A 105,291-nucleotide genomic window follows, 5' to 3' on the forward strand; every position below is an offset into this window, starting at 1 on the left:
GACTCAGATGAGGATTGTTAGGAGACAGATTTTTAGGAGAAGATGGCTCTTAGTGTCACAGCTTAAACAGCAAGCAGCGAGCAGCAGTATTTTTTAGTACTTGAAAAATTATAATCACTTGGCGGGGAAAAAAAATCTATTCCAAGCTCTAAAGCCTCAACTGTAGCAGTACTTTACAAGGTAAAGCAACACAGGAGGACAATCAGCTAACAGATCGCTGCTTGGCAGAAGCGGAAACTCAGAAGTAATGTATGGAATTAGCAAAACAATTCAGCAGCTAAATAGACTCTGGTCATTGAAAATCTGCAATTTAAGGGCAGGCTCAACTTTGCTGTACCCTGACAGCAGCTCACATGTATTTCTACCTTAATAAGCTAAGAATTCACCAAAGCTACAGGCAGACATCTGAATGCCTTTGGAAGTAGTTGCTTCAGGAAAACTTCCAGTATTACAGGAAATAAATTTATTATATATGCCAGGCCTTGTCAGAGTCCAAAGCTATCGAGAAAAAAGATGAAAATAGCCTGAGACATGTTTAGAATGATGTGGAAGTTGGAAGAACATGTAAAAGTAGTTGATTGAAACAATATATACATTAAATAGCACTAAAACAAGAAAATCTCATTGAACTCATACAGCATGCCTAGGACTGAACAGCAGCGAGAGTGACATCTTGCAGAACACTTCAGCCCTTTAGGCTTCCTGCAGTAGTCCCAAAAGAAGTCGCATAAATAAGATTTTTTTTTTTTTTTTTTTTTTGGCGTTAGAAGCATGGTAGAGGATAAACGTTCTTTGGTGGTTCCTGGGGAATTTGGTTATCTTTTGTATGAAGACCTAGCAGAGACCACTGAATAACTCCAACCCTCATTTAGTAGCAGCGTCACGTGAACCTCATCTTCTTTTTAGTAGGAAAGTAAGAGGTTTGTTTTATAAGAAGAGGGTTAATTGTTTTGGCTGTTACAAGGTTCAGCAAGCATTCTCAATTTGCATTTAACTTTGAAGACTAGTTCTTCTGTTCCAGTCTTAAATAAGGCTTTACACGTACACAATGAGAATTTTTCTTTATCCCAACTCTATTGGTCTAAAAACAAACAAAAAAAGTATATATAGTACCTCTCCCTAAAACCCTTGCTTTCATTAAATCCTTAAATCATCATGGGTTAAACAACTTTATTGTATCAGCATTATGAGCTTTCTACAGAAGGAGATCACATGTTATCAGTCTGATATTGAGTAGTAGCTGTGTATAAAAAAAACCCAAAATCATTATTTATTTAACTACTGGTGAGCTTTGCACTTTGGTTTTCCAGCATCAAAGAAAACTTACTGACTAAGCATCATCTGAGAGTGAATTTGAGTTTTTAAATTTTCTTACCTAGACTACCAATTCTAGCATCAGCTAATAATTCAAGGTTTCTGTAAATGAGTTATTTTACCCTTTATTGATTTGTACCTATAAGCGAGCCATAAGTTAGCTAGCTATTTCCCAAAACTGACTTCCAGACCATTTTCTGTCTTTTGCTTTTTTGCTGTGTCAGTTCAGTCCCTTAAAACTTTGGAACGAATATTCCAATCTATGCCTGCCTGTGAGGATACTTTAGTTTTATGCATATGCCCATTTGTATGTAGAGAGGGAGAGAGAAACACACTAATTAAAATATAATTAGGGAACTCTGTTTGACTAGTAACCCTCCAAAAAATGGGTCCAATTTTTGTCTTATTTTGACTCTCCAACTTACTAGAGTTTTCAACCGCTTAATTAGAACTTCTTTTTCCTATGGTTCAACAGTGGTTTCCCTTCTTCTCTTCTCAGTGTTCACACCAAGAGCTGATAACATGGTGGCAAGCATGAAGCTGTCTGTGCGTAACAGAAAGAGGGGTCAATTGGTAAGTAAAGTAAGCACGGTCTGCCAAAAACATAACATAGGCATTACAGAAAGATTAGGTTAATGAGACCATTAGTGTCTTCATTGTTCAGAGTAAATTTAGAGGAAGAACGACTATGATGCTGCAATTACCTTCCACAGTTCATAAACCATTCCTCTGCTCCTGAGTGTAAATGATGATTATCACGGCTATGGGGCTGTAGAAGCCTGTTGTATAAGTCCGAGAACTGTTAAAAAGCTGGTGTCGCACCGGTGCAGAATCAGCGGTGGCTGGAACGGCCTCTCTGAAAGGCTGACAGAGTGATGGCTGTGTGATGGGCTGGCACTCTGTACTGATGGCCACTGACTCCAATGGCCTTGAAAGGATGGTGCCTGTTTTCCCATAGTCGTGCTGCCAGGAAAAACCCTGTTAGGAGTAGCAGCTTACGCCAGCTCCCATACATTTTTATATCATGGGAGCAAGACAAATCAACCAAAGTTGTTTGCCTGTGAGAGCAAAAGTCCACGTGGCGTTAGAGGAAAACTGCCATTTCCCATTCAGATGGCAAAAGTCTTTTGAGGCAGGATGCTGATTACTCCGGCATAGCACTGAGTAATCGGTGGTACTAATGGTTAAATTCTTTTACACGCACGGAATGGATTTAATTATTAAAGTGCCTCTCCTGAGATCAAGAAGATCCAGTCTTGCAATGCTGGATCTATTAGAGCTGCTTCTTGAACTCAAAGGTTCCCAGAGGAGAGATTCTGCTGGCTACAAAGGGAGCTGCCATTTCTGTTAAATCCTGTAAAGGGAATTGAGCAGTCTCTCCTCTGGAGAACTAAACTTTCTGGAGATTCCTGTTCATAGAACTCCTTTGATGCTCTTTTTTTAACATGATTGAAACTGCTTTTTCAGGATCTGACCTGGGAGATGCTCCCCTTGAAACCTACTTAAAGTTTGCTGAATTGCCTGCAGGGAATTACTTAGTAGGCTCTGCAGTATAGTGACATACTTCTTTCCATCCTTACCTTCAGCTTAGCAAAGTATAAAAGATGGTGCCTAACTTGCTGCTTCCACGTAATTAGTGAAGACTGGTATCGGCACATTCTTGTGGACTTGCTGAAGTGGAGAACACGGTGACTGATATAACAGGCATCAGCAGAACTCGTCCCTGCTCCCCGTATCATTAGGATCAGCGTATGAAAGAATTGGATGTGCCGTTCAGGTACTGTCACGCAGGCTTCTCTACAGGCACTCCTGCCAGATGGAACCTGTCCCACTGGCTTTGCGAAGTGCCATCTCGAAAGAATGAAGCAATGCCTAAACCGTCTGATCAATGTTGTCTGGCACAGTACTTCTGAAATTCATGGGAGGTAGTGTTGATAGAAATTTATGATCAGGATGGCTTTTGTTCACTGGTTCAGAAACAAATCTACTGGTAAAATCAGGTTTTTTTTGTTTTTTGGGAGAGAGAGAGGAACTGTCCAGTTAGCAGCATTCAACAGTACTCACTTTGAAGTGCCTGCTTCGTAGCTCAACCTCATACACGCACTTCAGTGGCAGGTAACTCTAGGTTGTTTTTCTAGGGTCATGGAAGGAGGACATAGCATCTATTTGAAGAAAAGAATTTAACACTTCCACAGTTTCTCTGCATCCTTTAGAAGAGTCAGGTTGGAATTGTATTTTAGAATGTGTGAATTGTCGGTGAATATAATGTTATGACATATAAAGGCTACTTTCACATGGAGGAAGTTTAAGGGAATAAAGTGATTTATGAGGAATAACGTTTGCATTAGCAGTTTGATGTTATAACTCAAGCAATCCATCAGATTTTACTTTGGTCCATTTATTTTGTACTTCCCTTGCCCAAGGCCTTGTTTCTCATTGCAATAAAAGGTCAACTTCCAGCACTGCGCTAAGCAAGAGCAGTGCAGAAGAGAGTTCAAAGACAAGGTAACACACAAACTAGAAGAATCCAGATGAGGGTTGATATTTTAAACATATTTGTTTTAAATATAAATACATATAAAATCAATACGTACGAGTAAATCTGTCCTAGCTTTTTAAATCATCTTGCTACAGCTTGCATCTGGCATGCCATTTTGGGGACATCAGTCAGTTTGGATGTCATGTATACATTTCAGCGTCAGACTTCGTCAGGTGTCAAAGATTTTGCTGAAACCTGAGAAGCTGCAAGAATCCTTTGTGAGCCCTCCTTTCAAAAATCATTTCTTAAATGTGAGTTGAGGACAGCGGTAATGGCAGCCTCTCACAATGTACTATACTCATGGGTCATGTAAATTCAAGTCTTTGCAGATGAGCACTGCTTAAAATGAAATAGTTGCGATTGTGAAGAACATCGGATTTGTGTTGTACGGAAAGATCATGTGGCAATTTCAGATTTTGTTGTGAAGGCACTGATCAGGAGGGAAGATTGAGCCTGGATGGAAGAAAAATTCAAATAATCTTAAGGGGATGCTAGTGTTCTGTAGCAACAGAAAAAATGTTTTATTTTTCACTGATGGTGCATTAGAGTGGTGTGTGGCAAACAAAACAGCTGTGGCTGTAGTTTCTGGACATGGCCAAACACAAGGGAAAATGCTTGTGTCGCATTTGCTTGATTTGCAAGTGATTTTCTGCCAAATTAAATTAGAGCTTTAATGTAGCAAATAGAGCTCATTTTCACCTGTTGGTGCAGCTGCCATCTTACCCATGTAAGGTCTTTTTAGAGTAGAACAGGCAGTTTGTTTGCTTGTGGGTTTTGGCCTCTCAGTGCCTGGGTAAGTGTCATTGACAGAGGAGGGCAGAACAAATGGGTCGGAAGGATGAAGTGCTGTCAGGACTGCCTTTCCCGAAGCTGCCACGCTGCTTCTCGCTGCTCCCTGAGTTCCCAGCCCTTCTCCCAGAGCCTCCCTTCAAAGTGGCACATGCCACTTTCTTCATGTCTCATTGAGCTGGTGTGGAACTGCAGAGCCCTTCCCTTGCTGTCTTGAAGGGTTCAAACCAGGGCACTTTTGGACAAAAAAAATTCTCTGCCTATGAGTTTTAGTTTCCTAGAGAATGCCTAACCTCAGCACTCTGCTTCAGCTCCCTAGTGCCACTGTGTCATTAGAAACAATCCTTCATAATGCGTTGCCTTTCCAACTCTATGTGTGTTAGCTGCTTGATGAACTTATGTATGGAGCAGTCATTAGCCAATCTTTCTAAGTAATTAGTATGCTTAATGTTTTGGGGTTTTTTTGTTATCCGTTTGTTTTAGTTTCCTAAAGGGTAGTGGTCCTCAATGACTTCTGCAAGGGATTCAGCAATGATAAAAATGAAGCTGCTTCAGGGAGGGCTGAATGAGGACTGCCCTTTTCCTCATGCGGGATGGAGAGGATAATATTCCTGGGTGTCACTCTCAAGAATGGATCCTGGTGTCTGGATCCTGGTTTTTGCACTGCAGTGTCGGAGATGGTGCAAGCCTGCCCCAATTCATTACTGCCTCCGAAGTGGGAAAGCTACCGCTGTCACGCTCCCTGCTGCTTCCTTCCTGCCTTTTTTGGATGCCTATTCTGAGGGCTGCGTTAAAGGGGGAAAGCAAGCTTTTGGGAAATGCCTATGGAAATAGCTATGGGTAGCTGTGCCAAGTGAAGAACTTTGCCATAAATTATGATGAATGTCAGCAGCTTCAGCCCTGCAGTACCAATACACTTACCAACAGAAACGTATGAAGTAAATTGCAAATTAGTGTATATCAACATTTGAGTGCTTCATTTTGCTTTAGTGAGCTCTTGGTTTTCCAGTTGCTCTCTAAATATAAAAAAACCCCACAACTTCTTGGCTTTAATATTTAATCCATTGTATGTACAAAATCATCGTCTCTCAGTGGGACCTCATCAGAGAGAATCAAAGGGAGAAACTAAAATTAGTTAATAATGAACTGGGGATGAGCTAAGAAAAATCTACTATGGAGCTCACAAAAGAGTACAGAAGGTGTTAAAAGAGGTGTTAATGGTTAGTTGTTGAAAAAAATAATTAAAAATAAAAAAGTTGGTGGATATTTATGGGCATGGAAGGGTTGAGTTGAATTTCTGTTCTACGGTTCTCGGATTTGCATATTAAGACGTACTTGGTACTCACGATCGGTTATGTTTTTTTAAACTTAGTATAAATAATAGTCCTAAAAAGCTACTAATTTCAACCAATTTTGAGAATTTTCACCCTCCCTGTTACCTGTGGGCATTCATCTGTTAGCAACGTTTCTTGTGAGATTTTTGTTTTGTCTACATTCATTGCTTGACAGTCCTTAGGAGACCATATATGCCTTTTTTATATACACGCACCTTCTCACTCACTCTCTGTCCCTGTGTAATGCAGTAAATCCATTAATAGATGCAACGGTATAATAGAATAAGACAAACATAAGAGGCTTGAAGGAAACTGAGGAGAACCCTTTCTATAGGTAATGTCCACATGGTTTTGTTCGAGTCAATGTTATCATTGCACGGGACTACAGAATGCAGAGACTGGTACATGATTTTCTTGATTACGTGAAGTAAATAAGGTTGTAGACATATATTTAGAGAGAGTTAGTCTCTAGCTTCTCATAATATAAAGAGAATTCAAATATATCCCTACTAAGCTGCACTAAAATTGCCTGAGAATAATAATGATCTTAGCTCGTTAAAGGCTTAAACTTGCAGGTCCTACAATTCTGGTCTTAACCTCCCATATATTTCAGTAGTGAGCATTGCCTGACCTGCATGTTACGTGTGGTCTTCAGAGACATGCTGTTTCACAGTCATGGTGTTTGGCCTATCAGATGACTGAAGGGACTTCAGTTTTGGAAGCAGAATTGGTCACGGCTAGAATGGGCTGGGAGGCTGATATCCAAATAGCACAGTAGACTTTCACCTGCTGCTGCGTTTTCGCTCTGCTAGAAACGCTTGCTGGGGAGTGGGGCAGGCGCTGCTGCTGCAAGTGCACCTCCGGGCAGCCCTGCTTTTGGGGGTTTCCTGCTGCATCCTGAAGACTTTCTCCTGTGTTCTCTGCCCCTGATTACAGGTGTGAAAATGCAGGTGTGGGGCTAGGAAGGCTTGACTGGGACTAGTTTTCTTCTGTTTCTTTTTGGCTTAACGGCTTGTATCCAACAACCGTTGATTGTTGGCTTCAAGCAAATATTGCAGGTTTTGAACGCAGTATATGCTTTGCTAAGCAAGAGATGGTTAAAACAGACTGTGTCATAGCCTTAAGTAGAAAGAAGGCAATTTCATAGATAAGTATGAAGGAAGGAAGGTTCCTTCCTTCGGTGTTTTTTGGTATGGAATACAAGATAGCAGACACCTTCTGGCTTGACTTCTTTGGTCTGTAAAATGACTGTCTTGTGATGTGGATGATGTCAGCAGACCTGCTTATGTCCTTTTGGATAATTTATTTCTGGTGTGGTTTTTACAGAAGATACATCCTTATAGAAAAGTCTCGTAGAGGTCAGATGCTATAGGAGTGGCTTTACCTAAGGAATTCAACAGTGAGCAGTTACAGTTTTGCCTTCTAAGTTTTTTTTTCATTGCTAGTGAGAAGTCTGTGCGAGAAACAAGTCTCTCGAAGAATTTATAATTCAGGAAGATTTTCATGTTTTGTTATGCTCACATGGGTGATAGTTTTAAGATATACCTTTGCCTGCTCAAAATCTGTTTCTTTGTGTTTCACAGTTCTCTCAATCTAAATGCACTAATCCTCTAATCACCTTAAATTAGCACTAAAGGTCTTGTTTCTCCACCGAGCTTTTTTGATGCTTTTAAAGAGCATTCTAACAAAAGTGCAGAACGGATTGCACCCCTATTTTGAAAGACCGGCTGTGAAAACACATATTTTCTGCAAACATCAATTTTAACCACTAGACTGTCAGAACTGAATGCCTATTTCTGCCCTCTTAGGCGAGATTTATGTTACTCTCTCACTGAATGAGCAGGTGAAGCAGAATAGTGTTGTGTTGAAGAACAATGACTACTATATAGCTAAACGTTTCTCTGGGCCTGCAGGCTGAAACCGCTATCTAGAACTGAAAACAAAATGTATTACTTTTACGACTGTGGGCAAAACACCCTAAATCTTTTTCCATTCCTGTTTTCCTCATTGCCCGTGTTACACAGAAAATCAAGCATCCGCTGTGATTCAGCCACAGTTGTTGTGCATTTCCTGCACAGCATTATTTCCTACAACTTAGATATTTTTTTAAATATTGTGAATCAATACAAGGTTATATGTACTCTGTTTTGATGTTATGGTGCCACCGTGTTACAAGATATAAACCTGTCTTGTCATAGGGGAATGGTTATGAGTTGATTTACTGAAGTCTCTTGGAGGACAGTGATAGCTAAAAGTCTCATGAACTGTAAATGCATTTAAGATTTGTATGGCAGATAGTGCATGCGCAAAGTGGGATTAGATACCTGGACTTGGGGCTTGTTTTCGAGGAACTTCAAACCGAGGAAGACTCTGTGAGGCAAAGTGAAGTTGGGATAGGTGAACCCCTGAGATCTGCAGCCCACAGGGACTGAGGTGCAGGGACTCACAGGTCCTGCTGATTTTTTGCATTTTATAGAGTGGAAGGTATGTGCTGATGACCACTGGAGAGACATCCTGTCCCTTCATAATTTTTTGAGGGTCTTTCCTTACTTCAGGAATGGAGAGACCTTACAGTTACTTGTAGGAAGAGGCAAAGGTGATAGAAAGTGTACCGTGGTCCTGCTAGGCTGTAAGGAAGTGCGCAGCGTGCGGGACATATCTTTTGTTTTGAATTCTGCATTAGTAATTGTGTCTAATCATTGTAGTATCACACACATCCAGATTGCGGAACCCCGGGGTATTAGTATATCGACTGCCATTGCTGTGCTGTACTCTCTTCTACTCTTTCTTCGGAAAGTAATTTAGGGCCAAACAAAACGTTTCATTCAACTGTGAATGACTCCTGTTGCGTGAAAAGGGGCAAAGCAGTTTTGGCAGAAAATAAACCCCCTTGCGTTCTAACACTCCTCACCGAGGTGGGAGGCCAGGTGTGGCTAGGTTTAAATTCTGAGTGATGCCCAATTCAGCACTATCAGTCCAATCGCGTTTAATATGTATTAAGCTATTACGATTTGGATACGCTAATAGTGGACTGCACCTTCAGTCTAGTCGTGCTCATGAACTAGCACGGCCACTCTTGAGTCTTTGGTCGCGTTCAGTGAGAAACCAAAATGACTAGCTACTTAAAAAAGTGCAGTTTATTTAAACAACAGATATATAGGTTCTTAGGATTGCCGGTGATAAATACACTGTCTGCAAAGCACGTGCAAATGAAAGTATTGTTACATATACAAAACGCGCGACAAAGTTATAAACGATACAGCCTGGCTCTAAATGTAGAAAAGAGAGTCTCTAGAGAAATTTCTAAGTTTCCCGAGGAAGCACTCGGTATAATCTAAGTTTTACCCAAAGGCGTCCCTATGGGGGGGAAGAGAGGCTCAGCCCGTCAACTGATCCCAGAAGTCAGTGATGGAATTCTTTATGATGGTGTCTTCCCTGGGTATCCCCCCTCTCTCGGGCTATTTTTATACTATTCGTTATCTTCAAGGTGGAGTTTGAGTGACTTTAGTCATACATACTTTTATCATGATTGGTGTAAATTTTTCTTGCTTCACAATTAAAGGTATAGTTTACGAGAAATTCAGGGCGCAGACTCAAGAAGGAGTGGTCGCACCTTGGAGGCGGGTAGCCTTCGGGATGGAGGTGTGTTTTGGTATTATAATGACATTATAATGAGCAAAGTTCACACAAAGGACAGCATTTCATCAAAATTTGACAAAATGTTGGCTCTGAGCATCTAGCGGGCAGCTAATTGGCTGTTTCATGGTATCATCCCATTCCCGTATCCGCTATACATCATAAGGTAAAGCCACGGAATAATTGCATCCCGTCCCGTACCTCATGTAGCTTATCAGGGAACCACAGATGTCGTGTCCTTCATGCCAGCTGCGGCTATTTTCTACCTCAGAAGCCTCTTGATTTTATACTTTTCCTTAGTGTGTGAACAATGCTGTACTTTTGTATTTTTTAGCCAATTTAGTATTTATTCCACAACTCCGCCTTGAATTTTCAGAAGATTTGAAAATCTTTGAGTTGAATTAGTAGATTACAGTTTGAATTAAATAAATTTGGTTTTGATGCTTTGTTTCAGAAGTACGCTGAGTTGGTTTCATTCTGAAATTAAATGTTTGGGTCTTTTGAATCTTGTTTTTGATTGGGCAGAAACTTGTTACCAAGCTTGACTCTGTTTTATAGATAGTTAGGATGGCAACTATATATTATCTGTCCGAAATGTAGCTGTTGAAATAGCAAAAGTCATCCTCTGTGCTGAACACTGTATATTTAAAGAGATAATGTAGGGAAGCAAAGGACTCCGTCTGTTTTACTGATGGGAAACTGAGACTCAGAGGCAGACCCGTGTCCCAGTCTATTTACAAACTGGGATCGGTTTACCACTGCTGGTCTGGGAGGCGAGGAACCTGCATCTGTCCTGAAAACGAAGGTATGAACCGAAGTACAGTACTGCGTTGCATTTTATGGTATGTTTAATGAAAGCTTGATACTGCGGTGGTTGATGGGAAATGATGAGGGTTGAGAGTGAGCCGCAGACCAAAAAGGGTGGAATTCAGCATAGATAAAGGAAAGCAGAATGTTGCAGTTGATCTGTTAGAGGTATGGGTTTTGCTCTAAACAAACATGGTTCTTCATGTAAAATAGAAAAGCTGTGGGGTTTTTTCAAAATTAAGTCCTGTGAGATTCCCCTCAAATAATTGGCTTGCATAGGAATACTGTAGCACATAAAAATGTTAACTTCTCAAATTTGCTGAGTAGCTTAAGTGAATTTTATTTTTATTATTTCTTTAAAATGTTCATAGTCTGTGTGGGTGGATAACAGCAGAAAAAAAGGAGCTCGGGCAGCACTGAGACCTTGCATTAGAAATAAATTGCAGCCTGGAGGAGTTATGCTTTATGGTCAAATTTTAAAGCCTTTGATAATAAGAAAAGTAGAGAAAATGGATTTTACATTGCTGCAGAATACATAATGTTCTGTGTCTATAACCTGTCCTAGATTACTGTGGCATGTGCAGGATTTAAACATTTGTAACAGCAACAGTCCTTTGGGAGTCTTGCTATTTGTTCAGAGGAAATCTCAATACTTTTCAGCAGAAAAGAATATGGTTCGTGAACTGATCTCCTTTCTTCTGCTTTTTGTTTAATAGTCATCCTGGGAGTATGCTCCGGTTAACCAAGGATTGTGCTGCTTGCATTAGTGGAGGACGGTGGGATGAGATTTAGTGTAGTGTGAAAGATGTTGAGCATGGGAGAAAAGGGAGGGAGGAGAGGAAAAAGCTGATGCTCCCTCCTTGTCAGCATAATTTTGCCCCTGCAGTACCTTTTTTTTTTCCCCTTTTTTTTTTTCCTGTGCACTAGGATGTAGAGCATGTGAGACAAGCATGTTGCTTAGCAACTGGAGGTGAACAACCTGTGCAGAGAAATAACAGCAGGGAAGAGGAGGGAGCATGGATATATATGGCCCTTATTTCGGTGGCTCGTTTTAGAAATGAGACAGGAAATCTTTTGCTGAGGCTCTTTTCTTCTGCATTTCTTTCCCCAAACCACGTGCCTTCTCTGCCTTTCTCACTGAGCAAGATGCACCCAGCTGATGTATTATTTTGTTAAAGGACTTTGGTCATCTGGAAATCATAAAAATCCAGGATCCCCAGAGTGAATAAAATGGAAAAATGCGCTAGAGGAAATTTTTATTGCTGGAATGCAAAAGGTTAAGTTGTTTGAGCTGAGCTCTGCAAAGTCTGGAATGAATTGGGGTAACGAGAGACGGAGATCCTTCCCATCAAGAAATGGGATGACGGACTTTGGAAGAAGTCCTTTTAATGGCTGCAGGTATTAGAGGAGGCAGACCTTGTTAAAAAAGTCTCATATCAAGAGTCTGGTCTCAGGATCTGGCTCTCATGAAATGGTCTTCATCAATCTGTTCTGGTTTGTGTTACGAAGCAAGAAGAGGAACGGTGGATCTCTTGGCCAGATTCTCTGGGCAGAGGAAAAAATTTGGCTCACCCCTTATGAATTTTGGGAGAAAAGCCAGGGAAGGTGTCTGTTCCAGGCTTTTTATCATCAGGTAACTTTAACTGTAGAATCACATCTGAGACCATCCAAAACGGACGCAAAGCAACAAATTCCACCTACTTCCAATGTTTTTCTACAGATGCGAGCAGAAACACTAGATTTAAGTTGGCCTCTGATGTCACAGAATGCCACTGACTGCATGAAAAACTCTGGAGAAATAACTGTAAATCGATTCCTATCAATGAGTTACGTGGGCAGTGCAGTCCACGAAGCACAGCCCGTACAATGCTGTTTGGAATTCATGTCCATTTTTACCTGCATATGCTGAAAGACAAGTGTTCTACCTCCATAGACAGAAATGGGAGATAGGAGAAGAGGCTGCAATTAGTATTTGTATGCAAAGCGCTTAGTGCCGGCAGAGCTTGTGATAGAGCACTGAGCAGCTTAACAATTAGCGCTGGCCGGGCATGCAGTGGACGTAAAGCACGACAACCTAACGCTGAGATCAAAATACTTAACCGGCCCATGGCGTTAGGCCTCTTACTTTCTTGCCTGCTAGAAAATGTCAGAATACATACTTGTCTTTTTCTCGTGAGTCTGGCAAATGTAGCAAGTCTGAGCAATGTGAGATGTCCTGAGCTGAGCTACTCCAGCCTTGGCTCCCCAGCGTCCCTGCTGAACCCCGCTCTTCAGGTGGGAATTGGGCAAGGGATGGTTCCTAAAGTAAATTCTAATGGTGGCTTTGTAAATCAAACCCAAAGTGAACTGACATCAAAGCATTATATCTAATACAGAGCAAAGCTGTAATTTGCTAGTGTCAGGGATTTTATACAGGGATCACAGCCAAGTAAGCAGCCAGAGGAGTTTTTCTCCCACTGGATTCTTTAGATTTAGATCCACAAAAATAGGTAGATTCCTCATTCTCCTTTATTCCAGTAGAGACTGGGCACCTACGTAATTCTGGTGATCTGAGCCAAAGAACCTTCTGCTGATACCACTGCAAAGGGCACGTGGAAACCTGAGTTTTGTTATTGGTCACTGGGGAATTGTGTGGCTTTTGCTATTTTAAATGCCCAGTAGATATCCTTACAGTTCCTTCTAAACCATTTATTCCTTATGTCTATTGCATGGCTGCCAATGGCGGTTGTTAACTGGGCTCTGCCATTCGGGAAGAGCTGAGAGAGCCTTTCACCCTGCATCATTAAAATACATAGTGTAATCAGTGTCTTTGGTTGCTGACTTCTATGGAAATGGCAAGAACCTACAATTCCTGCAGAAGCCAGTGAGTTTCCAATTCTCTTTAGCTCGTCGGAAGCGTTAGTCACTAGTGTGGCAGCACAGCAGCAGCTGAGCGGGGGATGAGCTAATGAAGATTGATGGCAAATTGTGTGTGTGAAATGTTTGTATTGCTGTGTGATATTAGGCGTAACGAAGCAGTGTCCATTGCAATGCAAGAATACCGAACTCTATTTATTTATTTTAAAGGAGTAGTCCTGCAATTGTGAAGGTGGGCTGCATGTTGTTTTAAAGTCTTCTTCATATGTGGAAAGCTCTGTGCTAGCTTTTATGAGAGGCTTAGAAGGGCTTCTAAATAGAGAGGCTAGTGCCTATGTTTGGGTGGATGACCCCAAAACGAGCCAAAATCCACACCAAGATATTTCGAAGAATATAACTTTGTACAAAGCTGCCAGTCCTGAGAAGACTGCTGGAGTTGTACTTTTTTTTGTGGGGGAGGGAGGGGAGTGGAATTCCAACCTTGTAAATAACGTCTGAGGAAGATTAGGACGATATTGTGCTGAACGCTACAGCCAGACTTTACTGAGGCAGCCCTGCCTCTGCTATGGTGCTGGAAGCCTGGGCCGGAAAATGGTGGGATAAAAAGAAAGTGCTTCCACTGTGTTTTCCGGGAGAGCTGTGGCAGAGCCCCAGAGCAGCATGCCAGCCAGGGGTCCAGACCAAACCAGTTTTCCTTCTGTCTCACTCACAGTTTTTTCCTGCAGACTGGTTTTTGAATCCCAGACAACACCATGAAATTCTCCCTGCTGAGTGCCATTTGGTTTGGGAATTGCTACAGAGACATCGGCATTTTGTTCTTCACTGGCATTTTTATATGGCTTAAGGCCTTAAAAGGAGCGTTCTGTGTTTGTATGTTTGTGCGTGAGGAATGGCAGAGGTGCAAGAGGCGGAAAAGGAAATGTAATTTGATTTGCACATTTGAGTTTTTGTCTGCTTTGGAGCTGTGAGAGCTTTGAGAAGCTGTGAGGAGTTTAACTACTGCGTGGAAGAAAGGCTGTTTGTGCCTGGCTATCTCCTGTAGAACTTCACCTGCATATTTTGCTTTGCCATTTGTGAGGTTATTTTTTTTAAATCCTGTTTTCTCAATGTAAAATTACAAATCAGCACATGCATAAAGGCACAGAGTTGACGACTCTGGGCTATCTGAAAGCTGTGATGTGATATCAAATTTCATTAGCGTCTAATATTGCAAATGTTAGTTGATAAGATCTTTTTTGCAGATTTACATACGAACAATTTAGATGTAAGTTCAGCCGAGGTATTTTCAGAAATAATTTCAGTATATCAGCTTAATCCCTGGTATGTTCTGTTTAAAAAGATATGTTTTTTAAAGTTGAAGCCGATGTTATTAAAAGATTTAGATGAGTGATGTCATGCTCTGCTTTATCTAAATTGCCTTTTTTATTATAAATAATTAAGCATGGAAAATTTTTCTCGAAAGGCATACAGCGTCTGATAATACCCAGATATATTTTGCTTTTGCCCAGGTTTCAGAATTGTGTGTCTACAGTTAAATCTTTTAACAGAGAGCGCCGCACTGCTACTGTTTTATTTGGTCTTTCTTTCTTTCCTTTGACCTTGGAGTGTCCTTCAGCTTCGCTGGCGATGTTGTGGAGTTGCTTGGAGGCTAAGTCTCAGCAAAGAACCCCATGTACGTGTGATGTCAGCTCCGTGCCAGAGGGCTTGTAAGGTGAAGAACACTTGCTGTATTTTGCTCTGAAAGACTTTCTGAAAAATGTTCATTTCTGATAAGAACAAAAATTTATTTTGCTGGGTTTTGGATTTTGATAAGGGTTGGTTTTTTGTTTTTTTTTTTTTTTTTTTTTTAAAGAGGAAGGGGGAAATCAGTGGCAAAACGGGAACGCTGAGAGAAAAGATCTGTAAGGATGGTTTTGAAATTACTCTCCAATTTATTTAGGATTTGCTTAGGAGAAGAGGGTATAAACCACAAAAGGCTTGTGATTAAAAACAAAAAAAAAGACGAAAATAGATGCAGTAAGAAGCTGCCAGAGTTATTATTTCAGATTAAGTTGACTGATCAAATAATGAGAGCTAAAAAGTGTGATCTGCTCTGTTCATAAACCTATCTTGGATTAATTAAATCTGTCATTTATTTAAATACACGTCACGTTGTCATATTAAGATTTCTACCTAAAACAAAAGGGTTGTCAGGAAAAATAGAATAATTTAGTTTAAAATCAAAGGCATGAACATAAGCCATAAATCGGTAGATTTTATAAATTCCACATGAAGGTTGCCTGTGGTCTATGATCACGTGGAATTTGTCATCCCTTAGAGATCAGTTTTATGGGCAATATCCATCTTCTCCTTAGGAAAGAGGGAAATTTGTAGGAAATTTCATTTTAGTTTAGATGAAAGTCGTGCTTATTAACGCTTGACTGCATGTTCTGCTGAGCTTCTACTAAATAACCAAATTACTTTCCTTTCAATATCTACGCAAATTTTGGTAATGTGAAGACCTTAATTTGTAAGGAACTGTGTGGAGTTTCCTCTCTTCATGAGCAAGACCGCAAATGACAGTGAGAAAGAGTTCTTGTGTCTGAATTTTGCAGAGCTGGCAAGAGCAGCAAACTGAACAGAAAACAAGTTTTTTACAACATGCACTTTTGCTGCCCCGGATACCAGCAGAAGCAAACACAGTCTGTCCAACTGGGGTAGTTCCAGGGCCATTGCCAGAAGAAGGGATGCTCGGGGCACAGTGTGCGTATTTACAGAGAAACTCAGGGCACGTATAATTTGAAGTCCTTGGACGTGCTGCTCACATGCAGAGCAATGATGTGATGCAGATAGAGACATTTCAGCGTGTTTGGTGTAAGATGTGTGGCTGCAGCAGGAATGCGTGCACAGCGGGAAGGAAGGGAAGGTTCCTGTCAAACTGAGGCCCTGGGACCTGAGCTGCAGGTGCCAGATGACGCTTTGTAAGGTTATTTTCCATGAAATCCATTCTACAGTCTAGTTTCTGCTGCAATGGTAATGCAGTTTGTAATGGGGAAAACTGGTTTTAAATGTGTCATATAAATGGACCATATTCTGGTAGGATAGTGCCTCAGGCTGTGTCGCTAGACCCTACCCGCTTGCTCCAAAACAGCTTTGGTGAGGACTGTATCATTAGGAACACCAGACCAAAGTCTGAAAGCTTTAAATAAATTGTGAAACGTCAGGTAAAACCTGCCCTGGTATGTGCTTGAGAACCCATCGGTCTTCAAACTGAGAGTGGGTAACACTGGAGCTAGTCATCCAGTGTTGTGGCATCTCCAACCTTGGAGATTTTCGAAACTGGGTAAGACCTCAGGCAACGATCTAACTTTGCTGTCAGCCCTGCCTTGAGAAGGTTGGACTAACTGGCCTTTGGAGGTCCTGTCCAGCCTCATTTTTCTGTGATGCTACGATAGATTTCCAATTACGCAGTGTTGTGCCATTATCCACAGTGGATCTTGGAAAGGAGATGGGTCTTATGTACTCTGAATTACGTGCCCATTCACTTTAGCCCTGTATTCGTGCATTGCAAGAATTTCTGTACAGGGTAACACAATGGGTAATTGTTGTGATCTTCGTCTTATGTTCTGAGAGTATGTTTTCAGTAAGATAGGGAAATATTGTTGAAATAAATGAATGTTAACAAGTATAAAAACATTAGTGGAATTCGGACAGTGCCTGAGGAGTCAGGTAGCTGCAGTGGCTTCCTTTATGTACCCTTGCATCAGGTCACTACACGCTGAGTATTTTACTTAAAAAATGACGACTGAAATAGCATGAGTGAACCAGGGCAGTCTTAGACTTCCCTGTTAGACTTGCTTGTTTCGTGTTGTGTTAGGAGTTCAAAATTTTCAGATTTTAATAGGGTTCATGAACTTTTCAGAGTAATCTGTGCTTTCCTGTACATGAATGTTAATTTCAAACCTGAGTTTTATTTCAAATGGAGGGAAATTAATGGAGTTTTATGGATTCAGCATAAAGCATAATGTCAGGTGGTTGTTTCTACTTTTTCAGCATGAAGCCCAGCAAGTAACAAAATCTCTGAGGAGAAGAAAAAAGAATTTCTGAAGAGAAGAGGGATCCCAAGTCCTCGTGACCATGCTTTGATGAGAAGAGGGAGGTGCTTTAAAGAAGCAGTAAAAAAATATTTATGTAAGCAAAATAAATTGCCACTGCTTAGCTTTAGTGGTGGCCTCGTTTCATATTTGCCCTCAGAACCTCACACAAAACACCCATTCATAGAGATAGAAACCTTGCTTATATATCTGGATTTAAAAGGTGATCCTTAAGCACCTCAGTAGTTTTGACCTTTCTCGGAAAATTGTTTCTATGATTCATATTTGTATTGCACAATGCTTGTCTTTTTAAATGCGAAATGCAACGCAACACAGCAAAGCACTGTTGTCTGTCTGAATAACTGCAGCTCCACTAGGAAAAAAATACTACCCAATTTAGATGAAAAACATGTGACAGCTTTCGACAGAGAAGAAGATAGAGCCAAGATAATCAATGAGTTGTCTGCTCATTGATGTATTAGAGCTACTACAGCATCTTGTTTGAACACTGGGCAAGCGTCCATTGTAGAAATCTGTAAAGCAATATCACTGGCTTTCGTGAATCAGTTGCTACTACAAAAATGCTGTTGAATAGACGCGTAGAAAAAAATGCTTAGTGTTGTCTACAACAGCACTCCCACTCTGCTCTCTAAACGCGTTATGACTTTCATCTTGTGCGTCTGAGATTGCAGCAAAATGTTATTGTGGAAGATACCTTCACATCTCTGATTGTGAAGTGCAGATGTACTGCTGGAACTGATTAGAATCCCTTACTCAGCAGGTGTCTTAACTCCTGCCTCTTCTCTTTCATCCAAGGCAGAAAGGACCGAGGGGAAATATTACATGACTGAGTGGGATTCCAGAAAATATCTGATGGTTGAAGTACAATTCTCTGTTCCCCTCAAGAGCATGGGATGAATGCAACTGCCTATAGTAACCATCTGGAGCAAGCTGGGAGAAATTATGAGGAAACGGAAATTCTTCACCCTTTGGACTTTTTTTAAACTCCAGGACAGAATTGATGGAGGCATATACTCTAAGGAACCTTTTGTAGTGTTTGGTTTTCGACTCCAGCTGGTTCCCAAGACCTCAAATTTGTCCCAGCTGCAAAGCTCATATGACATGGTTATTAGCTTGATTGGTAGGCAAAACAAGATGATTCTGAAACAGATTAATGAAGTAAATTATGATGTTGTGGGGGCTAGATTAACGTGCTATGTGGGAAATGGATTCACTCAGCATCTGGAGAGGACTGTGATGTGAGAAGATCTATACTTTCCTTAAATTCCCACTCCACAACCCCCCAAAATCCTTCTGAACGTAAATCCTACAGGGACCCGTAACACATTTTGAAATAATAAAATCCAGGCACTCTTCAGTTTTCGTTAGGAAGGGTGAGCATAGAAAGGAATATATTGGTCCTTTGTCTGCTCAGAGCAGTTTGAGGAAAGGGACGTTTCATCCGTGTCCTTCAGATGGTGACATGTTGTGGTGACCGTGCGTTAGCGTGTGAACTGAGAAAGGAGTCACAAAGCATAACGTGATCCGCGGGGAGGCTGGTGCCTGTGAGGTACTGGCCTTGGTCTGCAGTTTTACAGTGGTGGGAGGGAGTTGGTGGAACTGTTGCACTGTAAATCTCATTTATTATCAAATAGGAAACATACCTTGTATATAAAGCCAGGAATGTACTCTTAGTATAACTGAAATCTTAATGATCTAATTCATGATTCATTAGAAGTCTAGATGGGGTTGATCTTGACGATTTCTTCTTCTTTATTCTAGGATTCATTTGTGGTCATTTTTTATGTTTGCTGACATGATTTTACAATTATTTCTTTCCTTCTTTCTTCACGGATCTCCAGCTCCACACTACATCTGAATTTACTATATATGGTGCCTTTCACATATTTTAAATAGTATTTCTTTGTTCTCTGTCTCCCTTAAAACCAGTTTTGTCCATCTCCGAGTCTGCATTGCTTTAACTTACCATTGACTGGTTTATAGCCTAGGGGGTCTCTCATGCCTCACATCTTACCATCCCATGTCTGTATTCCTGCATGCCTCATCCTGTCTCCGGATCTCAAGGCCCCTGCTATTGCACAAGGCCTATATTTCCCTACATTACATCATTGCGTTGCAGTCATTAAAAATCCCGTTTTACATAGAATTACTCCTTGTTACTGCTGACTCTGGAAAGCTATGGTTATAGCATACAAAGATAAAAATAAAACAGATTACCCATAAATAACTGGTTATTTAGAGAAATTGCTGTCGCAGATAAACCAAGTAAAACAAAGCTGCGGGCAGGTCAAGAGAAGTTCAGATAGAATAGCTCTGCCAGACTGTGGCTCTGAGGCCTTGCAAACCCCCTACAAAACTTATGGCCTGTTACTAGCATGGCTAACTACCCGAAAAATCCCGGTTCATAAGCCTTCTTCCTGCTGGTGGAGATGATGACAATTTACATGGGCAAAACTGCCAGTGTATGTTCACAGCTTCCTTTTAAATCAGGTCTAGAAGAGGCTTTTTATATTTACGCAGTTTGCAGGTACACGTTCCTTATGTTCCTCAGATGTGCATTGCCATTTGTACATTTGTTTTAGGGTTATTCACACTCGAAGAAGATGAATCAAACAGTATAGTTTTTCTGAGAACTCCTAAAGATGCCTGGACGGAAGAGCTGCACTCCTTGCCCCGAGGCGGCAGGCGGTACGTACGGGTACTTGGCAGCACCAGGTGCCGTTTTTTCAAATTGCAGGAGAGTCTTGACCCGATGAATCCTCTCCAGCTGTGCCCTTTTAGGACTCAGTTCAACCAGAACTCTGCCACCAGGCTGGAGGCTGTTGTATGTGTGGTCGCACCATTCATGAGCAAAATCGGAACATGCATGTGTTGATTCCAACAAGGAACCGGCTCAGAGATCTCAGGCAAACTCTTGGCTAATGCCTGTATATTTGAGCAAGTGCTGTCCTGTCGTATGCCCAGAGCAGGAAGGGACATCAAGGATGCAGTCAATCAACACTGCTTTTGGTGTGAACTGAGACCAAAAGGAAAACAAAACTTTCTTTTGAAATTTAGAGGAAAGGTGGGTCAAGGGAAAAAAAAAATCAGAGCAATCTGCTTTACTTAGACACAATTCAACCTAAGGAAGCCCATAACACAGTATTGCTTGCGTTTGGTCTCCAGGTACAAGACTGTTTATATGAATGAGTAATATTTCCTCAGTGTTATTGCTAGACTGGAGAATCCTTGAACAGATTTTCCTCCTACTCTATTGTTTTCTTGTTTTTCAAGTGGCTTTTTAAGAGGTGATGCTCCCCTGTGTTTGCATTTAACTGCCATCACTTGCCCACACAATGGAGCTTTTTCATTTAGCAGAGAAAAAACTTACCCCGAATGAGGTAATTTTTGGATGAAGGCCCATTTGAATTGCCGCTCCTTGCTCTACCCTCAGAAGCTCTGTTTAGCACAAGTGAAAATTTTCAGGTTTCAGCTTCATCAAGAGAAAAGTTGCCACAAACTTCTAAACTAAGCCCTGCCTCTCTCTCTGCTCTGTGACTGCATTTTTCCTTTCGCCTCTTCTCTTCGAACACCACTAAGATATTTTGTATCCCCAGGGGGACACACTGCTCTATTGGATAGCGCTTGAAATTGAGAATACACTTTTTAATTAAGTTCATAAAGCTTCTCATTTCTAAGTGGAGAGGAAAATCCCACTGCTCCATCACAGCTGAAGACTACTGGGCCATTTTTGTCCCCAACACACATCCACAGTCTACTGGAGAGAAAACATACACAATTCATGTTGTCCAGCTCACTGCAGACCCTGAGAGTTTGATTTTATTGAAGGAAAAGTGGCTTAACATTAGCACCTGCAGTTGCCTCGGAGCACAATCTTTTCTCCCCACATCCACACCTCTCAAAGAAGGGAAACGGGGAGCAAAGCTCTGTGACGGGCCATGTCACACTGGTGGGCTCTGCCATCAGACACTGTGTACCTGAAGCCAGTGTTTGCAGTGAGTTCATGTGGATCAAAAGCATGGTTTACTCTAGTCCTCCAACAGGGAAGAGAATATGTTTTTTTTAACCATGAATACATCTAAAAAAATGTATGTCGTCCGCAATAAGTTATTCACAATATTTTCATTCTAATTAATTTCTAAACTCTCAGAGAGGAAATATTTGCATAAGAAAATCTTTGTAGTTTTGGCTTCTTTAAAAATAAAATCATCCATTCACGATGTAATAATTAGTAAGAAGTACAAAGTGATCTAATACCCATTCTTCTGCATCAAACCGGCTTTCATTTTTAATAATAAATGCTGCCATTCTTAGCTCTTGAATAAGTACAATTCACATCAAGCTGCCATGGGGATGTGCTCAGCCTTGGGAGAAGGGACGGGGATCACTTCTTTGTTCTCTTGTAAAGGCCAGACCAAAACTCTTGTACTAATAGTAGGAAAGGTCTTGAGAGCCTCGTCACAGAAATGCAGCAGCGCTTCTCCCCATGTCTTTGGCATTGCTACTTCACATCCCTCTGTGGCAAACGAAGGCAACTGACAGCTATGATGGGGCACAGGATTTCAGCCTGCTTGCCAGAGCTTTGGTGTGCAGGCAAAGAAAGAAGTCAAGCGGGTTGGACCAGACCATTTGGTGCAAGAGCCAGAAACGCACGCAGTTACTTTGTCTGTATCCCATTGTAAGAATTTTAAGGCATGTGCAGTAGCAGTGCAGTTAAACACTGCTCTTCAGTTCAGGATAGTGAGGAAGCAGTGACAGGGTTTACTTGGAAGTTGATCTGGATCATCAAATTTTTATCTGTTTTAGTGACTCCCAGTTTTAGAACTAAGAGATAAATATGGCTAAGAACATGAAAAAAAGGCCAGTTTTCCCCTCTTGCGCTGCATATGGAAGGCCACATAGTTTAAATTACAGAAAACGTCCCTGGTGTGTTCAGTTCCTGAGAAGAACGTTAGTCCTTAGGAAATAGGAACGTGTGCTGCAGGTCCGTATCGTTAGCTACACAAATAGTAAATGCTTCTGCAAGATTATTAGCCTATAAGACTCGTGAGCTCATTTAGATGGACATTACATTATCATAAGTTCAGTAGGTGCCTACAGGTCAAAAATCACTGCAGTTGATTCACAGATATTGCTGGCAACGCCCATCTCCTGATGGCAGCACACTAGGCAATACCTGTCCAGCAGAATTAATTTATCTGCTTGTGACCTCTGACCGTTGCGTTTGTTATCCATGGCACCCAAAACTATCCCACCCTGTTGGGCTTGTAAGCACTTACTGAAAGCACTGAGGCAAAAAGGAAGATACAAAGGAAACAAGCATTCAAACTTTAGCTTAATTACTTTTAGCTATAAATGAAACCCATTGTGTTAACATCGGGTACGCTTTTTCTGGAAAGGGCGGCTGGGCTTTTAGTACAGTTTCTTTTTTCTTTGACTTTTAATGTGCTGTTAACATCCTGCGGGAGGTGATAGTTCTGCAGATCAGAAATATCAGAGCCACTGTTTGGCAGGCTGAGTGAATCCTTGTGAGAAGTTTCGTGTTTTCCAGCTTTACTGTTTTCAGGACCAAATTATTTACCTGAAGTGTCTCTAAGTTGCAGATAAATAAGAAACCTTTACCTTAAAATTTTCAACCTTTTCAGGTTCTGAACTGCACAGAGAGGATTTCCATATAAAAATTCCTTGCATACCTGTTCCAAACTTTATCTGTAGGTAGTTGCTTTTTAAAAGAATATGTCCTTTCATCAGTCCCACATTCTTTTTAAAGGCTGGTAAGTGCTTTGCTTCAGTCTTTGCGAGGGTTCTGTGTCCTTCTGAAATAGTTCGTCCAGTTATGACCAGTCGTGGTGATACAGAGAGATACTGAGATAGAGGCAGAAGTGGAAGCCTCAGCCAGCAAAATGAAAAATATGTGTTTTATTGTGACTTAATAACCTTTCTGAGTGGAGCCATTTTCTCTCATAGGGATTTTACATTTGAATCCTATACCTCTCCAGAGGTTCACAAACGTTAGGAGGTATAACTGATGTTTGGAGGTACGTTGTGTGATGTCAGCCTTTCTTCCCTGCCTGTTCTTTCAAGAATTTCTGGTACATATGTGTCTTAGCTAATATAAATCAAAGTCCCGTGTTTCATGTGGCTTTACTGTTAGCTTCAGATGGAAGTTTATATCAGCTGAATTTTGTTCCCCACACTTGCTGATTAAAAGCATGGCCAAGCACTTCTATTAAAAAAAAAAAAAAAAAAGAAAAAAAGAAAAAGTAGTAATAGCTGTAATGGCAAATCTGGCGCTGACAGACAGAGAAAAGCAGTGGAGGAGCTCTAATTCCCAAACTACACCTCATCATGCTACAGAAGCGAAGAGCAGCTTTCCAGAGAAGACCCAGCCAGTGAATGTGCTGTTCGCTCGTGTTCGTCTCCCTCCAGGGGACGATGCCGGAGCCGGGGCATTAACAGGAAAACACCTCTCGCGTTCTGCAGACAAGCATTTGCTGTTCTTGACAGAGCCGAGCTTTGGCTTTGTGTGGGTTGGTTCTGGGCTGTCTCTTGGCCCTGAAGCAGCTTTGTCTTGAAACAGAATCGTATCAAGCGGGCCACTGCTAGTGCAGGCTGGCGTCGCTTGTGGCTACATCCACTTCGGTTCCCATTGCCTGCATTGCAAATTGGCAGCGCCGGGGTGTCTGCTGGGGGGCAGCTTACTGCCGTGAGGTTCTCGCACACAAGAAAAACAATCCTCAGGTGCCTTCTACATTTCAGTTATGATGGTTTTGGTGTAAGGCAGTTTTGGGGGTTGTCTCATCAGCCTGTGGGCCACGGACAGATAAGAGTTTAAGCTGCCCGTCTGCCTCGGGTGTGTACGGAGCGTGGCCCGGCGATGCGCTGGTTAATGACGGGGGCTCCCAGCTGCTGCCGCGGGGCATACACAACATCCAGGGGGAATTTCTTATTTTTCTCCTATTTTCACATACTTCATATCAACTTTGCTTTTGAAAAATATCATATGTAATCTGAGTGAATTATTTCTAACATACTCTTACTATTGAGAAGAATTCTGCTAAAAAAAATTAAAAAATCTCGGCCTCTAACAAGGGAGCCCAAGTTGGTGTCTTTTAACTCTAGAAAGGCTTTCTTTAGCCTGTTAACTCTTTAAATGACCACATAATGTTTCTTTGAACATAATCTTGCTTGTGTCACAAGGCAATCGTGCTTAATGTTCAGCAGCAAAGTTAATTTCGTATGTTAAAATCATGGCCTAATCAGGTATATCTGGCGTGTGACAGATGACGACAGCGTAAAACACGCTAGAAGTCATAGTAATATTTGTAGCATGTGTTAATATTAATGAGGTTTAGCTGGTTGTTTGATGGGAGAACAGCATGCTCCTAATTTATTTCTCATAGCTTTCTTGACAAATTCAGGCATGGATTCTTTCTTTGCTTCTCTTTCACAGCTTCCCCATAAACAAAGCATTATCCGTCTCAAAAATGAAGATATCTTCTGGTGCTACCAGAGCTCCAGGGGGAATGGATAGAGTGGTTACAGTAGGCTTTGGTGTTGAGAGAAGTGTTTTAGCTATTATCTAATCAATAAGACCACCTATAAATCATCTTTGCAGGAGGAGACTAACATTATTCAAGCAGACATGCTACACCTGCTGTTTCCTCTAGCGGAATTCCTATTGCTGTTCCAATTTTTTTTGCAGATTGTGTGTAAAATAATCAGGCTGTAGACTCACTGTTAATTGCTGAATTTAGGGGCCAGATGTTGAGAGCTTTTTAATAAAGTTTGCTGGGCAGCCTTAGTGGGTAAATAGCTGCTTCTGCAGAAAAAGCTGATGCTCCTTTCAGAGCGATGGCGGGAAGGAGAAAGGAGCTAACTCGAGTTGAGTCGTCCCAGGTGTACTTCAGAGATGTCCCTAGGAAGGATGTGTTACCCTGAATGTGGGAGGCGTGCGGCAATACCGAGTATTTACTGCTTACACTTGGCATAAATCCTGTGGATTTACAAGATTTATTGGGGTGGTGGGGTGGGTGTGACGATGATTTCTTGTCTGCGAATTGCAAGATTGTCCAGAAGGGACTGTTTGAAAGGAGAAGAAAAATTATGGGGAAGATTCCTCTGAAGAACAAAGCTGGAAGCTGGACCTGGCAGGGCCCATTTTTAATAGATGCCGAGCAACTCCCATGTTAAGGATATTCTTTTCCCTGTCGGTTAGGATGCGGCCTTCCAGGACGTGTAGTCGGTGGGTGGTGTCTGCAGTTAGGGGAACGTTGCACTGGAGTCAAATGTAAAGAAGCAGGTGATAGCGGATAGTGGGTTTAATTACTGGCCTACACTGAATGTTTATTTTAAGTGGGGGGTTTGGTTTTAAGATGAGTTTTCTTGGGGAAGGTGGTTCATTCCTCTTGCTCGGTAACTGCCTGCGCTCTCTGACGGGCCTGAAATGGAAAGCAAGCCAGCATCTGAGCTTGCAGAGAGACGAGTTTTCGTCAAAGAACTGGGCTGGGGGATGAGTTACTACCCAGGATCCTGTCTGCAGCTGCGTGTCACACAATTGGAGCTCTTCGGTCCCTCTTATTTGCCAGCTGAGCTGCTCCTCCGAGTGCTCCCTTACGTGCCTTACTCAAAATGAGACAGGATGCTTTAAAAAGTTTAGATGAGATTTATTAACAAATGGCGCCGTTTGCATTACGTTGGGCAGTCCACCAGCACGTCCCCGGCTGGGAAAGGGCGGCTGCACCCAGTCTGAGGTGGCCGTCTTGGCTGTTACGGGTGGATTGTGGAATTCTCCACGGCGCTGTGGAAGAGCTGGGGATGGAGCGGCGGATTCTTGTCTGGTTTGCGTTACACCTTTGGGCCAGTTCCACCGAGTTACACCAGCGTAACGGGGGGGTTTCCAGCACTGGTTTCAGGAGCTGTAGGTTAACACACCTCATAGAGGCATGGGAGGAATTACTGGAAACTTCTGAGGAACAACTTGCAGCCCAGGCTCGCGAAATTGAAATGTCACCTTTAACGTCTCCTCCCGCAGGCCGGATGTCACACTGCCATGGGAATCCGCTGGTCACCGCTGTACCTTGGGCTTGGATTTGTTATTCATAGCAACAATAAACAGTTAAATAGAGATCGGTGAATTAAGCTTTTTCTCTATCTTCAAAGCTAAGGTAATACACAAAGTACTGCTCTTGGCTTTGTGTTTGAACAACGTTCGAAATAATGAGATTTTAGCCTAGCAGAGACCCTCGGGGCCACTCCAGTAACAGTGAGAAATGATGATAAACTGCATTGGGCAGATATAGACAACTGCCTTAGTAACAAGAAATGATGGCCAAGTTAAAATAGGTACAACTAATGCAATCACACAAGTTACTTTTTTTTTTTTTCTTTTCCCTTCAAAATTCATGAGGATGTTGCCAGGGCCCGTGAGGGCAGCATCTGCCAAAAAAGGCCCGAGCGAGGTCAGGGTGAGCGGCGGAGGTTGTCCGGCAGATCTCAGCCGAGACTCGTCTCCCTTCACTGAAGAGACAAGCTGACCCTCAGATACGAGCTGCGGGCCACCCAGCTTTCCAGCACAGGTATTTATTAGGGATTTTAAGGAAAATGAATTTTCCTCCTCTTTTGTCTCCCCTTACTTACATCAGTCACTAAAAAAATGTACATGGCTCGTTTGAAGCCTTAGCCAGTTTTGGCATTTGTACTTACGCTGACAAAATGCTGGTCTGCGCAGAGCATTGGAGGAACATTGTTCTGACAGCCCATTGAGTTTTACATTTCCAAACTTTCCTGGTTAATGTAGCGTGGGCCGTGCTCTGCTCCCTCCTCCTCTCGCCCCCTGCGCTGACGCCGGGCCCCGGGAGCCGCCGGCTGCCGGCACACGTGGCCCAGGACGGCTCCTTGCAGCCGGGAGCACCCCGGCACCCCTCCCCAGCCCCTCCGCTGGCAACCGCCAGGGAAGCGGCTTTGCCAAGGGAAAAGTGGCTTTCACAGAAGTTACGCTAGCAACCATGCTAAAAAAGAGGCAGTAAAAAGCCGGATGGGGCAGGCCACGTGAATATGTGCTCTTGGTGCGAAAAGGGTCTTCGCAAAGGGACAGCGCTTTGACGGCAGTATGATGGTGCGAGCGATAGCGTGCTTTCCATTTGCGTTTTTGTGTTAATGTAGGCGCCTAATGAGGCTATTCCTATAGCAATGATTTATCTCGGAAGAATTTAAATTGAATGTTTCCTGAAAAGCCAGCAGTAAATAAAAATACCCCCCATCCACTAGTCCTAGTTTCATAATCTTGGAGAATTTAGTTTCATAAGATAATCAAAGCAGAATGTGGAAATACAAAATAAGCAGGCCAGAAACCCCCGGAGAAGCCTGTGACTTACAAAGGAAAAGGATGAGCTGAAAACATACCAGAAAATATTGAATGTTAAGTAATACATCGTCTGTAAAGACCTAAGAAAAAAACCTTTCTGAGCATATTTGTGGAAGCTTTTTGTGAAAGCGAGAAGCTTAAAGGCAACACACACAGAGCGTGTCACAGTGCCAGCTGAATACCTTGGAATGGTGGAACTGAGCACAATTACCATCCTCCAACAGGAAAAGCCGGTAGATCGGTACCTTAATGTTCTCTAGACTTGTTTTATTATACCGTTTGCTTATAAGCTTGCGTTTTATTATTTAATTGTAGACATTGAAATCTATGGGGTTTTTCCCCCTCGAACCCCCAGGCAATAGTCCCATAAAATAGTGCTTTTGGGCCAAAATCCCTGTCACGGTGCACTCTGGTTTTCTTTGCCTTTGCCAGTCCAAAAAAAGTAAAGTAAGGAAAAAAAAGCTAGTATAACAGGTTAATATAGATACTGCAGATTTGTAATAAATCTTTGTTAACTCCTTTGTTAGCTGACTGAGGCCTCCCCCCCTTTATTTTCTCGTTTGTAAAGGACTGTTTTCTGGCATTTCACGTATTGTTTGAGGTTACCGGTACCTCGTTCACTCACTCGTTTGTTTGATCAGAGCTGGAAACCTTGAACTAGCTTTTCTAATCCATCATTCTTGAAATGAAAAACCGTGCAGGGCCGAACAGAGCCCATTTGATCAGCGCAAGCGTCAAGTCGGCACCGCGGGGAGCTGGAGAAGAGTATGGCAGTGTTTCGGGCTGGGTTCGGCTGTCGGTGTATTTACGTTTGCTGCAGACGCTGCTGAGTTTGTTGCTGTTCTGGAGCCACGGGGCAGGCGCGGGCTGGGGTGGCCTGAGACACTGGACGAAATACGATCCAGTGCGTGTCATTGGCATGTCTTAATTACTGGCCATTTTACCTTAGTGTGCACACTGTGCAATGTCATATTTACTGCTAAAGCCATGCCTCGGCGCTTGTTCTGTAAGTTAATAATGGAAATGAAGCAGTTCAACGTAGGTGATGGAGCGGTTCCCTGAAGCGCAGGAATTCAGCTGTGGCTCTCCAGAGATCTCCCTGCAGGCCTTGCCCACGGGAAAGCTGTAACGGGGAAGATTTCAGCTGTGCAAGAACAAATCTCTCTTTTCTGGCTTGTTCCCAGCTTGCACTTTCTTATGTCAGATGTGCCGTTGGCCCGGATCGCTCACTGGGGTCAGTTGTTGGAAGCTCCGTGTCTTCAGTGGCGAGTGGAATGGAAGGAGGGGTTTGTTTACTCTGAGAAGAGTTGGAGGATTGAGGTAGGGTGGGTTTTTTTTTTTTTTTTTAACCAAAACCCAAGTCTAATTTTGTAATTTTGAAGCAGATCCTGACAGGCACGTTCTGTCACGATACAGCTTGCTGGCAGCAGGAGCAAGCAGGCTGGGAAAGGTCACCCTTATCCCCCTGGACCAGGAGCGCGTCTGGGGACAGAGCAGCGGGAAAGGGCATGTGCTGCTGCTCCGTGACAGCTGGAAAAGAGCAGGTTAAAAAATGCTGAGCTCTGTCACTTTTAGGGCAAAGTTAGTTGCCTACAGTGTGAGTTGGAGTTTCTCTCCACTGTTTTGACTAATTATTTTGGTCATCCATTCAGCGAAATAGTTGCAGCGCAGCGCAGTGAACTGAAATGACCTAGAAATAATTCCCTAACACAACCTGACGCTCTGGCTTATATTCAGAGAGAGATTTATTGCTTTACTCATAGAAGATCTTCATCAAAACGCTCCTCAGTCATTCCAGGGTAGCTGTTTCCATTCCTGCAACACCAAATGGCTTTATATACAGGAGCAAATATTTATTGGCTTCCTGCTTCAGAAGCTGAGTGTGTCGGGACAGAGGTTGTGCTCGCGGGGCTCCAGAGGGGAGCTGCGGGGTGGTGCCTGGAGGGGCGGCAGGAATCGCAGCTGGGTCTCAGGAATGGCCGGCAGAGCCCGGGGCAGAAGCCGCTCTGCCGCGGTGGCCGATGCCGAGCAGCCCCGGCGCTGGTGGGGACGCGGCTGCTGGTGAGAAGCTGCTGCTTTGAACCGGCGTTACTGCTCCTGCCACCTGAGCAGGGGGTGAAGGGCCTGGCTGTAGGTAATTTTAATCGATTAGCTGTGGGGATAGCTAGTCATCCGCCGGGAGGCTTGGGATGTGAAAGCGGCTGTGTGTTTGCGTACGGAACTGTTAGTAGATGATAGTGCCAGTCATGTCTGGGAAGCCATCTTTTAGACTAACACTAGCCTCCTAGGCTTTTTTATGTTAAACTTGTTTAGATGTTCCCGGGTTGCTTTAGAATAATTATAATGAGCAGAAATTGCATTGAGTCAGCGACTTGTTCCATTCAATTTTATTCCCCTCCCAGCACTAAGTGGGTGTCCAGTTTGGTGAAGTGGGGGGGAGACGCCAGACAAAAACTTAACAACTTGTACGTTTTGGCTTTCTTAAACTCCCTGTTACTTTAACATGTTTATAAAAACCTCTCAGCTACTTATCGCCAAAGATATGTAAGGCAGCTATTCCAATACGACTGAAGCACCAGTGCTGGCAAAACACATTAATTGTTGGCCTCGTGACAATGCCTGAGCCATCCCGGCCTGCTCTTAGGCAGCGTTGGACACATTTAGCACCATCGTGTGCTTATGACTCACAACTAACTCACCAGATTACTTCAGCCCCCTTGATATTCAGAAATAATCACTGAATAATTTGCCACTGATTTTAACGTGAGACTGTTTACAAACCTGGGGGGAGAAAATAATCAGATGTTAAGTTGCAAAATTGTGTAAGTTGCCCCCACCAATTAATAAATTTTAAAAGAGGGGCAATTCTTGAATGAATGAATGTAAAGGGGGAGGTGGGTGTTGGGGGGGGTGGATGTGTGTGAGACACTAACCGTATGTTTCACTTTACCCTGGTTAATTCCCCTTTGGCCTCTGATCTTTTTTTTTCTTTTTCTTTTCTACTTCCTAGGAAGGAGAGGGGAAGTGAGGCATATTTAGACTGGAGAAAAACCAGGAAAAATTGATGTGAGTAAACACCTGCCTGTCACCCACTTCTTTTCTGTTTTATTTTAAACATCTTTGTATTCAGTAAGCACCACTTGGCGTGAAGATAGACTGCTCTGCTTTTTCTTTGTCATCACTTTCTGGCCAGCTTCGTCTGCCTGCAGGAGGAGTAAATTACACCTGCCCCTCTGAGAGCCACTGTGGCTACCAGGAGCGGAGAGGAAGACGTGGTGGAGAGATGGGCAATGACCAGGAGGTGGTGCAGGAATCACCACGAGCCCTTACACACACACTCACTCTCTCTCTGGTGACTGCGGTAGCCTGGCAGGCTCACGCACACTAAGGGAGGAGCAGCAGCTACAGCTGGTTGGCAACTGCCTCCACTCACGCTCAGTTTTGAGGCGATTGGTTCGGATTCCTGGGAAATAGGCTTTTATGTTGTTGCTTTCCTCATTGTGTCCGTCTGTCTCTGTGAGCAGGTAGCAGTACAATGGGCTTCAGTCTCCTCTTCACTGGGAATCGTTCCTGAAAGGAATGGGACTGAGCCAGGAGTGTCGGAATGGTTCAGCTCAATGCCCTTGTGCTGCTCCCAGCCGGGTCCCACGGCCGGTGCCAGACGTGGGTGCAGCTCTGCCGGGTGCTGGCAGGCGGGAGGTGCTACCCCGAGCTTACTTCCAGGTACGGTAAGCGTGAGCCCACGGTCTGCACCTCAACCCGTAGCCATGCCTTTGGGCATAACCCGGCCCCTGAGAACCAGCCTCTCCCAGGGGGAGCTGAGTAACGGTCATAGCTAATTGTCATAACGCTGTTGTGGTCTGAGCAGAACGAAACAGAAATAAGCAGGCTTAAAACAAACAACAACAACAAAAAAACCCCAAAAGCAACACAGTGCTATTTTAGAATAAAAGCACATGTAGCTGAACTCATACTCCTGACGAGCAAGGACATGGCTTTCTCTCAGGGCATCCTGCAGTCCTGCAGGGAAGAAGTGACCTTATTTGCATTTTTCTTGTTGAATTGCTGTCGGGATTTCTGCAGCAGGGCAAGAGAAAATTCCTCCAGGAGAACATGGAAATATCACAGCACTAACGCAATATCCTTCAACTGGGTTCCTTTTCCTCAGCCTCCCTTTGCCCCTTGCACTGCCCAGCCACCCAGCACTAACCCCTGTGTGTCTCGCGCAACTCGCCTCCTTTTCTTACAATATATTGCAAAAGCAGTAAGCCAGCAATACAGTACAGAAAGCCCAGGAACTAAAGATGGTCGACATTTTGCCCTGTATCTGAAAAGCATCAAACCTGCTCCTTCCTCGCCATTTCCAGAACAATCTGTCATCTCCCCTACGTGCTCCCATCCTTCCTCCCCAGCCTTTTTTAAAGGCAGGAGACGGATCTGCCGTCGCCTTGACGTGTACATTTGAGTGCTCCTTTCTAAGGTCAGCATTTTGAATTTGAGGTCTATGATTTTAGACGCTTCTATCAGGAGCGTTTTCAATTCTAATCACGCTCTCTAAATTGCTTAGACTCTTTCCCAGCATGATGTCCTGCTCCAATTTTATAGTTAGATAATTAAATGCCGAGCATAGCAGCATTCAGCTCCTCAGCAGTATTGCACAGATGCAGGCGTAAGGCAGACGGCTCTGTGACTTGCTCCACATCCTCTCGCACTTTAATGGCAGCTGATAGATCAGTGATTTTTTTGGTAGATATGTATCACCTGTCCGTTTAGTATAAGGCCACTGTTTCATCAGCCCCTTGGCTTCAGCCTGGCTGGTTCCCTCCTCAGTAAGGGCTTAGGAATCAGTGACTTCAGGTGCTGCAGTTCACACCCCAAACCATCAGCATCACCTGAGGAACATGTAGTTTAAAATCCAGGCTTACCAGGAGTGGTAAAGCGGCAGGGTGCTGGGTAGGGCTGTTAACCTCTTAAGCTTTCTGTATACGGCATGCACACGGGAACTAAATTGTAGAAATAGCATAACGGATCAATGATACACATCACAAGTGTGATACAGCAGTTTGGCATTTAAAGGATATATTTCAAATATATATAAAAATATATGAAACATTTAGGACTTGCTTCACAGGAAATAACACACGTTGGTTTTGTCCAATGAAAGACCGCAAAATTGTGAATTTAATGTATAATATAACCTTTATTCTTTTTTCTCTAAACTCTTGGAAACTTACATAACAATCGTGCTTTAATTATGACACCATTTATAGACATTTAAAATGCATCTTAATTTATAAATATTTTACATTTGGTCCATAGAACAGGTTGCAATTTACTAAATAATACTGTACTCTTTTAAACAGGCTCTGTATATATTTTTGAATATGTATATATTACATATATATTTTTATATAGAGATAGATTTGCTTGGTGTTCAGATATTTCCTTATTGCAAAAAGCATATATGATCATACAATAATCTTTTTTTCAGGGCAAGTACTACAAAAAAGATACAGCTATTCACAGTTTACACACAGTAGGTCTACAACACTAGTTTGTGCTCTATGATACGTTTGTACAGCTTTTTGCTAAAGAGCAGGTCGGTCAAACATCTGTCATAAGTGTTTACAATCAAACATTAAATACTGTATTTTTCTTAGAACAACATGGGACTTGATTACATTAAACAAGAAAGAGAAAGTTGGAAATTTTATCCTTAGTCTAATGAAATCCACAGTTAGAATGTGTATGTATCATGTGTCATGTTTGTGGAGGATGTACGGTTTTCCTCTAAATCCCAAAGACTTAACGGGACTTCTGTATTTCAGCTATAGCCGTTTAGGATGTAGTTTAGATCTCGTAATATTTTACAATTGATCTATGTATGAAACGGTTTAGAATCTACCAAACGTACTCTGAGATTTTATGATGTAGTTTGAAATACATGTGTATTTTATATATATATTATTTCTACAATAATGTGCTTGACATTCTGAGAATAATACCTTATTGCAAGAACATGTTTGTCACCTTCAGACAAAAACAACGAAAAACCCAACATTCACAGTTAACATGTTTTTCACGTAGTAGTTCTACATAAATTGTGCTATCTAACATTGTACGTTGCACAAAAATTTGCTGAAAAGCATGTTTCATTGCACAGTTCTGTCACAGTCATTTACAATCAAACATCACTACTGCATTCTCCATAATCCTCCGTGTCTGTCAAATAGCTGCCAAAGGAGAGATACCGGCCAGGGCTAATCTCTGCATTTGCCACGCAGGGAAAAGCTTCCGTCAGCGGCACGGCCTTTCCAGCTACGCGGCAAGTGCGGACTGAGCCCAGAGTGGAGAGTTTTATATATTATTGAAATTGCTTTCCCTCATGCCTTCATCGCCACAAATAATATGCAAATAAAACCAAAACTGTTTTCAAAGTGCTAATGATCCATATTTTATAATTTGCTTATTAGAAGCCGTTGAAGTCCTTTAACGGCTTAAAAAGAACAGTTGTGAATTAAACCCTAAATTAGAATTACAAGGATAAGCTTCAATCTTTAAGCCATTGATTTGGTTTCTATTTTGGTGGCAATGCAAGAATAGTAGAATAATAACAGCATAACAAAAGCCTGAGCCTCAATTGCGAGTACTTTGTATTTCTCTTACTCCTGGGAATCTGTAAGAGCTCTTGGATATCACTTCTCATTTTGCTAAAAAAGTTAGAAGTCATGTATTTGCCTCTAACAGCTGCGATTCGTGTAGTATTGATTCACAAAGATACGTTCTTTCTATAAGAAATAGGATGTATATATTTTTTTAAACAAATTTACGGTCTTGTTGGAAAGTTATCCTGAAAGGCAGAGTGCAGACAGCGCTTACGGCCATTCTGTGCCGTATTGCCACCGACAGCCGTGTAATTTAATTTGCACTAGGAATGTTGATAAAGGCTGTGTCTGCTGGTAACTGAAGGAAGTCTCTTCCCCCCCCAAATGGCCTCAACTGGAGCAAATTTTAAGGGCAGACTTTTTCACTGGAAATCACTTGTTTACAAAATACTTCGTTCTTTTTGTACAAAACAATTCCAAACTTAATTTTACTCCTGCAAAGTCAGAAATAACAGTCTTGGGATTCAGCGGTAAGAAATATTGATAAACTACTAAAAATCAGCAGCACAAAACTTCAAATAGTCGTGCTAAAAGGTAGATTAAAAAGGTCTTGGCACATCAATTTACAAATTCCAAGATATGCAACTATTATTGTGAAAGGATAAAAACATTAACAGTCTGTGGATTGCCAGAGAACACAGAACACTGTCAACATCTGAGCTCGCGCGATGGTTGGATCATACCCATGGCGATTCCCTTAGAGTGGAGATGACCTTTTTTCTTTTTTTCTTTTTTTTTTTCTTTTTTTTTTTGCCACTAGAGGTAGGTAATTATATTCTCAGACATAAATTTGTGGTCATATTCAACCATATTTTTTGTTTTTCTGGAGTGGTATTGGTACTTTTACAACACCGAAGTTTAGATGTAGGCTTCTTTGTTCGCAGAGTTGCTCTGTTGGGCCTGGTCTGGCCCGTTTTCAGGGTGAGCGATGTCTTCGCTTGGCTGAATCATTACTTGGATGCGCTGTTTAAAGAACAACAATCAATCTGAGGCAATCAAAGTACTGTTTCTAAGGTTACTTTTTTGTTTTAAAGGCAATCCTAAGCACTTCCGTTGGGGCACTGGAAGCTCAATGACAAATACTGTCTGTCTCCTAAGGGCCCCAAAAGGCCCTAAGTCCCGTATCCTAACCCCAGTTTTAGCTGTGTTCCGACCATGACAGTAGGCGTTGAAAGACCACATGCAAAATGGTAGATGCCACCAGGCATTAACTGATCACGTCTAGGGAGAAGAAATGAGGGGAGCCTGCGGCGTGGGGCAGGAGAGGACGGCTCTGCCCAGAGCCCCCAGCTCCAGCAGAGGCTGCCTGTTTGCAGCGGGGACGGAGGTGATGGTGACCCTCCCCGGGAGCAGAAGGGACCAGAGAGCATTGGCTGCAGCTTCTGAGAGTTACTGCCTCCAAGGATACAGGAGGTAAAGTAGAGTTGTATTTAAGATATTTTATTTCTAGTCCTTCTCTGTTCTCCGTTGCTGATGCTTACCTGCCCAGCTCACGTTCACAGCCAGAAAGAGCCCGGGTTTGGTCCTCAAAGCCTGTGAGTGGTGCGAGCTCCTCCTGTTACCTAGTGAGCATTTGTCAACGCTTTCAAAAACGAGACCACGGCAAGACTGAGAGGAGGAACTTTTACTGAGGTCTTATACAACTCTGCCCAAGAAGCAGCTGCATTTCAGAGCAACAGTTCTGCCTTTGCACGCAAATGTTTCCATAAGACCAAGGGAAAGATACTCAAAACATAGCAGCTAAGAACAAGCGGGGGGCGGGGGGAAACACAGAAATTTTTTTGTAGACTTCTTTGAAGCATCACTAAGTCTTTTGAAATTTGCTGAAGACAAATATTTGGATCAAGATCTGAGCAATTCATGAGGCATTACTCGTCAATTCTACTTAAGCTCATCTGTCCCTTCGCAAAGATGGCTCTGTCAGCTGATTTTAGAATATTCCAGAAATTCTGACAAATTCATTTTGACAGTCTTCCGTTCCCACAGTCATAGAGGACAGAGATATATGTTTCAATACGTGTGCTGAAGAAGTGTCTGTTGCACACAGAATGAGATTATTGGATGGAGAGGGAAAACTGAGGATGCAGCTGGATAAAAAAACCCGTCAAGTATGGCAATTGTACGTAGTTACTGAACACTGTACGGTCAGTAACCTTATTAACATTTTGCACTCCTTTAGCAGCATTTCTCTGAAGATCTTAAAATGGATTTAAGCCACACAACGCCGCTCTCACATAGGAAGCGTCATCTCCTTTTAACAGATGGAATAAGGAATCAGGGAGGAGCTAAGAGCGCAGTGCAATGAGAAAAAGGCCACTAATGTTGTTCATGAAGTAACTGTTCATAGAAATGCCTTACGTAAAGACTAAAGGGAAGTGCAGCGTAACCATTAAATGTGATTTTACATGTCCTTTCTCTCAGTGGCAGCAGAACAAGGAGCCATCGTAACTTAGAACAGGGAAATGCAGAACAGGAGCTCAAATCTGAGATGGCATTGCGAGGAGATGCTAGAGAGAGTCACTGTGAGCAGACTCATGGAAACCAAAAGTTACATGGGTTCAGTCTCGTTCCAGTTCCTTAAAGCCTTGATACGTGACAGCATGTCTTGCCTTAGTAAGGACATATTTACATATTTTGTAAACTGCTGCTTTGTTTTCTAGGTGCAAGGAGCTGGGATGCAAAACATCTGGAACCATCAAAGCCCAGAGATAAGGACCACATTTAACGTGCTGAATTACGTTTCACAACAGACGGTAGAGACACTGCCTTTGCTTTGTCTGTTTGGTACTTGTTTCGATGTTTTTCAGCTCAATGCCAAAATAACTGGCCTAAGCAAGTGAGGCCACAGGAAATGCAGAGTAGAAAATAGCTGCCCGGCAGTCTTTGATCAGTGTGAACAGGTCTCACAAGATGGAATCATGCAGTCAGGAAAAACAGGGACTTACCTGTTTTAAGGAGCCTTTCAGGGTTAGAAACATGTATGCCATATAGCCTGGTATCAGCACCATAGAAGACAAGGCCATGAACCAGCCAACCCCTTGGCCCCATTTTGGGAAAACGTAACTTCCCATCGTGAGAGGAGTCATTTGGACAGCACTGAAGATAAACACTCCCTGCAAAATACAGCGGAAAAGAAGATTTGGATGAGATTTCCAGAGTGTTCTGCATTCAGGAATTTTTTCTGGATTGACTTGGACCTGAAGCCTGCCTTGGCATCCAGGCAAGGAGAAAAGGGTTCCTTTGGTCCCTGGTGGTGGCCGCCAGGCGCTCGCCTGTGGATGGGGCCTGCGGGTCAGCCTTCCCGATGGAGGTTGGGCAAACAGGCAAATGTCAGCCCACTGCACCGACTGATTCCCTGCTAGCTTAACCTCCAGTGTGGGAATGCGTCAATAACTGAACTGTAGTTCTGAAACTGTGAACCGGCTTGTTTGTTTGTTTGTGTCCACGAAATTTCTTATTGGAATAATAGTATCAGTACAGCTCTACTGTACTGGTCAGCAACAGGCTCCTAGAGGCTCTAGGACAGTAAGAAATGTTCTTTAAAGCCTGGCTCTGCACCGACCTCTCTAATACCAGCGCCTGAGAGTGCTTGGCCCAGGGGCTTTGGTATCGTTCAGATCCTCTGAACAAACTCGTCACGGAAAATGAGGGCGGTCAGAATGGAACCTGCGGTTCGGTAAGTGGCTAACGATTTGGCTGTATAACCAAACTTAGGAAATTCAAAAGCCACTTTGAATTTTACAATAACAAGAGATGAGGAGATAGTTTAGTTTCCCAAGAAGCTTCTTACCAAAATTATTGTTTCAAGTTAACACTATATTTTGACGTACATAACCTGCATCTCAGATTATCCAGGTATGCTGGTACGGGATATTCGCTGGTACTAGCAGAGTCCTCAGATAACCTGCACAAAATCAGAGGGAAGGGGGCTATGGGGAAGGATGGGGGTCCTGGGGAATAACACCTGCATACACATGTATACGGTACCATTGATCAGCAGCACTTGGGGGTTGCGTTTGTGTTGTTTTCAAAGAGATGACCTGCAAATACTCTGTTTTTCCTTTAAGTTCCCAAGGAAGACTCCTGTCCTGTCCTGTCCTGTTTCAAATGTCTAAAACAGCCCGTGTCAGGGAAACCTGCTAAACCGAACCAGCAAAGAAGGAGGCTCGTTCTGATCCCAGGTTCAGGCCTTGTGCAGAACATATTCCCAGATTTTATTAGCATGTCATCACCACCTGTGAACTTGCACTGGATGACAAATTCTGCTGAAGCCTTTACGAGACAGGAGGAATCTCGTTAAGTTTGTATATACAGTATCAGTTGTCTTCCTACTATATCACTGAAATAAACAAAATGCATTTTTTTATGCCTTCCTGAACGCTTGTTTTCAGGAACATGAAACCCTTCGTCATCTGGGTAGAGATGAATCAAGGAACCCTCAGTATAAACACATTTCCGTGGCTCTCTTTAGTGCTCTTTGTTTGCTTTTCTATGGCCTTGGGCTACCTATATGGGAATATCAGAGGAACAGCAGTGAGTGGGAAGTGTTGTGTCATAGTGTCTACTTGATGACAGTTTTTTACATTGCAGCTGGGTTGCCTACATTATGCATAGTAAATTTACATTACTTTGCTTATTATTTCAAATAATAAATGAAGCTTAAAAGCAGAAAAAGACTGTAGTGTGGTTTCCAGTGCACAAAATCCTTGCAAGGCTTGCCACAAAAACCAGTAGCAACCTAGTATAAACTAGGTACATCGGTTTATAATCCTAGTCTGTTCCAGAATAGTGCCTGTGAAGGAATTCCGTTCATTTTGTGTATATGGAAAATTTAGAGAGATTGCTAGATTTTATGTAAGAATGCAAGAAATGGTCAAAACTTGTTTCTTACAGTTTTCTCTCTTTGCTAATCAAACTCTTGACAAGTTGCCATTTCCAGAGAACTAATACACGTCTTGAAATTGCACCAGGCTGCTTTTCTTAGGGCACGGGCTTCCTCTAATGACACTGGGTTTTGCCTATTGCCTTCAATGGAATTGCTCAAATCCTTAAAAAAGGAATGAGGTCAGAGTTAATATGAACCTGCGGGGGTGGAAATGACAATGCTGCAGTACATAGGCCACCTCATTTACATCCTTTGAATCGTATAATAAAAGTTTGTTCCTTACTGCCACAATGATAGGAGTGAAAAATGACCAGCAGAGCTTCCACCAGATGCAGGGTCTGTATCCCACCATCTCTTGGATGTTGTCATAAAATCTATTAACACCTAAACGTGGAAATAAGAAACATATCAGATAACTGATTGAGAGCTTTCGATTGAATCGGGTTTGAGAGGCACTGTCATAAATCATGAGGTATATTTGGAAGCTCTATACTGACCCCAAAAACCCATCTGAATGGGAAAGAAATGTGCAAACTCAGAAGCACCAAGAATCAATTGTTCTTATTCATCCACTTCCTAATTGATGAATTACCAACCAGCAAACCTATTCCAATGCAAAGGACGAGGAATTCTGTACACCTGAAGGTCAGATGCAATAAATTGCCCTTGGTTAATTTAAACTCTTAAGTCTTGTTAGAATGAGAGATTTAGAATAATATTTTACAAATTAATTTAAATTAAAAAAAAATAAATCCATTATTAACCGGCTTCACTCCGTGTGGGTATACACACACCACATACATGCAGGACTGCATATGAAATCAAAGAGTAGCCCTTCTGCTGCTACCTACCAGCGCTCCATCATCTAGAAGATACGTCTATCATATTGTTTATAACTTTGTATTTGATTTCTTCATTTTTTAGCTGGTGTATTTTTCCATTTGCATTTGCTGGATTCATATGCAGTATCTCTCCCCTATAAAATGCTGTTCCATCCTCTTAAGCCCATGAAAAGGCAGGAGAAAGACTCCAGTTATCTTGGTCTGAACCAGTTTGGTAATATAAGCAGAAGTGCCTTATCCCTAATCAGGGGAGTCCGTCCTTGGATGAGCTAACGCAGAACAAACTAAGGTCAAATGCACAAATACTCTGGGAAGAATATGATACATACTCATTAATCTTTATACCCAGAGCTTGTCAGTCCAGACTTCGGGGTGTTTTAGGGCAATTACAAGATATAACGGACCAAGGAGCCTGGCTCTCACTGCAAGATCCTGGCGTGACTGAGTCATTTCTGGAAATGAATTGTTATGAAGTCCAAAAGACCAAAGTCATTATGTTGAGAACAGCGGTACCTAACACCTCTGAAGATCCAGGCTTTCCAAGGAAGGGGGACAGGAAAAAAAGAGGGAGATGTCACCTATTTCTGAATAGTGTATTCAGAGTAAGTATTTCTGAAACACTTGGCGTCTAATGACCTCCAGGCTTATACGCAGGGTGTTTTTAAGAAGTACCTTCCACAAGCCAACTTCGAGTTCTCAGTAGAATTACATGCATACAAACCAAGGCCAATTTCAGTTCCACCCCCAGCATGTGCACGCACAAAAGACAAATGAGTAGATGAAGTATCCTTCTGATGTGCAAAACTTGTGGAAAAAATAAAAACCGTGTTGTTTACCGTAGCACCAGGATATCGAGATGCACTCAAAGAATACAAGGAACAAGAGACTCATTCCACTGGCAGAGTAGTAGTCAAAAAGCTTAAATACATAGATTCCACCCTAAAATATATAAGAAGGAAGTGTTAAATAGTAAGGACTCTAATTTCAAGACAGATTAAAACGCAAGCTACAAACTAACAGTGGCAAATAGGTTAGGGACATATTAATGTAAATTAATTAAAGTTAACAGGGGTTAAAGTCTTACAACACTTGAGGTCAATACTGACAAAAATTACATTACTGCTAGAATTCAATTAACTGATTTGATTTGCCTTTACTCCTTTTTGTTCAATAATTCAATTATTTCCCTGAAATAGTTTGCAGTCTAGTAGATGGCAGGAAGCAATGGAGAACATCCCCAGGTACCACTGGTTGGACTGTCAGACAGACTGCGGAGATGTGTATTTTCTTGTCACCTGACCCATGAAGACATCACTGCATCCACGCGCTACAGGCATTTTACTCTTAGAAGTTAATGTCTGCTGCCTGAAGTCGATGATTGATAGATCCCGGCCACTTCACTGGTTTGCAGTGACTCCTGGCTGGGGTGGGGGAAGGGGGAAATAAAACAGGTGCTGTATGTCAGGCATACGATGACCTTCTTCTCCAGAACGTACCTGAGTAATATTGGACAGCCCTATCAGATAGGAAACGATGCATACAACAGCAATGAAGATTTCTCTTCGATTGCGCAGCAACTTTGGGAATTCATCCACCAGAGCTGTTATGAATCCTTCCACAGTGCAGAACTGCAAGTAAAGTTAGAAATAAAATACAACGCGATGCACTACAGCAGCAGGATTACACTGAGGGGAGGGGTTTTCAGTCCTGTTCATCACTGGCCTAAGGCTGCATCCAGTAAATGATAAATGAAAATTCACTTGACTTCAGTGGAAGCAGGGCTTCGGAATACCCTCAGTTCTGTCTAAAAAGATTTCCACAAAAAGATTTCCAGCTAGGAAAACACTCATAATTCCAAATTATGAACTACAGCATGTGCTTTAGAAAGATAAAGTGCTCTTTCTTGTGATAGAAGGCAATACACCTACAGTTGAAGGCTTTAACCCCTAGATCCTTCAAAAATATACGCTTCTCCTTTCTGTGATTTACTCACATACACGAAAGCCAACAGACGCAAAAAGTGTAAGCAGATCTGTGCTTCAGAGTGAAGCTTAAGGACACAGGATTGATTCTCATGTGTTATAAATCAAATGCTTTTTGTATCCCCAGAAAAGTCAATGCTGAGGATGCGGTCTTGCCAATGGAAAGCATGGCCATACTTCAGATTTTTACTGTATATTCAAAATAAATGTCGTCATGATGACGGCTGAAAAAATGAAAAACAGGATGTATGTAAATTTTTATTAATTTCCAGCAATGCAATCAGAATTTAACCAACAGATTTAGTTCCTATATATTATAGCATATGAAACGTTTCACTGATAGAAAATGAAAAAAGCATGACAGCCTGTAGATATATATTCATTTTAATAATATTAGACTACCTTCCTCAGCTGTTAGTTGCCTAGAGACAAGCTCTTTCAAGAATATTTTTGACCCAATTAATTTCACAGTAGTTTCCCCCTAGACTGAGCAAGAGGTTTTAATGTCAAGCCTGAAGCTTACTGAAAAACAAAGAAATAGAAAACATAAGTTTCCAGCTTCCTTTCACCTAACAGGATAAAATGCCCTCTTGGTCTTTTTGTAGTTTGATTCACAGGCTGAAGTCAACTTGGATTTATTTTAAATGATGGATTTTCTCTACTGAGAGGCTGGTAATTCTCATATTCCGTTATGTGCTGTGAAGGCTGCGCTAGTGCCTGGGCTGTGCTAACGCCTGGAAGGTGCAGCTGACTGTGAGCAGATTAACACATCTGCCGACAGCTGGGCACGTACAAATGACGAAACGTCTCAGCAGGCAGAAGGGACTTCCCTGACACAGTCCTCCAAGTACGCTTTGCAAAATAAGACGGGGGCTTTCTGTAGTGCCTACAGTATGGTTGCTATCTGTATTAATATTATTACTGATTAACGAATGCTTTTGTCGGACATAGTCCTTTCTACCACGTAGAGTGCTTTTTCTTGTTCTGTGTGCTTTTTTTGTTTTTCAATAAACATGACTTAATTATTTCTTTATTTAATTATTTAATCTAGACAGTAACTCTGCAGAAATATCTTATTTGGATTTGCAAAACCTCTAGCTTGTGCCTTCCCATTACCTTCCAGCTGTCAGATACCACCTGTAACTCTTAGCTAAGGCCTGACCCAGGAAAGTCCTGATCCTTACCCTTGGGAATTGATTTCAGAATACGCTAAAATGCAGAATGGCCTCAGTAATGACCCTACTGCCTCCTGAATTTGCTCCAGACATTCATATGCTTAAAATGAAACGTGTGCTGCAGCTTTTTGCTCCATGTGGTAAGTTCTGAAGCCGCCTTTCAGAAACATTTGTGGCGTCTAAGCCTTGTAAAGCATTTCCCAGTGTCTCCTACATCGATGAACGCTGCAAAGCTATTTTTAATATTGTGGTTGAACAGTTAAGATTTCAAAGAAAGTTCCTTTTGTCTGCAGAATAAATTTTCTGCACATTTTGTATATGCTTCCAATAGTTCATGAAAAAGTGTCTTAGAATCAGTTTTTGACTATCCCAGGCTCTCTGAACCTCTGGGTCTTTCTTCTCCTTAGTACCTTCAGTTATTTATCTGATTGTTCCAGAAACCAGTCTGCACCACTAACAGCTGGCAGTGCAGAACGCACAGGAGGCCAACCACACAGTTGCAGAAAATTTGTCTTCATTATTGATTTTTACACCAGTTTTACCTGACTGTCAATTCCAAGCATAAGCAACATGGAGAAGAACAGTATTGCCCACAAAGGAGAGATTGGTAACTGCGTCACCGCTTCTGGATAAGCCAGAAATGCCAGTCCAGGGCCTGGTAGGAGAAAAAGGAGAGAAAATGTCAATGTTATCAATTGGGCACTGTGATTATTTGCTTCTGCTGATAGGGTTTAGGTTTATTTGAATGACTCAGCCACGGATGCAGCATCTAACCAGGGATTTCAGCTTAATCAGTGTTCACTGGCCAAGAAGTCAGTGAATGGATCTTGCTTTTAAAATGAACCAACCAAAACCAAAAAAACCCACCCAAACAAAAACCACCCACCCATGCAAGCAAAATACTAGCTGCAGTTCAGCAGCTGCTCCTGAGAGACCCCTTTGTATAGCAGAGAGAGGGACTGTGATCCTTGGCTAGCGTTACATCGCCAGGCACCGCTCGGCTTTCTCTGCCTCTCAAGTCGTTACTGAGAGCTGTAATCTTCTGCTTTGCACCAAGTAGTTCAGAAGAGAAACAAAGACAGCTCAGAAACGGAGAAGACACTTTCCAGCATTTACAGTATTCCCATTTTCTACTCCATTCCACTAGTTACCTTAAAATGTACATTTCCATTTGTGTTCCTACTAACTACTGATGGGGGCATAGTGTTGGAAGGAGAATATAAACTCTTGTTAAAAAAGAAGGAGCTCTTTCTGTTGTCACAGCATGGCTGGAAACCAGCTGATGTCAGGTTAAGAGTGAAACCTGGAGCAAACTAAATAATCACAGAAATAAAATCAGCGTGCATCACCTAAGGGGGGGTATCCGATTTTTCAGTTTTCATTAAAAGTAAGTCTGTCTGTGATAATTGGTTGGACATCCATAGCTGTCGAACCTACTGAAGATTTCAAACCTATTGAAAATCAAGGATTGGCACGAGACATCAGAATTGTCAAAGTAAATGCAATGCAGCTTTTGAAACAATTATTTGCCAGCGATAGCAGCTACGATTGGAATGCCTGCCAAATGGCAGTAGTGAAAGCAAAATACATTTGAGATAAATATGTACTTAATTTTACTTTGTTACACGTTCCATCAAAAGGCAGCTACGGCTTTTAATAATATTGTTTGTTTTACAAAGCTGTATAAAAGATTGCAAAACAACATGTCTCATGCTGCTAAAAAAAAAAAAAAAAAAAAAAAAAGCACGTTTCTGAGCTTGCTAGGGGAAAGAGAAGCCTTAATTAAAAGGTCAAATTTCCAAATATCCTTTGCAATTACTGGCCACAGCAGGTCGTGCGCATCTTTGAAAAGTCTATTATCTTAGGTACCTTAAAATGTATTTAGGAGCTTAATATGATATAAAAATATTGTTTTGTTTGCAGGTGTAGTCTTCATATAGTTACATCTGTATCAAATCCATAAATCCAAGAAGCTTATTTCACACACCACCGGCTTTCCAGAGCATTTTTTGACAACAGTATATACCATCATTTTTTTTTGCTAATTTCTTTGTATGTGTAGTTTATCGAAACCCTATTATTCTCTGCTTTTCTAACTAAGGCAATATATCATCAACGGGCTGCGTTTTCTAGTATAAGACGACATCTTTTGTCCACCAGCGACTTCCAACCAAGCTTTCCGTTATCAGATCCCTCCCTGTGGCCAGAACTGCTAAATGAGTATCTGGTACACCAGCTGGGTTAGGGCAACCATCTGCTCTGCTACTTTAAGCTTTTTCATCTGGAAGAAAGACAAGGAACTGCAAAAAAAAAAAAAAAAAAAAAAAAAAGGCAGAATCCTTCCATGGACATCTTACTGCCCTGAGTAAAATGACTTTCATAACAAAGGGTCCCATAAAATTGGCCGATAGCGTTAGGTCTGAACAGGTGAGAAATGGATCTGCCTCAAAGGGCTTAAGCTCCAGAAACAATAAAAAGAATTTAAAAACCTAGCTGAATTTGAGAATGTTGGCTCCTGAAACATAACGACCATCATTCCTCCTCTCAGTTTGCTTTTAAGAATTTCAGTAGCAAGAGGCCCGTGATCTGACGTCACAGCTAAGCAGCGAGGAGATAACTGTGCTGCCACCTCTTGTCAGCGCACCCCCGCTCAGCAGTATTCATTAGCACTGATTGCGCCTGCCCAGGGTGAGCCTCTGGCTGGCCACTCGCCACACCGAAGGTCTGAGAGCACTAGGACAGGCTGCTCCACATGAAGGGATTTCGCTGGTGCCGCCTTGAGAGGTCTGAAACAATACGCTCCCTTTTGCAACCAGTAAGGGCGACTGAAACGACAGGGAGCTGAGGCAGGTTTTGAGGGAGGGATTTTGAACAGTTACATGAAGCAGCTGGGTACAACACACAAACAAAAAATAACTGATGCCACTGAACAACTTAGAGAAAAATATATTGGATACCTGATGCTGCCACATCTGCAATAGGCCTCTTTGTGACATTAGCCATGAATCCGACAATGGAGAAGATGACAAAGCCAGCAAACATGCTCGTGCATGAGTTTATGCAGCACACTATGATGGAGTCCCTGAAATAAAGGTAAGGCGCTGTAAGCAGTAGGTAAAGCAATGCTACTGGTCATCAGTATATTACCCTTTTTCCCTGTGGAAAGATCTGCTGATTTAGGATTTCACAGTTCGGGTTCCATTTCGTGCTGTATGTGTTATACCGTCTCTCCCATTAGTGTAAACGCAGTTATACCTCTCATTCCTGGTTAGATACAACATTTAATATTCAGATCTGAGACTACGCTTTATTTTAACAATACAGGACACGGAAAGCCAGAATCCAGCTCCAGCTGGGATGGGAAAGTGCCACTGTAATATGCGCGGTCATCTGCTTACCTGTAAACATTATTGTGGAAAGGGTTGTAACTTCCAAGGGCAATCAGTGAACCAAGACCCAAACCGTAGGAGAAGAAAATCTGTGTGGCAGCATCCAGCCAAACCTGATTGCAGGAAATAATTTTTTTAAAAATCTGTTTCTGCACTTGAGGAGCAGGTCATATGTCTGAAAGGTGAACAGTTAGCAGTGAAACTTTTGTTTACAAGGATTGAATATTTACCTCAGAGTCTGAAAGCTTACTGAAGTTGGGAGTTATATAGAATAAAATGCCTTCCTTTGCTCCAGGCAGTGTTACACCACGGAAGAACAAGATAAGCAGCATAACATAGGGATAAGTAGCAGAGAAATATACCACCTGATGTGAAGAAACAAGACATTGTAAGTGTGGAAGGAAGAATGATCGGTGCTTGTTAACACTTCAGAAAACGTTTGCTCCCTAAAAACACTAGCAGCAACTGAGGCTGACTTTTAAAATTGAAGCATTTATCAAAAGCTTGGTGAGGAAAGCGGAGTGCCTGCTACAGAACTCCCTAAACACCATGTCCACAGGGAGGTGGCTGTGGCTGACTTCCCTGAAGCTAGAATTTGCGGGGCTAGGAGATTTTTGCGCGAGGGGTTGATGCTTTTCTTTTTTTTTGTATTCAACAAGGGGAGCTCCCTAAAACAGAAGGTTCTCGTACTCCTATCCTGCTTGTAGAACAACATCTGTGAGATTGTTACCCTGCTCTGACAGATGCGTTTGTATTTTTAACACTCTCTCCTCAGACTCCAAAGACACAGCCCTTTTTGCCACCTTCTCTGCGTGGAGAAATGAAATGTTTTGATCTGAGCTCAACTAGGCCACGTTCAACATGTAGCTTGAGGTGGGTCACAGTCACAACTGTCTTGTCGAAAGTTAGCAATTCATTCTTTCAGTGTGAAAACATCCTAGTCCTCTACACCAGGCCTGAGATCTTATAAGCCAAGCCTTCAGTTGCCACCAGGCCTCGTGACCGTGGCTTTTCATTCCCTAAGATTTCCTCCTGCCATTTTGCGGGGGGGCGGAGAGAGAGGTATATGCCGATGTCAGATGCTGTTGCCTTTTCATTCCTGGAGGAAGGTCTGTCAATAATGTAATTTCCTTTAATTCATTAGTAAATTCTATTTTGCACTCAGAAACCAGCCAGCCTGCAGGAAGCACAGCACGCAAGTGCGCCCGTGGTAAGAGCCACCTGCGTCTCTCCTTTAGCGTGGGGCAGCAGGGAGTGACTCTTCTCTGCAATACAGCTTCAGCGCTTGCGTATCTAAGTCCAGCAAGGGCTGAGCAAAAAATGCATGCTTCTCACCAAAGCCAGAACGCTGCATCCTCACTCTATTGCTACCCAAAATAGCTAAAATGTTCATCCCAGTAACAAGCAGACATATCTTTAGGCGATTTTATACCTGGTAAAGCCAACAAGTCTATAAGTGAACACACCATCCAAGACTGGTCAGAGCTAGCTACAGAGGAGCCGGCTCTTTCAAAAACACCGTGCCATATCAATTCAAGAAAGATAGAAATGAAATACTTCACAGAGCTATTCCAGAAAAACTATCCCCAGTGCCTCTTACCTCAAGAATTTTCAGAATATTTCAGTAAAATGGGCATTTTTATTTGAAATGTATTTACAGTACTTTTTAATCTTACCTTTCCGGTCCAGCCTACCCCCTTCCAGATACAAAAATACACCAGAATCCAGGCAATTGCTAGAGTAATTGCTAGCGGCCATCGGATTTGCCCTGGTTTTTCCAGTCCATCAGTCATTTGGTGCATGTTGCGTCTAGAATAAGCCAACAGAATGGTGTATTTGACAACTAATTCAGAAGACAGTATGTGAATGACAACAAGCACAGGAACTATATAGAGAAAAATTATCAGCTTACTCCCAGAATTCGACTACGGCACTTGTCATGTTGGTGGTGTTTGCTAAGGTATAATTGGAGAAGCAGCGGTCGGTGTTCCATGGGTTCTCACAGTGTTTCCAAGGAAGAGTCTATTCAAGAAAGAGAGCGAGAAAAACCTAAACAGTCAAACACTTTTAAAGTAAGCATTTACCTCAGGTATCTCTCTCCTTACTAGAAATGACAGTTGAGTGGAGAACTAATATACTTTGAGTTCTGCGGTGCACTGATCTCCCTGGGGTGCATGCCTGACACATAAGTTATTTACCTCCGTATCAACTGTGTGAATCATATGTGAAAATATTTCTTCCTTTCTTCAATATATCAGCCCAAACGCCCTGGAGTCTGATACACCTCTCAGCATGTGAGGGCACATTGAGCGCGCTACAAGAAACAAGGGCAGCAGAAAGGACCTCCTAGAAGTCCTGTTACATCTTGTTGCACTAGAGGTAATAAAGGTGCAACGATTATTGGAAATCAGAGATTTCCAATTTCCCCTCAGGTCAGAGGACAATTAGAAAAATGTAAACTTCCTATTTTCTACACACGTCCATTGCATTATCTTTCAGAAGTTCTGAGAAGCACAACCTGTTTCCACACGATATCCATTAGAATGAATCTCATTTAGATACAGCTTAGATATTCTTCTGACAGCCAGTCTTGGAAAATCCTCTCACAGAATATGTTGTATCAGGGTACTTCGTGTTTTAAATACAAGGATAAGAGGCTTCGAGGGAATTAGAAGTTAATATTCATCTAATATGGGCCAGTGCACCACTTCCAGACTATGACTGACCTTTCACATCAATAACAAATCTGAGGATAATAAAAAAAGAAATTATCATGTCACTCCCAGACAGTAATTAATGCAACTTTGGTCAAGGGACAATTCTTTAAAGCCGAGAACAAGCAAGCATGAATAAAATTTGTAGAAGAGACAACAATTGAACAATAATGCATTAATTACTGAGACTTATGTAAGAATGCTTCCTCAGATGGCCCAAACCCATAAATCAGACAAGACCTACTCAGCTGATGAATCATCCTTGAGGGGAAAAAAAAGGCAGCTAAAAATAAGGCTAAAAGGAAGGAAAACAGTGAAAGTAACAACAATGAATGGAAGTTCAGAGCTAATCAAATCAAACCTTCCATTCCATGGGGATTTCTTTAATAAAACCCTCCACTATTAAAACACATTGCAATGATACTATTCCCAAAGAATTAGCGTTTGTGTGGCTGCTATTGAAGAAAAAAAAAAAAAAGTCAGTTATGCAGTAGAATTTTTCTGAGGGGAATGACTGGCCTGTGGGCTCAACGGCAAAGGGGCACTCCTGCTCCCGTTGGCATTGCTGGGACAAGGAGCGCGACGCCTGAGCGTGACTTGCAGCCGCCTGGCAGGTAAGCAGAGGAGCAAGCAGCCATGCTGGCCATTAAAGCGCAGAGACCCGTAAGACGTGAAACTAAAAGAGTACAGATGAAAGAGCTGGGGCTCTGAAGATTAAGATGAGGAAATTTAAGCAAATCGTTAAGAAAGAGAAGCCTGTGGCACCAAAACGACCTCTTATTATGTTTCTCCACTGACATTCTTGGAACAGAATATTTTCCTCACAGTTTTCTGTTCTACATTTCTTGTGGAGAAAAAAAAAGGGGTGGGGGATTTTTATAAAATAGTTTTCCTTTAGTGAGAAACGGCTTCTCCTACTGATTTCTATGCATTTTGTGTTCACCTTACACCTTTACAGTGAGACAGATCAATCAGCTATCTACATATCACTTTGCTTTACATTCCACAAACAATTCCAACGCACCCCACCGCCCCCCCAACACACATACTTACAGTGGTAAAGGAATTATACAGGTAGTATATGGCCCATGAAATAATCACAATGTAGTAAATATTTAGCCAAAAGGAAAGGACTGCAGCAGCTAGTCCCACACCTGTAAAGAAAACAAAAAGATAGAGAAGAAGGTAACTTTTAGTAATGCCTGTCAGTTGAAAAGCTGCAGTTCAGAAGGACAAATACAACATATGGGGCAGATACCATTTACCAAATTTTGTAGAAGCCGAGTTAAAATTTTAGATGTACCATTATAAAAAGACCATTAATTAGGGTGATAGTTTGGTCATCCATAAACTTAATCTTAGTGTCCAGTTCTCTGTGTGTTGAAGTAAGCAGTCACATCTGCTGCTGCTGAGATTTTACAGGCATTTTTTACTTCTTGGCCAAAGAGCTAAATCGGCTCATTCTCTGAAACAGCAGCCCCACAGAAACTTCTGGCAGATGCATGCAAATTGAGGATGAGTTATAAGACCTGCTAGCCATTTAGTACACTGATCACAGTGCTTGATGCTTAGTATTACGTCAAACTAAAGAAACGTCAGGCGTTCCACAATGCGAATGCCTTGTCTTCTACTCCCCATGGAGACTTCAGGGGTATTTTAAAATATTCAGGCTGGTGACAGTTGCCACATGGCACTAAACAGAAGGAAGTGCTGGAAATAATCAGTGTAATGCAAAGCAAGGTCTACACTTTGCATTGTGCCCCCTACCAACAGCAGTAACTCCAGCAAAATTAAAATACTTAACCTGTGAGAAACTTTTTCATCTCTTTGGGTTTTCCCAATGCAAAATTTCCTATAACTCTAAACAAACTTGTAGCTCACCCTATGCTAATTATCAGTCCTACTGTGTGAAATAATTTATAACTCAATGTGTAACTTGCTCCTCTCCTGGTCCAGAACTCTACTGCTCTAGCAACGAGCAACCTCAAACTAGCTAAAAATCTAAGTACGGAGTGAGCTTGTCTTAAGCAATTCGTTGTGAAATCGCCATCTTTGAAGTGTCTGGCTTTTGAATTTCAATAAAGAACAACAGGGGATACAAACCTCTGTGACCTCAAACAGAAACAATGTTTACCAAATTGCTGTGAACCGAGTTACACAACTGCTCAGAGAGCTATTGCTAGATTTAATATGCTATTTTTAACAGTCTTTGTATGTTCCTAACAAAAAATAGAGGTTTTTAAAGTTCAAAAATAAGTTTATTGAGATTCTAATGCCTAACTCTTGCTGGTTTTAATGGGGAATGAATAATACCCCAGCATGTTTCAAAACTGTCAGTTACAACCTTGTGGAAAAATACGAAAGCATAAAGAAACATCCCTGCCCTGTCACTTTGTGCAACTTCTGCATCTTGGAAACAAATGGAAAATAATCCAAATTTCTACTCTACCTTTGAACATTGGAGCAAGCTTCCACACTCCAAGGCCTCCTATAGATGTATACTGACCAAGGGAACACTCCAAAAGAAACAGTGGCACTCCAGCAAAAATTAAAGTAAGGAAATAAGGAATCAGGAATGCACCTAAGAAGAAATAAGAAGTCTGTTACAGTGGGGAAAAACACTACTGAGTTTCCACTGTTTCCATCGCTATTATATATAAAAAGAAACCCCCACTTTTTTTGCTGTTAAGTGTAACTTTTCAATAAAGTTAGTGGAAAGCACATGTACACTTATGAACCAGTATCTCAAGAGGTGAAAATAAAGGGAAAAATATACCTCCTCATCATTTAAATATTTTCTGTTTAAGTAAAAAGCTAAAATCCAAAAGACTCTGTATTTTTTTGCCTTCATCTATCACAGGAGTACGCAGATAGCATACAGGTTTTAACCAGAACTGGCTGCTTTCCAGCTGAAGTTAGCCTTTTATGGTACACTCAGAGTCAGTATTACAAGCTGTATGCAATACTCTCAGAAACTCAATTCAAAAGAGAGGGCTCTGAAGGGTTGGATGGCAACGTGCTCTAATGCCTTACGGCCGTTCAAGAGCACCAGCCAACCAGAAGTTAGAATAAACTCTGGAGCAGACCTCAAAGCAGAGCACCGCACTCCAAAATGGCTCCAGCCTTCCTGGACAAGTGTAAAGCAAAAAACAAAACAAAACCAAAACCCAAACCTCGCAACAAACTGAACCCCCAAACCACCTATACAGATGAAAAAGCTATTAAAACCAAGTTCTGTTTTACTGATTATTTTTATGGTGAATTATAACATACAAATATATCAGAGGTTGTAAGAATGAAACAGCAAACATACCTCCACCGTTCTTGCCACAAAGGTATGGAAATCGCCACACATTCCCTAAGCCAATGGCATAACCTACACAGGACATAAGAAAGTCAAATTTTCCTTTCCAAGTATCTCGGTCTGGAAGATCCGTCTTCTTCTTCTGCACTTTGACTACCAAGGTCTTAGGCTTGTCATTGGTGATTGAAGCATCAACTTCGGTGGAGATCTGTCCGTCTGCCACTTTCGTCCCGTTCGTCGCCATGTCTCTGGGTTTGGCGGGAGAGGCTCTGGCAGCAGCCGGACGCGAGATTTCAGCACCAGTCCACGTGGACAGCAGCTTTGCGGCTGGCGGGGCCGGAGCGGGGCTGCGGCGGGGCCGGCGGGGCCGCCAGCGCCGGGGGGCGGCCACCCGCTCCCCTCCCCCTGCCCGCTTCCCGACCCACCTGCGGAACACAACAACACAACACTCAGACGTTCTCCAGCGGCACTCAAAACCGCCCAGTTGACCGGAGACCTCGCTGCCGACAGAGCTTTGCGACGCGGGCGTCTCCTCCAAGAACAAGGCCCTTCCTTTCGGATTTTTTTCTTAGGGACTCAGTAGGAAGCAGGGCAGAACTAACAGGGTCCCCCCAGAACAATCTCCAAGCCACAGTTACTCATTTTTTCCCTCCTATAGATCTCTTATGAGTCTACAGAAACAAAATAATTCTAAAATGCAGCACTGCACCGTACACCGCCTACAGCCCAGATTTTATATGTATATATATAAAAGATGAAACAGTAGTGAGATTTCTATTTAACAGCCCAGTAAATAACATATATAACAGCCCAGAATTTGGGCAATGAAACTATTCCATTTAATCATTCTGCTTTTAAAAAACTAAAGGGGAACTCCCATGATTGTAAAGTTCCTTTATTTACAAGAAGTTGTGGCTGTCAAGAAATAGCACTTGCCACTTTTAATAGTGAATTTAACAAGTACCTGCAAACTTCCACAGCTCCACTTCAGCTGGAAAAAACAGTGAGCTAGTGTCTACTGTATGTCCACTGTATGCTCATTAATGATTGATTTACTGTTTAGTTCTTCTTACTAACTTCTTTTACTGTATGCCTGTCACCAGACCTCAAATCAGAGACTGTGGCGAATGAAACACTTGCCACAGTGTGAAGCTACCTCATATGGCAACGTTGGCAACATTGGCCACGAGGTCATGCAAAGATCAACAATCATTTACACTTTTGTGTAAAGGAAGATTGAGATCATTAGCCATTCACTTCTAATTGTAAATTATGTTCAAAGAAACATAAAACCCATGAAAAGCACTGTTTATAGCAGCGTCTTTACTTCAGCTTCTCATTTCAGATCACTGCATGATTATGATGCTTATTATAAGGCCTCATCCAACAATTAAAAAAAATATATATTTTTTTTTTTCAGTCTGGAAGCTGAAGTTTTCGTTTGGAAGCTGAAGAAGAATCAACTGTAGGTATGCTGGGGTGTGGAGAGAAACACAGATCATGATTGTAACCTTCCTCTCTTTTCAACTTCAAAATGGGACTCAAAAAAGGAGACTCCATCTATGTACTTTCATGGCCTCACGAGTCCTTCTGTGTATCTCCCCTTCACAAAACCGGACTTAGTTTACCATATTTCAATGCAAGCCTGTCCAATTTTGCATACCAATAAATGTAATTTCTGGCTGTAGCCAGAAGCTTGAGCAGTTCAGGTACTGCATTTCCTTGTGCAGGAGGAAATTCAGACCGTTGTGTCGGCAAAACGGGGCTCCTGTTCTGAGGCTGGATTGAGATCGCGTTGAAAGTTTGCCCTCCCCAGCTGCAGGGTGGGAACTCCGTGGTGCAGAGCGCGCCAAGAGCGCACCAACAAATGTGCAGTTCGCCAGCACCACCTACTGATGGAGATCCAGAACTGAAAGGGTGTCTTTTAGCCAACGCAGGCTGTACTAAACTAAGGATCACCAGGGCGTTCTAGCACTTTTACAGCAGGTCCTGTGCTAGATTAGATTTTATTTGTGGTGGTTGTTGCCATTTACATTTGGGTTGTGCTTTATCATCAGCAGGAGCTTCCAAGTACTGGAAGAGGCTGAGTGTGTTGAGGATGAGTGGAAAAAGAAACCTGAAACAACATAAAAAAAAACCCAAATAAACCCACACTACATATATATATATTTATATGTATGTATATCTCTTGCTTGGCTCATAATGAGGGATAAACTCATGCCCACAGCTGGCACTCCAGGAAAGGATCTGTGCTGAATCTCAGAAGTGAAGAATTGAGCCAACAGGAACAGGAATATCTACAACCAGTCTCTGCAGGTGAGTGCTGGGCATAGAGCCTGCCCTGGCTGTGCCAGCCCTATCAGATACTGGAGAGTTTTGGGTGTGCATTAAAGCCTGTCTTGAATAAAGTTAGTCATTTAGTCCAGTGTAAGAATCCACAGCAAAGAAAAAACGGAGGGTTAGTTAGAAAATCTTCAAAAATAAAGCAAAGAACCTGGGATTTTGTGACTCCTCTGGGAGGAAGCTGCCCAGACCTGTTTCAATACTGAATGTAAGGCTGAAACTTCACAAGACACCCCAGCCAGTGGGCATGTGTGTATGTTGAGGGCAAGGGGGGTTTGGCAGCCAGCCTGGTGCTTTTAGTATTAAAAGAGATTGAAAGGCGTAGTTCAAACAATCACACATGGAGACATGCTTAACTTTATCATACAGTATAACCTTTGGCGAACACCCTATTGCACACACTACAAGTATTCAGCAACCTCGGGCAGTGGCAAGCCCACAGGCTCAGCAGAGTTTCAGAGGATGGAGGTCAGGACTGACCAGTTTGCATCTGTCCTGCCCTACCGCTGCTGATGCCAGTATTCCATTTGGAGACCATGCTGGCTGGAGATTTTACTGGCAGCGGTGTCTGTGCATGGACATTTGTGCATATCTGGTGATACAACAAATCAGCATCAGACAATGAAGAAACAGTTGCATTCCATAGGCTTGAAAGTAGGGTTTTTTCCATGACATGAAAAATAGTTTTCCCCAAGCCTACGAAATAATAATAATAAATTACCACAATAGAAGTAGCTTCTAACCTCCAATCCACGCTCTTTATATACAGTAGCACTTCAAAACCTATGACTTACATACAACATCCCAGGAGAACTGGCAATACAGCAGTAAAGATACTTGGTACGTGCGCTCTAATCTGATTAGGCTATATCCCACAGCACTGGGATTTAAATTTAAAATTGGTCTGACATGGAATAGGACAGAAAGACACTTATGTAAGCTCTGTGCATTGGCTTGGGCAAAATGAAATACAAATTGCAGTTGTCAGCCAGCAGAGCAGGTACGACACTCGCTATGCAATGTTATGCTTTGTGAGAAGAAGATGGAGAGATCTTTTAAATAAGTCGGTCTTTGCTCCCCCGGTTCCTTCATGCCAACACCGAGTGTGCTAGGAAGGGCACAGCAGCTTCCCACCACATTCCTCAGTGCACAATAGAGCTTCCTTGACTTCAGTTACTAGGGTTGCTCAGCCAAGAGAAGAAAGCTCTCTAAAGCAGGGGTTTGGATACCATCTGGTTGTCCCGCATCACCACCACATTAGAGAAGAATGACCTAAGAGAGCCAAGCACACATAGCAGCCAAGGTAATAAGCACAACCAGGGAAACTGGAACAAAGAGAGTGCCACTTAATTAATAAAAGCATTTTTTCTCTCTCCTGGTCTGCATAAAAGTGGATTTGAAGAGTTTTGTACTGGCTGCATAAAATGAAAGTGAACAGCAATATTACTATCATCTTTCACAAGTGATATCAAAAGGCAATAAAGAACACTTCAGAAGCACGCACAGTCAGCAGGAAATCCCAGTTCCTTTAAATGATGAACCTCTGCTACATTCAGAGTTCATTACTCCCTCCCCTCCAATCCATTGTGTTCCTCCCTCCCCAGAGTGCAGCAGCTCCAAGGGCTCCGCACAGGCAAGACTACGGCAGCTCCATTCAAGAAATGCTGTTATATAAAATGCTTCATAAAACGTTGAAGGTATTACTCCCCTAACCTGAGTGGGACTCCAATTGACCCCATTGAGGCCGTGGGTTATTTGTGCTTACAATTCTATTTGTATTGGGCGCTCAAGTCAAGAGAAAGCCATGCATATGCTAAGTTTCATAGCAAACTATATATCCCATGTCAGCAGCATCCTGGAGTGTATAAAATGGCATTGAAACATAGAAAGTGTAAAAAGAGGACTGCTGAGCTCATTGGACTTCCATTATGAGAGCTTTGGTTTATTATGGTTTTATAGGAGAGATATTGTTTGGAAGCAGTAAGCAAAACACTGTGCACGTAGATAGTGCACACATGAAGGTCTACCACACATACATGGCAGAACCCCGCATGCCTCAAGGAATGCTGCTACTAACTTTTCAAACTGGTACTTCAGATCTCTTGTGAAAAATCTGGCCCAGTTACGTGGACTTCCACAACATGTTCATTTGTATTCAATACTTTGTGCAATGTTCACTGGCCCAACCAGCAACCATGCCACCTTTGGTTTCTTAATGGGAGGAGAATTTTCCTTTACGTACAATTACTAAATCGCATATTGAAACAGATCATCTAAACAAAAAAAACCCCACAAACAACAAACAAAGAAAGAAAATGTCTCACAAGGTGACAAAACAGACTAATTTCTTTTCTTTTGGTTCACCTCTTCTGAACTTCCTCATAGCCTCTGCTGTTCAGGGAAAGCCATCACAAATTTCAGAAGTGTTTCACAGTGCTCATCCCCCTATTTCTTTTCTTAAGACGGGTACGTGGAATCCGGCGTTACTGTGACAAAATCAGTCCTTAGTTGCATCCGCACCAACATCTGATTCCCCAGCTGAGTGCTCCAGAGAGCTCTGGCAAACCACGATGAGCAAACGGAAACTGAAGCCAACTTGATCGTTTTTAGATTTGAAATAACAGCAGCAGCAAGAATGATCAGAGGCAAGACATATGGGCAGGAAAAGCACCTCTATTCCAGAAGACGAACTATAGGCAATTTTATTTTCACCACAAGAAAGTGCAAAATCAAAATACCACTGCCCATATTTTCACTTCAATTCTATCTAAATGAATTACAAAGGGTTTTGGTTTTGTGCAAGTACCTATTTGTGGAAAAGCTTGGTAGCAACAGGGCCTTGTCTGAAAAACACTGTTAGATTTTAGTTTAATTTAATGGCATAAGCTTTTCTGTAATCGTTTTCTTGCATTTAGTTTGCATAAACTAAATAGTGGCTCTAATATTTTTACTGCCTAATAAAACATCACATGACTTCACCCAAATTCCCATGTTTAGTCAGTGAAGCACATTAGGTGTTCCAAAGATAATTTGGCAACAAATGAAGGACCTTAGCTGGATCTTAATACTTCTGAAGTTGGCCAAAACCAGAGCTGTCTGCAGTATCTAAATTAGATTGGTCACTTTTCCATAGCAGCTTGTTATTTTCAAGTTAAAAGCTTCCTTTTTCCCTATACAAGTCTATATTTTAACTTTAATATAATCTTCCCTCTGATTAAAAAAAAAAAAAAAAAAATCAGATCTACAGGAGTAAGAGTGTCACAGATCTAAGCATCTGTCTGATTAAATTTGAACAGCCAGCTACATCTCTTCCACTATTGACAACAGCAGCACTTGCAGAAGGAAATCTAAATTACACATCCTCTGAGCATCTGGTTTTATGAGCCATACATACGACATTCTATGCCTCTTTCTACTCTTCCTTTTTAACTATTTATACACCATATATTTACCTTGCTGAGGTGTTTCAGAAACCTGTGCGTGCTTAAATAGGAAATGGTAATCCATAAAAGCTGCCACATGTGCAGGTAGTGTAAACGGATGTGTCATTGTCAGCTGAGAGAAGGTGAGCTGCGTGCTGGAAAAGCTTTAGAAGATATATAAAAGTGTAAAAGATGCATTAAAAACCGACATGCTGCACTACAAAGATCTTTCTTTATGAACGGTACTGTGTTCTGGTTGGGGGGAAAAAACCATGAACATTCGGCTGAACAGAGAATTATGAAACAAGCTTCAGTGAGGTGTAATTCTGGCGTATTTCAGAGGCATACAACCATGTCCTGTACACCGACGGTCCTCCTCCACCCCCACAGGCACCTCTGCTTTGAAAAAGTTACCCAAAAAGTGCTGCTTGGATGGGAGATTTTTTTAATTACAGTAACACAACTAAAAATAGATATTGTCACATCACTTATTTGATATTCTAGTGGTACTTAAGATATTGGCCAGCCCTGCCCCTTGTTACTAGATTAACTAGTTACATCAATCTCTCGCACCTCAGACTAGAACACGTGTCTGGAAGGCATCAGCCTGGGGGAAAGGGGATGGAAGTGGTAGGAGCTTCATTCCCTTGCCCATTGTAAGCATTTACAGACAGATTTCACCTATACTGAAGAAACACGCTGACACCTAGCCCTTCAGGCTCTAAGACATGACATGAAAACTCAACTGCTTGCTTCCAGTTCTAGCTGCCCTTAAAGGAACAAATTAGCTCTGTAGCTCCCCAGTAGAGCCTGCATGTGAAAGAAAGAAATAGAATAGGTTCCTAAAAATATTCTGTTTTACCTCTCCTTAAGGTGTGCCGGCATTTCTATAGCACTTATCTGTCTCTCATGGGATGCACGAGTTGCCACAAGAACCCAAAGCGGTGATAAGGATAGCATCTCTAACTATGGCTTGAAGCCAGTCACACCACCATCGAGAAGGAAAACCAGCAACTTTTCAGTTTTCCAGTCTTCACGTGCAAAAAAACTCAGTACTTCAGAAACAAAGATGAAAAACAGAAGCCAGACATCACCAGAACTGCTCAACATTTCTGTGGTAGATCCCTTCTGAGATACCTGTGTAATTTTAAGCCCAAACCACAATCATTTACTCCCTAAGTGCAGCTTCAGTTCAGTAACAAGACTTATGTTCATCTCCTGTAGTGCACAGAGCTCCCCTAGGGTGAAATTCACTCTTGATGTAAAAGATATGAAGGTCTAACCTGCTCTAACTCTTTCTAGAGCTTGTCTCTTATAAAGTATTGCATTCAGGACGTACTATGGTGAGACCTTTCAATAGAAATATTTATCACTTAACCCTCCCTAAAAATGTTTCGTATTTCTTTTTAAAGAACTTACTAGCAAAGATATACCTTACTAGCAAAGATATAATTATAAGGGACTGTGTAATTATCCAGAAAAATACACAATAAAATACAAAAAAGAGAAACAAGCAAGAAACGCAAGATGGAAAATCATGAAAAGTGCTGGCCATATAGCCTGTAGTAAGGTTATTTTTGAAAGGCAATGAATTTTGTCCTTGTTAACATAAGAGTAAAGACAAACCAAAACATACTTGCACCACAAGTGCAAAATTATCCTGACAACCTTGGGAGTCTGCTTGCAGCTTGCTTCAAAAATTGCAATATTTTCTTGTAAGCCTATAATGATCTTCCCATCTGGACCACGTATCATTTTTATTTAAAACAGACAATTGATCACAGAGGGAGATGCAAGGAAAGAGGAACTTTTTCCACTCATCATGGAATTATATCAAAACTGAATAACTGATAATAAGTCTCTTACAAGGCTTTTATACTGACTAACATCACTTCCCAATCAATCCTGGTGATTTTAACAAGGCTGTGGGTAGTTATACATTATTTGAGTATGTTATCGCTCACCCCAAATTAGCACAATCTGCCCCTACTAGTCTGTATTTGCACATCAAAAATTTCTCAGCCAAACTCTGAACAAGTTTCATAGCCATTTACAACAGAACAAAATGGCCCTTGCGATGTGGGGGACCTACTTGTTTAGACACTTTGGTGATTCCTACCTTATTGAATAGAGCGTTTTCATATTGTTATGAATATATGCATCTTATGAATATATGAACATAGCATTTCATATAGTTGTTTCCATTGCTGCATTTCTTTGCAATAAAGCATTTGTCACAATTTCTATTATTAGCTTCTAGACTGACTACTGCAATAAAGCGTAATAATTACCACTGCAACCACACCCCCACTTCTAGCTTCACCACGGTTAGATGTTCAGTAGGATTTGCTCTAGAAAACCTGTCCAGCTAAGGACAGCATTCCCATACTTATTTGGGCTCTTGTCTACTGATTGTGCTCCCATCCATCTAAAGTTTTATCCAGCGGGGTAATAATCTAAGTTACTGCTGTATAAAAATGGTTTTGCCCATTGTTCTTCACATTAGTATAAAAATGGTTTTGCCCATTGTCACTCACATTAGTTGGGTATCACTCTTTAGCCCTAATTGGTATTAATAAGCCATCTGTGTTGTGCAAACCCAAAGGCCCTTCCTCAGAGCCCACACTGGTTTTCAGCGGAGAAAATGCAACTGCTAGGGAACATGGAGAGCTTCAAAAAAGGTCACGACTGGAGACAGTCAGCATCCTGGTTGATGTTAAGACAGGTTCCAGTATCCCCTTGCTGACACCCAGTAAACAACCCAACATACCTCTTTATCAGGGAGCGTAGCGATAGGACAAGGGGTAATGGTTTTAAACTGAAAAAGGGGAGATTTAGATGAGATCTCAGGCAGAAATTCTTTGCTGTGAGGGTGGTGAGGCCCTGCCCCAGGTTGCGCAGAGAAGCTGTGGCTGCCCCATCCCCGGACGTGTTCATGGCCAGGTTGGATGGGGCTTGGAGCAACCTGGTCTGGTGGGAGGTGTCCCTGCTCTGGATGATCTTTAAGGTCCCTTCTAACCTGAACCATTCTATAATTCTATACCAGGTGCCTCTTGGCCACAAAAGCAAGCCAAGGACAATTTTAGTGGAGCAGTGTGTTTACTGTCGTGCTCTGAACTGCAGAAATCAAATACAGTTCTGACTGACAGGTAGTGCCAATCATGCGATTTGCTCCTCTTATGTAGCCCTTTCTCCCATCCACCCCTCTCCCCTTTGCCTGGGAGGAGATGAGGGTAATGAAGGAGGGTGATGAGATGTGCCTGCCCATCTACCTTTTCCCTACTGCCCCATGGTTTGCACCCTTATCTGGGATTTGCAGTACAGTTGCCCCGATAGTTTCTGCCTTGTCCAGAGCAGTTCCACTGAGACGCTGTAGGCAGGAGTTGGGCAGCTCTGACCCCCTGCTGAAAGGCATCGAACTTCTGCTGGCTCAAGGGGTTGCACAAAGACGAGGCCTTGGAGGCACACCAATGCAGGAAGCCAGGACGGAAGAAGGGAGCAGCAAGTATAATAGAAAGGCAAAGTAATTTGCCCAAGCAGTAGGCTGGGGCAGAATTTAGAGCAGAGTTTCTTTGAGTCCCAGTGCAATCCCCAGACCACCAATAGTAAGAGGCTATTAGATAAGTGTAACAATATTTTTATTTCTAGCATGTACAAATGATTAGGTATGAAAGACTGTTTGCTGTATGAAGGCAAATAAAGGCACATAAAGGCTCCAGCAAAGATCACAGCCACCTTCTATGCCAAAAAGAAACCCCAAACAAACAAATAAGAAAAACCACACACACAGAGTATAAATAACCGGAGGTAGCGTTTCCTATTTAATTTTTACCAATGTGAAATGGGTAAGTCACATGTTATTTCTCTTCCCAAAGAAGAGGATACTCTGATATGCAATAGCCACATTTACTGGCAAGTAGTCATGTCTAGGTAGTCTGGAGATGGAGAAGGTGGTCCTGCAGTGTTGTTCGAAGGGTGTCATTGTCCAAGTTGGACTGGAGCATGGCAGCATCCCTCTTAGAGAGACTAGAGAGCGGCTTGAACTGCTCCTTTCAAGAGGACTAGGGGTCTGCAGTCTGCACAGGCTGGCAGAGACAGGAGGGAAGACCTAACAGTATGAAACTGGTCTACCAGCCCCTTAGCTCAAGCCAAATCTGCCCTGGCCAGTCCTGGGGCAGCCATCACATTGGGGTTACTTACAGTAACCAGGACCAGACTGGCCTGCCCCAGGACAAGCCTGTGAAAACCGAAGCACTGCCTCGCTGGGGACATGGCAGGTCCTGATGGAAGACCTACATATTTCCTTTGGTGAAAACATGACATAAGAGACTCTGCCTTCCTTCAGTATGTGCTGATTGAATCTCCTGGGATTTGGCTTTGTTTGAGGTCTGTAAGCATCTTCCATCTGTCACTGTGTACCTTTTTTTTTTTTTTTTTTTTCATTTTTTTCAAGCGTTACCATTTTGGGCAAGAGTGGTGAAAAAGATGTTGCTCCACACGTCAGAATACATCAGAAAGAACATTATTCCAGTCTGAAGTTTCTTATATTTAATATGGCCACTGAATATTGATGATCAACCTGTGAATGACTCCTGTTTTGTATCAACACTCGCAATGTTGCACGGCTCCAAGAAGCCCTCTGTTGAAGGGGGAGCTGCAGCAGAGGCAACACTACCTATTGCATCCCGTATGTCCTGACCAAGCTTTCGAAGCCAAATCCGCTGAGTCTGATCCAAACACCCAGAATTTCATTAAGCGCACAGTGTTCCTCGACCTGTAATTTCCCATGTAATTCCCAGTACCCAATCAGGCCAAATTTAGACCAGATACTGTCTTTAAATAGATTATTTAATCTGAAAAGACTGTTATTAACTCTTAGCGGTTGAAAAGGCATATCTTCACCAGTGAGGGGAAGGGGGAGAGAGAGAGAGGGGAAAAAAAAAAAAAATAAAGCTTAAACAGTGTTTGCAATTCTTTTTATTAGCGTTAAAAAAACCCCAAACAACCATAAGTTTCAATTTCATGCTTCACTACGAAGCCGAAAGGACTAGAAAAATAATTTCAGTAACATGATAAAGAAGACAAAGTCACAAAATTTCAAGAGCTATGGATTAATAAAAACCAAGAGTTTGGGCAACAAAGTGCATTTTTGTGCTGAATGTTTCCCTTAGTTTAATGTACTCCTGCCACCTCCAGTTTCTAAACTTGGAGATATTTGGGTTTGTCTTAAATCTGAAAACACTGCCTAAAAGTGCCATGGCCAACTTATTCTTCACAGGATAACATCTTGGCATATCTGAGGTCAGATTTTCTCTGTGTGACTGGGCAAGTCACTTTGGGTGACATGCAGTGGGGGACGTTGTCCAAAGTGGAGAGACCCACCCAACAGATGGGATCCACAAAGCTCTGTGCATCAGATTCAGGGATAGAAATACATTTTGACAAACAGAGAGATAACGGTCCACATTTTTAGAGGTTGGGTATGCCACCTTCATGAAAGTCAAGCTTCCTTCAATTTATATCACTTTATCGCAATTCATTTCTTTTCCCCCCCAGCAACTCCCACAAAACCCCTTATCCAATTCTAGCAGCCACAGATATGACAGGCCTGAACTTCCCCAAGCCCGGTGGAGGAGGCAGCCATGGCAGATGCTCCGTTTCCTAGTTTACAAGCCTATTGACTGACAATAGCAGCTGCCAACGCTGCTAATTCCAAACAATTCTAATTTTGGTGCTGCCTCTACATTTTACATCATGGCTTATTTTAAGTAGCCCTATTTTCTGAATAAGAGAAGACTTCACATTTGTGATTTCTACATGCAGTTGCCATATACTGCAAACCAACCAAACAAAAAAAGAGCACAGGCACACGCACACGTTCACACAGTTAAGCCTCCTTCAGCAGAGACTAGAAGAAACAGACCCTTTTGGAGGGGGTGCAGGAGAGAAAGAGAAGCCCTGAATCTGACTTACCCTTTTCAGACACAGCTCCAAGCTAAAGTCGCATTTTCTTTCTGTTCTGTTTTCTTTGATCCTCAAACTTCAATCCAAACCTTTAAGTTTAAATGGGATTTCGTTCTGAACTTAGAGCAGTTTAAATGGAAACAAGAAATTCTCCCTTCTCCACCCCTGCCAAATCATGAATTTGAAGCTGCAATATTAAGGTGCCTAGCAAATCTATAAAACTTTCTGGCTTGAAGTGATAAGGACAAACAATCAGGAAGCTCACTCTGAAGGTAGGAGATAAATAGAACAATTTGCTTTCATTTCACTTAGGAAAAGAAAAGAAAAAAAAGCTCAAGAAAAATTTTTGAATTTTGCAAGTGGTCCATACACAAAAACCAGTCATTGTTGGTTTTAACTGATGGCTCCATTACCGTACAATACCAACAAGGCAAGGTTTCACTCCTGTCCTGAATGACTTTTAGGTTCCATTGAAAGTCTGTCTTTCAGTGGGTCAGATTCTGCTCTAAAATGTTGGCATCACTGAACAAAATACAAGCGTATTCTGTGTATTTTGCAGCTTTGTATCCAAGCCCTAGTTCCCTTAACGACAATTCAGCAGCATCTCGGACTCAACTTTCTGTAACTACATATCCTTTAAGGGATGCAAATCTTCTTTTACATAGACTCATGGTAACAAGTCTTCTACACATGACAATGGAGCCCATGTTTGTACTTGCCAAGGTACCAAACCTGAGGCTCTGGGTGCAGGCCCTAGTCATATACATTTCTTTTAGCATAATCTTATTTAGACTACACCAAAATGTAGTACAAAGGTTTCCAGCATGGAGGGCACATGCATTGTAAAGCAATCACTATAATTTGGGTTTTACCTGTTTCTAGCTTTCTAGCTACTAAGCAGCTTCAAAGCTTTGCTCAAAAGAAACAGATTGAACAATCTCCTTAGGCATCTGCTGTATATCCACTAATATCTCGTCTTGTTTGGGACTATTAAGAACGGCTAGCTCTCACACTAAGTCATTCATTTTGAATACGACACAAACTATCCACCTTATTTACTGCACTATAGACTAAAAGTTTTCTGCTTCAGGAAGGAATCGATTTATTGGTTGCGGGGTTTTTTGGTTTTGAGGTTTTTTGGTTGGTTGGTGGTTGTGGTTTTGGTGGGTTTTTTTGGGTTTGGTTTTTTTTTGGTGTGTGTTCTTTTCTTTTTTTAAACACACATTTATTTACAACAAACTTACCAGAAGACATCCATGTACCAACACTGACATTACTCATAACTGAAAGCCAATGGATAGGGTCATGAAGCCAGATAACACCAAGTGTTGGTTTCTGTCATGAATCAAAGCCTGCTACTTTTATCAAAAAAAAAAAGGTAAGACACCATCTGGTGAACATCAACATATCAAGGAGAATACGAGACAATTTGGAACCAATGGCTAATGCTACAATCTAAAAACCACAGTCAATATTTGGGACCATTTTCCCCTCAAAGTCTATGCCCCAGAACTAGTGCCTTCTAGTTCCGGAGGACCTCTGTCAGTGATGCTGACGCCACACTGGTCCAGTAGTTAATTGATCAGGAGTCCAGACAAAAAGCAGGAGAAGTAGAAAACCTGCAAGTCCCAGACAAAATATGCCATCTGGGTAAGTTAAGTGCCAGGTTTCTTGTTGACAAGGGCCAGGCAAATAGGCTGGTTTTGGAAACAGCAGAGCTGCTTGAGAAACCTTGTTAGTAATATGTCAGGCCTTGTCAAAAAGAAAGTGTTAAATCTTCAGTTTCAACCGACTGACCGTTTATGTTCAAAGACGACAGCTGTTTCATTCAACGGCAGAAATTTAATTACTTTATTTCAGCCACTACAAGACACAATCTCCCTTGATCTCAAGGGGCATATTTTTCAGTACGAAGTCCAAGCCAGAGTCTTAGAAGGCAAACACCTTTCTTAAGGAGCAAAGGAGAGAGTTCTCTCCTGCCCTGCCCCCCAATTTATTTGAACAGTAAGCCACCTGAGCAAATATATTATACATGGGAGATATGATTTTTCCCTGGAGAAGATTAGGTTAAGCTTGCCCTTTTCTAAAGGTTCATCAGGAAGAAGTTTAAGAAAGAAAAATGTGTTTTCATATCAGGTAAGAGTGCAGGTGTGGCTTACCTCGTTCTCAAAATGGATGAGCCTGCACCAATCTGCAAGACTGACAGCTTTATTTCCACCTACCTGACCTGAACAATAGCACAGCAGAAAACATTTTCCCAGATCCACACTTGGGGATTTGAACATTCATACTGATACCACTTTAATCACATTTGACTGTCTAGAAAAAAAATCCCAGTTATACGTATTTAAATATATCGGACAAAACCTTATTTGCTGCAGCAAATAATTTGTATGGGGTTTCCTCCCCCCCAACCCCCCCCCCCCCCCTTCCTGGAAACTGCTTTTTCTCCCCCTCAGACTTTTACAGCCTTGCAATTGCAAGGTTTGTGGCACTTGCCAAGGGTGAAGGAATCTAATTTGCTAATTCAATCATTTGCAAACTAATGACTGTAAGCACATATAACAATGACATTAAAACATCTGGAACACAAGCTATGTTGATGAATACATTCTCAGAGTAAACAAAATCACCTTTTAACTGAGGCCCTTAAGGCCTGTGCTTATGTCTGGTTCAAGAATTTTGTCTCTTCCTGGACAATAGCTGTATTATCAATGAAATTAACAGTAATCAAAACACAGCTCTAAGCCCCTCTCCTAGTTGGACTGCTCCAAGAACTCCAGCTGGAGCCTAACTTTTGGGTTACGGCAGCAATCCCTCAAGCCCCTCCTTTCAACAGGAGGGGTAATAAGCCATCCACTTCTCAATTAGAGGAGTCTGCTTCAGATTCGCCCAAGAAACCATGTTTTTTAGTGTTTCTATGTAAAATGACTCAAGCCCCCCCAAATTCCAACGCGGCACATATGTGGATGAGACATGTGCATAAGGGAAATAAACAAACACCCCCCCCCCCCAATGTGACCACGCAGCACCAGTCCTATAGCATTCAATTGTGTTTTAACATTGCTTCGGGTCAGATCTATAGTTGATGTTTTTAAGCCTACAGCCCTCCAAAATCAGCAAGAATTCAGTTTCAGGCATGATCCTTAAGCACATCTGGAAATCCCACTCTTAACCACCTGTAAAATATGCCTGTCACCAGGCTCTGCTCTGAGCTGGCAGGCAGCATCTTCACTGGACAAAGCCATGCGCATATACGCTACCGAGCGCCTTTCTGGCATTCAAGTGTTAACAAATGACCCCTATTTTCAGTGTGTCCAAATCAGATTATTGTGCCAGAATTTCTCAAGTGGAGATCTGAGAAGAGTGTCCTCAGGCAATCACAGATGCAATAATACTCTCTCTTAATTTATTTGAGAAAACAGCCTGAAAATTGGGACAGTCATATTTGCTTGCCAATCGGGAAATTCTGTATTCTCAGCTGCTTATGGATAATAGATGAGCAATGTTATTCATCAGCAGGCATCCAGTGTCCCAATGTTATATGGGCTGGATTAGTATCCATTCCTCTGCTGCCACACCATACTACATGTTCTACTCCACGCTCTTCCCTTCAAAGATTTCACTTAATCCTCCCACAGGGGATCCTGAGGATCAATGCATTCTACTCCAATTAGTATCTTAGTACTGTCCAGACAACCTTTCAAAGCAGGAGCAGATTTCTAGGTAAACACGTGGAACAGATCTTAGAAAACATGTATTTTCACACTGGAACAAATTGGAGAAATATTGATCTTGCACAATGCCTAAGAGTTCTCCCACCCGCAATAATTCCTTCCTGTTAGAATGTACATGTAACAGATTTTAAACATTAGAAAACAATGTAGGATCATTTGTCTATATTACAACAGTTATAAACCAAGACTTAGAAAGGTGAAATGGTGACAACCATCTAACAAGAACTGATGAACCCGGAATTGGAACCTAGTCCTCTTCACGAAGAGTGTATCTCGCTCTGCACCACAAGGATTTCCACACCTTTCAAAATACACATTCTCTGAAAGTAGAGGACCAGATGGCTGAGTGGCTGTAAGCATTTCAAAGTGCAGCCTCTTTCCATACAGTGGTCAGTATGGCAATCTATGATGGATAAAGTTCAAGTTTTCAACGGTCACTAATTTTGTTGACTGTGAACTTAAAAAGAACAGCTTACCTAACACCTGCCCTTTGCCTCTCTCAAAACCAGAGTGCAATTCACAGTATCCAAAAGGTTTGTCTCACCAATTTCCCTATATTTGGATGAGTCTCTTAGCAGTAACTGGGTATCCAGATTCTTGGGGAGCTTTCAGCATCTTAAGTCTGACTGTCTCCAACCTAAACAACTTCCCCCTTCACCTGTGGGGTCTCATTGCAAGAGGGACAGGATAATAGTAAGCCAAAACTCAAACCACTACGTAGTAAAAGCTTTGCATAGAATAAACCTAGAAGAATCCTGCCGAAGTCAGCTATCCCCAGCTCCAGAACAGGTTCCAAATGCAAAGCAAAAAGACCCTTCATTTATGATCAACTGTTACAATCATTATTTCTGCTTTTCTAGCATTTATTTTACATAGCTAACTGAAAGTAGTTCAGAGTAGACTGAAGTCCAAATGGTACCACTTCAGACCACTCCACTGTAGTTAAGTACAGACAAGGCAAATTCAGAGCGCTAGCGGTAAAGACTCCGTGTATCACGTAACAAATCATCACAAGCTACAGAAAGTGTTTATGTACAGTAAGCAATGCAGTCCAGCACCAAGACAGTTAAAATGGCTCTGAAAGAGCTAGCTCAGCTACTGCACGCAGCCCAGTTGAATAAGCTCCTCCACTTACCCACTGTAGCATCTCTAGTACCCAAGCTAATTTGCTGAGTTAGGTTTATTTGCTTGACTCTGTTGGCACTGGTAATTTCAACACTATTTGCATCACTGCAGTATGTAGCTTCTGTTGCCCTCAATTAATATTTGTCAGTTTATCACCACAGTGTCACAGTTTAGCATACATTAGCAACACAACTGAGTGATACACAGCTGAAAAACAACACGCAGAGCACTGTATTAATACACTGATCCAAAGGAAAAGTAAGCTTCCCAACCTGAGTTCACGGACTAGGTAAAGACCAACCACTTGCCCTTTGCTTGGTGAGATCTGATGTCGCTCCTTATGACACTATTCTGCCTGTTCACAGACCTCCCAACTATCTGCTTATTTCATCACTTTCGCATTTCCATTTTGACGCTCTCCTGCCCTGCTGAGAAGGGACTGCCCCAGGAGTGAGGGAGAAGGGGGGGAAAGGAGGAGTTGAAAACAAAGTGAAAAAAACTCATCTAGTCTCACAAGCTTATTATATACTGTGCTTTTTATCTAAAACCTCTTAAGTCCATCTTGTGCTCTTTCGCCTGCCTTAAGTATCTGAAATTTCTCTGAATGACTTTTCCTAAGAGAAGTCTGCCTTTCCAAGCAGTATTCAGATAAAGAAAAAGAAATATGAAGAATATTTTTCTTCTGCCTTCTGGCCCTTATGCCATGAAGAAACAGCATATTATTGGTTGCAAGCCTATGACATGATTACTGAACCAGCTCCTAGAGAACCAAAGATTACAGTGACCACCACAAAGCATCATTGATACCAACTACCAAGATACAATGTTTGGGGGATTAAAAACCACCAAACCTAAAAATCCCAGCCTATTCTTAATCACTAAGCAGACCTGCATGCTATTTGTTGCAGTGTTTAGTTCCTGGTTTGGTTTTGTCTGTACTACATAAACCTGACAAGTATTCAACACAATTTCTCCCACTTTAGCTCATAGATCTTCTTTAGGCCAGTCATTGCAAAATTCCTCATTCCTGCATTACGTCTGACCCTTTGGTTGAAAAGCGTTGCCAAGACCTATAGGTAGGAATCCTTTGTTGGTGTCTGATAAGATAGAAGACAGACATGGCTAAGAACCTTAGTTTCTCAATTGCATTATGAAACTAAACAAGCAATGCTGAAAAGCTGAGTTTCTGTTAAGAATGGGCTTTATATTTAACCAACAATGATATTAACAGTGTCATAAAAGTGGATGTACTACTGTAATTATAGACACAAAAAAAGCTACTTAAAATACAAAATGAATGTATTTCTTCACTGCCTTACTGCTTTACATTATTTCCTTTTAAAAACAACAACAACAAATATCTTCAGACCAAGGAAAATGTTGAAGGTGGCAGGATCTCTCCAAGTCCCAAATATCCCTCATAAAACTGCACTTTCAGGTCCTGCTGAGCCAAGTGCGGCTTAATTGCCTGCAACGGCAATTCCAGGCACTGCAAATCATATACAGTTCTCCCATGAAGGCACTAAAGAGCTAAGACTTAATTAGCATCCCTGATTAAATAGCAATTCATACAGCCATTACATCTTCCAGCTAGGGAGTGTAGTTCTCTGAAGAAGCGGCAAAGGAGAAAACAAACAAACACACACCTCCCCCCACCCAAAAACTCACCACCACCTACTTTCTTCAAACTTTATCATGGCAAATGTTCGTTATTTATGATGGAAAGGCTACTGCCAGACACACTTTGAACACTCCTAGGCAAAGTTTCCATTTACAAGCTTGACCCGCTTAATCTGAGAGATTGCGGACCCCAAAAGAAATCACAGTAATTATAACAACATAAAGCAGATCAGAGAGCGCAGCACCACTACTAAGCATGAGAAAACTCCCACGGGCAGCTGTGTTTCAACGGCCTGTAGTATTGGGGGAGGGAAAGGGAGGCAAATAAATCCCAACAAACCACCACAACAGAAAAACCCTACATCGCTGATAGAAGTCTAAAGGACAAGCATTTCTGAAGCTCAGCTAAGCTCCTATTCTTCCCTTCTTCCGCTTTATCTCTTACTGTGATGTGTTTCAGAAGTATGAACTCCTTGGGACAGCCGGGATTGTAATTCTTCACCTTCCTTGCTCTTTGGGAATCCTGAACAGATGGAAAAAAGCGAGGAAGAGCAAAACTAAGAGGCAGAGTACATATCCATACAGACATCCTCTCCATGTTTGAATAGGACAGCCATGGCAGCAGCCAGAGATTACTATATGCTGTGGTATGTGAAAGCTGGTGTTTCGTGGTGTAGGAAATCCCTTTCTTTCCAAGTTTCCGGTGCCTGCATATACTTATTCACCTATTGGTTCTGTTCAAAAGGTGCTAGCTTGTCCCTGGTTCTTGCTGGATTTGGGAAGATCTCCAGACAAAGAGAAACAGCATCTGAGTGCGTGTAGTAGATAATGGAACAGAAACAACTACTTATCTCCAGACAGCTCACACGCTGGCCATGTTCTCCCCAGGCTGAAGGATCATGTCAGCCCCCTGTGAAGCCTGAGAACATGCTCATTTTATGAGGCTGTGCCAAGTGGGAAAAATTTACAAGACGTGGTGATGAGACAACAAAACCAAAGAATTATGGAGAGGAAAAAAAGTAATTTAGGAGTCCACGTGCAATGTCCATCAAAGAAGAATAAGATTTTTAACAGGATTAGAGGTATGCAGGTAACAGAATTAGCAAGGTGGATCCTCCACTATAGCACAGAGTATCAGTTCTCATATCCTGAAGACCGATAATTTTTGGCTTTAAATGATAAGGCACAGGCTCAAGAACCGATTTATAAGTGAGATCCTGGATACCACCCTAAGTGGTCTATGGGAGCATATTGAGAGTTTGGAAGCTTATCTCTTAGACAAGTGTAGAATTACACTGCAGCAATATTCCTTCACTCACCCAAATTGGAAATCTTAGATAAGTGAAATAAGTCTGCAATGAGGATAAACACACTGTCATATGACAGGACTCCAGTAAACTAGCTAGACAGAGAGAACAATGACAGGAAGGATATAAGACAAGAGTGAGTTACTGTATTTAGTGTTTGAAATGTCATTTGGATACTGTTCAATGCTAATGTGCCCTCTGGGGTTTGCCAAGTCCTGTTCCATTGGCTTCAGAAAGCCAGAGGTCAAATTCACATATAAAAATCTGAACAGTCATTCATATTTGAGCATTCCCTACCTACTGGTAAAAAGCACTTTATTCTTGATTAAAATTTCTGTAAAACATCTGTTCTTTGCAACATAGCTTAACAGTCCATCCCTTATGCACTACACATGTTCCTACGTTTCTTCTAGCATTCCTTATTTCTGCCTCTTATCCCATTACACCCTTTTTTCTTCACACAGATCTTGGAGTAGCATGCATTTCTGTAGAACTGAAGGAAACTCCTTTTTCCGTCACAATCTTCTTTTACAGTTACCATCTACAAAATATTATATAGGTATTTGATATCAGCATTCAAAGTATTGGTTGCTCCACGACGCTGAACAGCTTCACAAGTGGGGTTTGTCTTTGTCTATCATTTCTCTAGCTTAGTCAATGCCACTGAGAAAGTGAATAATCAAGATTTTTGGATGAAGGCTTTCACAGTCCCAAAAGAATTCAAGGCTATCACTGAGCATGCAAAATAACTTACTGATAAGTCTGAAGCAGTTTCAGTTATTTGCACTGTAATACATGACTGCTCAGTTGAAGAACGAAGCTTGGAACAACATATGGTACCAATTACCTATATCCTCCTGTAACCAGTACTTTTTTTTTTCAGATACAGTTTATCTGTACTGCTTGGCAGCTCAACTATCTCTCCCTCTTCTCTTGAGGAATACTACCACATGCAGATGCTATTTATATGCCAGACAAATTATTTCTGCAGCCATATTCTTCGCAATAAGCCTATCCTTGTGTCCCGTCCAAGTCATAATCAAGTGTCATAATTTGTGACTGTGAAAGATGCCTTGGCACTTTTTGAAAAGTAGATCCAGAATCTTGGCAAAATTTCTGTTTTGGTAATTGCATTCTGTCTATCTGTAGTTGTTCTTCTCTAACAAACAGCTGATGAATTCTACCCCAGATGTGGCTGGTAGCAAGCATATCCTTGGAAGCTGTTAAATCAAAGAACAAACTTAATAATGAGCAACATAATTACAAGCCTCATTTCTCATGTATCTGCTCTACAGGTATTTTTATGCTCTTTTTCAGCTCCCAGCATCCCATCACAACAATAGCTGGTCTAAACAGAAGTCACAGGAGTAAGTCTCTGAGGACACTTTCTCTTTGAAACACTGGTCAGAACCCCAGCAAGAATACCAATGGCACATTAAAACTTATTTCCCTCAGCCTACAGCAGCACTTGGTAGTGTTTAGTTACCTCCCATTTAAAAATTTCCAATCCTTACCTGAAAAGAGTGTCCCACAGCCGCACAGGTAATCGTGCCAAATACCAGCTTCTGACAAACAAATCTAAAGGGAAGCAAGAGTCCTATGTATTTTGAAATAATGAATTTCACATCATTTTCTTTTGCACTGTTTTTATAAGGTATATTGTCATATTTAAGAGGAAAAATAAAATACAAAAAATTATTTGGAAAAGCCAATTAAAAAAAAACAGCTTCCTCGGGCTGGGGGGAGGTGGGGAAGGGGGAAAGGGAATGAACTGACACACATGAGAACTGCTACAAAAAGCCCCCCAAACATCATAAACATATTTCTATCCTTGGGTTATGTGTCAGGGTCCATTAACTTCAAACAATTTGGAAAGGAGTACAACATGCTATGAAAAGCACTTCTTTAAAAACAGAAAAACACAGAGTGCAGTGTTACGAGGAACCATGTTTGCTGTATGCCAATAGAGGGTCCTTGCTCAATTTATTATTTTCCATAAAAGCCCCAAACACGTGAATTTTTTAGTGGCAACTCTGCAAGTTCACCTGAGATCAGAAAGGGAAGAGGTGTTTCGAATAGCTCATCAGTTGTCACCACCCCCCAGGCTGAACACTTGCCATGGTGTCACATACTGCCAGGTATTCAACAATTTGTTGCAAAGGAGAGCGCTGGGTGTCCAATAGCCCTCCTGAACTAATTTTTCTTACTCTTTGAAAACAATTTCCTAGGCCATCTAGCCGGGAATGTCACCTTCCAAATGTGAAGCAAAAGGCTGCTGCCTTCTCAAGCTCTAAGAAAACAAAGCTTTTTGTAGCAGAGTGTTACTTTTCTTTTTATTAAGTCTATACAGCAGTGATGGCACAGACAAAATATGGTATTTTTTTATAACCTAAATCAATATTTGACCAGAATTACATGTTTTCCCTCTTTAAATCTAGTTCTGCACTTTTTTTTTTTTACTAAAATGGATAAGATTTGCCTTAAACTAGTGAGATTTAAGCACATGCTTGAAATTAAGCTAACACCCAAGAAGTTTAACATAGCTGAATCAGGGCCATATACAAGGCAAAGTTGCTCTGGCCAGTAAGACCCAGTGTCAGGAGATGTGGGCTGAATGGTAACCTCGACTATGTGTCTCCTAAGGTAGGTTAGAGATGTCATGATGTCCCTCAGTCTTATTTTCTTTTTTGTTATTAGCTGTCTGACCGCAGCAATCAAAAAGCTGCGTACTTGAGCAAGATCCCATTGAAAAAACTGCCAAGAATAGTCCTTCACCCTCCCCCACAGTTTTTCTTTTCACAGCTATATTACTTGTGCGGTATAGCTGGAAATAATATTAGCTGGGGGCTGTTCTGTATTGCTTGTTTTACTTGGGTCTGCATACAAATTGCTTAAGCGTTCTGTTGGTCATGAGCAAGCCAAAAAATAGCTCTGCTCCTTCTCCCAAATTTCCATCTATGCTGTGGTGATACCAGGAGGAAAGCGTTCATGAAAGCAGAGAGGCACGGTTCCAAGGGAGACCTGCAAGGGAGGAGATGGTTCCACTTATTGGTGAGGGCTAAATGTCCTTTCTATGCCTCACTACAAATGCTTTGATTAAAAGCAAAACAACAACAAAAAAAGCAGAGACCTTAATAACCAGTTCAAGGCTTCACAGCAATTAAGCAAGAGAACCCTAGTAAGCACTTAACTTCTCTAGTTTCTGTGACTAGGAAAACTAACAGAAATATTCAAAAGACAACCTTACTTCAATGAATTCTAAAATAAGAGATATTATTCACTACTAACATTTCTGAAAAAATGCTGAGCCTAATGGAAGACCATTGACCAACAACACACCACTCATTGCAGAGTTCTAGATAACAGCTACAGGCGTAGGGAACAGAGCAGAAAAATCCCTTCCACTCCCTCTACTGTCCCTGGTACCTGGATGGCAAGAGAAGGACTGGAAGAAGTAAACAGAGGGCAAAATATCTCCTGACCTGCCACAGGGAATCCCGAGGCAGCTCTCCATTCACAAGAGGCTGTTATAACTTTGTGATCACACCACCACTCTACCCTGTGAATAATGAGCTTGTAGAACTTAGTATTGTAAATACACGGGGTTTAAAATTATTTTCCTATTTACCGACTAGACAAACAATTTTCCAGTCGCTCTTGTCCACCTACCGAGAAAGAAGCAAAGCTGTCCGCATTTCACCGTAGTAGCGGGTGGCTTCAGGAAGGTTCCCTAACCACTTTCATTCTAAGTTGCAAGCTGGGAACGCTGTGGTCCTACAGAGTCACAGTGTTTCTAAAGGAATTTAAACTGTCCCTCAGGCTTCACTCCGGCAAGTGCATTCATCCATCCATCTTGTGAGCCCTTCCTCTCACACTGAGAGCCTGACTGAAACCCAAAGTTTTGAAATAAAATGCTGTTCCCATTATACAGGCCTCAGAAGTCTCAACTGAAGTAGGACAATATTGGTCCCACAATTCTTCCAGCCTCAGAAATGGGAGGCTGAAGAAATACAAGCTCTTTTTGGGAATACAGAGTTAACCTTGGAAGGGAAAGCATTCAAAAGACTGAGAACTGTCCGAAAACAAATACTGACCTATATAATATAATAGGTTTTGTTTACTGAGGCATGAGCAGATACTACTTCACTGATTTAAGTGAATAGGCTCAGCGCCAAAGCTATCAATGGAATTATATCTGCTTATGCTGCTGGGAAGTTCTGCTCTTTGCACAGCATTCAGTGAGGTGTAAAATGAGGACTTAATGTTACTTGCTTGGACTCATTTCAAAAGCAATTGCTGCACCTGTTCATACCAACACACATACACAATAAATTCTTTTATTTTTCCCAGAATCCAATACCATAAGACTTGGATTGAAATAATAAAGCTATGATTCATATTCCTAGACATTTCTTTATTCTTTACTAATCACCTCCTTTGTAAAATACATTCATTTTCCTAAAAAGAAAAAAATAAAATATCTGCTTCTGCCAATTAGACAAAATAACTGAATCCTTGCACCTTCTCTCCACAAGAAAAGAAGTCTTTCTGTATTGCACAATACTGAATATGAACAGCATACCCCAGCTCTTCTGAAGACGTATCTTTCAGGTATTATCCAACAAATGGGGACTCCTAAGGAATAATTCACAGAAGTGAGTTGTATACCCCTTTGAGTGCAATAAAATAACAAGTGGCGAAACGGGTCAGATTTCTTCACAGACAAATACGAGTTCTTATCTGCATAGCATGGAGAGTGAAGAGTTTTCTCCTCTGATTTAGCTCTAAACCAATCTAAAGGAGTCATAATGGACTGACTCCAAATACACTGCCAGACTGCGGGGACTGTGCAAGCGGAGGGCTTGGTTCTGGTAAGCGGTGAATATCCTCAGCTTCCACTGGGAACTCGTGTTCCTTTGAAGGAAAAGGACATTTGGCTAAATGGAGCTAATTTTAACAAGCCTAAACAAACAGCACACCATGCTATAAAGTTATTGCAGTAAGGAGAGAAATATTCATCTCCTTATAGCTATAAAAGTTTGCTTTCCACAATCGACTTGAAGAAGCAGGGAAAGTGAGCAACCTGAGTAACATACATATAATCTCTTGATTTGTTCGACTTTTTTCTATAAGCTGCTCAAATGTAGACAAATAACAAAACCAGTGCAAGTGCATGGACCCAATGACCTCCAGAGGTTCTTCCCAATTTAAATTTTCTATGTCTGTGTACCATGAGATCTCATGATGCTCACCACATCTCTAGAGGTGGCACACTGCTCAGAGATCCTGGGAAGAGAAGGAAGAAGGGTCAGGCCTGTGGACTGCAGCTTCTCTTGCTTAATTGTTTATACTAAGGCAGCCGCTGTGGATAAAGCTTTCCATCAAGGAAGGCAGAATAAATTCTCCTGGTTTTTTTTTTTCTTAATAGAGCAAATAAACTCCAAATATTATTTCCTACGTATGCAAACCTTCACCGAAGTGCCTCCAACCAGTAGAGGACCAGCTACATTAAGATATCCCTAGTTTTAGACTTCCATCATTCCTATCTTCAAACCATATGACCTTTTACATGGTTACCTGCTAAAGGGGACACCTGCACGTGTATCAAACTCTCATAATAACCTTGTGGGATAACTACATTCAGGGTAAGGCTAGTACATTCTTTCAAAAAGCTAAATTTTTTACTTGCTTGCCACACTTTAGAAGGGCCAATGCCACTTTGTACATTTTTATAGCCTATTCTGTTTTTTTCAGGTTTGTTCAGAAAAAAGAAAGCCTGTGGAATGGCTATCAGCAAGTCATCACTTATCTCAATGAAAGGTAAGGGGAAACTGAGGCAAGCTGGTTTCTTTTATGCTATGAAAGCGCATTTGTGGGTATCAAGTGGTACTATTAGAAAGACAGAAAAGAGTAAAACTTGTCTATTTCTTACAGCTAATATATAAGAAAACACAAATATGGTAGCATTATTCTTTAAGCAATGTATGATGTTTCCAGTTTATTCACAATATGTGCAAAGGGAACGCCAAAGATTAATATGTCATTAAGAGAGTGTTGATAAAAGATCACCACTGAATTATAGTAAACTATGTGGCTGATTTTTTTCAAAGGAGCCAAAAATACATATGGGTGCATTTCAGTGGTATTAAGGTGTCTATCTTTCTTAGACTTCTAAGAAAAAGAAAAAAGTGCCCTGAATCATTAATGTCTACTTTGCTTCTGAAAGACTAGATTTAATTATGTTTTGGTCTAATGGCTGGCACAGACTAGGAAAGGAAAGATGTAGATGAGAGTAGGAAAGGGATTACAGCTGCCAATCATATCCACAAATAGCACTACCATTTTTAAGATCCATTGGACCAAATCTTGAAGCCTTTTATTAGCAAAGAAATTCCCATTAACTGAGAATGTTCCACACAAGGCAGCACACCATACCTTGCATAATTCAGCTACTGAATACAAACTACCGTTTCTAACTCTTCCAGTATTCAATTTTTATTATGCATAACATACTCCAGCATATACAACAGCTCTTTTTAGGGCTTATCACTGCAAGATGACAAAGTGTCAGCTTTAAGCTACCCTTGAAGATTTCCCCTCCCTGCAAAGATGCCAATCTGAGATTCTACAAGCAAAGGCATGTTCGTGTTCTATCACATGTCAGCAGCTATAAACAACAGTCTGAAGGGTGCTTTCCCCCGCTCCTGTAAACAAAGGAAGTCTTTATTCCTGTAGTAGTAGATCTTTCATGAAAACTGTGAATCTTGACTGCTACATGGCAGAGATAACTCATGCTCCTGCTAAATAAAGTTCCCTAGAAATAAACCATGATATTGGAGACATTTATTTGCAAGACAGTTTAGACATCCTCAAACACAACTCATTCTATGGTATATTATGCATTTCAGATTCCTCTGCGCATCCAACCAGTGACAAAATTTCACCTCTGATTTTAAGGAAGCTGTCATCATCATTCAAACAAAATACAGAGCCTTGTTCTAAATTAAATGCAGATTATTTTAGTTTGTTGTTCTAGAAGCAGAAGTGTTTAGTGGAAACAACAGCCACATTAGGTAGGCTGGGACTGAATTAATCCTATTAAAAAAAAAAAAAAGCAGAAGCTGCATTCTTTTGTGATACCTATCCTCCAGACAGAACAATGACTGATTCAGCTTTCCTGATGAAACTAAGGACCCTCCCCCCTCAAATGTCATGGCAGCCCAGCTGTCATCCAGTCAACATTTTACACTTCCCATACCCGTGTCTAAATGCACAGCACTGCATTGGCCACTACTCTTAAGTGTATCAAGGCCACTGGAGTTATGGTTTTCTGCAAAGATCCCCCGGCTTTTTCATTTGCACTTCCAGCCTCTCTTCCAGCTCCCCGATTTCCACTACAAGAGCTTCCTGCTGGAAAAGCATCACTCATTTCTAGTAGCAGTGCACAAATCCTCCATCTTGAAGGTAGGAACGTCATGGAGAGAAACTGCTGTACAACTAACGTTCACAGCTAGGACTACAGGATAAATCCTGTTACAAGAATTCGCAGGAGATAAACTACACAATTACTTCACACGCAAACACAGCAAATGTCTTTTAAAAAATAAATAAGCAAAGCAGCATGATCTTAACTAGTCCAGCGCAGTAGAAAAGATAAGTGAGTGTGGCAAATCTACAGATAGGCTCACAAGGTTCTTCACATAGAAGCCAACTCAGCATAATCACTGATAATATTAAGTATAGCAGAACGTATGGTACTACCCATGTAAATCTTCTTACACCAGCCATTTTCTGTTGAAGTGCATGAATACAGCGTTGATGAATAAAACTATCTGGAGACAGCCCTACATTTTGCTTTCAGACAAGATAGGCTGACAAACACACCAGATGCTAAGTGTAATAATCACTCATGTTCCTCATTCTGACCCAATGTTAGCTCTTAAACAACAATTTGTAGGGATTTTGTTGTTTGCTTTTTTTTTTTTAAGTGGCTACAGCTTTCCTCAACTCAGAAATTTTTGCTTACTGTGCTCCTAATCCAGAAGCAAGAGACAGTGACAAGTCTGAGGTACTGCAGCTTGAGGTTGTTACCTGCTGCCATTCAAAGCTCTTCAGCTGCAAGCTCCTCTCAGCCCTAACTTCTTCAAGGGGCCCAGTGCCAAATCCCACACCTGCTGGGGAAAGCTAAATTACTTACTGCAGACCGGCTCGTCACCATACAGCCAAAAAGCACCAGACCAAATGGAATAAAATGGTGCAATGAAGGACAAAAATTGCCCACTGTTACATTCCTTGGCCAGTCTTTGATCCCAAAGGGTCCAAGCAGTAGCAACCACTCTTGCAGCACCAAGTAGCAATCGTTTCAGCACTGCTTCTTCCACTCCTGCCAAAACCCTCTTATGTGCAGCCAGGCAGGGGGGGAGTTGGGCCTCCATAGCTTTCATCTGCTTTCCAAAGAGGACACCAGAGGATAATGCTAGACTCTTTTCATTCCTTTGTGTGGCCATTCCTTTGTAGTGTTAATTATTTACACATCTTTCTATCCACAAGGGAAGAACAACTGATATATCTTTGTGCAATTACAGCTATTTTCCCTTATTCTGTACTTCAACAATAGGAGCGCATTTTCTAAGAGCTTAGCTGTCCTCAATCTGCACACCTTTGTCACCCCCTAGGAAGACAACTGCCCATTAATCTGCACGTGTTTATCGTTTGCTTTACTATATGTTTATCAGTGTTACCCGTCATCAATGTGATTTTTAGATTGTCTGCATGGAACAAGGAAGCAGTTAATCTTGACTGCAAATACATGAATGTGATTAACCCCCACAATATGTTGTGGCAAAAAATAAGCTGCAATAGCTTTTGAGGAAGCCTGAATACACCACTTTTCAAGACAACATCTATATAAAGAAGGAAGATTATTCCCCTGCCCTTCCATCTCACCTCTAACATCAGTACGTCTATAAATGAAAAGAATTCATCCGTAGCCACAATACACATGGCTTTTAACTAGCAGGCACACGGACATTACATCTTTAGCTGCCATATCTTAGGCACCTCTCAGCAATTCTTTTCTTTAACCACTTGGAGCAAATCACAACATAAGCAGCTCTGCCCTTGCCATGCAATTCTGTTGCAATTTTCTACAACTTCAAAAATAGCAGCAAAAGGAAAATACAGTGTCCTCATGAAAGAAAACCAGTATCTTACAGGATTCACTCAGAAAGCATTTGTTCCTCAGAAATAAAATAGCTTTTGTGTTACTCAGAAGACAAGGCAGCAAGTTCTTATATAAAGAACAAAGGAACAAACCAAATAGGGTTGCCTTTCTAATACTGTCAGTGCTGGCACAGACATGATCTGCAAATAATAGCGTGTGGGATTTTTTTTTTTTTTTTTAAATAGACTATAAAAAAAATCTAGGAAATTTGTGAAGTTTTTGCAAAGGTCCACCTAAGCATCCCCCAAGCCCATATTTGTCCATTACTAAACCTCTTTGGCTAACATATACATACTCTTTTAAAACAAAAAATATTCTTTGATAATTTTCATTTAAACCTTCCCCACCTTCAAGATTTTACCTTCATAAGCTACCCATCCATTTTTATGTAATCTGCATAAAGACAGACAGAGGTGGAATATAATGCTGAAGCTCAATTTTCAATATTAAAAACTATAAAGCTATAATTAATGAATTCCAACAGTCACAGTTCAGCTCCCTTTTGTGGGAGGAACTACACTGAGACAAATCAAAATGTTTCATGGTCTCTTTGAATCGCTTTTGAACGTTGTCCTTGAGCACCTCCAATTCTTTATTATTTATATCAAACATGATTTCCATTGAGACTACACTAGTGGTATATAGTCTGTAAATCTGTCAAGTCCCTTGGAGACCCTTGGCAACCGCTTTTGTAAGTCTAGTGCCTCCTTGGAAACTCTTGTTGTGTAAAATCAAAAAATCATTCTTATGCTCAGTGGAGAGCTGAATGCAAATGTGGGAAAACAATCTTCCTCCCAGTGTTGCTGTGAAGTAGAACCATCAATCTCCTTTTTCAGCCAGCCATGAAGATGAAGTTCTACCACACATACCTATGCACTGTCAGGTATTGCTGCTGCTTCTTGAAGGCTTAAAGGCCGCTGTGAGCGCTTGAAAAGGGAGTTCTGAATGATAAACCATAGACAGTCTCCATTTGCTTGTATTCGAAAAAATAGCAAACCCCTTCCTCTACTCCTTAGAGGACCTAGATACCAAGGCCAGATTCACAACTAGTAAAAATCACTGTTGATCCATTCGGGTCACTGACCTTTCCAAGGTAAGCATTTGGCTCCCTTTCCTGCTATTTTCTTCAGAAACACTCATTCCCTTCTCAACTACACATGATGATTATTGGAATATTATTGTATTCAATCCAGCAATCATTTTACATACCAGAGTTTTTGTGGGTTTGGGGTTTTTTGGCCAGACGGGTGAGAGGGCGACAGCTGCATTTCTTATCAGACCTGCACTCCTAAAGCCTATTCAGCAACAGGGTGTTAATTATTACTTTATAATCACTTGATTCCTACAACTTGAGGTAGACCTACACAGCATTGTACACTAGATGCTACACAAGACCTCAGCAATCATCAGCAGTTTTCAGATTCAGTGGAGTTCAACCAAGAAAAGTTACCTAAAGGATAACATGGAAGTTGATACGTTTGGTAACCTAGATGGTTTTCCATAGAACGACAGCAGCAGATTCCCCGTCTTCCACATGTGTTTGTTATCTAGCCCCTCAAACACTACTTTGTTCAGAAAAAAACGTAAATTGAAAATATATTGTACTATAAACTCAGTCCCTGCCTTTATCAAATTGAAAATTCCTGGGGGCAATCCAATAGACTTGCAGACATCGACAGCATAAACCACCACAAAGAGTAAGCATATTCACTGGTGTTCTTTATGGGCACTTTGAGCCAGGCTGCTCTATGTATTTATAGGCATTCATACATGTGCCCATACCTAAAAACAGTATTTCTTTAAAATGGTGATACTACCAGAACAGTACAAGACAGTCCAAGGACAAGCAAGTGTCAGTCAATAACTGTGCCACTGCTGCATGTTCACTCAGCACCATATCGTCACCTTGTTACAGTGACAAGTGACCCGTTTCCAGCCGGGTGCACAGCGTGGGCCAAAACAAAGTTACAGCTGACATTCAGTTTCAGTCTCTTCAGTTTTATCCTAAATAAAGCACTTTCTGATCCAAGCAGCTATCTTAAACGTTGTCAAGTGACAGCAGGAGCATAACTGACAGTAGGAAAAGATAAGAACTGTAGAGTATACACACACACACACAGAGGGGGATGTGTGCGTACTTACATGTATACAAGCACACATACATATGCAAACCTCATCAGCTAATCCCTGGACACCTGGCAGAAGGTCCCGGCCTTCATTTAGGCCTCAGCTGCACACAAAGTGACCACAGGGCAGGAGAGGCACTACTCAAACTGGGTGCAGCAGGACGGGCTTAGCCAAACTGGTGGGTGGCTGACAGCAGTGGAGTCAGGTGTTAATCAGGCCAGAGTCTTGCCAATAGCTAAAGTGATGACTAGTGTCCAAGTTCACTAATTGGTTCACTTACTAAATTCAACATACATTTTGTTTCAAAAAAGATTAAGCATTTCACCCACAAATTATTACATAATCCCAGAAAATGGTAAAGGGTTACAAAAGAAGTGACAAACTAACAGCTTTAATTAAGCACATCAGAGCGCAGTGCCGCTAGTCCATTACTGTGTTAAGTGGTCTAAAATGTAACTGTCTATACATTACGAAGCAGTTGTCTTGGTTATAAACAGGCATCTTAGATGATATCTCAGTTTGTCTTAGCTGTACAAGAGAAAACAACCCAGAAGAACTCCAGAGAATCTGATCCTGTACAATCATTTTTTAATTGGCAATAAAACTAGGTATTCTGCTGGGATGTGCTGGTAGGATCTACAACCAAGAATAGTTGTACAAACCAAGTAGTCAAGAAAAAACTGAATGGATATCCGAGCGCCACATTTGAGATGACCCATATTGATGAACAAAGTCACACAACCTTGCAAATAATGCCCAGAGGGCACAATAGCCTAGCATTTCTAAATATGTCCTCTCAGACACATTTCTGACAAATAATACCTCACATGTATTTTCAGTTACCCATCTCCCTCAAGATAAGTGTCTTGTTAGAGCAGACCCAGAAAACCTCGCTCACAGTTCCTGAAGTTCTGATACTTTTAAGGTAGATTCAGACAACACCCAGAGATTCAAACAGCATGAGGTAGGTATGAAACAATATACATAGTCTCCAAAAACTTTGTAAGATCAATAATTACACAGTATCTTCTAAAACAGGAGGGTTTACAGGGATTAAAAAAAGATAAAACAAAAAAGCAGAGGCCTTCCAATAAGTGTCAGGTGTCAGCTGTGTATTCTCTTGTTATTATTGGTTGGTTGTTGTTGGTTTGGGTTTGTTTGGTTTTTTTTAATAAATTGCCTGAAACTTGTGTTCTGACACAAACTCCTCATAGCAAAAAGTTCGGGAAAGCATATCTAAGAAAAAAATATAAAGGGTGTGTATCCCCATATATAACCTGGGAGGAGGGGAGTGGCAGGTTTGATTCATAACGCTAGCCCAGGAGAAGTTGGGACTTTCACCATCAGAGAGAGGACAAAAGGCCAACTGCCAGCAATCCTGCTGAAGGCAAGCGAGAGTTTCTGACATCACCCTTCCCAGGGGGTGGTAACACTAGGACAGCTTTAATTTGCATGCTCTCATCTGCACAATCATCCTGAGCAATACTGGACCCAACTGCCTTTCACTGAGGAAGGAACATGGCCTAGAGATCTCACCTGATCAAAGGAAGCGGGATCCCAGAGCAGAGTTAAGAGCCTCTGTTGAGCTCACGTGCCAGGGCTTACCTGCAGCGTGATACAGCGCTTCACTGAGCGGACCGCTGACAGACCTTTGCTGGTTTACGCCACTGAGCATCTGGGCTATTGGGGCAATTGCTAGAATTTCTGTGTTGTTTTTCCAGGACCTATAAAACTCAGTCTGCAGAATTATAGCAAACCCAGCCCTGCTTCATTGATTTTTATGCAAGACTGCAGACAATTTTAGCAGCCCGCTGGTACTACAGTAACCTGGTAGACACTGCCACTCTGAAAGGTGTGATTTTCATACATTTAAAGAAAAAAGAAACTCCAAACTCACAAAGAATTCCTCTAAATTAAAACCTGCATGTTTTACCTCCCCCCAGCTTAGTGAGATGATGAATACAGCACTCATCCCCTTGGCTGTCAAGGAGTGCGATATTTCTTAATCACAATATTTTGCACAGCTATGCTACTAACTAGATTCATCCTCAACAAGCTGGAACAAGAGTGAACTTTTCAGTAGTATACCAACTAGAGCAATGAAGAAGTACACTGGGGAACTGCGATACTGTGCAGATGTCCAGGTGACAAGCCACTGTACAAAACACTATATAGGTGAAAGTTCAGTTTCCTAAGGCCTTCTATTGTCACTTTTAACTTAGGGCACTCACCCGTAGCACCTCAGTTCCAATACTTCATTAGCTCCGATTTAACACAGCAGTCAGGACGCTCAAACTCAACAAGGAAAGGCTGTGAACCTAACAATTCTCTCAACTAGTTCTGATCCCTTCTTCTACCCACACAGGCAAAAGTCAACTTTTTTTCAAATTAGCAACATCTCTCTGGATTTAGTCCAGCTGACAAGCTTTTCTCACTTGCTAGGTGGAACACACAGCACAAAATTTCTTAGAATTCAAGAATCTTGCAATCAATATGCAGCACAGATCTCTGCACTACAGCAGTTACATTATCTTGTGTGGCACATGCACTGTTCCCATGGCAACGAGCATCCTTCATCCAACTCCATTATTATGGCTATTTGAGGCTTTCAGAATCTCTGGTGTCCAAGCCATGGCTCAGAGCTACTTTGTGCTAATAAGCCTCAAGAATAGACACAAGAAGAAAAGAAGAAAATACAGCAAACTCTGTTTTGCTAATCTATAAGCAACATGGAAAGCAAAAAGTGGCATGGGAAATACAATTCAATCAGCTAAGGGGAAGCAACTCTTACATAACCGTCTTCATTAAGTGAGACGAACATCGTGCAAATTCACTACAGCCTTTTAATTCCAGAAAAATTAACAGTCAGCTCAGTAAGTCTGTTGATGAAGAATGGCTTTGTAATAGGTATGAGGAAACACAAATCCTAATGAACATCTATTGCAATATTAATTTCTCTATCATTGATATAAAATATCTTTCTTTTTAAAAAGGACTAGTTTGTAATTATCTGCAGAACAGGTCAAGAAAATAATTTGATTTTGACCTTTTTATGATGTCCGATATTAAAGCTTTAAAGGGCCATTATCAAAATATGTAATCTTCATAGTATAATCTATATTTGGTTTATATGAATTGTCCCTAGATATTTTAAGTAAGCTTTCTCTATCAATACCACTTTTTTTGGGGGGGGAGGGCATTTAAGCATTTCCACATCAAAGCATTACAGCAACCTCATTATGCTTTGCACAGCTTAATACAAAGTTTCTCTTAGTGACCAACCAGGGAATTTCAGACAGAAAATAAATAACCTAATTTATTAAAGCGACCCTTGACAAATCATCCATAAGTTGCTAGCTAGAGGTTTTATCCCTGTGAAATACACATGGGTCAGTAGGAACAGGAATCCTTTGAAGTAGGCGGGTTTGAAGGCACTTAAAAAGAAATGTTAAAAATAAAGAAGGCACTACACCAGAAAATGCCCTTACAATTGACAAAGGAGACTGACAGGCTGCTGAATCCAGTTGATCTTTAACTACTCTTAAGCTTAATTGTGCTCAGCACCTGTTCGGAAAGAACAGTAATTCTTTAAGTGTCTTGAACACCATCTATCCTCAGCTGGCCATGTTCAGTGTCAGGTCAGGTGTTGAAGATCAGTCTTCAGAACAGACCCCTCAGGGAGATGAATGAAACCAGCTGGTGCCACTCTCAATCCCCCATCCATTCACAGAGCATCCAGGCAGTGAGATCAAAGCCCAGTTTCACATGGTCCCTATGAACAGATGGAATAGAAGGTCTCATGAAGCCCACTGAAGTAGGAGTCTTTCTCCCTTCCACACTCCAGCTCCAAAGCAAAGACTGCATCCTAAAGTAAAGCCCAGGAGGACCCCTGGCAGGTCCTGTTCTTTTGGGCTGGAGAGCAGTAGTTCAGGGAGTGACATTACACTGAAGGATGATTTCCAAGCGTGGCAAATATTTAAATATCAGCTTCTACAGAAACTAAGAGGAAAAAAACCCCTCTTCTACTACTGGTAAATGAACGTGCTAAGCATTAAGGAACAGAAAATAAAACCTTACTTGTTCACAGCTACTGTCATCATTACGTGCTGTTTGCAACCTGGAAACCTGACCTGCTGGTGCTCTCACCTGGCTGTTCCTGCAGCTCGCAGGTGAAACCCGTTGTTTTATCAATTCTGTGCCCCATATCAGTCTCCAGGCTGACACTGACTGTCCAAATAGGTGAACTCATTTCAGGAAAGTGATGAGAGTATGATTACTGTTTGAGAACGTAACTGACATAAGGTTTAAGTGTCTTTACATTTGAGGCTGAAGGCGTGTTGCTAGTCAACTCTGGGACAGATTCTGAATTCTGCTCATGTTTGACAGCTAGTGAAATCAATGGAATTAAATTCAAGTTAAGTTAAGCCCACAAAGAAGCTTAACATACTTAATCATATAGCTTTCTGCTATTAAATAGTTTGCAAGAGGAAAACGGCATGGAATTTTCCATCTATGCCTTCCCTCTGGAACCTGCATACCCAGTTTGCACAACTCTAATTTTCTTGCTCATGAGACTGAGAAAAACTTTGTTTTCACAGAGAAGATATGGAGAGATGATCCAGGAATGCTTAAACTACTCTTCCTGGTTTTTTTTTTTTTTTTTTGCTTCAACACAGGGACAGCTGCTTACTTCCAGTTCAAATGCAGGTTCTGCGTCACCCTCCTGTACATGACCAGCAAAGGATGCTGAGATGGGGCTGCCAGGTGAAGTAGACCAGTAGACACAGCTGAGGAAGATGACATTGTGTTACCCTGAAACCCATCTGCTGAGCTGGAGAGGATCTATCACACAAGCAGCAAGATCCTTGAGGAATTATATTCTTTCAAAAATGTTAAAACCCCGTTCAAATAATCCCAGTTAATTTTAATTTCGGAAGGTTAGATAGTCCTCAGAATTTTCTCTAATTGCATATTCCTCAGAATAGACTCCTCTGGTTGCTCTGTAATCAAATCATAATTAAAGCATCTGTGTCATTTTATCTATCCCTTCCTGCTATTTGTAGCGTTTACAGAAGGCAACAAAGATGCAGCATGCAAAATTTCCAGCATCAAGGCTCATCATCAGAGCAATAATAGGGATTTGTGCTAGTGTGACTGTCTGAGTGTTTCCTTAGGCTTTCATTAGCCTTTAAAAACAATTGAGGAAGAGAAGAATACTAAACAGTGCCCCCCTTGTTGTATCCACAACTGGAGGCCATGTTTTATTCCTGCGATACTTGTTTTTAAAACAGCTGCCTCATTTCATCTCAGCTTCGATGAGAAAACAGCCATACAGTGGAGAAACAGTTGTCCTAGTCTGAAATTAAGAGATATGTTAAATAGCAGTATCACCTTGATAGAGAAAAATATTTTATTTTTGAGCTCTGTATGATTCATCAGACTGAGTCTGCACTACATTTCAGACAGGAAAAAAAAAACCAAAACAAAACCAAAAAAAACAACCAACAAGCAAACCCCTTCCCCTGAGCTATATCACAGAACCCCCAAATTAACTCATTCGAGGGTTCAGACTGCTGAAGAGTTGGTGCTACGTGCCTTTACCTTCAAGGGCATATTGTAAGTCACAGTTCAGAAGAAAGGGGATGGCACAAACTGTGCAAACTCTCCCCCTCCCTTCCAACACCCACTACTCTTAAGTGATGAAAACGCTGAGCAAACTTCTCTGGGAAGAAAGTTTGCATCCTGACATCCTGAGCTTAGTTTTATCTATCCAGAAGAAGGAAAATAAAGTATTAAAAAAAATAAATCAATTTCTTGCACAAGGAGAATTCTAGATCAGACTGGGACAATTTACTTGTGAAATTTTAGTTTGTATTGAAAGGAATACATTGATTGGTAGCTAAAAGCATACATTTTTCAAGTGAAAATTTTGTGATGTATTTATTCGCCACTGACATGACTTATTCTTCCTTTCTTCTGCCCTAGATTTTAGTCTTGTTACACAATTTTGTACAGTTACAGAATGAACCTCAACTGTGTAGGCACTGCTTGATAAGCATATGAATACAATTGGTATGAAAGTAACAATTTTTCACTGTATGCTTTTCATTATAACCTCATTCTAATTAAATATTAAAATAATTGTTATTTTACACAGAAGAGGTTCTATTTACACAAAGATTATTCTAAGACAGCTCTTCAAACTAAAGTCAGCATTAAGTTTGCTAACAACATATCACATCTTTTAAATGCATAGATCAAAACCAGAACAAATAAAAACTTTCCAGCTTAACAAATTGCTCTATTAATCATCCTTAAATAACTTCTATTTTTAGATGATGAATTCTTTCAGAAATGATTTTGAGTAGAAAAGTGATTTTGGAGCAATTGATAGCTAAGTATGCTTAATTTAAATCTTAAATGGAAAGTCTTTTCATATCTAATAGATAACGTTAGCTACCAGCGTGTAAGGCCCGCCTCTGTATTTGGTTTTATTTCCTTTAGGGTTTTTGTGCTATTGTTGTGGGGGTTGTGCTGGTTTTTTTGGTTGTGTGTTTTGGGGGTTTTGTTTTGTTTTTATTTTTTAACCAGACAACAGTGGCACAGAGTAAGACAAACACAGGACTTCTGAGACACCAAAGTGATTACTCAAAGCACCCCATGGATTACAGCTGAAGTCAAAGGACTTGTACCTGTTATACCTTGTGGGTTCCCTGTGACCCACAGGGTTCCTTTATAACAAAGAGCTGTCATTAACCCAATACAAAGCAGAATTATTGTTGAGAGGGGCATTTTCTGCACGTTTAAGTCTGATCAGAGTAGCAACATGGAAATAGCAGAACATTAATGGTTTGGGTCTCTTTCCCTGGGGTAAAGCCAAGGAATGACCGCTCAGGCTAACGTTGTTCCAACTACACTAGTGCAACTGACAGCAGCATTTAGTCCTTGGTCTGCAGATTACATCAGCTCTATTCTGGACGTGGTCAGCCTCTTCTGTGTTCACAAACTTGCACGTTGACCAGATCTTGAACAATTAAAATTATTGCAAAATACAGTTGTGCAAGAACAACAACAAAAAAACCAACAAAGGGTTTCTTGGAAAGTAACAATTTGTTTTTAATGATACACTGTGTGACTTTCCTTCTTCAAATTCCTTCGTAACAGAAAGGAGGGTAGAATACATATAAAAAATATATTTTTTAATTATTTCAGTTCCTAGTATATGAGGGACCAAATCCTGTCTGCATTCTGTAAATAGCACTCTATGCAGCTGGCAGATTTTTTTTTCCCATCAGTAAAGGAGGTCCAGGTGTAGATGAATTTGCTTATCAGGTTACCTTCCAATCTGACTGAACAAAACACATTTCAAATATCCAACTGCCAGTGTTGCCCTTATAAAAGGCTCACACAAGTAGTCTGAGAAAGTCTCAGATGTTACATTCTTTTTCCCCTTAAAAATATAAATTAAAGAAAAGAGCAAATCCAACAATCCAGTTGGTATTTCATTCTGTTCTCCTACAGAGCTTATGGCAAAAGCAGAAGCTGGGGCTGAAATGCTGGCTGTCCTCACGCTGACAGTCAGAGGACATGCTTCTGGAAGCAGGGAAACAAAATATCTCAGTTGCTAGAAGTTCTGAAGCATATCAGTTGGGTTTTTGTTTTTTTTTTTCAAGCCAGATACCAAATAATTCACCCGTGATCTGAACGCAGCTTAGTCTTGCTGTAGATAACGGAAGTCTAAAGATTGCATTTCCTATTGCTATTTGTACAACAAAAGACTTTGTTGCCTTGTCCGTTGTTTTACTGAGCTGCTGCAACAACTGACCTTGTCTTTTAAGTCAGATCTGCCACAACTGTGAAAGTGTTCACTGTCTTTCTCTATTTGGCCACGTCTGCGCTGTCATCGCCTGTTCAGAGAGGTCAGGACTGCAGCTTCAACCTTCCATTACAAGCATTCAGAAAGGCTTTGAGGTGCACTGCTCTCTGCATTTTATGTAACCAAATGTGTCACCATATTAAAAGCACAACCATGCAAATGTCACAGATGACCATCTAACATGCAGTTGAAAGGCACAGATATGTCCCCAAGTCCAAATTCATTTTTTGTTTCCAACATTCAATGCAAGCATGAGTTGGAAGAAATCACGGTAAGTAGAAAATCCTAAGATAACTTGAAAAGAAATTGTCACCAAGGATTCTCTTCAGAGATAATATTTTTTTCCAAATCACTTGTTCGTAGTTGAGTCATCCCGGAAAGCATCTAAAGCTTGTGGAAATTTGTCACTGCATATAGGATGATGAGTGCAGAATTCTTACAGATTATTTAGAAATTTCCTTTTGGCATCTGTAGCTCGGATTGCACTTACATAGTGAATAGATTCAAATATAGAGTCAAAAGCTTCTTCCCCCACCACCTTCCTACTTCGCTTGTTCCCAGTCCTCGTGTTCAATTACTACTCTGTTATACTTAATAGTGCCATCAATGCTGCAGTACTTTAGCAAGAATAGAAGCATCCCATCAGCAATCAGTATCTTCGGTAACTACATTAACCACCAACTCGTCCATGCTAACAAATCATTGTTTACTTTTGAAAAGCATTTTAGCAACCCACGATATTCACGAATCAAGCAAGATTGGCGTATGCAGCCTCTGAACAGCCTCAGCTTTTAACTTTACCAAACAAAACTCCACGTTCAATAAAGCAGACATGAAAATTGCTTCATTTCTCCCTTTTCCACACGCATAGGAAATAGTAAGCTTTACACACATAACATACACACAGCCCTGTCTAGAATACTTCAGACTCACTGGGTATGAAGAAATTCATGATCACAAAACAACTATTTATCATGGGAACAACTGCCTAAAATTTATGCAGACCCATGCTCATATGAACGCATGCATGATAAAATAAACTGTAAAAACTAGCAGTCCATGCTCCTCATTACCAAATGACATCATCCATACCTTTAACCTCAGAAGAAACAAACAACATCAAATTCTTGCACATTCTATAAACTCTAAAGATTTAGAGCTCTCTTAAAAGGAGTTCCCTATGATGCCAGTGTTGATATTGAAATAGTTCAAACTTATCAATAGTTAAGTTAGGCTACCTATTTAGAAAAAAATAAAATGAAAATTGAGCCATCAATTCTTAACACAGTATTAACACGTCAATTTCTGACAGATTTCACCCATTTCCCATTAGGACTGAAATTTATTTTGGCAACAGAAGGAAGATACCAACTTATGTTTTTTCTGTTCCCCGTGCCCCACCTAAAGCATTTAAATTCACACACATTAAGCAACTTGATCCCCAAAAAAGTGCTGAAGCTCCAGATAGCCAATTAAAGTAAATTCGAACAGCTCAAGCTGAGCATCATTGAAATTCAAGTCACTTTCCCACCTGCATGCAAATTTAATAACTCCAAGTTTTAAGTCACTGCCTTTCATATCTAGATCTCCACATTTAAGACAAAAGCTGCCAAGATCCTCAGATTTTGAAGAGGCCAGGATCAGCCACTGTCCCTTTAATGTTCCACCTCGTCTCCAAAAGGAACATCTTTTTACTAGAGCTCAGTGTGATTCACTGGAATTTGCCAGGCAGGTCAGGAAATCCCCTGAAGCAGAGGAAGAATATTAAAGAGATGGGACATGTATATCAAATCTCATTACTGTTCTCTTATGAGAATCAATCAAGTGAAAGGACATGATGATGTCATTATGACATCATTTACTTTGAGATTAGAAATTCATAGCTACTTAGCAACCAAAGCTGTCCAATACAGAAGTAAGAGATCCACTGGAAGATGTTATCATCTGACCCATTTACTGCAAGATAAACATTTGTCAGCTCTTGTTCCAAGACTTTATAAGACATACAATAACTTAAGAACCCTGTTATTTCAAGTACAGAATATTAGAAATAAAACATTCTCTCTGAACCTTTTTTATTAATATTCAAGTACAATTTTTTTAGCCCATAACAGCTAATATGCACATTCCCTCACAGTCATCTTCCTTTTCACCTTCTCATAGATCTAAACCCTAAAAGTGCAAAAAGAGAGAGCTTGTGCTAAACAGACTTTATTATTTCAAGAACTACAGTCTCTATCAGAAACTCAAACCTCATATGGTCAAGGGAGACTAACATAATTGCATAAGAATGCATGCTTAGAAAGCATGTTTATTTCAATAAACTCAGCTGAAAACAGCCAGTCGATGAGCTCCAGTATCTGACAGAAATTCCAGTAAAAATAAAAAATAAAAGGCTTTGTGCATGAAAAGAGAATCGGTCACGCTACTTCTGTGGCTATTTCTGGGACCTGAAAAGGGTTTGATGCCCGGAATCTATGCCTGACCTGATTTTTCTTTAAAGTTCACTCATCTCTGTTGAAAATACCGTTTAAGCGAGTTCTAAAGCAACTGAGCAAAGATAATGCGTGAACTGAAATTATAACGAAATCTTTAAATCCATTACCGAGAAGCTAGAAGCAGAGCACCAGACCGACACTTCACGTTTCCTTATCCATGTTCTGCTACCGACTAAGCAAAGCACTGGAACACATTTAACGTTAAACGACAGAAATTAAAACACTCCACCTCCTAGAAACAACTTTCATTAGGGTGAGGCCGTTCCGGGTTCCCGCGGAAAGGAGAGCCCCGGGGGAGCCGAGGGACGCCCGGGGGTGGCCCCCGCCTCCGCTCTCCCTTCCCCTTCACCCACGGCGATGCCCGCGCCCCCGCGAGCGCCCACACGGGCGGAGGGAGGCTCGGCACACCGCGGCGGCGACCGACTGAAGGAAACCAAGTGCCGCCGCCGACCTCCGCGGCACCGGGAGCCGCCGCCAGCGCGACGGCAACAGGCGACCTCCCCGCGGCCGCTTCCCGGGCGATTCACCTCAGCGGTTCCCGCTGCCGCCCCCTCAGCCCCTGCGCGGGGCCCCCTCTCTCCCCTCAGGGCTCCGCCGCCTCAGCATCCTGCCCCCGAGGGCGGCCGCGTCCCCCGCTGCGCCCCTCGACGCCGGCCTCGCCTCAGGGTGCCGCGGAGCGCGCACGGGGAAGGGCTAAAGTTTGCGCTGAACCGCGCACACCCTACCTGCCGCCGCCGCGGAGGAGGACGACGAAGAAGAGCTGCCACCGCCGCCAACCGTCCCGAGCCACCGGCGCTACCCTCCCCGAGCGATAGTAATGTTCATTTAAAGCTCGGCGCCCGCCGCTCCGCCGCGCCCTCCCCACGCAGCGGCGGGGCCGGGCGCTGCCCGCCCCGCCCCGCCTCCCAGCCCGCCCCTCTGAGGAGAGAGACCGCCGCCGCCGGGGCCGGCCGCCTCCCCTCGGGCCTGGCCGCAGGCCCGGGTCCCGTCGTTCTGCCTGCAGGCGACAGCTGTTGCCACCGCGCCCCGTCCCCCTCGCCGGGGAGGCTGTCGGGCGGACCTGTGGCTCGCCTCAGCACTTCGGCGGTCGCCGGTTTTCCCGCCGGAGGCCAGCAGCCCTCAGCGCTTCGGCCGTTGCCGGTTTCCCCCCCGGCCCGAGTTAACGGAAGTTGAACAAAGAAGCTGAGAGCGGCAGGCCTGGGGAGCTGCTGGAAGAACGAGCAGTTTTCTGACCGGGTTTGAGCGGCATGTGTTTCCAAGTGGAAAGTTAACTTCCAACAGGAAAGCTTAGAACTGTGTTTCGATAGTGTTGAAACATAAATACGTTTCCAAACGCCCTCAAAAATGTCCAAGTGTAGGACAAGAAATGGCCAAAATCGCCCCTTTCCTGGGATTCTTTTCAGTCCGGCATCTTCCCGGTGTAAGGTTTCCCGTCGGGAGTCGCTGGCGGTGGCTCCCTGCAGGCCCCAAGCGGGGCGAGCTCACCGCAGCCATGACACCCGGCAGCCGCTCGGCCTTGTCCCCGGGATCATGGAGCACGTGCTGTCCCCGCCAGACACTGCTCCACCAAGGACAGGTGCATCCCAGGGACCTGATGAATGTCCACACCCGCAAGAAAAAGCATTGGCGCCTTTGACTTCCCAGGTGACTCCCTGAAATGAGTGAGTGAAATGGCAGTGACAACTGGCCCAGGGATTGAACCAAAAGAACACCTTCCAGGGAGTTTTTCAAGGTAAGCTGGTTTCCCTTGCAGCAGGACTAAAGTCGTCATCACCGTAGTAGAAGAGTCAATCCCATACCTCGTCCTGTGTCTTTCACTGCATTAAAGCGCAGCGTCTGTTATTTACAAGATGAAGTAACATTCATTACATTCATTACAGCGTCTGTTATTTACAAGATGAAGTAACATACCCAATCTCTGCTAGCATCCGTTGTCTAACGATACACAAAATTGGTAACAGAACCCGCAATCTACACTGCGCTGTCATGCACTTGTCAAGTCAGGAAGACCTAGCCTCCTTTTCCTCCCAAACAGCTCTGGAGGGGATTTTTTTTGTCATTTACCCCATCAGTGGATTATGAATGCACCCCAAATGTTTGTCTATCTTCTTAATGTCTACGTTTATCCATGTGAATTTAAGGATCATGTGTGAACTAGTGTTTGACACATGATAATCTTACAGCAATAGAAGTATAAACACTAATGTTTATTACTAGGACATGCAGATAGAGAGGATAAATCTCATAAAATTGGCCAATTACCATTTTGAAACCCAGCTAATTGTGCAGAGGTTGCCAGATTGCTCAAAATCTTCGATGACTTGCTTGTGAGTTTTAATGTGGAAAATACGTTAGCAGAGTTTGTTGCCCATTAATTACAAGGAGTATTTACGCTGAGACTAATAATTGGATTGTCCTGTAATCCACCATAATAATCAGGAATTTTCTTTGCCCATGTGGTTTGAAAAGGTAACAGCTAATGCTATTCTAGCCATCTAATTTATACAGTGTCAATGAATAACTACTGCTCTGGCATCTCTGCTATTACTTCAGGATTATAGATTTTGCTACTGATTAGCGCTTGATTAGCCCTTGTCTTCATCATAGTCCCATTGTCCTTGTGTTTAGGCTAAGTATTGGTTCTGATTGACTTGGCTTTTTAAAAATATAGGATATAGTCAGTTATTGAGACCTGCTCCCAGAGTAGTACTAACAGTTCGCTTGAGGCTGGGTCCTAAACAGAAGAACCTTTCTCCGGGAATGGATGTGCAATTAGTACCGAAGAGGCTACAGCCCTCCCTGCTCCGTTGGCATTGTCCGGTCAGACATCTGTGGGTGACCTGCCATATTGTGGCCGTGTGACTGTCTAGGTTTCCTCTGCACTGGTTACAATGCAGTGGGGCTAGCTGTCTTTTGCCTCCACAACAATTCGCATTGGTAAGGTCAAAACTACCATCTGAAAAGTAGCTGCATAAACTAGCCACCTGCAGCTGCGGGTTGAAGATTTTTGTACCACTTCTCACATTTTTGAATGAGGAGTTTTAGCCTAGATCTGCTTCTTTTTACTTGAAAGCTACAATTTTTCAGAGTAAATCAAGATTAAGAGAATGAATTCCGTGGCAAATTCCATTAATAGCCAACACTGTGCAGATCAAACACTAGCACAGTGGTTCCCAAATTGTTGTTCATAAGCTGCTGGTCACTGCATGTGATCTGCGTGTCAGCAGTGCACCTGTATTGACAGTAGATTTCAAGATCACCTCAATTCAGTTTGATCTGATTATGGTCCATGAGAGATTGGGAAAGTTAAAATTACCCTGACTGATCCAATATGCTTGGAAATTGGTCCTGTAGCATTACAGAGCCAAAATGCTAACCCATCCTTCCTGCCTTCCTGTTTTCCTTCCTTCCTTCCCAGCCTTCCTAGCTACAGCATTTTCCTGACCACATCCCTTGAAAGGAAGAAGTCTGTGATTTGTTTTGGAGGCAGTGTCATAATCTCTAACTATTTAAGCTTTAGCTTCTAGGAGACCAGTGAAAATGTCCAGTGGACCTTTCTGCTTAACATTGGATGTCATGCTACAGTTCATTGACTTGAAAAAGATCTGCTACTGTTCCATCATAACTCAGAGATTTGGGGGCTGCAGTTATACTGACTTACAAGGCATGCAGATATGTCCAAGCTAACTTTAAACTGAAAGCCATGAGAATACAGTGTGGATTTCAGCAGAGGCTGCACAAGTTTGTGGTGCTCTTGACACTTGTACGGCTCTTGGTGCTTACACGTAAAGATCTCCGTCTGTCCATTGATCTTACTGAGTATCTGATTTTTAATGCTGTTGTATGCTGGAGAATTCCTTGGAAACATCTAAGAAAAGGGAGCTCCTGCTTAAAGAAGCTCCTGTGAGGGAGGAAAACTACGGTTTCCCCCGAGTTTCCCACAGATTATTTATAAATGTGCTAGGCTTTGCCTGCTGTGTTGGCAAGCTGATGACTCAGAAGCACGTATCTAGGGGAATCGGTTGAACGCATGGTTCCTGGATGCACAGACCTGTCTCCCTAGGGGTGTGACTGTGCAACGACTCCCCTAAAGGACACATTGGGTGGGCATGGGCTTGGCTGCATGTGCTAATGCCGGCATCTCTGGGAGGAAGACGGGTGTTAAGTCTGGAGTGTCCCACTGTGTACTCGTTTCTGAGAAGAGAACTAAGATTTACATTTGGGACAAGCTTGCCAATGAGACTGAACTGCTACTTCCAGGAATTTAGTGTAACCTGGCTACTCTGGAGAGTCTAACAGCGTGCATTTGGCAAGAAATGTTACTTAGGCACTGCCTTAGCAATCTAAGAAAGGCTATGTTAGGGGTTTGAGGGCTGAAACCCTAAGTGTGATAGTTCAGTTGAGGAAACTGAAAATGAGTGTAAACTGGAAGCTGTTTTCTGCAGGAAGAAGACAATTGGACTGATAAGTACAAAGCAACTCAGTACTTGTTTTGGCAGGTTTAAGAACTGATGCTGTCGCTGTGTTTGTACCAGTTTTAATATTGCTAAACCTTACAAGCTCCAGTGCTGTATTTTTGATGCTATTCTAGATGACATGATAAATAGACTGTTGCTCTGATCATTTTATTTGTCAACTGCTTAAACACTTCCAGAGTGTAATCTTTCCAAAAGATACCATTTATACTGCTGTTTTTCTGCCAAAAGGAAAATAGATCCCCATGGTCAGTGTTGGTTGTTTTTTTGCTTTTTGTTCTTTTGATGTTGCAGTTTTTGATGGTTAGATATCAGATAGGAACTAACTCACAGCAAATAAAGACCATGCACTGTGTAATGTACCGTATTCAAGCACCATATCCTGCAGTAGCAATTAGCCTTTGTTGCCAATAATTTGCTAAATTGTCAAGACTTGTGGTCATTACCCTCTTGGTTATAAGTCTTCACATCTCAAAAGCTCAGCAAGGTTGTAGCTAGCCAGGACTTGGATAAGAAATGTAATCACACAGGTGCTGGGCAGTGTGACGTTACTTACTGATCAGAAAGGTGTTTGTGTGGAGTGTTGGAAATGGATCAGCTGAATCCTAAGGTTCTGGCTAGCGTTTTTCATGCAAGATCCCAGAGCATTCTGTCTGTACTAGCTAACGTAAGACGAACTCTCATTTCCCTCACCCAGTTCCTATCTGAGTAATAATTGCTAAGTATTCCCCAGTGTTTCAGTTCACTTTTTCAGAGAGTCTTTACTTTTTGCCCTTTCATATTGCACAGAGCAGTGTGTTCTGATGAGCAGGTGCTATGTTCCTTCTTTGAAGTTGCTGCATTGCAGAGGTTAAAGAATGTCCACCCTCATTTGAACTCGATTGCATGAGTATAATTAAGTACAGCATTTGGCCAACTTTTTATCAAGAACTCTTGGAGCCTTTGGGATGAAATATGCTATTATGATTATAATTTTCTCTTAATTACGTGTTGATTAAAACCAGCAGGAATGTGTGTCACTACGAAAGCTACCCCTTTTCACAGGGTCAAAAAACAATGAAGAGATTATATTGCTTCCACAAACTTTGTTTTTTATTTGGAAGTATTTAGCTGTTACAAATTAACTTGAGCTCCTTATACCTTATCTTATTCAAGCATGAAGTGGAGAAGCTAGGAAAATAACAGGTCTTGCTGCCATTTTTCAGTAAGTTGCTGCCTAAGCTGCAATGCATTTCTGACCTGCCGAGTCAATATAGGGCAACTAGTAGTCACTGTCCGTTTGAAGGATCCTCATGCACGAATGACAATATTGAGACTGATCAGCATGACCTCAACTGTTAAGGTGACAGTAAGGGATACAGCAACCAGATGTAACGAAGGAAAGGCACAGCTATTTTTTAAAGCTGTTTGGCCATGGGCAGTGCTGTGGAGATTGCTGTCTTTAAGTCTCTCCACCGATAGCAACCTCTGTGGTGTGAGTCTTGGCTTTGGGAGGGCCAAAGGCAGCTTCTGCAAGCTTAGACAGTTTGGAGCCTCATCCAAAATACCCTGAACTCAGTGGGAAAAAGTTTCTCATTGACTTTGATGATGGTCTTTGGAGCAGGTCCCTGATAATAATTGCATTGGAGCCTAGCCATGGTGATTGCTATTAGAGCTAGGATTTTGGCCTTGACAGATGATGATAAATAATCTAATGATTATTATAGCACTTATTTTTGCATTTCTATAGCATTAAAAGGCATTCATAATGTTTCGATATATTTTTACATTTCAAAGAAAGTTGGCTTGAATTGTGTTTTAAAAAATAGCTTACATCTGTCTTGGCTCTCAAGAGCAGTTATTGGACTTTGATAACATCTGGAAGGAAAAGAAAACTTGCATAGAAGGACAGATACTAAGTATAGCAGAGACAAAAGATTTGGGCCTCTCATCACAGCATTCAAATAAAGGAGAAAAGAGACTATAGAGGGCCTTGTATAGCTGAGGAAGTAGCAAAAGCCAGTTTCATCAGGGACAATAGCTGTGAAGATGGTGGCGGTGCCAACATTTCTTGTCATCCAAAAAAGTTTTCAAAATTTCCTACTTCAACAGACTGTGCTTCAAACCAACAGTGATCCTAGCATTAAGACTGATCTTTACAGTTTATTGGTATTAGCTAAAGAGAGATTATTTTAAAAATGCAATTAACATTATTTTCATACTGCAAACCCTATCACATTAATCTGGGACTAGCCATGTTGTTTTCCTCCTCCCAGAACAGTGTGTTGGATGCTTTTCTGGAAAGAACAGCACCTTGCTGTCTAGCAAGACATAGTCTCACACAGAAACACATTATCTCACGTAGCCTTGCTACATGGTGATATTTCACATGGCCCAAGTACCACTGTGCTGCAACAACACAGATCCTGGGGAGAGATGCTAATTCACAGACTGTATGGATGGAGGATAGGGTAAACTCCGTGCTGTATGGTGTGGGAAGAAGAGAGCAGTTCCTCACAGATTTTTTCACTTTGAAACTGCTCCTTAAGTTATCAGTGAAAAGCACAAAGGAATTAGTGAGACCTTATAGCTTTCTTCTCTGTAGAGGCACACAGAAAGCATTGCTTGAAATATATAGTTTTCTGATTGCAGGGCACTTGTGCCAGGAATTAGGCTTGTGCATACCATTCTAGTCTATAGAAAATAATTTTTTTTGTTCGTTGGTTTGTTTTTTTTCAAAAAAATCCTTCAGAATTGATTGTTTCAGATTTTGAGAACTTGAGAAATCCAAAGGATTTTGTACTCAATTCATTGATCATTGCACTCTTGGGCGTTACTGGATCTTGTCTGTGGGAAATGTGCTTGGAAATGCACTAAATCAATTGAGTGAGTTCTTTTATACCACTTAATTGAATCTCATCAGCATGTTTCTCCTGTTTGTGCAACTGATATCTTGCTGCATTGGGGCAGTGTGACTTGCTGAGCAGAATCTTAAGCTTTGTATATATATATTGCTGGGCGTGAATGAGGTTTGATTTCTTGCTCATACAGAGGAGAATTAAGCCCTGGAAGGATGACTGTATAAGCACAAGATCCATCCTTCACACGGTCTTCAACAGGTTTAATGGGTGCAAGTAGCAACATTATGCTTTCCTCTCTCAAGAAGTGTGTTTTTCCCCATGAGAGGAAAGTAAACCTCTTCTCATTCTTGTAACACTTCTGTCATAGAATCATAGAATTGTCTAGCTTGGAAAGGACCTTTCAGATCATTGAGTCCAACCATCAACCTAACACTGACAAAAACCGTCACTAAACCATGTCACTAAGCACTATGTCTACCTGTCTTTTAAATACCTATGCATCCAAGCCCTCAGCATATAGCGTATCTTGAAGACAAAGGTAGTATTTGTCCAATGCACAACTACCTGACAAATCTGCCTCCAGATTTCACACCTCAAGAAGTTAGACATCACTACAGAAAAGAAATCAAGTTCTTCTCTCAATGTGGTGTCACATTGGGACACTTGTCCCTGTTGGGTGTTACTTGTCCCTGTGGGACAAGTGGTGTCCCTCAGGGATCCGTACTGGGACTGGTGCTGTTCAACATCTTCATCAACGACATAGACAGTGAGATCAAGTGCACCCTCAGCAGGTTTGCTGACGACACTAAGCTGAGTGGTGCAGTCGATGTGCCAGAGGGACAGAATGCCATCCAGAGGGGACCTGGACAAGCTAGAGAGGTGGGCGCGAGCAAACCTTATGAAGTTCAACAAGGCCAGGTGCAAGGTCCTACACTCGGGTCGGGACGGCCCTCGTTATCAATACAGGCTGGGGGATGATGTGATAGAGAGCAGCCCTGCGGAAAAGGACTTGGGAGTACTCGTGGATGAACAGCCTGGAGAAGAGAAGGCTCCGGGGAGACCTTATAGCGGGCCTTCCAGTACCTGAAGGGGGCCTATAAGAAAGCTGGGGAGGGGCTGTTGGCAAGGGCATGTAGTGATAAGATGAGGGGTAACGGTTTTAAACTAAAGCAGGGTAGGTTTAGATTAGACATTAGGAAGTTCTTTACAATGACGATGGTGAAACACTGGCACAGGTTGCCCAGAGAGGTGGTGGAGGCCCCATCCCTGGAGACATTCAAGGCCAGGCTTGATGAGGCTCTGAGCAACCTGATCTAGTTGAAGAAGTCCCTGCTTACTGCAGGGGGCTTGGACTAGATGACTTTCAAAGGTCCCTTCCAACCCAACAGATTCTATGATTCTATCTTCTTTTTTTTTTTTTTTGAGATATGGTAAAACAGGTGATGCAAAAGCTTGTAACCTTTGAAGCTAAATATAAGAGTTTCTGTTTCAAACTAGTTAGTTGAAAGAATGGAAGCACCATCAAGTACGTCTCTATGCACAGGACCTGATTTTCTGAGACAAGAGAAACTTGTCTCAGAAAAGAGACAGAGACTGCGTCAAGGTAATGTCATCCCCCACTTATCTCCGAACAAGCTAGCAACATAACATAATCACTCATATCAGAAAGTTTTAAGAGGAACTTTGAAAAGGGAGCCCTCAAATCAGTGAAAGAGCAATCTTTTTTCACAAAAGAACTCATACGCTGTGCTGTGTGAACTTGTTGAGGTGAAGAACTGAGGAACATTCAAAGCAATACTAGACATTCATATGAATGATAAAAATATTCACAGTTATAAAAGAAACATAGAAATATATATGTTTTGAAAGAGATTAAAAACTGTCAGTGATTTAATTCAGGCTTCAGATTTAAATTATCAGGACAAAATCTTCCACAGTGGAAGTTCTGCCATCTTTTTCTCGTAATGGGGTAAACTATTTCTGGAGTCGGGATACTCTCATCCGTGTGTCAGGCATTAACATCAGTTCAGAAAATACAAATATTCAAATATTAACTGTGATTTTAGCATGCAGAGCCATTTACTGGACTTAGTGCCATTTTAGGAGCCTACCAGCGTTTTGCATCTTCTCCTGGCACTGTGACTATATTCAGTGTTGTGTTTGTAATGCCTGTTCAGGATAGTTAGGCAAATTAATTAGTTCTAGTTCAATAGTGCAATATTTTCAATATTTTGATGCTGCTTTTTATTACGCTTTCTCTAGTGTGCTTTTTCCTCCAGTAGGATGTTCAAATAGCTTTTAAAGTCACCTGAAGGGCCTGAATTCCCAGCAGCCACCTGTTTCAATGGTACTGTGCTTTGCAGTTTGGGTTTTGTCTCTGAATAGGTTTGGCTCATTCCTCAGTCTTCATATTTAAGGCAATAAACATCAAAAGGCAAGAGGGACTAGTTCCCTGGGAGCAGTACTAGCCTATGGCTACTACATTGCTGGGAACAGTGCCATAGGAGGTGCTGTGGTTCAGATAAAGCAAAACTAGAGAGCCTGGCTGCTGCGGTGCAAGTGATTTTTGTTGTTCCTTTCACAAGAGTAAGAACATTAAGCCCCAGTGTCCTGGCCATATTCCAACCTGGGTAATTACATTCTGCCTGCCCTTTGTTTTCCTTGCCGCTCTAGTTGTTCTTCCATTTCCTACTGTACTGGTTTTGGCTGAGACAGGGTTAATTTCTGTCATAGTACCTGGTATGGTGCTGGTTTTTGGATTAGTGACCAAAGCAGTTTTGATAACGTAGAGACCTTTTAGTTACTGCTGAACAGTTTTTACACAACATCAAGGCCTTTTCTGTTTCTCACACTTTTCTGTTTCTGACCCTGCCAGCAGGTAGGCTGGGGGTGCAGAAAAGGTTGGGAGGGGACCCAACTGACCAAAGGGATATTCCAATGCCATATGACATCATGCTCAGCATGTAAAGCTGGAGGAAAGGAGGAGGAGGGGTGGAAGACGTTCGGAGTTATGGCATTTGTCTTCCCAAGTACCTATGATGCACGATGAAGCACTACTCTCCCGGAAACAGCTAAACATCTGCCTACCAATGGGACATAGTGAATGAATTCCTTATTTTGCTTTGCTTGTGCACACAGCTGTTGCTTTACCTATGAAACTGTCTTTATCCAAACCCATTAATTTTCTCATTTTATATTGGTAAGCTCCACTGATCGCAGTTTGCACGGTGGGAATACCATAGCAAAAGTCACAATTCTGAATAAGTGAAGACTGTACGTATTCCACTGTCACTTATGAAGCTTCTGTAGTACAGCTTCTCTGTATAAGGAAGTCACATCAAGCAGGGCTACAGAAAGCTCAACAGAGATAACAGCAGATACTGCCACTTCATGCAGCTTTATGAGAACAGCTGTCCAGTTAACATGACTTTCAATGTGAGGTTCAATTTATGTGAGAAAAATCTACAAGGGAGGAAGTGAACTTCAGCAGCTGGAAATATATTTTGATTACACTCTGATTAATTTCCTGGGGAGAGGGTGAGACACTATCATTTTGCAAAAATGTGCTAAAGTATTTTTTGTCCTCTTCTGAAGTCTTCAAAGCTGTATCCTTGCAAAGACATTGAAGTCCTCCATAATGAATTTTTGGTTTCAGTTTATTTTGGGACCTAACTCTAACCCCAAGTGTCATATTTGTAGCCCACCAACAAAACATTTTATGAACAGCCTGACTGTTCTGATGGTCTTTTCAGTTGGCCATGGGTGCCTGATAAATGGGAGACCCCTTGCAAAAGCAGTTCTAAAATCAATTTTAGCTGTCAGAACAGGAGGGAGAGGGGAAAAGCAATTAAGCAGCTACAAGGGAATTGATTTTCACTGTGAGAATAAACAGTTATTAGGTATTCATGTTTTGACTTGTGTTCTACTGATGATTGTATGTTCCTATTAGCACAGTGTCTCACATTTTGCTAGTTTATTAACATCCATATAAAGTTATTAAAAAAGAATTTCGTATGTTGAAAAAACAAACCAAAACAAACACC

At 41.7% G+C, this 105,291-nt stretch overlaps 1 protein-coding gene and 1 long non-coding RNA gene across 2 annotated transcripts; one reads left to right on the forward strand and one right to left on the reverse strand.

The window, feature by feature from the left end:
* Positions 1 to 26,796: 26,796 nt before the first annotated feature.
* LOC134521641 (uncharacterized) lies at positions 26,797 to 31,513 on the forward strand. Its single transcript, XR_010072820.1, has 3 exons — positions 26,797 to 26,947; positions 30,746 to 30,801; positions 31,260 to 31,513. It is a non-coding gene; the product is annotated as an uncharacterized LOC134521641 (long non-coding RNA).
* A 1,402-nt stretch (positions 31,514 to 32,915) lies between these two features.
* On the reverse strand, positions 32,916 to 94,816 carry SLC6A1 (solute carrier family 6 member 1). The gene is made up of 15 exons (XM_063348358.1): positions 94,659 to 94,816; positions 52,701 to 53,116; positions 51,837 to 51,968; positions 50,441 to 50,541; positions 48,586 to 48,695; positions 48,350 to 48,482; positions 46,904 to 47,038; positions 46,683 to 46,786; positions 46,242 to 46,366; positions 43,827 to 43,939; positions 41,624 to 41,755; positions 40,964 to 41,066; positions 39,569 to 39,669; positions 37,346 to 37,513; positions 32,916 to 35,363 (listed from the first exon to the last, which is right to left on the reverse strand). Exons 2-15 carry the CDS (start codon positions 52,933 to 52,935, stop codon positions 35,259 to 35,261), a joined length of 1,797 nt encoding a protein of 598 aa, XP_063204428.1. The 5' UTR covers positions 52,936 to 53,116; positions 94,659 to 94,816; the 3' UTR covers positions 32,916 to 35,258.
* Between the last annotated feature and the right edge of the window lie 10,475 nt (positions 94,817 to 105,291).

This window comes from Chroicocephalus ridibundus, chromosome 10 (genome assembly GCF_963924245.1).
Source record: "Chroicocephalus ridibundus chromosome 10, bChrRid1.1, whole genome shotgun sequence".
Taxonomy (NCBI): domain Eukaryota; kingdom Metazoa; phylum Chordata; class Aves; order Charadriiformes; family Laridae; genus Chroicocephalus; species Chroicocephalus ridibundus.

Excerpts from the sequence above, each read along its gene's own strand:
- SLC6A1 (XM_063348358.1), bottom strand. The coding sequence starts at position 52,935 with ATGGCGACGAACGGGACGAAAGTGGCAGACGGACAGATCTCCACCGAA. Across the intron at positions 47,039-48,349 it reads GGGTAGGCTGGACCGGAAAG|GTGGTATATTTCTCTGCTAC; the intron begins GTAAGATTAAAA and ends TCTTCACATCAG. Across the intron at positions 35,364-37,345 it reads TGAAAGGCTCCTTAAAACAG|CGCATCCAAGTAATGATTCA; the intron begins GTAAGTCCCTGT and ends TTCTTTAAACAG.